Raw genomic sequence first — 144,179 nt, 5'->3', positions numbered from 1 at the left:
AAGAAAAGAAATGCATCAGCTTTATATGGAAACTTAATATTCATAAAACAAACTTGAAAGTGTGGCTAAAATAAAGATTATCAACAAATTATATTGATAAAGGATAACAATTTAAAAAGAAATTACATTAAATATTTACCATATATCATTGACTAAAATAAATTCAAGGCCCATTAAAGAATCATTTTTTAACAAATTCATAAAAAGTAGAATAATTAAAATGTCTGTTGTATCCACAGAAGAATGATAACTTTCTCAAGTTAAACGAACCAAATAAAATCACCAAAGAAATATTAACAAATTTATACATGTAAAATTTTAAATTTTATTAAAAAATTTAATTGAAAAGGGAACTAATAGGAACAATATTTGATATCATATATGCCAATTATTTCTTTCCATAGCATATAATACTCTAACATTAAAATTGGAAATAGGTAACAATTAGCACAAGAAAAAAATGGAAACATGTTCATTCTCACTAAACATCGAAGATATGCACATTGAAGTGAACTTGAATACCATTTTGTACTTAGAAATTAGGAAATATTTTTGATAACAGCACATACGTTTAATGAAGAAGCTATCCCAGTAGCACTTTTCTGCCCAGTCTGTAACATTGCAAACTGGTAGAGCTGATCTGAATGGCAACATTACAAAATGAACACCAAGGAGCATAAAGCATTTTTCTTTCCATTTTTACCACTCCCAAGAGGTAACTGAATGAGCATAAACTTTGAGTTCAAATATACATGGGCCTATTTCTGATATCACATCTCAACCTCACTAAAAGGTGATTATTGGCCACTAAGGTTTCTGTGAAGATTAAATATGATAATAGTGTCTATAAATACCTAGCACTTTACAGACACGAAAGAGATTTTATGACCTATGTTTTCTCTCCCCTTCCTGCTGTCCCCACAAAACACACACATGAACATATACACACATAAACACACATGCATATATACAAACACACGCAGACACACATACATGAAAATTCAATCTAAGGAAATCATGTAGTCAAATCCTGGCACCATTGGGAACAGAGAGGAAATGGCAGCTCATTCCAGGAACCTGGCCTAACCCATTTAAAGGGTTTGGGATTCTGCAGCTACAAACTTGTCAATATGAACAAGCTAGGATCCAAAGGGACCCAGAAGAAGACGGAATCCAGGGAAGAGTCAAGGGCCAGCCCACATTAGCCCTCACCCATGGCTAAGGGCAAACAGCCTCCCCCCATACACGTGGACTCCATGGTAGGTGTAGAAGCTTCTCTGAAAACCATTATACAACAGAGTCGGGGTGTTGCCTAGAAGGACTATATAATCCATCCAATTGCTCTAAGCTTCAAACTGGTTGGCACATGTAGGTAATTTTTTTCCCCACTGACCAGAAGCTAAGCTCTCCAGAGGAAGAACAGATCGGTTTAGAAAAAAAGCATTATTTGCCTCTGCACATCTCAGCTGTAGAAAGAGTTAAAATCTGCAGACGCTGCATACAAACACTAAAATAGAAAAAAACTAACAGACAAGCTAACTTCAGGTATTCTCATGACTAGCGCTATGAATGCTTCCTGCTAATAGGTATTCATGTTCTTATTCTTGAAATGGCAGCAAAGGCTTATTCCTTTCTAAAGGTTCTGACCGGTCATCTTTTACAGTGCATGAAGTCAGACGGCTGAAAATCGCACGGATCCGAACGTTCTGGAGGGTCTTTTCTCTCTGCTTACACAGGCTGTTAGAGAACATCGACGGAGTCCAGCTTTGAACCCACTGCTGATGTTTTTCCCGCTTCTATTGTTGCCTTCAGTTTGTTCCTCCCTTTCCTAATTGCTCACTTATTTCTTCACCCTATTTATAGCTCTATTTTTTCCCTCGTACTGTTGGAATGATTTCCAGCTGCAACATTCACTCTTTCAAATATTTCTGGGGGACAAAAAAAAAATCCCATCTTCTACAAAAATAACCAACCTCAAAGTGATTCATTTTATTGTCCAGGCCTTTTTATGATTAAAAGACCTTTTCATATTATTCATGAGTCTAAACTGATTCATCCATATAATTTAGATTTTAAGCTTTTAGGTGAAAGACTACAATTTCCTAATGACATTTTCAGTGTTAGGTAGAGAGTGCACTGAAATTGATGTTCTTTCTTAAAAAAAGAAATGTTAGCACTTACCCCACCTTTTAACTTAGGCTGCAGAACTAAAGAAATAGGTTTATATTCTTTAAGGTGGGAAGAATTCTTAGTAACTGCCTGAAGTAACAAACGGTAATAGGGAGTGGATTTTGGCACTAATGGATTTCTGCTCAATGAAACGGCACATTTATGTAAATCAATATGGGGAAACCATTATGTGTGGGTGTACTACTTTTTAAAACTTTGTTTTGTCTATTCTAAAAGTAGTATCTGCTCATTATGGAAAATAACAGAAAAAAAGGGGAGAAAAAATCAACCATATTCCCATTATACAAAACAATATCAATGTTAACATTTGGTAAATTGATTTTCTTTTTTTGCTTATCTAAATGGAATCTGAGGTTTTGCTTAACGTTTTTTACTTTTTGGTTTTACATAATTGTGTTCACTGTGGATATGAAACTTCATGAATATATAAATTATACATACAAGTATAGGTATACATATGTAAATATATGTATATATATGTGTGTGTGTGTGTGTGTATATATATATATATATAAAGTACTTTGCTTTCTTTATATGGCATGAACATTTCTCCTATTATAAATTTTTTAAAAAGCATCTTAAAATAATTACATAATAGTCCATCGAGTGGTAATACCTGACCCTATTTAACTGTTTTACTTTGTGGCACATCAAAATGGTTTCCAATTTTAACTATTACATAAAGCAGAAAAGAACATCTCTAAACCAAAAACTTTTTCATTATTTGGGCTTAGTTCCTTAGGATTGATTCCCAGGAATGGAATTATTAATTCAAAGAGAAGAAATATTGGAAGGTAGGTTACCAAATTTTTTTCCCCAAAGATTTGCAGCAATTTGTACTCCCTCCTACAGTATATGGGCATACCTGTTCTATTGTACCCTTACTTACTAGCAGTAAGTATTCTCATTAAAAACAAATTGTGGGGGCACTTGGGTGGCTCAGTCATTAAGGGTCTGCCTTTGGCTCAGGGCGTGATCCCGGCGTTCTGGGATTGAGTCCCACGTTAGGCTCTTCCTCTGGGAGCCTGCTTCTTCCTCTCCCACTCCCCCTGCCTGTGTTCCCTCTCTCGCTGGCTGTCTCTCTGTCAAATAAATAAATAAAATATTAAAAAACAAAAACAAAAACAAATTGTGTTTCTTAAATTGCTGGGAAGAAATGACATTTTATTGTCATTTTAATTTGTAAGTCTTTGATTACTATACTGTTGAAATTGTTTCCATATGCTCATTTATTAGCGGGTGCTCAGCTTTTATGATTTTCTGATAATGAGTTTTGCACGTTTATCTATTGTGGTTTTAAAGTTTCTATTATTGACTTTTGTGGAGTTTTTTGTAATAAATGAAATGAACCTGATTCATAGGAAAGTCAAAAAATCCACAGGGGCGCCTGGGTGGCGCAGCGGTTGGGCGTCTGCCTTCGGCTCAGGGTGTGGTCCCGGAGTGATGGGATCGAGCCCCACATCAGGCTCTTCTGCTGTGAGCCTGCTTCTTCCTCTCCCACTCCCCCTGTTTGTGTTCCCTCTCTCACTGGCTGTCTCTATCTCTGTCGAATAAATAAATAAAATCTTTAAAAAAAAAAATCCACAAAATATTTGCCTCTTAATTCTGTTATTTTTAATAGACAGTTTTTATTTTTGTAGTGTTAAAATCTCTCTTTGCCTTACAGTTTTATGTTATTATTTTGAAGTTTTAGTAAGTTTTCCTTCATCTAGAGATTTGGTACTTTCCTTCTAAACTTTTAAAATTGCGTGAACTTAACACTAATTTATTTTATCTGGGTAGAATTTATTTTTAGTGTATGCTATGAGATAAAAATCTAAAGATATCGTTTGTCGTGAACACATAATAGATTGCCCCAACACTATTGACTGACTACTACATCCTTCGACCAGTTGTTTGCAGTGCTTGCTTTAGCACAAGTCAAAACGTGCACATCAGGGAAGTCATCCAAGCCATCCGGTTCTTGTGGTCAGCCTATGTCAGGTTTACATGGCTTAAAGTATTCTGGCTTCATAACGCCTTCTTTCTCTCTCTCTCTCTCTCTCTTTCTTTCTCTCTCTCTTTCTCTTCCTTTCTTTCTTTCTTTCTTTCTTTCTTTCTTTCTTTCTTTCTTTCTTCTTTCTTTCTTTCCTTTAGAGAGGTAAGGGGGAGGGGCAGAGGGAGAGGGAGAGAGAATCTCAAGCAGGTTCCATGCCCAGGGCAGAGTCATCATGGGGCTCGATCACACAACCCTGAGATCATGACCTGAGCTGAAACCAAGAGTCAGACACTTAACTGACTGAGCCACCCAGGCACCCTTTCATAACACTTCTTAATGTACAGTTCCTCACCATGCATTAATATTCTTTTTTTTTTTTTTTTTTTACTTTTTTAAAGATTTTTATTTATTTATTTATTTGACAGAGATAGAGACAGCCAGCGAGAGAGGGAACACAAGCAGGGGGAGTGGGAGAGGAAGAAGCAGGCTCACTGCAGAGGAGCCTGATGTGGGGCTCGATCCCACAACGCCGGGATCACGCCCTGAGCCGAAGGCAGACGCCTAACCGCTGTGCCACCCAGGCGCCCCACTTTTTTTTTACTTTTTTAAAAGCTGGTATTGCTGGGGTGCCTGGGTGGCTCAGTCTTTTAAGCTTCTCCCTTTGGCTCAGGTCATGGTCCTGGGATCCTGGGATCAAGCCCCCACCCCATGGGCTTTTTGCTCAGTGGGGAGCCTGCTTCTCCCTTCACCTTCACCCCTCCCCCAGGCACCGCTTATGTTTGTTTTCTCTCTCCTGCTCTGCTTTCTCTCTCTTAAATAAATAAAATCTTTAAAAAAAAAAAAAACTGATACTGCTTTTTACAATGTTCCTCCCAAAATGATCCTATTGGAACTTTGAATAATTATATTAAAAAAGGAAATTAATTTGGGATAAGTTAACCATTTTATGATATTTAACCCTACCAACCAATAAAATAGTATGTTTTTCATTTGTTAAAATCTTATTTTAGGTCATTTTGTAGTCTTGCAGGGTTTTTTTTTAATGTGGGTCCTGCTCATTTATTATTCAGATTATTTCTAATAATTTTAGATCTGTGTTTTTTCAGGTTCATGGACTCTATTTCATTATTCTCTGTAATCTAAGTAGTTATAAAGTTACCAAGAAGAACTGATAAAATATTTTTATTTTTACTTTATATTCCAACTTATTATTTACTCTTTTATAGAATTTAATTGTTTTTTATTTGAGTTATTTAGGGTTGCTAATAATACATTATAATATAACCCACATAAAATTATAAATAAACATATCATATAAATACATTAATATAATCCTAATATATTTAAAGTTTCTAATGCTATCACTTGCTTCATCCCTTCATATATGTATAACCCTTTATATATGTTTAATATTTCATGTTATTAACCAGATATCCCAGATTTCTAGATTTAAAGTCCTGAGGTTACAAATTCATTTAATTAATTAATGTTCTCAAGAGTCACATTATTAAAATAAAATCAATGATAAGATGTGAGGTATCCTGGTGTACAGCAAAAGATTCTTTTGTAATTCATAAGTTCTATATATAAAGAGAGTCTAAAAGGAGCTTCATTTGTGATACCGCATATAAAATGCCATTTATGGGAACCATAAATGAATTCTTAAAGTCAAAAGTTCAGTTTCAAAGCATTTCTTGGGCATTTCAATTGCTTCTAACTGGTTGGCATCCTTACTATGTATTGGATTATGAAAACCTGCAGTGGTGGGAGCCTGTGAAAAATATTCCTGCTTTAAATTATTGTGAATTATAATACATACCATGTACAGAGCAATAGCATATCATGTCAAAATTGGTTTTAATCTTCTTGATATCTAATTTATACGAAGATCTAATTTATAAGAAGAAGAAAATACTCTGACAGCCCAGGGTATGGGTCAAAATAATTTTTGTAAAAGGACACATTTTTAGATAAACCAGAAAACAAGTATATTTGGTAAATGTTTGAAGTGCTACAGAGGCTGTCACTAGAAAATAATTGTCAAGACAAAAAAAGTCACAGAAGGGAATTAAGCTATCCAGAGAGAAGAGCATGGGGAGTTCAGACTTAATCAAGAAAACATTGGTAGTGTCCAGGGAAGCTGGGGTAGCACAGTATTAAAATGCAATCCTCCTGTCTTACATTTTCACCTGAGACCCCCAAATGGAAAACATTCCCTGCCATGTATCCTCATCCTTTTAAAGTGACATCTGCAAAGGAGTGGCTGAAACCCATTCTAACAGCTTTTGCCAGTCACCCCTTGCTACAGTAGATAAGAAAAAGCAATAGGGAGATCAAAAGGACATCTCTGAGCAGAAAGCTTTTTCTTTGTTTGAGCTTAGTTCTTTAGGGTAGATTCCCAAGAACGGAATTATTCATTCAAAAGAAGAACTGTTGGAAAGGTGACTCTCATGAGGAGACTGAAGAGATCAGAGACAGAGGAATGCTCTACTCCACCCATTCTGGGCTGTGGCGCTTACTTTCCCCACACAGAGAGGAGTGACCAGGACCTCTGTAAGCCAGGTGGAGAGAAGAAAGAGGGCTTAAGAAAACCACTCAGAGGACATGTATCCCTTCAACTCACAGAAAACCTGAAGATGAGGGATTGGCCGTAGTGCCAGCTGGGAGGCAGAACAATCAGGCATGAGTAGTAGCCTGTATGTCTAGAGTTAAACAGGACAAAAGTGAATAAGGAAGCAAAATAGGAGCAACCAGAATCTAGGTTCTGAAGGAGAACATGGAACAGCCAGCCAGAAGAGGTATCTTCTTGCCAGAAGACTGGAATTGGCCGTCCTCTGGGGGAATCTCCAAGGAAGCCATAAAAGTGTCCCACAAGACAAAGAATCAGCTGAGACATCTGCTACCCCAACTCCACCAACTGTACCAGCAAAGTAAGACCTGTCCTTGCATTTACCAACACCCTCCACCACCACAGTCCTTAACCTGTGGAAACCAGAAGCAGCCAGGTGGGCACAGGGCAGGAGTGAAAGAGCAAGTATGGAACCAGGAATGACACTGACCACATGCTCTTCTCTACAACAGGCTTGCAGACCACACAAGTCCAACCTGGAACAGGAAAGAAGTTTTAACTTAAATGTGCAATTGTATTAGACTGGAGATATATAGGAGTCTTGTTCTGGTTGGTTTTTTTTGTTGTTGTTGGTTTTTTTTTTTTTTTTTACAGATTTCTATATTATATCTCAAAAGTTGGAACACATGTTTTCATGGACCATCAATTTTGGATAGTGATAATAATAACAGCTAAGACATACAGAGCACCTACTATATGTCCTCAGTGTTGTAAGTACTTTATACATAATAACCCTTTAATCTTCAAAACAACACTATGTAATAGGTGTACTCTTCATTTCCAGGCTTTACAAATGAGAAAACAAATGCATGGAAAGGTCAAGTGTCATGCTCAAAGTCACTCTCCTAAGTGGCAATGCCAAGATTCAAAACCAGGAAATCTAGTTCCAGAGTCCATAAATTCTTTGTGAGGTCGGATTTAAAAGCACCATCAAAAAGACAAATTCACTAAAGCCACAGAGGGTAACTACAGTTATCATGGCGAGCGTTCCGTAATGTGTAAAATTGATGAATCATTATGTACACCTGGAACCAATATAATATTTATGTTAACTATACTTCAATTAAAAACAAAAACATCAAATTAAATTTTAAAAAGACGAATTTACAGTACTGAATCAATTCAGCAGTCAAGGGTTATTTATCAACATCCATTACAATCCAACCAGATTATTGACTGTTGACCCACATCAATAATGTCATAATGGATTCGAACAAATATTTCTGATTTTCCTAACATGTTAGCTCTGAAAGGGCCCTCCCCACCCACCCCCCTCAAGGTCACCTGGACCTGGATAGAAAATGGGCAGCAGGGTCCTGGACATCAGGTCAACTGGCAGTCTCATTATGTGAATGGTACATTAAGTGGATATTTTAATACTAAGAAAGTCACCAGAGAAGTTATGAGATATGCTTGGGATTTCTTCTTGGGATGAGGGGGGAACAAATGACAAAAGTTTTTTTAAAGAAGCAGTGGTAAGAATAAAATTGTTTCTCCTTGTGCCATGACAACCACCATATTCAGGAAATTATTTAAAAAGAGAACCAGTCCATGGAGTGCTGAAGCCAGCTAATGAGAGAGCCAGCTACGTGCATCTCTTCCCAGCTCTGAGTTCAGTGGCATCACAACAATAGTTTGAAATCAGCCATAGTGGGTGTATTTATACCATGGAAATTGGCAAACTCTACTAGTCAGGTTTCTCTCCTGCTTCTTGGAGCTGGTGGTTAAACATTCACAAGCACTGCACTGGAATGAACCTCTCAGTGGGCATTCAGGGGACTATAGAGAAGTTTTGACCTGAACCAAGGAGTGGAACCAGGCACCAGCAAGAAAGAACTTGGCATCCCCAGGAATCAAAGCTATGAGAAAATAATAATCTGAAAATAAACCCAAGGATGGTTAATATTCTCAAGACCACCTCACCTTTGGACATGCCATTTGGACTAAAGGTCAGTTGGGGGGGTGGAGGGGAAGCCTAAAGGCTAATGGAGGATTGTCACGAAGAAATGCAAGAAGGCAGGAGCAGCACAATCCAGGGAGGAACACTGTCAGACCTCCTGGAACTTAGGCCAACCCCTGAGCATTCTGGATTAGAACCCGGTGCCCACAGACTCCTGGAAGGAGTCTGGAAAAGAGTCCTCCAAAAGGTATGTGTTCCTGTTCACATTTCAGCAAATTCTAGAGACAATCACCTTCATATATTTTGAGATTTTTTTTCTCTGAGATTTGTTACTTTTGCCCATCTTTTTATGTTTTCCCACGACCCTTAGCAATATAAACAAATTACAATAAACAGCCTTAGGCTTGCCTCAAACTTGGCAAGGCAGGAAAAATAGGCAGCGAGGAAGATCCTGGGGAGGAGGCTGGACAGAGGACCATAAACCACCACAGCTGGAAAAGAAAGACGCAGACATCTGAGGAATGGGCCCGCTAGGCTTCTAGCGGGTTACAGCAGGAAAGCTGCACACTCATTATTTCTCTGAGGGTCGTCTCAGCATCATTCGCAGGAATGGCGTTTCTTAGAAAATACATGTTCCTGCATTTCATTAACTTCCGGATTCCTGCAGCCTCCTTTCTCTGCTCTTACGGTGATTTTTGAGGCTCTGAACTTTATCTTGTTGTTGGTCATGATTTGATGTGAAATGATAAGCCCCACTACAATGGTTTAAACCTCTTGGAAAAAGCTGCAGTCTGTCTATGATGACATCCCTTGAAGACAGCGACCATAATAGTCCAGAATGACCAAACAGTCCTGTGCATAAATAAATCTTGGCATAACTGGTCTTTCAGGAATCATTTCACTGCCAATCATTCCGTCAGAATCATTCTGGTTTTGGCATTTCCCCAGCAAAGACAAGCCATGCGACTTAGATCTTATTTCCCATGTTGTATCTTAAACCATGATGTGCTAGACGGTCATCATAGAATAGCCGTGTTGAAAGATGCTCTAATTTAACCTGCCCGCTTTATAAGACAGTAATCTAAAATTCAGCCAAGAGCATGCAGTTCAGTAGAATTCCAATGACCAGTGCATCAACTTAACATTTAGCATTTGGTTAATTCAGAAGGTAGTAAAATTGAGAGGCACTGCATTTTGTCGTAAATGCATCCAATTTTTCTATTCCTGAATTAGTTTAATGCCTCATAAGGACCAACACAGTGAGACTATTGAGGCACAGACAGCAGATGGTTGCATGTTTACCTGATTAAAGGTATAACAGAAAGGTCCTCAGCTGTTTAAATCACCTATCATATACCCTGCAGCCTAGAAGCCCGCAATGTAATGGGAATGAAACTCAGATGGACAAAACAAAAGACAAAACACTATTTATTCTAGGTTACATATTTTTAAATTTACATCTCAGCATCTCTGAAACTGAGACACTTCCTTCAATCAAAGGTCCTTACCATCACTGTCATCATAGGGCAATCGTGGTAGAGTTGCCACTTCCTGACCAAGTGGCTTGGAAGAAAGTCTCAGAGACAATGTTGAAACAGGATTTTAATAAATATTGTGTGATCAGTGCTCTTGCAGCACAGAGGAAAACACTGGAAACAAAGCATAAACCTCAACAACTCTGAATCAAAAAGAGATTCAGAAGAGCAAGAGTCTAAGAGGGAAAAAGTATTACAAATATGTTAAATTTTATTTTGCTTCTATTTTTTACTTTTATTTATACACAAGAGTATAAATGTGTACTCTTGACAGAATTCTATGCCTAAAGAAACCTAGAAAAAACATTTTCACAAATATAAAACAAAAATCCTAGGGGATGTGATAGCTCTCTGTCACATTTTAATAGCAAATTTCTTTCTTAGAACACAAAATAATTCAGCATCTTACAGTCAATGACATCTTAGAGTTCGGGAAATGTGATATCCCATTCCTCAATTTTCTATAAACCATTTCAATTCTGAGCCCCCGTTCTGATAACCTGACGGTAAATCGAACCTTAGTCATTCTACCACCTCTGGACCATGCCTTGGTGTGTGTTAACCCTTGGCAAGAATGTAAATCCAGTGCCTGGGGGCCTGCCTCCCTAAACAAGCACAAAGTCATTTCTTTCTCAGATCTTATCCTCCAAGAGTGTTACCAGAAGCCGGGCACAGAGCTCCTCTACCCCACCAATCATAGATCCCTCCTTCTGCCAGTGCAGGGGCACCTCCCCAAGTTCATTTTTCTCATGGGGAGAATAATTCCTCCATCATAGGAAGGGAGTCTAGTTGTTAACACTCCCAGCCATTTTCCTTCCTCTCGCCTACCATGTCCGCAGGGTTGCCTACAGATGTGTCACATCCTCCAAGGTCAGCTGTAGCAATAATAAAGATACTATCTGGCTTCACTACTCCATTTTCTTCAATCTTAGCTGGTTCCGAACTTGGGTAGGGATGAGAAGTGTACTTTCCCAGGCACACATGCTCTCTGAGTGCTCAGATGCTTTTCCCCCTCTTGTTCTTTTCACAAGCAGGAGGGGGGGAAAAGAAAGAAAAAAAAAAAAAACTTGTTTTTTCCTGGAATTGGAGGAAAGTTATTTGTATTCCAGCCTTCCACCATCCTTCCACTGCAGGAAAGAAGAGGAGGAAAAACCGGTTATGTTTGTATTTCAAACCAGGTGGAACTTGGTATTATATTCTGTGAGTGAACTCCACAGTCAGCAGCAATATTGTCATCAGAGCATCTCCCAGAAATCAGACAATTGAAAACAGAGTTCTGAGAGTATTATTCATAGGAGAGGTGAATCTTAAGAGGAGGGGGCTAGAAGGGAAAGGATCAATGGAAGACCAAAAACCTGGGAAGAAAGACTTGAGAAAGACCTCTGGGTACCCAGCGGGCACTGAAGACACTGAAATGGCACTAGAAGGCTAAAATGTAAAGGACCAAGAAGATAATGAAGAGACAAAGCAGTGCTATTTTTCCATCCCTCTACCCCTGCTGAGTATTTTCCTGCATGTGCGCTACAGTTCAGGGTTTTCATGTCAACTCCACCCTTCCCAGGTGGTTTTCCTCTGAAAGGCGCACTTTATGAAAGTTGTTTGTTTTCTGCTGTCCTCTGATAATAGCATGTACCTGCTAACCCCTCAGGGCCCAGTGGCTTCTTTCTGAACATACCATTATCCACCATGGCCGCCATGAGCGCCACATTGACATCTGATCTCTGAGATGCAAAGTAAACTGTGCTCTGAGTTCCTAAGAGTTTACCTGACATTGCTAAGTGATGGATTCCCTGACAATCATGGATTTTTTAAATTAGGGTAGATCCTTAATTAATAGCCCAGAGTACCTCCCTCGGCTATCAGGGAGAGGACCACAGTCATTTTTATGATGGAGTAGGTAAACTGTGGTCCGCCAGTCCAACTTCTCATCAAATGCTCAGGGACCAAAGGGCAGGCAACTTTCCTTTCCAGGTTCACACTCCCCACTTGCCATCCAAGGCTGCATTACTGACTCACTGAAAGATAAAAGCTTTTGTTTCCAGGATCTCCCCTGCCAGGCTGGTGATAAATTCTGCCATCCAGTGCAAATTGCCATTCAGGCCAATACTGCATTTCCACTCTGCTAGAGGCAGCTGATTTTCTTTTTAAAGGTAAGCCAGCTCCTATTTCTTGAAAACAACTTTTTTTTTTCCCTTCACATTCAGCTTTCACACATTTGCAGAAACCATTATTAAGGGTTTTTTTTTCCCTTCTCCAAGTCTATTAGGAGACAATTCCTGAATACAGAGCATCCCCAAAATTGAGAAGAGGGGATGATTTTTATTCTTGGCCCTCAAAATCACCATTTAACCCTTCCTGGCACTCTCTCTCTCTCAAGTCAGCCCATATCCTCTGAAATGGCTTTTTCGATATGTCAACTTGGCTAAGCTAAAGTTCCCACTTATTCAATCCCACGCTAATCTAGGTGCTGCTGTGAAAAGATTTTGTAGATTCAATTTAAGTCCCTACTCAGTTGACTTTAATTAAGGGAGATTATCCTGGATAATCTGGTGGGTCTGGCTTAATCAGTCAGAGGGCCTGAAATAGCTGGCTTCTCTGAGAGAAAAAGAAATTCCACCTGTGGACCACAGTTTTGGCCTGTGCTATGGTGATCTATCTTGCCCATGACATTTTCTACTAGTCCCAACTCTCTGGTTGAATGTTGACAAATACACTCTCACACTCTGCCATACCGGTACCCAACCTGGGAATGTCTATCTGGTGGTCCCCTGCTCTGGACCTTCCTTTCCCTCCACTATACTCAAATTTTATTTGTATGCCATGGCGATGGTGTCCCTTAAACAACAACAACAAAAATGGGACCCATGGTCTAACAATAGAATTTTTTATTGTTCTGTGCAACCAACAGGAATAAACATCACTTGAAATTGATATATCTGGTATATCTGGGATAACCAGGGCATATGATCACACCTATACCCAAACCAGCTCTCTTCCAATTGGAAATGATTATTATCGCATTTATGCTAAGGTGTCAGATATTTGGACATTGGTTGTTTATGCCATACAAGCATAAACATTTAAGTGTAATGCATCTCATGATTTATTTTTATTTTTACAGAACTCTTCCAAAGTTACTACATCATAAATCAGTTTTCCCAAAAGTGTGGTTCTCTGATCAGCAGCAATAAGCATCATTTGGGAACTTGTTAGAAATACAAATACAAATCTTCATGTCCCACCCTAGACCTGCTGAATCAGAGCCTCCAGCAGGGAGGAGGGTCCAGGCAATCTGTGTTTTCCTAACCCCACCAGGGAGGTCTGATGTGATCTAAAGTTGGAGAACCACTCCAAAAAGAAAGGAGCACTGGACTGGGATATTTCTGAAAGGCAGATTTGTGGGGAGTTAATTAACTAAGATATAAAAGAAATCAACTAGAAATCACTTGAAAAACAACCAACAAAAAAGAATTTTATTAGGAAAGTAGTGGCAAAGACCAGTAACTCTAAGAGTTGAACAGCCAAACACTGGGAGGCAGGGAACTAGGCCTCCAACAGCTTTCACACCAGTGTCTGTGAAACTTCCTACTAGAGCAAGCCACGAGCAACTCACTTCCCATCTTCCTGCAGTTCTTACGTCTTAGTTCAAGCTACGAAATTCAGGTATTCCAGAATAGAGAGGCACATGCTGCGTCAGGGGTTCACCCAGTAGCCAGATTGGATCACAGAGCAGGAATACCACCATGGAAACCTTTCATCCATGGCTCAAAACCTTCATTGGGTAGAAAGGAGAAGGCTTCTGGGCTGACCAGCCTCCACAGACAGACCTACTAGGAGCCATCCTTAGGTTGCCTTAACTCTCATACACTGCGTGGCCCACAGGCATACGTATCCCCCCTCAGCATGACACCAGGTTACGCTACTGCTAGTCAGCCTCCATAGCCCATTTCAAATGTCATCTCTAGGAAGCCCTCCAGAACCCCTGGAGTCGGAATTAGCTGCCACTTCTCAGGCTCTCATAGCACCGACCTTGAGCTCACATCAGCTTCTCTCCCTTCCACTCTGCCTCTGCCTCCAATCTCTTGCTATACTTATTCCACCCCAGCGTCTGCTCCAGAGTTTCTAACAGAGGTAAATGCATTTAGACTATAGGGTTGAAGGTCAGGAAAAGGAGATTATTTCAGCATGTTCACACTGAAAGCCTTGAACACATCAGTAAACTCAATAAACAAAAGAGTTATATAAGCTTCCACTCTCTGGACAGAATTGAAATGGATCAAGTATTTGAAAAACAGTGTAAAGTTTAGCTCTGAATGCATTTACCCTTTTATCCCAAAATTAAGAGCAGTGCTGGGCTATATCACAAAGTACTCTCATATTCTCTCTATGCCCACCCTGTCACACCTCTTTTCATTCAGGCTGCTGGACAGAAGACCCCGAGACCCCGTGCCATGTATGTGTCATTGCAACTCACCCAGAGGGTCACATTTTAGCTTTTAATTTTAGAAATGTCCTTTTCCCTATTACCGTCACCCATGTCCCTCACCCCCATTCCTTGTCCCCAGAGTAGAGGAAAACCTCTCTGTCTAGAGGGGAGGGAGAAAAGATGCAAACATGACTCAACAGAAGGAGTTTTTGTCAGAGGAGATGATCTGGAAGGGATGCAGACAACCTTATTCCACATGAAGAAACAGAGGAAGAGAGAGGGGAGAGGAGACAGGGAAAGAGGAATGGAGGCAGGAGAGGAGAATAAGAGGACATAAAGACAGACCTTAACCCCCTCCAGACCCTTGTTTGGTGTCCCCCACAGCTGCCTGGGAGGGCCCTCCCACAGGGGACAAACAAGCCCAGCAAAAGCAGATGAGCTTTCCAGCAACTCTCTCAGTAACAGGACAGTTGCTCTAATGTCCAAATGCCCTAGAGCAACATGGACAACTGGAGAAAACTGGAGAAAAGGGGCCAAATTGGGAAAATTTTGTGAGAGTGTGTTGACCTCAGAATCATGACCTCATACTGGAGATTTTTCTCAGATAACAACAGGAATATGATTTCCTTCCTGGAACTGATGTTATTTCTAGCCCCACTCAGATCCTCTGGAATTTCAAGTTGTCCAGCATTCATTTTTGACCCCATTGACCTGACAATGTTCTCTTTAAAGTGGTGGATCAAATATCAAAATACCGTGAGTGTTCTTTGGATCTTTCCTTTCTGCTCCACATCTCCTCTCTTGTCTTGTTTCCATCTATTTCTTCTCTCCCACCTCAACTGTCCTTGTCTTCCCTTTAGTCATAAGTCCTTATTTCAGCCACATCTGGGATATTCACACTGTCTGGGCTCACCTCTCACTGGGGTAAGAAACAGTCTCACCTATGCTTCTCTCTTCTTTGTATCAATATTCTAGAACTTGCTGTCAGGCAATTCCGTTGCTCATTTTTTCTGTGCCATTAGGAAGAATGGAAGGACGGGACCATTAGAATCAGAATTAGGGATCCTACCTTCCAGCCCCACACTTCTTTTCCCTAAGTAACTGAGAAAATCACTTAATTTTTACCCATTACTCTCCTCATTTGTAAAATGAATGACTTAGGCTAAATTTCCTTTCGGTTTCCTCCAGTTACAAAATGCTATGATTCTCAGTAGCAAAAGACACATATCTAAACTCGGGTTATTCAGGGGAAAGGGATTCATTTTGTTCCAGGCACCAGGAAAAGATTCTTCTATGTTATGAGAAGAAATAAAATAAAATGCTCATACCAGGTATTCATTCAGAACCACAACAACTATAGGGGCGCCTGGGTGGCACAGCGGTTAAAGCGTCTGCCTTCGGCTCAGGGCGTGATCCCGGCGTTACGGGATCGAGCCCCACGTCAGGCTCCTCCACTATGAGCCTGCTTCTTCCTCTCCCACTCCCCCTGCTTGTGTTCCCTCTCTCGCTGGCTGTCTCTATCTCTGTCGAATAAAATAAATAAAATCTTTAAAAAAAAAAAAAAAAAAGAACCACAACAACTACAAACACATTTTTCCTTATTTTCTTGTCTCACTTTCTCACTCTCCTCTAATGTTTTAATTTGTCCTCTGATAGGATTTTTTTTTTAACACTTTCTTTCCCCTTCCTGGCTGGCAAAATGGAAAGCTGGTCCAGCTAATGTTCAAAACTTGTCTCCTCCACCATACTGCTAGAGCCTCATGTCCTACTTTTCTGAGACATCGTCTAACACTGCTGGCTCTCCTCACTGCCTCTTCTCTCCTCCCCTCCTATCTGTGTGGCTGGGCCACTGTTCATTCACTGTCTCTCCACTAGTTCCCATGGGAACTTCGTATGAGCAAAACAGTCTCTTATTTGTCTTTGTGTCTATGGTCCCAGCAGGTGCGAGACACGGGCATGTATCTAATAACTAGTGATCGAATTAATTCATCGCAAAAATTGAGCTGTCGAGCTACAAAGAGACATCAAGGAAATTTATATGCATTTTGCTAAATAAAAGAAGCCATTCTAAAAAGGCTACATACCGCATGATTTCAACCATATGATAATCTGGAAAAGGCAAAACTATGAAGATAATAAAAAGTTCAGTTGATGCCAGGGGTTGGGTGGAAAGTGGTAAGGGGAAATAGGTGGAACACAGGGGATTTTTTGGACAATGAAACTAATTCTGTATGATGTGATATGGTAGATACATGGCATTACACATCTGATAAAACCCATAGAATGTACAACATATAGTGAACTCTAATGTAAACTTTGGGTTTTCAATTAATAATAATGTACTGATATTGGTTCACTGATTGTGACAAATGTGCCACATCATTACAAAATATTAATAATAAGGGAAACTGAGATGGGGAAAGAGGAAGTATATGGGAATTCTGTACTAACTGCTCACTTTTTTAAATCCTACAACTGCTCTTAAAATAAAGACTATCAATTTTTTTTTTTAAAGAATGAGCCAACTTCCAGTTCCTAGTCCAGCATGTAAGGAGCTTGGAAGTTGTCACTCTGTCCCAACAAATAAAGAGCTAAACCAACTGAAAACCCAGCAACTCTTCTTGGATCCATGGGAGAAGTAAGGTCACAGGGAAAACTGTTGCTCCCCAAATTGGAGAGAACAATAGACAAATATAGAAAACCACAACTTATTGGAGCAGAAACCCACAACAGATGCCTTTGCAGGAACCACTGTCAGGGTAAGAGAAGAGAAGCTGTAACTGGCAAATTGCTGGAGGTTCAGTGTGGACAAGTCAAAGAGTTAAAAATTTCAAAAGGACCCAGTCATGGGAGCCCAGGGAAGACAGACACTTTTATCAGTTTTACCAGGAGGTTCTCACAGAGAATATAGGAGAAAAATAGTGAACATAGGAGAAGAGTGTATATAGGAGAAAAATCTCCTGTTTCCATTGGGAAAGGAGAAAAGGAGTCATTTTGAATGCCAGAGCATTCTGTTCTTCCTAACAGGACCTGCCCTCTAAATAAATAAATAAATAAATAAATAAATAAATAAATAAATAAATAAAAATAAATGTAAAAAAAAAAAAAACACACTTATTTTCCCAGAGCCTAAACTACTGTAAACTACTGGGATTTTTTGAGAGCCTAATCAACCTTGGGAAAGAGAAATACCCACTGCAGCCTGCTCTAGCCTTCCATGTGGGAGAAACACCTGACTACAGTCATTCTGTCCCACCTCAAGGGGAGACTAGAAGCACCAGTGATGTTCACAGTCTAGAAGCAAAAGCACATAAGAAGATTGAGACTGAATCACCACACAATAGACTACTTTCTTCCCCACCACATTTTAGTAACGTGGCCTATTTACCCTAGTTCACTTCACCCAGATCATAATGTCTGGCTATGGAAAAAAGTTCCGAGGCCAAACACACAACTTGAAGAGCAAGCATCAGAAACAGACTGATATGGCAGAGATATTGGAATTATCAGACCAGAAATTTAAAACAACTATAATTAATATGCTAAGGGTTCTAAGGGGTACAATAGACAGCATAAAGAACAAATGGGAATCTAAGCAGAAAGATGAAAACTCTAAGAAAGAATCAAAAATAAATATTAAGAGATCGAAAACATGGTAACAGAAATGAAGAATGCTTTTGATGAACTTAGTAGACTGGACATGGGTGAGGGAAGAATCTCTGAGCTTGAAGACACGTCAGTAGAAACTTCCAAAACAAAAAGATGATTTGAAAAAAGATGGGGAAAAAAATGAAACAGAATATTTAAGAACCATGGGACAATGACAAAAAGTATAACATATACTTAATGGGAAAACTAGAAGGAGAAGAAAGGGAGGAGCAGAAGAAATATTTGAAACATTAATGATTGAATGTCCCCCAAATTAATATCTGCTATGGTTGAATGTTGGCAGTCCCCAAAATTCATATGTTTTAACCCAATCCCCTGTGTGAATGTGTTGGGACATGGGTTTTGGGAAGTTCCTTGGGTTGTGAGAGCTGAGTCCTTATGAATGACATTAGAGTGCCCTTACATGGGGTCCCAAGAAATATCCTTTGTTCATTTCCACCATGTGAAGTTACAGCTAAAAGACAGCTGCTAGGAAGTAGGCTCTCCCAGCACTAAATCCACTGGAGCTATGATTACACTCCTTAGTACTTACTCAAACGAGTTGAAAACTCATATCCATACAAAAACCTGCTCATGGATGTGTATAGCAGCTTTATTCGCAGTTGCCAAAACCTGGAAGCAACCAAGATGTACTTCATTTGGTGAATGGATAAAGAAACTGTGGTACGTCCAGGCAATGAAATGTTATTTAATGCTAAGAACAAATGATCTGTCAAACCATGAGAACATAGGAGGAAAATTAAATGCATATGACTAAGTGAAAGAGGCCAATCTGAAAAGGTTATGTATGATTTACTTTAACTATATGACTTTCTGAAAAAGGCAAAACTGTGAAGAGAGTAAAAGGATCATTGGTTAACAGAAGTTAAGGGGGAAGGAGGGATGAAGAGGTGAAGCACAGAGGATTTTTAGGACAGTGAAAGTACTCGGTATGGTATTATAAAGGTGGATACGTGCCATTATACTTTTGTCAAAACCCATAGAATGTATGAAACCAAGAGTGAACCCTAATGTAAACTATGGACTTTGGACTATAAAGGTGTATCAGTGTGGGTTCATCAGTTGTGAAAAACGTATCATTCTTGTTTGGGATTTTGACAGTGGAGAAAGTTGTGCACATGTAGGGGCTGGTAGTATAATGGGACATCTCCGTACCTTCTGCTCAACTTTGTGGTGGGTCTAAATCTTCTCTAAAAAGTAAAGCTTATCAAAAAAAAAAAAAAAAAGGACGACCCCACATGAGACTTTCTAAGTCATTTGGATTTGTCTACATAACATCAAATGTGAAGAAGAAAAGGACAGCTCTTCAGCTCACGCAATTCACGCTGGTGTTAGAACTAGACCCTTGGCCTCCTACTTTCGAGCCTAGGGAGTTTTTCTACAGCTCACTTGCTTTTCATTCAGGTCTTATTTGCCTTCTAATTGGTGTCTTTATCCTATAGTTTTTCCCTTTTTTTCATAGCTTTGCCTGCAAATTGGGCATTGTTTATGTCATTTTCTTGTCTGTGTCACTAATTAGCGATTGATTTCTAAAAATTCAGCTCATCATCAATAAATGCTGTTACTAAGTAGTCAATTAGAAAGAATGTCTCCTGGCGATTTATGATGTTATTAAGTCTCAAATCTAGCCTTGGTGAACTCATACATTAAGACTTCATATCCTGGGCCACGTGGGTGGCTCAGTCCCTTAAGCATCTGCCTTCTGCTCAGGTCATGGTCCCAGGGTCCTGGGATCAAGTCCCACGTCAGGCTCCCTGCTCAGCAGGAGCCTGCTTCTCCCTCCCCCACTCCCCCTGCTTGTGTGCTCTCTCTCTCTGTCAAATAAATAAATAAAATCTTAAAAAAAAAAAAAAAAGACTTCATATCCCAAGAGGATTATCTGTGGTGACAGCAACCAAAGGTGAACCTGCTCAACCCAGCTGGGGAGTTCAGCATCAAGCTGGTGAATCTATCTTCCCAGGACCGCATGCTGTCACAGCCAGCAGACTTATGCTCTAATTACGTGGCCTTCTTTGCAACCTCTACAGTTTGCGATGGGCATCACATTTTCTTCCTGTCTAATGACCGTTTTTAAATTGTCATACCATTAACTTTCAGGTTTGCAGGACTTGTTTCTTCCTAGGAAGGGAGTTTGGCAAAGATATCTATCAACGTGCTCTTGTCTGATGCATTAAGGAGAGCTCTTCTTCAATCTTGTCTTCCCACAAATGGAGTCGTACTTAGTTCCCTCGGAGAAACTCTTTTTATGTAACTGCATTAATCAGCCACGTAAACCCACCTCCTCATGCACCTCAGCCCTCGTGTTCCTCCTCTCTGAAGCCCTCCCCAGGTGGCAATGAAGGAAGGGTGGACAATGAGCTGTGGCCTGGGGAAGGGCAAAGGTGACCCCTCAGCCACGCTCTGATGGATGATGACAAGGATTCATTGTGCAATGTAGTAAGGAACATTTATGTTTATACGATGGCTGGGATCTAAAATGACTCCAGGTGTTATACACCAGGCAAAACTCAACAAAATCAGCTCACAGGCTGGGTCTGAGCAGTGGCATCAGGACATTCGTTTTAAATCAGGACACACTCTGATCCCTCCCTCCCTCTTTCTGCAAGCCTGTGAGACAGTGGCTAAGAGGAAGGCAAAATAGGAATGACTTATTTTAGGTAAAAAAGTAGGTTATTTTCCATGGCCAGTTACTAGCTCAGTAAGTGAGTACAGTGAACGTAGAATTGTTGAGCAAAGATCCTTTAACAGGTAATAACAATTACTGGTCATAGTGGTATAGAAAAACAATCACCTATGATGTTCTCAAATAAATGCTGGGGAAAGATAACCCTAGTCATTCAAAATCATATTTTAAAAGAATATGTATAAGTCCACAATGAAATACCACTATACTCTGATCAACGCAGCCAAAATAAAAAATAGTGACAATACCATATGCTGATGAGGATGTGGAAAAACTATATCTCTCATACCTTGCCAGTGGAAATGAAAAATGGTTCAGTCACTCATACACTATATGATTTGGCAGTTTCTTAAACTTGTCAGTTTCTTAAAAATAACATGGTAGTTTCTTCAAAAACAAAGCTAAACTAAACATGTACTTACCACATGAACCAACAACCACAATCCTGAGAATTTATCCCAGAGGAATAAACACAGGATCACAGAAAAATCTGTACACGATTGTTCATAGCAGCTTTATCTATAGTAACAAACAACTGGAAACTACTCAGATATTCTTCAATGGGTGAATGGATAAGCAAATTGTGGTACCCTCTACCCCCCCAGAATGCTACTCAGCATGAAAGAGGATTAAGCTAGTGATATATACAACAATTTGGGTGGATTTCCAAGGCATTCTTCTGAGTGGGGAAAAGAAGCCAATTTCAAAGGTCACATGCTGGATGATTGCAAAATGAGCCTTTGGCTCAGGGCATGATCCTGGCATTCTGGGATCAAGCCCCACATCAGACTCCTCTGCTGGGAGCCTGCTTCTTTGTCTCCCATTCCCCCTGCTTGTGTTCCCTCTCTCACTGGCTGTCTCTCTCTCTGTCAAATAAATAAATAAAATCTTAAAAATAAATAAATAAACAAAAATAAAAAATAAAGAAATGTAATAGCATAAGAGAATGCTCGTTATAAACAGGATACCTAATATATATGCAGAAAAACCATGCATAGTTACACCCTACCCCCAAAAAGTGGCTGAAAAGAAACACACCTCTATTGTAGTAGTGATTGTTCCTGGGTAGGAGAATTTACATTTTATATTTCTTCTTTTTACTTTACAGTTTCTACACTGAACCCATATTAATTTTGTAATCAGCCCCTCAATTCTATTTCTTTGTGCTCCTCTAGAAGGACAGTCATTTAAAAATGGTAAGTTATATATCTTCTGATAAAATTAATGAGCTAGAACTTGTTTCTGGAAGGAAATTGCAGAAAGAAGTCTTCCTCCAAAAGGATCAACTATTTCTCCTAAATAAAAATCAAGCAGAATTCCATAAAGACTCTACTTATATAAATTATATATCTAAGCTAATACAGACACAAAATTAATAAGATAAGTGAATATTATGTCCATAACATTTAAACCAGTTACACTAATTTGAAAACTATTAAAGCAATGCTGTTGATTTAATTGTGGTGTATCTTGCCTCAGCAAGGTAATGATCAGAAAACATGTGCTACTCATTATGCTTAATATAAATCACCAGTTACAGCCACTAGGAAAAGACTGGTCATGTGGTAACTGGTAAATTAACCTGAGATAAACATAAACGTTAAGGTCTCTATTGAAGTGTCTTATATTTGGTGATTACTATGATGCTGTGCTCCATTTCGTGCTTGCCCTGTGAGCTTCTCTGGGGCTCATATAGAGCCAATAAATTATTCAGACTCTCTTTATTTAACACTTACTGTTTTCTCTTTGGATAATCTACATTTATAAACGTATTTTCATAAGTGTTTCTAGAGTAGACTCCACACATCCCCAGGATGAGTTTAATGACAGCAGATAACTGGGGTTTATGATTTTTCCCAGCTATTTATGAAAACAAAGAATGGCCTATTTATTATTCAGACATAGAACCTCTATTCATCAAAAAGGCATTGATTTCACATTTTCAACTGAAAGAATCCTGAATTATTTCAAGTCATGAAACAAATGCCATCCAAATTGGAATTTCGAGATAAGCTCACAATCAAAAGGAATGTAGCATGGAGTTGAAATTCAAATAAATGTTTAGTTTCATCTCATTTTTTTAACTTGAGTACTGGGAATGTGAAAGAGAGAAATACACACGTAAGTACCAAAAAATAAAAAAAAATTCCCTTAAACCAACTGACATTCAGAAGAAAAGCCTGCCTGCTGTTGTTTCAAAAATAGAAACAGACATAAATGTGCGTATCTTTGCTGAAAGGATAAAGCAAACACATAGATACAGGCAGTGTGGTGCAGAGATAAAGGACCAAGGAGCACAGACTGAAGTCCTGCTCCTAGGACGCTCACAGCTGAACAATGATCAAGCCCAGGGCCAGACCAGAGAACTTGTCGATTTCTGGGTACAGCCTCTGTGTAGAGCTGACCCCTCCTCTAGTCGGCCCTGCCTTTCCCCAGTGCAGAGATGCCCAAATTCCCAGTGCCACCCTCTTGCCTTCAGAGTTCAACTGAATGTTGTGGACTTTTCAAAACTCCTGACTCACATCTGCACCCTCACCTGATGCCCCCTGCATCTCCCCAGCGAAGTCAGTGGTAGACCCTGAGGCTGGTGGCCATCTTAAAGGTCTTCTCTTTCTACTCCTTTCCTAAATCCCTTCTACTATCCTGGCTAAGTGACGTAAGTGGCCACCCAGCCTCTGCTAGGGTTCACACATAGGAAATAGTCCGTCCTCACCCATTCAGCCTCTACTCACCTCAAATACCAATCCTGGGGACCTTCTGGGACCACACAGAAGAAGCTAAATTTCTGTGTATCATGGACATCCCCATGTTTACTAACATCTCTCAGGTCTTTATTCAGGTACAAGACACTCTGCTAAGGACTTTATCTTTTTAAAGATTTTTATTTATTTTTTTATTTGAGAGAGAGCACACATGCATGCTCACGTAAGTGCAGGGAGGGGCAGAAGGAAGAGTGGGAGAAGCAGGCTCCCGGATAAGCACAGAGCCTGACGCAGGGCTTGATTCCAGGACCCCAGGAGCGTGACCTGAGCTAAAGGCAGACGCTTAACTGACTGAGCCACCCACGCGCCCCTCTGTTAGGAACTTTAAATGTATTGCCTCATTTGATCTATCAAACACTTCAATCAGCAGGTACTAATATTTTGCTCCATTTTACAGAAGAAGAAATCAAAGGTCAGAGCCATGGAATAACCAGCCTACAACCGCAAAGCTAGTGAGTGAACGGTCAGATTTTGAACTCTTCACTCTTAATCATACATCGCCCTCCACCTATTAGGCAACAACTTTGTCCACTCCCTGAGATGGCTCTCGTGGAGCTGAAACATTCTTGTTTTCAAAGCAAAGAAATCATCACATTCTGTCCAATGCAGTGACCATTAGGCCATTGCTCCAGAGATCCTAACTGCAAAGCAAAAGGCTTATCAGAATAGCTGGTCAGATTCAGAAAATGGTAAAAATAGGATAAGGAGTGGAACTGAAAGGGCTTTCATGTTTGCAGTGTCAGAATGGAAGTGAAGATAACTATGTCAAACTACCTGCAATCCCACTTCCGGAATGCCCCATGGCATCCTCGCCATTCCTCCTTCTGAACATTTCAAGAGTTATGGAAAAATCTCAAAAAAAAAATCTTCTGTGAAATCTAGGACAATAATCTTTTTTGGATCATAAGCTGCTCTCAGTTTGTAAACTCTGAGCATAGGGACAGCATCTTTCTTAGCTTTGTGTCTCATATGCGTACTTTTTTTATGAAATAAAGGGAAAAAAATCAGTAAGTGACAATCTATACAGAACTGAGAAAAACTCAGAAGTCGACACTGCTTTAACTTCACAGCCAAAAGTTACCCCAGCCAAGGCACCACTTGTCCTAGTCTGAGGTCCTCAAGAAGAAAACCTTGAGACAAAAACTTGGAGCATATCATTTATTTATTCAGGAGTTGATCCCCAAAGCCGAAGTAAGGCAGTAGGAAAAGTAAAAAGGAACGAGAGAAAGTCCATCAATGGTGCTTTCATGAACTGGATAACACTGTGGGCTTCCGTGGCTCCGTCTCACTAGGGATGCTCTGGGCAGCTGTGCAGAATGCTCCTCAGATTGTCGCACTGGGTAAGGAAAGGCTGAGATAGTGCCCACCTTAGAATATCACCTCTGAAGATACCGAATCCCCTGAAATCCTGGGTCGCACCTGACTAAGATGAAGCGGTCTTGTACAGCTCTGGAGAAAGCAACTCTGAGAGCCCCTGGCACAGACACTTGGGGAAGAACCTTGGCAGTGGTGCCTGGGGCAGCGGTCCTGAAATCAGGTGGGCTGAGGGCATGTGGCCTGGCACAGCACAGCATCTGCTCTACCTTCGTCATCCAGCCCTTCTAAAAGAAGCTTTGAATAGAATGTCTCCTGTGGTCTCAGATCTTCAAGTGAAGCTCTGAAGTTTAGGACAACTTCAGAGTTAAAGAGATAACCAAGAAACTGACAGACACGTCCCCATTTGTAGAAGGGAAGGTGCCTGTTCAAAATGGAAATGGGGACTTATATCAGTTTGCTAGGGCTGCCATAACAGGTACCACAGACAGGACAGCTCAAACAACAGAAATGTATTTTCTCACGGTTCTGGAGTTCTCACAATCAAGGGGTCAGCGGGGTTGGTTTCTTTTGTGGCCTCTCTACTGGGCTTGTAGATGGTTGCCTTCTCCATGTGTCTTCACATGGTCTTCCCTCTATGTGCGTCTCTCCTAATCGCCTCTTCTTATAAGGACACTAGTCATTTACCTCATGTTGTCTTCATTACCTCATTAAAGATTTATCTTAAAGTACAATCACATTTTAAGGGCACATTTCAGCCCATAACAATTTCTCTCTCCCCAGCTGCAGGCTTGCTAGCTACAGAAATGCTTAGGTCCCTGGAGAAGAATATGGTGGGATAATTCTCTGAAGAGCCTGACATGGATGCACTAGTATTTAGGGGCATCTGTGAACATAGAGTCTGACGCCTGCCTCCCATTAGAGATTGTAGAAGTGGGGATGCCAACGGGGAAAAAGAAAGGAAGAGCAGAGGAAGGCTGAATTTGGAATGGCAAGGAGTTATGTCTTCCCCATGGGTTCAGTGAACACTGGAAGGGAGCAAGGCTTGAGCCTTACTAATGGGAAGGAAGAGGCTATGCAGTCAGTATAAGGCAGGGCAGAAGGTGATAGAGGGAGGGTTTGGAAGAGGCCAGCTGTAGACTGAATCTCCCACCACAGCATCCAGAGTTCACCTAGAGCACACAACAAACCACACAGCACTCACAAGGGAGCCAGAACTTGGAGGCTTACCACACAAATCACTAATAGCCAGGAGGAACCTACAAATAACATGAACTCTGTACACATATCTTTCCCTTTTCGCTTTCATCCTTCTTTCCTATGTCCCAACCCAGGAGGAGCCAATAGCAGGAGGTAGAAGAAAAAGCAAAAACCAGGAAGGAATAACAAAAGAAAAGACCATAGCTCTTTCCCAGATGATGGATCAGACTTGAGGTGGGAGAAGGAAAGGAGCTCAGAATTGAATATGAGATTGAAGTTTTCCTTTTGACTGGATGGGAATCTTTAATACCTGAGGTAAAATAGGGCCTTTGGTGAGGAAAAAGGACAGGAAACCTATGAGATCTTCCCCAGAGTTCATCCACAAATAACCAAAGGGAATTGGACAGAGAATATTAAAATACAATAGATGAACAAAAATTAAATTGTGCCTTATTTCTATCCCCATTGAGTTCAGCTCTATCAGTCAACCAATGGTATTTCATGTTCTCGGGCATAGATTATTGAAAAAATATTCTGAACTGGCCTCTTTCCCAGAAATCCTTCAAGTTATTTTGTACCCAACTTCATGTTTTTAGACACCACTTCTATCCCATTATTCCCCTGCCCAAAATTTTTTCATTGACTCTTTGGTCTAAAGGATAAAGCCCGGGGTTTTCAATTTGGTCCTAAAGGCCCTCCCCACCAATCCTTATCTCCAGATGTCTGATGATTCCTCCTTCCCAGGGAAAACTACATTCCAGTTGTAAAGGTTGGAAGGGCTACCTCATCAGTTTCCTGGGGATCCTCCCCTCGTGCCCTGGGGACATTCTGAAATGAAGATTATTCTCAATAACATAGATCAGGGAACCCAAAATATCCACCCCCTCTCTCAGCTATCCACAGCTGGAGTTGGCTGCCATGTGTCAGGGGTCTAGGGCTCTTCCTTGTCCCAGCTTCCTTACAGAGTCCACGTGACCAGTAAATGGTGCCCCATCATCTTCATATCTGCCATTTCCCGTTTTGCAAGATTGTACATCAGGGCCCAATCATGAATTGCATTTTATATATTTGGACCCAATGGAGGAACCTAAAGTCTATCTCTTTACATTTTCCTTAGTCTTCTTTGGTACAAAGTGAGACCGAGAAAAAAAAAGACAAAGAGGAAGAGGAAGAGGAAGAAGAAGAAGAAGAAGAAGAAGAAGAAGAAGAAGAAGAAGAAGAAGAAGAAGAAGAAGAAGGAGAAGAAGAAGAAGAAAAGAAGATGACGACTTTTTTAAGTGACCCTGAATTTCAAGGAAAATCTAAATAATGAAACTTGATCATATCACCCTTGAAGAGATGGAGCCACATAAAATAGAGGCCCCCAAGAGCTCAGTGTGCTCGGAAGACCATGGGGCAGCTCTTGAGCCTCAAGTAGCCAAGTCTGAATAGGGTCTCTTTGGACTTTTACATTTTCTTGCAACAAATAACACATTTAAAAGGCAATAGATCTCCTTCTTCATCTATCAAGAAAATACATTTGCAGAATCTAGAATACTTTCTAGAATTCAGATCAACATTTTTCTTTCTGGTCCTTTTATTTATTCCTTTAAAATCATTTTAGCGTTACCATGCAAGCTTGTGCCTGAATTAAAGCCTTTAATAAAAGCAGTGACAGTTTTATTTCTCAGATGCCTCACGACCACATTAACCTCTCCTCAGTGGAGTTATTAATTGCACATTCTGCCCACACTCCTTTGGTGTGGCTTCCGAGGACAGAGAGGCAGAAAGCTTCTCTCCAAGGGAAGGACATGTTTATAGCCAGCCTCGTGGGAGCGTTCGCATAATTACTGGGTTGATTAAGGAGGTGTTTTCTAAAATAGACAAGTGTACTAAGTTTTAATATGTTTCGTGACAATGCATAAGACGAGTGCATGTTGTACCTGATATAGGACCCTGCAGGTCGCCAAAATAAATAACTCTGTGGAGAGGCACTGGGATGGATTCAGTCATGGATATAAACAGAAACTTCAAGAGGAAATGAGCTTTGATTCTCAACGAGAGAATTGTTTGTGATCTGAACGAGGACAGCTGCATAGGAAAGGTAACAGAGAGCCCGGGGACATGAAGTCTTAGATGGTTCACTCTAATCCCATGTTGTAAAGACAGCTTAATGCAGGGGAGGAGGGGGAGGTGAGGGGGGCTTTGATGAATTCTGAGATTGGAGTTAAACCTTTTCTAATTTGACTCACCGATATTTAATCGTGTAACTGTGCATCCTTAATCAAAACTCACAGGGAATCTCTAATCTTGTGTCTATAAAACAGAAGATGATTAGGGACCTTTGACCGGCCTGTGCTTTCCAGCTGCTTCCTACTTTTTTATTTGCTAGGATTTCTACTACTCCCCCTATTCCCTTGTAGCCCCAGTTACAGCAAAATGGTCTTCTGAAATTTTAGAAGAAAAAAATATGAAGAACGTAATAGTTAACATTCATGTTCAATCTGCTGTCTGATTGTCCACTAATTGTTTCGTTCTTTCAATGGTTGAAGAGCATCTATGATGTGGCAGGCGTCGTTTTACATACTAATATAGGGCGTGAACAAGACTGACACGTCTGTCTCTACAGCCTGCATCTAGCAAGGACTTTTTCACCCTTTCTTTGCTAGGTAAGCAACTGTAGGTGATCCAGGAAAATAAATATGCTTTTAAGGAGTAAATGATACTATAGGAGAATTCTTCTCTTTCCGATGACTGCAAGGTGCAAATTCTTTACTGAAGAATTTCAGTCATATGTCTGGTAAAATATTTGTATGCTGTTAGAAGATTGATCACCAGGTGATAAAATTTGTCATTACAGCATCACGATTTTAATAACCAGGCCACGGCTTCAGATGGTGCCTGCTGCATTTGGTATGCACAATCAACAGAACTCCAGGGCTAAGTCACCCCACCCAGGCCCCATCCTGAACACAGCTTTTGTAGAGAAACGTCCTGGGGACAGCAAAATGGTACTCATACTGCACGTGTCCCTTGACCCAAATCCTACCACATCCAAGCAATACCTGCCTCCTATTACCGCTTCAGAAAGCTATGCATTTTAACAATGTTATTAAAATCTTTCAATTCTTCAGCATCCAAATTCCATTTCAGTCATGAAACCAAATTTAAATAACCAACAATTGACAAAAACAAACAGAACATCTCCACCACAATGAAAGACACTCACATCCTGGGGAGGCATTTCCCTCTCACTGTGACCAAAATAATCATTATAAAATAAATACAGATTTTCAGGAGAGAGAAAACATGCTTTCAGATTTTGGAAGAATTTTCTAGGTTGAATCTTTCTAAGTTTGTGTAAACCAAGGAGTGGTCAGCTGCTCTGCATTCATTTCTTCCCTGGTCCTTCTTAATAATAGTAATACTAATAATCAACCTTAATAATGAGGCGGATATGCAAGATGCCGGTAAGAGGGCAGCGTAATTGAAATAGCACAAAAAGTCATGTCCTGCACTCAGATTTACCCTAGCCACTATCCTACAGGACTTGGGCAAAACTCACTGCAGCAAAGTATTACCTTTCAACACCCCCACAACCAGAATGGTCTCTGTTGACACTGGTGCGTGGAAGAGCATGAGCAATAGCAGGACTGTTTATCAACTCGAATGAAAAAAACCTCCTCTTTTCAGCTGTTCTTTTTGGTGGAGACCAAAGAGATTCCCAGAGACGTGTTATAAGCCACTCCAGAGGCACCAGATACCAAGCTCTTGATTCTTATTTATTGCTTGTCTAGAAGACCCTTTCGGTTGTGTAGAGGGGAAATATTAGCTCCGTGTCAGTCACATTTTATTTGTGAGAGAATTTGCTAAGAGCGTGTTAATAAAAAGCACACTAGAAAACATTAAATCAAAGGTAGCTTGTCAAACACAAAAGACTAAAAACCACAGCAACCCCGCAAGAAAGAAGTACTCACTCTGGAAAGGAACTTGCCTTGCCCACATCGTACCCTAGCCAAACCAGAAGGAAGTGAATCCTAGGTCGGAAACATGGAGACCCGGGATCTCAGACGGAGGAGGAAGAAAGATCCTTACGGCACCTCTCTTTCCAGCATCATTCCAGAATACAAGGGGAGTGAAAGAAAGCCAGAGGAAGCAAGGATTGTGGCCACTTCTGGCCTTTTCAGACTTGTAGCCCCAAAAACATTTGACATTCAGACAACTTTCTTGCTTCTCACAGTTCTCCGTAGCTGCCTGCCAATCTCATTTCATCTTAAAAAATGTATTTGGGGGCATCTGGGTGGCTCAGTCGGTGAAGCGTCTGCCTTTGGCTCAGGTCATGATCTTGGTGTCCTGAGATCAAGCCCCACGTCAGTCTCCCTGCCCAGTGGGGAGCCTGCTTCTTCCTCTGCCCCTCCCCCTGGTCGTGCTCGCCCCCTCTTTCTCTCTCTCTCAAATAAATAAATAAAACCTTTTAAAAAATGTATTTTTGCAGGGGTGCCTGGGTGGCTCAGTCATTAAGCGTCTGCCTTAGTCTCAGGGCGTGATTCCAGGGTTCTGGGATCGAGCCCCGCATCGGGCTCCCTGCTCCACTGGGAGCCTGCTGCTTCCTCTCCCACTCCCCCTGCCTGTGTTCCCTCTCTCTCTGGCTGTCTCTCTCTCTGTCAAATAAATAAATAAAATCTTTTTTAAAAAATGTATTTTTGCAATATTTAAGACATAGAAAAAGAAATAAAGAATAATCCAGGTACCTATGCACCAACCACCTAGTTTAAGAAATAAAACAGCATGAATCCATTATATTGATGCTTTCTGTTTAGCCATTCCCAATTATAACCTTCCCTTCACTCGCAAAGGTGATCATTGTCCTGAATGTAGGGTTTGCCTTTTCTAATAATTTCTTTATACTTTTATTCTGCCTATATGTAGCCCTTCACAATTTTTGTATTGTGCTGTATGTTTTTAACCTTTATGTATTTTTTCATTTTTTGGCCTTATATATTCTTCTTTTATTTTTAAATCTGTATATAGTCCTGTTTATATGTTTTTAACTCTTATACATTCTCTGCGACTTGCTTTTCTCTGGAAACATTGTATTTAGGAGGTCTTTTCGTGAATGTAATTTGGCTCCTGCTTATTAATGTTTAGTGCTGCACAGTATTCCATTATATGAGTACCCGCACGTTTAATCCACTTTTCTGTTGACAGGCACTGAAGTTGCTCCTAAGTGTTTGTTAGTCAAACAATTTTGCTGTGAATGTGTCTCTGTCTCTTTGACTATCTGGGCGAGTCTCCCCAGGGTATATTCCTGTGGATTGCTGAGTGATAGGGCACATGAATCTTTAACTTTACTAACTAGTGTAAAGTTGGTCTCCAAAGCAGCTGTGCCAACCTACATTCACGCCCAACACATATAAGAATTGCTGTTGTTTTATATAGTTGTCACTATTTACTGTTGTCAGATTTTTGAATTTTTGCCAAGCTAATAGGTGCACAATTGTCATCTTTTTGCATAAGTATTAGTCTTTTATATTTCTTTGTCTGTGACAGTCCATGTTCTGGGTTTTTTTAGCCCATGCTTTGATTGTGTTCTCTTTTCTTACTGATGTGCCAAATTTCTTATATACCCTGCATTTTAATCCTCTGTTAATTATACATGCCGCAAATATCTATCTCTTTTTCACTCTTATTATGATGTCTTTTAATGAACAAAAGTTTCAATGTAGAATATGCCTTCAATATTTTTTATAAATTGCACTTCTCCCATTTTATCTATTTCCTGCCCTGAAGTCTTAAAGAAATTCTCCTTTGTTTTCTTTTAAATATTTTGAGTTTTGATTTTCACAGTCGAGTTTTTAATGTTCCTTGAACTGATTTCTGTACGATATGTAAGGCAGCATAGCATTCGTAATTAAAAGCATAAAGTCCAGAGCCAGACTGCCTGGGGTCACGTCCCAACTTCACCACTATTTTAGCCCATCACTTTTCCTCCGTGTGCCTCAGTTTGTTAATCTGTAAAACAGGTGTAACAATAATAGTACCAGGGCGCCTGGGTGGCTCAGTAATTAGACATCTGCCTTCGGCTCGGGTCATGATCCCAGGGTCCTGGGATCGAGCCCCGCCTCAGGCTCCCTGCTTGGTGGGAAGCCTGCTTCTCCCTCTCCCACTCCCCCTGCTTGTGTTCCCTCTCTCACTGTCTCTCTCTGTCAAATAAATAAATAAAATCTTAAAAAAAAAAAAAAACAAAACCAATGATCGTACCTACTGAGAGGTAAGTGTGAAGTCGCAACTGGGAAATGTAAAAACCTCTTAGAGCAGCACCACCAAATGCAATGGAGTGAGGATTTTGTCATTATTATTATCATGGTATGAAGTAGAAACTAATTTTATTTTTGCATATGACAGCCAAATTTCTCACTCCTATATATTAACTGGTTTATGTCTTTCCCACGGGTCTAATAATGTCATTTCTCTCATACATCAGCTCTCTTGTAGATATGGACATTTTTCTAGGTTCCCTATTCTTCTGTTGGTCTATTTGTCTACACTCGAGGGAGATTTCAAACCTACATTTAAAATTTCCTAAGTTCTAGAAGTCCCTAAATCACCTTATCACTCTTGGCTCTTCTTCTTTTATGTAGCTTCCCACCTCAACAATATCATTTTAGTTGTCTGATAAACAACTGAAGAAGGGCCCTATTGCATTCTCACCGCTGCCGTAACAAAGGATCACAAGCTAGGTGACTTAGAAAAACAGAAACTTACTATCTCTTGGTTCTGGAGGCTTGAAATCCATAATCAAGGTGTTGGCAGGACCATGCTCCTTCTGAAAGCTATAGAGGAAATCTTCTTTACTCTCTGGTAGGTTGCTGGCATTCTCTGGCATTCCTTGGCTTGTATATGCCTCGTTCCAAACCTCCAACCTCATGTGATATTCTCCCTGTGTCTTTGTCTTCGCATGGAGTTTGCTTTTTGTAAGGACGTCAATCATATTGATTAGGGACATGCACTACTCCAGTATGACCTCATCTTAACGAATTACCTCTGCAACAACTCTGTTTTCCAACCAGGTCACATTCTGAGGTATTAATGTTGGCACTTTATTATAGTGATACAATTCAACACATAACCAAAGAATCACCAAAAACACTAACCCTGGGCTTCACTCAAAGCCTCTAACCCTCACCTGGACATCTCAATCCACCTGCTGAGGATTTTGCCAGGCTGCCTTCAATTACAGTGATTCAATCCTCCTCCTAACTCAGACTGTAAAATAAATAATTGCAAACATCAAATAACCAACCACCTCAAGAGTTTGGAAAGAATGAAGGTTTCAGAATCCTACCCCCAGAGATTCTGATCCAGTGGTTCAAGTTGACTGACTTAATACAAGTAATCAAGAGTCCACACTTCGGGAAACAGTGATCTAGATGGTGGTGTTCAACGACATGTCCCTAAGGAAGAGGCAATTAGTGGAATAGCCAGTCTCATCACTCAACAGTCAGGCAGCGGCCCATCAACCCAAAGGTCTTAGAAGAAGCTGTTGGCAGAGATCTGGAGTTTTCTTGATAAGCACTCTGAAAAATTAAATTAATACTACTTCACAGTTTAAATTCCATTTTTAGAGGATCATAGAATTGAACTGGTTCCAATTTTAAATTAGCAATTCAATTGTGTCTTCAATTTTCACGGGCTGCAGATTCCCCCAAGGCCCAAAGTAGGACACTACAGGAATCTATTCCACATTAATGAAGCTTGGATTAGGGGTTACTTCTTCATTCTGAAAAATAAAATAAAAAGACAACAGCTGGTATTTGTTGAAATCCTACTATTTGCCAACATTCTTCTGCACAGTAGTGATACAGCCCTGAACAAAACAGACAAAATCCCTGTTATCTCAGAGCTTTTATTCTAGTGGATGGAAGATGATTGAGGAGCAAGATGAATTAGTAAAATATGTGTAAACTCCATGGTGATACAGATGTTTGACTGTTTCACTTCATACAGCACCCCAAGTGCCTAGAACGGTCATTGGCACATAGTTGAGGGTCAACAAATATATATTAATGACTAAATAGGGATGAGTGCAATGGCAGAATTAGGGTAGGGAAATGGAATGAGTGGGAGGTACAATTTAAAATGGAAGAATCAAGGAAAGCCTCATAGAGAAAGGGTCTTCAGAATAAAGATCTGAAGGAAGTGTGGTTGAGTCATGTATGTATCTGAGAAAGAAGGGGACCGAGAACAGCTGTGCCAAGGGAACAAACTTGGTGTGTCCAAGGGATGGCACAGAGAGAAGGAAAAGAGGGAAAGAGTGGTAGGAGGGTAGAAAAGTAAGGGGGTTGGGGATGGTCAGATCAGGGAGGGCCACTATAATGACCTCTGAGAAGGGAAGCCATGGAGGGTTTTAAACAGTGAAGTGACAGAAACTGCTTATCTTTAACAGGCTTATTTCAACAGCTGTGTTTTGAAAACACTGAAAGGGAACAAGGGCTCAGGCAGAAAGCTATTGTAAAAATCTAATTGGAGATGAAAGTACCTTGGACCAAAATGGTAATATTAGTAGGATGAGAAGGAATGGAATTTTAGGTATGTTTTGACAGTTTGGGGAACAGGATTTGCTGATGGATGGGATCTCAGATGTGAAAAAAAGAGAGCATCTGAAGAGGTAGCTAGGCAAGGATGTGAGTCACTGGAACTGTAATACACTGCCGGTGGGAATATAAAATGGCAGCACTACCTTGGAAAACTGTGACCATTTCTTTAGATGTTACCCAGCACACCTACCAAACCAACTGGACATTCCACTCTTAAGTGATTTACTCAAGAAAACTGAAATTACATGTCTACACAAAGACCTCTACTAAATGTTCAAAGCAGCTTTATTCATAATAACCGAAAACTGGGCACAATCCAAATGTCCATCGTTTATGGTGAAAGCATAAACAAATTGTGGTGTATCCATATAACGGAATATTAGTCACAACAAAAAGAAGTGAACTACCATCACACACAACATGAATGAATCTCAAAATATTTATTCGACATGAAAGACACAGACACAAAAGTGTATATATTGTTTAATTCCATTTATATACAATTCTAGAAAATGTAAACTAGTCTGATAGTGGAGCTCTGTAAGAAATGGGGAGTAAGATGTAAGTAGAGGAGAAAGTGGGGTCAAGGGAAAGATTTAAAGGTGATGGGACAATTATTAGAGCAATGTTCCTGAGTAAGTGGGAGGCGTTAGGATATAGCGCACAAGCAGAGGGACTGGCTTGTGTCAGGAGCCCAGAGAGCTCGTGTAAACAGAGACAAGGGAGAGAATGTGGGCCTGATGATGAAATGGATGGCAGGGGAGCAAGAGCTAGGTCTTTCTGGTTGCTTCTATTTTCTCAGAGAAAAAAGCAATCTCATCATCAGGAGGGAACATGAGTGACAAACTGTTGGAGACTCGAGAACAGAGAGGAAACTACATGGTAGCCAACTAGTGCAGGGGCTGGCCAACTCCAGCCCGCTGGCCCACCTGTTCTTGAATGGTCAGCGAGCCAAGAATGGTTTTTACGTTGTTCAAAGTAAGATGTAAAAATGACTGTAGTTTTTCAGTGAGAACAAGGACCTTTTAGGAAAAAGTTGGCCGACCTTGATGTAGAAAAATGAGAGCAAATGGACTCAGGCCCCACAGCATGACGTGCCAGGCAACGGGAGAGCAATGGGCAGGAGCCTGACAGAATGTCAATCCACTTAATCCTCACACAAGTACTGCAAGTTAAATATTAATAACCCAACTTTAGAGATGAGCTAATTGGGTTTCAGGGAGGCTCAATAACGCTCTCAAGGTCACACAAATAGTAAGTAGTGGGATAAAGAGTTAGCAAATATACATGTACCTCAAATTCCTCTGCCCTTTCCCCTCTGCCACACTGCATTGCAAAAGTCTGTGGCTTCTTTGTCTTTATCTTGAATCCTTGCATCTGCAGCTGCAAGGTGATGCATACAGAAGCCACATACGCAGCAAACGAGCCACTTTCGAGCCAGACAGACACGGGTATAGACCTCAGTGGGCTCTTGCTGGCTTTACGGCCATGACCAGGTATGTAACATGTCCAAATCTCTATTTTTCTCATCTATAAAATCAGGTTAATAATAATTGAACCATTTGAAATTGCTGATATGCAACTGTTTTTGACCTATAAAAAGATAATGTCATATGGTTCAAATTAATACCTACCATCCAAGGGTATTGTTGGATTAAAGTGAATATACGTGCAGCACAAGTACTTTGCAGACATTTGGATGGTACTTATTCTGTGGACAATAATAGTAGGAGTAACCTTATGCCTAAGGAAGTCTTTATTTAGAGAGAAGGGGTTCTGGAATGATCTCAGCTCCGCACACGTAGCCCAGGGTCACAGGGGAAAATGAGAGGAGGAAGTCTGCAGGAATGCTGGATGTAGCCACTCAGTGTCAAGTCACAAGAACCCTAAATGCAAAGTCATCTTGATAACATTTGGCCTGAAGGAGCCCTGAGGGCCCCTTGATGGCCATCTTCCAATACCCGGAAGGCTCTCATGGGGAGGACGACTTCATCTCATTCTGTTTAGCTGCAAAAGTTAGAAGCAGGACTCGTGGGTAGAAATTACATGAAGACAGATTTATATAGCATTACGCTAAAACTTTCTGATAATTAGAATTATTAACCATAGAATGAGCTGCAGCAGGAAGCAGGGAGTTCAAGGGGAAACTGGGAAAGCATTAGGTAACGTATTGTAAGAACAATCACCTAGTGGGTAAGTTCACCACACAGTGAAAAAAATGACCTCTGAGATCCTTCCCAACTTGAAAACATTATCAGTTGGTAGCCCCTGGTTCTGGCCCAGCAGCGCTCCCCAGTTGGACCAGCTAGTTACATATCTAGTGTAATGCCCAGCACGAAGCAGGCATTCAGGGCATGTCTGTTGCTCTCCTTCATGGCTCCTCTGTCCCAAGATGCATGAAGTCCTATGAAGTTGTCCTATCACCAGCAGCTGTGCTATACCTCCCCTTTATCTCAACCATTCTGATTTATCATCTACTAAGTAAGAAATAAAGGAGGAAAGAGCTGGTTTTAAACGTAACAAGTAAAAATTCAAATTTGAACCCAAGTGTGTTCTCATGAAACTATTATCAGATCAAAGTCAGCATTTTTATGTTTAAATTGGTTTTTCCAAGAATAGATCACTGGGATTTATATGGCTAATAGGGGAAGAAATTGTTTTCAGAGAAGGAAGGATTAAAAATAAGCAGCTGGCATTTGAGAGAGATTCAGATCCCTTCCCTCACAGGTGGATGGAATAGAAATGCTACCTATTTTAGTTAGACTGGCCAGAAAAGGCATCAACTTGACAGACAGTATTTAAGCCGATTTCCAACAGATAAGTCACACGTGACAACAGTGGAGAGAAAAAAGCAGAGGGACCAGCATTTATGAGACTCTTGAGAGGAAAGACTTGGGTCTGTCTGAAAAGGAGTGACTTTGGTATAGTGTGAAAGCAACACACCTGAGGCTGGAGAGATCAGCAGAGACTGATCGCCTAGATCCGTAGAGCCATCCAGCCCTTGTAAGGAGTTTGGATTTATTGCAAGTAGAAGGAAAGGCCACTGAAGGCTTTTTAAGGAAGGTTTTATTTGTGCATTCTAAAAGATGATCACTCTTGTTTATAATATGGAAAATAGATTATAGAGGACTAAATGTGGAATCAGAGAGACCATTAAAGAGGTGTTAACACAGTCCATGAAGGATGGGCCACATTCAGAGAGTTAGCTGTGGAGATGGAAAAAATTTGGCAGAGTCCAGATATTTGGGGGGATAGAATCACATGGAGCTATTGATGCTTTGGATACAGGGTTTATGGGAAAGGAAAATCAAGACTGACTCAGTTTCTGGTTTGAGCAACTGAAGGAGAATGGTGCCATTTACTGGGATAGGACAGATGGGGGAGGGATTCACTTGTAGAGAGGAAATGAGAAGTTTTATCTTGGACACGTATACTTCAAAATGTCTGTAAAGTATCTAGGTTGAACTGTCAGGTAAGCAGAGTTGGACACGGTGCTCAGAAAAATTATCTGGGTTGGAGGTATAAACTTTGGAATCTTAAGTCAGAATGATTTTTAAAAGCCTGGAAGAAAGAGTAAAAGGAGAAGAGAAGGGGATCAAGGACTTAAACTAGAGGAATGCCAACACCTAGGGAACAACAGAAGCCAGCTAGACAAGGAAACTGAATGGAAAAGCCAATGAGTTTGGAAAGCTAGGAAATAATAGTGCAATGATAGTAAAGAGAAGAAAATGTTTCAAGAAGTGAACAACCAACTCTCCCAAATGCTCAAAGGGAGGATAAGAAGAGGACAGAAAAGTGCACATTACATATGGCTGCCAGGAGATTGCCAGTGATCCTAAGACAAGAAATTTCAGCAGAGTGGTGGGGCTGGGTGGAAGCCATATTGGCATGGATGAAAGAAGAGTTAAAGACATGAAAACAATATAGTTAGCAACTCTTGAGAAGTTTGGTTATCCAGTATAATGGAGAAATGATGAAACCTTCAGATAGATATGGAACCAAGGAAGTGATTGTTTGTTGGTGGTGTTTTTTTATGATAGAGTTGGAGGGAAGCCTGGGAGGCTTAGTCAGTTAAGGGTCTGACTCTTGGTTTTGGCTTAGGTCATGATCTCATGGGTTGTGAGTTGGAGCCCGGCACCAGGTTCCACACTCAGTGGGGAGTCTGTTTGAGGACTGTCTCCCTCTGCCCTTACCTCCAACTCTCTTTCTGTCAAATGAATAAATCTTTAAAAAAAAAATAAGATAAGTGTTGGAAAATTAGAATATGGTTACAGAAATGATCCAGTAAAAAAAGATGGAAAAAGTTGATACAAGGACAGAGGATAACCAAAGTGAAGTGTTTCAAAAAGTCAAAGAGTAGGATCCAGAGGACAAGGGGAGGAACTCGAATTGGCTAGGGTGAATTAAGTGCCTTCCATTCATCATGACAGAGGGTAAGTGAAGAGAGCTACAGATGAGGATAGTCTTTGTTAAGTTTGCATTCAGAATTTTAGAGTTATCATCTGAAGGTTTTATTTCACTTAAGTAGAAGGCAAGGTCAATGGCTGAGGGAGGGAAAAGAGCGAGGAGTTGTGGATGGTTTGAGGAGAACATATGAAATTATTCTGGGAAACGGGAGTTTCTGAGTCATAGTGGTGCAAGTTGATACTTTAGGTCATCAAGTTAAGGAGATTTCAGTTCAATTAGATATCCTCTGGTCAGCTGCTCAGACACAGATGCAGCGAAGATGGAGGGCTAAGGTTTTGCTAGACACCTGTGAGGACGGTGAAGGGTCAAGGTGCAGAGAGCACCTGAGGGAGTGATTATAATGATGGACTATGGATATTGAATGATGTGCATAAAGGCAGAAGAATAGGAAGAAATTCAGCAAAGTGTTTAAAGGGGATATTTCTAAGTGGGGAGAATGCAGGTGATTTTCATGTCCGTGAGTCTTTATTCTCTAATTTTTTTACAATAAGCATATGTTAGTTCTAAGCACAGTTATAAAAAATAACCAAAATGATATGGAAGCAGTTATGTACTGAGTTTAAGAGCAATCCTCTTAAAATTAAAAAAGAAACAAGTTGAGCACCCAATATAATCCATTGTAATAGGTTGAAGTATATAAAATAATAACTTTATAAAATCTTTAATGTATTTACTTATGAAAGATATACATATATAACATATTTAAATTCCTAATGATATTTTGAAAAGTGAAAACTTCATAGGTCATATTTGGAGCTGTTAAGCTCATCATTCTGAATTAGATAAAGGTACAAAATCAAGCATTTACCTTGCTTCTCCTTTATAAACTGTGTTTCATGTTAACCAAATAGAAGCCCAAGTATTCAGAAAGAACGACTGACTTAGAAAAATGTCATTTCACAACCCCAGTCAAATAATGAACTTACGCAATAATCATCAATGGCTGCTAAGACCATTGAGTGAAAGTTGACAACACCCATAATCCACTCATCGATCTTAACGTCACCAAAAGTGGGGCAAATAGACATTGCATTCGCCCTTGATGTGATGCGATAGCAAGTGTCCAACACTGCCTATGAAATGCTCTTGCCAACCCCCCCCAAAAAGAAATCATTAAACCTAAATTTAATCATGTTTTTAGACTTCGCTACCAGGTAAAAATACGGGTCCTATAGAAACAAGCTCAACAGTACCACAAAGATGCAACCTAACAAGTCCCGGATGTAGGAAATTCAGGAAAAAACAACTTCTCTCTTCAGTAAATAAATGGCTGGGGGAAAAAAGGGGGGGGGGAGGAAACAATAATAGGCACATAAGAGATATATCCATCAAAGTCTGTAAAGGACCCTGTTTGGGACCTGACTGAACAAACAGAACTACTAAAAAATGTTTGAGACAATCAAAGAAATTTGAACATGGCCTAGAATAATATTTCAAGTAATAATTTTGTTAGGTGTGATAATACTATTGTGGTTATATTGTTTTAAAATCCTTATCTGTTAGAAATTAATACTGAAGTATTTGCAAATAAAATTAATGTGGCCCAGGAGCGCAGACCAATGAAACACGATCGGCAAAATATCGATAATTACGGGGACTGGAAGACAGTACCGTCAACGTTCATTGTACAATTCTCTCTCATCCTGAGTATGTTTGAAATTTCGTAATAAAATATTTAAAACAAAGTTGAAATAGAAAAGATAATGTGCCATTAAAAGAGAAGAGAGTGTGAACACCTGAGGCTTATAAAGCCCTTTGAGAACCTGAAATCACCTGCAATTTTATATTACGGAAGAATGACCCAAATATCAATGAGTATCGTTATTCTGTTGAACTGACATTTGCCTGTTTGCAGTGTCTTTATAAGAATGTGTAATAACTGGAGCCGTCCAACAACCTGTGAAGAGCTTCTTGTCTTTACCGTTTGGGAGAGAAAGAAACAGGTTACAGATTCACTAAAGCACCCTCCCACCCCAATCTTCAAGCAGGTGAATGACCATGAAGATAGGATTAAAATTCACAGCCAATTACCTCGTAGCCAGCAATTTAACGGACTCACAGATTCTTGGAGACAGAACAGAACAAGGAAACATAAGTCGTAGCTGTGTGCAGTCAAATGCGCAAATATTTATCTAACTTAGTCCGCCACTGCACGGCGTTCGAATATGGAGTCTGAGAGCATGAAATGCAGATACCGATATTGTATGTGAGTCTGAGACGTGACAACTTAGCAGCCCCTCCGGGGTGCAGACGCCATCTAGGAGTTTCATTTCAGTGAAATCCAAACGGAGACGCATCCAGCTATCAGGAACACATCAGGTTTTCTTTTTCTCCCCTCCGCTCTCACTTACACCTTTGGCACCTGCGCTCATCCCAGAACCCCTGCAAGCTATCTCACCGTCAACTCTCCCCGCAAGGTTTACTGTGTCCAGGTCCTGCCCTGGTCAAACCCACCACTACTACCACCACCGCCGCCGCAGCCGCCGTCACCACTGCCAATGCGCATGCGTGTGGCACCCACAGACGTTCCTGTTTTGTGCACAGAGCATGGTGACCGTAGATCTCAGCACGCGGTCCTGAGACCTGCGGCACCAGCCTGACCTGGGAACTTGTTAGATATATACATTCTTGGGCCCCGCTCCAGACCTATGGAATCAGAAACTCTGGAGTGGGCCCAGCATCCCAAGTTTTTAATATGTTCTTCGGGTGATTCATATGCGTGTAAAGTATGGAAAAAGTAGAGGAGAGTCATGCGCACCAGGGAAGGGTGAACTGGAGGAAACACTGCCGCTCCTCTTCTTAAGTCTTAAAACCCTAGGTCTGGGTGAGTATAAAGCATTCTTATTCTACACAGGAGGAAAGGGGACTAATTAAGAAATCGAAAGATACATAGTCATTGTGAATTAATTATAGAAAATATGGGAGGGGTGAAGTAGGCCAGATAATGCAAATCAAGTATTAACAAAATAAGTGTTAAAACAACTACCATTGTTCCCGCACATCTTCCAAATGGAGGTTAATTTAAAATTGGTTTGCATTGAATCGATTTGCCCACAAGTGTTAATTGAACAGCTTTGATGTCCATTTCTTCAAAATATGCCAACCCATATAGAAACCCAGAGGGTATTTGGGGGATTCTCTGAAGTATTAACAATTTTAAAAACCATATTATGAGCCATGTGTATAAGTCATAGTGTAGTAAACCCTACAGTGGTTCCTAGAAAATTAGAAAACACAACAGAGCTTCCAGAGGAGTCACTCCTCTGTCTCTGTCTAGAATACGGAAGAAAAATCTGCATTTTTAGAGGAATAAATGTGAGGGCAGCAAAATCCAAAGACTATGAATTTCTCCTCTGCATTTCAATTCAAATGTGAAGTAAATTGCAGCTAAATTTGGATTCAAGACCAGGTATGTCTATATTGAGCTTTATATTTGCTAGGTCCTGTAGAGAAGCAGACCCATGGGATCCACTTCTTTGGACAATCTCCAGGAAAAGAATGTCTACGATGAGGATTCTGAAGTGCGAATATGTTGGAAATGTTTCTAATTTCCCAGAATGCATATGATTTCTCCTAATTAAAATGCCCAGGGATTTTCTTTTACTTTGATTTTTATTAGGTTATAAAACTGGTGGGATAATTATTCATGTTAAAAAGAATTATTTTCACGTTTTAAGCTATCATCTATTTCAAACTCTTTTCATTTTATCTTAATTATGGTGAGACTGTATTTATCAATGTAGAATAAAATCACCCAGATGATAATATTTCAAATACTCCCTGCATTCTTTTTAATTAATAAACCCAGAAGCCATCTTTTTGCAGAAATAACTGCCTTAAGCTTCAAAAAAAGTTTTCAGCTTAAAAGTAACAAGGTTCAACATTTAAAGTGGGCTGTTTTATTACAAATTTCTGTAGTGGCAGGAAAAATCAGAAAATGGAATCAGGAGGAAATTCAAAATGTCCTAAAGGGAAGATTTCCTCCCCATCCACCCCCTTAAACTTTTATAGAATACCAAAAAAAAAAAAAATCTTATTTTTTTCCTCTCTGTTATATTTTGTCATTTTAATGAAGGCCTTATTATTATTTTGATTATCTAAGTAGTTAGAACTGAATTTACTCCTGTGGATATAAGTGAAGACCAAACGGGTGAGAACAAGCAAAGGCTATTTTTTTGGAGTTAGGGTAAGAAGTGGGTCAGCCATGGTCACTTGCATTTTGGCAAAGACTCAAAAGCAGGCAGGGGAGTGGGAATGCTTTAGAGCAGGGAAAGGGAAGGCTTCCGGTGTGCCCTGATTGGAGGCTGTGGACACGCGGAAGCTGGAAGACAGGAACTGGTAGCAAAGTATCTTCTGTGATTGATGACAGGTGCATATTTGGCTTTCTCTGGTTTGTCCTCGAAGGCAGGGACAAAAATTCAGGAAACGGTCAGTTGTTAATCCAGTCCTGGCCATTTGTGGCCAATTTTTACAGAAGCTATTATTCAGATTCCTAGATTATTAGAGATAGTAGTCTGACTTGTAGCAGGTTGGCTTCTGTGCAATTTATTGTGGATAAAGGGGGTTGGTTTCCTAGGAAGGTTGCTGCAGGTTGTGGGGCAGAGTTCTATTTTTATATATGGTTTGGCCATTGTCTTTTTGTATATTTAGTCTTTCATTTCCAAGTCAGTAATAATTTAACGTGCAGTTGAAATATTGGTGTAATTCAGATCCAGAGTGGCATGCCTGCCCCTGTGGAAATTTAGATCCAGCAAGTAGAGGAGGCTTTGTATAATTCCACTTGTATGAGGACAGGTCTAAGTAGAGACAAACCGGAAGGACACGTTAAGAGACAAATTAGAGCTAATAGCCCTGGACAGAGAATGGGCCCCAAAGAAAGGTTTAAGAGTCTGGCACAAGTAAATGCTTTTCAGGAAGCCAGGGTTACATAAATTAGCAAAGCCATCAAGCTCTAAGACACGAGACAAGAAGGGAAACCGGGAACGGGAGCGTGTGTTCCTCGCCTAAAGGCTCAGAAACAGATTTCAAAATCACTCTGCACATTGAACAAAGCTAATGTACTGGCAACGAGGCCCAGGATCCTGCCTCTGGGACCCTTGCCCAAGCTGGTATTCGACCAGTATGCGCTGGTTTGGCCATATTGATTGGTCAGTGCCCAATTCCATCATGGTGGCCAAGCCAACTGGTCATTAAATATGCACATTGAATATTATCCCACTCGGAAGTGAGAAAGTGGGGGTTTTCCCTCAACTGGTGGTTGCCAAGAACAAACAATTTGGGATGTAGTTTTGTAGGTACACTGCTTTCTTCCAGTCTAGGTGCTAGGTAACTTGTATCAAGCTCTATCTGAGTTGGGAAGGCGTAGGAATCTGAAAGAAGGAATCAAAATAAAGTACTCCTGGTTGAGAAGCAGATATTCTTCCCTTGATTGGTGAGAGTCACAAGGAAGCTGTGAATCTTGAAATCACACATTTATGTCACCTGGTCAGACTGGAGGGCAAATCACTGGGTCCTGTAGCCATGGCAGGAATTATGTCAACATGGCTGTTTAAGCCACACCAGGAGCTGCAGGAATGAAAGCTCAGAACAGAGCAGAGGACAGAGAGGATAAAAAAGAATATTAATTCTGATAGCTTGAGCAAGAGAACTGCCAACCCCACTGACAATGTGAGAGTTACCCCCATGGCTCAACCAAGAGGTCATGGGGATGGCGGTTCCGGGGACATTTTTTGGGGGTGCTCAGAGCAGAGACAGTCCTTACCACTTTGTATGTTAATTTGCCACCCCCCCCCAGGTAACATCTACTTCAAGCTAAAAGAAGGCGGGGGGAGCATATAATGTACCTTTTTTACCACTTGAATTTTTCACAATAGCTAAGCTTACTTCTATGATGGTAAATTAAGATGCTATTTGGGGAAAAAAAATCAAAAAAATTCACATTGCCATACCACAAATATGATGATCTATTTACTAAAACTACCAAATAATATAGAGGCAGTTTTAAAATGTCTTTTTTTTTGTTTACTGGTCAAATTTAGAAATCCTATATATTCTGTAGTTTCTGAAAATAAAAGTTTACTGAGAGAAAATGTGACATGAATTTTTTCTAGTTACTTCTCTTTAATGGAAATGCATTATAAACCAAGATATCTTTGCTCATTCTGGAAAATAGGGATTCCTCCTCTCTTTTTCTGTTTAATTTCCCATTTTAATTCTGAAAAATATCTCCTGGGAGACAGTGTTGCAGCTACAATATAGACCAGGTCCACCCTTAAGTCCATAGGTCTTTGTCCAATTGGACAGGCTTTTCTTGAGATATCATTCTTGGCAGTGTCCTCAGGCATGTTTACAGACATTTCAAAACTTTAGTCTCAGGGCCTTCTAGCTTAACTCTTCAAAGTATGGGCAGAGTAGATGATATGGATCTCTTGTTCCACATACAGTGGGGTCTTGATGGTATTATTTCTCTTGTCTCAAATTGGTGACCAAGACCTGGGGCTGAAGGCAAAGACACATCAAGAACTCACATTCTAAAGAGAGCTGCCAACAACTGGAGGCTATGAACCCCTCCAGAAGGTTTTAATAAGCTGGACCTAACCAACTCTACTGCTCCCAACCATCCTTAGGCCCTTCTCATTCCCCTATAAGCAGAAGATTGAGAAGAGCAGAGGAAGGACGGATTGCTAGTTGTAAGTCATTCATGGAGAGTAGAGAGTTCTGGCATTTTCCATGAAGACAGAGGAGCACTCACAGACGCTGGGGGTGTCAGAACAAGTCTTGATCCACAGGGTACATCGGCGTATGGAACAGACATCGCTGATCTGCCCACTCTCTGAACCTCTCTGAGCCAGAGAGAGTGTCCTTTTCCATCTCTGTTCCCCAAAGGGAGCAGGTAAGGAGTGAAAAAGCAGACCAAACCTTCTTCCTACTCTGAGTCACCATGGAGAAGCATGGCCAGTGCTGGGAGGAGGGGAGGAAATGGATGGCATCGGATTGGATCTGAAATAGGTATTTTAAATTTGACTGGCCTTTTTTAAATAGTCAGAAGTAAATAAGAATTTATAGAACTCTGTGAGTACCAGATAGAATTTCCCCCCAGAAAATGAATAAATATTTGCAGGCTTAAAATTGGAAAAAGAGCCCTTCTGTGGCGAGAGATGTGGCCCTGAGGTTAGGGAAACACCAAGATAAACCAGAGGCATCTAGGAAGTGACCCCTGCACAGGATTTAAATTCCAGAATGCCCTTTCCTTGGACTGCAGGAAAAGTAAAATTAAGCAACAAGGTTTAAATTATTTCTCTCCTAGTTTCCCCAACACATTGATAAAATTTGGCACCAGTTTTTAACAAGTTTGAAATGTGAGGGGCTGGGCCATAAAAGCAAAAGGAGGGAGAGCAGATTGCTCCCAGCCTCCATCTTCACCTGCAGGGCTTTGCAAAGGGAGCAGCACTGTATCAGAGGGAGGGCGTGAGCCCCAGGCCCCTGCTAGAAGGGCAGCGACCAGATGCCCAAAGGCTGGGGAGGGAAAGGCAGCTTGCAGGATCAGTAGTCAAGAGGACCCTGTCAGAGCAGACATGGGAGAACTTCCCACCTCAGTGAACACAGCAGAGCAGTGACTTTCAAACCCCTGTACCAAGACCCACAGTAAAAAATACATTTTACATCATGACCCTATGCATGCACGACCGATTAAAGTTTTATAAAACAATATTTACTCCCCATGTGCAGTGGCCGCTGATATTTTATATTCTGTTCTGTTTTGTTTTTTTTAATGCTGGTCACAGCCCATGTAAATTGATTTCTAGACCCTAGCAGTTTATGACAAGCAGTATAAACAACTCTCAGCAGAGGGAGATGACCCTTCAGAGGGAGGGAAAGTTAAGGGCGTGCGAGCATGGACAATATCATTTCTTCTCTCTGAAATACACCTCCCATTTCCACAGCCCCTTCTTTACCACCAGACTGGAACCATGTGTTCTTGATAACCCAGTTTCCAGAAGAGTCCTCTCCTCTGGAAATCATACGTCTCTCCTGCTTATCTCCCTACCTTTGACGTCTTTCTAGCTCTCCCCATTGTACATGGATTGGACTTCTCAAGACTCTCTCCACTAACTAAATACTTTCCAAGCCCTTTACTACCCATCAGGTACAAATCATCCCCAGAACCTTCTTGACACGCACGTCTACGCAATAATGATAACAAGCCACATTTGTATAATGCAAGGATGTGTTGATCCTTGCTCTAAGCCTTATCTACCTGTATCTATCTGTAATCCTTATAACCAACCCATAAATAAGGAAACAGAAGCCCAGAAAGGTTAAGTAAGGTCACAGAACTGCTGCTGTTACATGATAGACCTATCCTTTGAATACAGGTGTTTTTGGAAAACTTGCAGGTCATAGAGAAGCATTAACACAAAGGCTAAGTGTGACCTTCCAACGGGGAGAAGAGGGTCACACGATATGGAGCACTTATGGGTCTTCGGCAGGGCCTCTTCAAGACTCTCTTGTGGACCAAAGGGTTCAAATCAAGAGACGTCTTGCTGTCTCACAAAGACACACATTTATTCATTGAGCTTCCCCATTGAGCAACTGGGCTTCCTGTAGACACTGAGGGAATGAGAGACTTTTGAGGGTCTCTTGTTTCTAGATATAGGAGCAGAGGAGAGACTGGAAAACATCTGGCACTCCTGGCTGCCTCATCCTCTAGACAAAAGAGATCACTTAAGAAGCGCCTAAATATCTGTCTGAAGCTTTCAGTCATGATCCTTACTTCGTAAGTGAAATCTTACAATAATTGTATTCCCACAAAACAGAGAAGGAAAGTACACGTCGTGATAGCATTTGGGCTTGTTAACCATGCTCTCCTCCCATTTTCACTTGTTTCAAGAACTTTAGGTGTTGGGTCATTGGAGTACTGCCTAGGAAAAACCTTTCTCAAGGGCAGGCTCTCAGAGATCGTGTCCTCATAGCCCCTGGACCGGTGCTCCAGGTTTGCTAATTTATGATGAAAGGAGTAGTCTCTAGGGGCACTCAAATTGTGTGTTAACAAACAATGCTAGATCCTTCATTTAGGATGGATGGTATTCTTTTCCATTCCTCCAGGGGGCACCATTTACATAGACTTCAGTATGAATGGTGTTCACAGACATTATCAAAGCGGTAGTCCTGAAAAATAGTCGTACTTGCAAAGCGTCCTTCAGGTATCAGATAGCTTGGAAAACAAAACAAATTAATCAAATAAATTAAGTTAATCAAAGTAGTGTTCATAAGGTTGCTTGGTGCCCAAGTAATCAGAAGGAAAGGTAGAAACCGACCCTTCCGTCGCTTCCTCCTTTCAGATGAAACTGTCAGATACATTTCCTTCCCCATTATTTAATGCTCCTATTCTGACCGTCCGCCTGTGATAGACATATTCCCTTTAGAAAGTGTTAGTTTTATCATCAGGACTCATTGTCAACCTTCTGTCTATGGTGACTTGGCAGATCTCTGATTTTATTCCCATTAACGTTGATTTTCACATCAAACTCGGCTCTCTGAGTTCACCTGAATGCAGTGACGGTTCTCCAGTGTGGTCCTCAGGTCCCAGCATCAGCATCGCTTGGGAACTTGTTAGAAGAGCAAATTCTTAGGCCCCAACCCAGACCTGAATCAGACCCTGTAGGTGTGGTGCCAGCCATCTCCGTGCTTAACAAGACTTACAGGAGATTGTAATGCATGCAAAACTTTGAGAGCCAGAACCTAATGGACAGTTTCCAACCCAACTGACACTAGAAACAACCATGGAGCTTTTTAGGTGCCCTGGATTCTCCCAGAGCCACCGGGAGAGTGGGAAGAACTTTGGAGCCAAAAGGATCTGGGTTCAAATTTAGTTTTGTCACTCACCAGTTGTGTGTCTGGTTGTGACTCCATTTTCTTATCTCTAACATGAGGGTAGTAGGACCTCCCTGATCAGAAGGTTTTGAGAGTGAGATGCAGCAAATGCCTCACACACAGAGTGACCCTAAATCTTTTTCCTTGGCTGCCATCACAACTGGATTTGCCTCACCTGTGAGGGTGCAGTTCTCAGCTTATTCCAGAATCATAAAACAAGTAAGAGTTGCTGGAAGCTGCTTTCCAAAGTCTCACAAATAGCCTAACATTTTCACAGCAGTTATTGGGGTTTTGCCGTGAATCAGTGGGAACAACACAGCCCTGAGATCTCACAGAGCTATTTCAAACTCTAGATTGATGAGTAGTGGAGTTCCTGGGAAGCAATATTTACCAACTGAGAACATTATAATTGTCAAAGTAGCTCTCGTGAGCCAGCTTGCATTCCTGCTGACAACAGGGAGGCAAAGAATTAAAATGGTTGCCTAGAAAATTTAGTGGAAGTTCCCCAAGTTACCTGCCACACACAGGTTTGTTCTTCCTTAATTATCTGGGTAATTGCTTTGGTTCCTCTCTTTGCCCCCACCAAGAGATACCCGGACAGAAGAGTGAGTGTTTATGGGGGCCGCCTGTTGAGTATGCTTCGGGCTCCTCATCCTGGTGCCGTAGCTCCTCGGCTGTCAGTGGGATGTTCCTATCAACTCTCCCTGCGCTGGAACTAATGAGGCCTTTCTAATTAATCTAGGTCCCTGCTCTTCTGGAATTGCATGGATTGCTTTTAATGTATTTGAAATTACCAGCTTAAAATCAAATCATTTCATTTAAAAACATAATACTCAGATTGACTTCCTAATATACAAATCTGGAGAATAGTTAAGACAGAAACCCTCAGGTTTTGTCCAGGGTACAATTGTTTTCTCAAATGTAGTTCACAATTATAGTGACAATCCTGTACCAAAGCAGAGTTCATCAGACACTCTCCCTGAATTAGTTTGAGTACAGTGTTCACTAAATAGCTATCATTAGATAGGGAAAAAATTAGGGGCAGAAATTGGGACAGGTGAGAAAGCTAACCAATATGCCACTTAGGTAGGAGAAGAGACATTTTGAAGGAATAAGAATATATTCCTTGGCTTGAACATAGAAGTCCAAGTACAAGTCGAAGTGTCAACCAAAAGGCTCATAGGTCTCCAGTCTGCAGATACCACATAATACAGATACCACTCCCTACTGGATGGCAATAAGAGACACAGTCTTCCATATTCTACTTCCTTTGTGTTTATGAAAAATTCCAATATATGTCAGGAAAGGACAAGCTTTGTTGCAGTAACAAATAATCCCAAAGTCTCACTGGCTGATAGCTATAAATGTTGACTTTTTGCCCACTGTATTAGTAAGGGTTCTCCAGGGAAACAGAATAACTCGTAGATGATGGATAGATAGATAGATAGATGCATGGATAGATAGATGAAAGAGAGAGAGATAGAAAGAGAGAGAGAGAGAGAGAGAGAGAGATAATGAATTGGCTCAAGTGACTATGGAGTCTGAGAATCCCATGATGTTTAAGCTGGAGACCCAGGAAAACTGGTGGTATAGTTCAGTCTGAGTCTGAAGACCTAAGTACCAGGACCGCTGATGGTATAAATCCCTGTCCAAGAAGATAAGATAAGATGAGATGTCCCAACTGACACAAAAAAGAGAGCTTCATTCCTCCTCCTTTTGTTCCATCCAGCCCCTCAAAAAGTTGGATGATACCCATCCATGGTGAGGAGGGATATCTACTTTACAGAGTCCCCCAGTGCAAATGCTAATCTTATGTGGAAATACTCTCACAGACACACCCAGAAATACTGTTTAGTCAAATATCTGGGCACCTTGTGATCCACTCAAGTTGACACATAAAGTTAACCATCAGACCCACACATGTCAAATGAAAGTTGGCTGTGGCTTTCTTCACCTCACCTTCATTCCAGGACCCAGAGTGATGGAGCGGCACCAGGTGGAATGTTGTCAGGCCCAGGGCTGAGGGAAGGGAGACATGGAAAAATATGCACTGATTCTTAATGCTTCTGCCCAAAAATGGTCTTTCCTGAGTTTAGCAGAGTAGGAAAGTAAAATCCTTCCACAGCAAAAAGATGGAGGAAAAATAAATATTTGACAAACAGAAACATAGTCTACCGTACATACCAATGGAATTCTTATATAGTCCACAAGTGAACTCTCATTCTAGACCATGCTCCAGAGAATTTTCCTCAGATCAGCACTGCCTTTCTTATCACTTTTCCATGCAAGCCAGGTTCTTCCTATATCCAAGGAGAGTTGCAAGCCCCTCCCTTAATTCCTAAAAGTATAGCAAATACCTGAATGAGCATTTAAGACAATTTCCTGAAGTCCTGAGAATAACAAGGAAACTGTAATGGAGAAAAAGAAAACAATAGTACTGGATAGGAAATATATCACTGCTTCTTGAGTTGAGTCCATTAGCTATATCAGTCCTCTAGCCTTTCTTCTCGGCCTCTCCAGCCCACCTATCACCGTGAGCCCATAGTCGCCAAAGCATACTCCCCAACTCTCCCTTTCCTTACTGAAAGAAGGACATAATCCACCACTCCTTGCCCACAAGTAACACCATCATAATCCCACAGAGATTCAATTCTGCTCACAAGGATTTCAGCCTCTAATAATTTTAGTCAGAGTTGTTTAGTATGTGTGGTTTAAGCTTTTTGATTCTAGGATAGGATTTTGATTTTGTATAAACAAAGGTCCATTGAAGAGAAATTTTACTGAAGGATTATAAGTATCTACTATCTGAGCAAGAGAAAATTACAGGTAGATTCAAAATATGATTTGCTTCTATTGCACACCAAAAGAAAATGTGTGTGTGTGTGTGTGTGTGTGTGTGTGGTGTTGTGGGTGTGTGTGTATGTATAAAGTGGGTATTTCATGGGCGATCCAATATACATAGTGTAAATATTCATATAAATACCATTTTACTAAATTGACAGTGATTATAAATAATTTTACCACAATATTAGGTAATATTTTAATTTGAAACTTGTGTAATCCACTTTAATCTGATAAACCAGTAATCTCCTGTGAAATACAGATATTAATACTTACTTCCAACATAAAAAAATTCATCCCCCCCCAAATAAACCTTAAAAACCTTGCATTGGAATAAAGAAAGCCTCTTTTTTATATAAAGACCCTCTGATACAGGAAAACAGTATATGTGGATCATAACCCCTTGTCTTCAAGTAACAGAAACCAAGCTTATCCTAAGTTACGCAAGAAAGGGAAGTTTGGGGAGCTATTGAGTAGCCCACATCACAATAAAAAAAGCTCAGACATCACCAGAGACCTTGGAAAGAACAAGAATATTATCAGAACTCTCCACATTCCTTACCCGTCTGCTTCAATCTAGAATTTGGCTCTGTCTCCATCTACTATAGACAGATGTTTGCATGTGGAGCCCATTCCCAACCGCTCCATGCCCAAAAAGAAAAGAAGTTGTGACATATTGTGATATAAATAGATAGGTAGGTAGATGATAGATAGATAGATAGATAGATAGATAGATAGATAGATAGATATTCATTTCTCCATGTAGCCACATGCTAGCCGTGGTCCCCTCATGGGTGGCATATACTTCTGCCCTGGCTTTGGCTTTTCCATGGGACTTGCTTTTGTCAATAGCATATGGGCAGAAGACAATGTGCCACTTCTAAGCCTTGGTCTGTGAGACTTTGAATGTTCTCACTTGCTCTCTTATGGATCATTCCCCAGCTAGTCTGTTGGAAATAAAGATACCCTAACTGCCACAGCCAAAATCAGTCAGCTCATTTCTGCCCTGAAGACATGTAAGGAAGCCCAGCTGAGATCAGCAGAGCCTGCCCAGCAGACCTGCAAATGTATGTGTTAATAAATGCTCACTGTTTTGAGCCACTTTGATTTTATGGTTCTTTGTTATGCAGCAGTAGCTAACTGATACAGATGGCTTCTCTCTCCTGGCTCTAATTTGAAAAGTCCCAAAGAAGGATGCTCTGACCCTGCTTGTTTCAAAGGCCCACGTAGGTCCCCAGTCAGATACCTTAAGAATGGGACACCATGCTGGTTGTCAGACAAAAATGATAACTTTATTTTCAGAGTCAAATTTCAAGTATTCCAGTCATCCATCTTTTTAAACCAACATAAGAAGTGAGTTTAGTTGGGACGCCTGGGTGGCTCAGTCGGTTAAGCATCTGACTCTTGATTTCAGCTCAGGTCGTGATCTCAGGGTTGTGGGATCCACCCCTGCATGGGGCTCCACGTTCAGCAGGGAGTCCCTTAGAAATTCTCTTTGTCTCTCTCTCTGCCCCGCCCCACTGCTCATGCTCTTGCTCTCCTTCTAAATAAAAACATAGAATCCTTTTTTTAAAAAGTGAGTTTAGTTAATACAGAAAATAGTAATACCATGTGTCATTTAAATCTCCATTATCTCCAGAAACTAAAGAGAAAGGAAAAAAAGAAAAAACAACAATATTCAGCAAAACTCTGAGAAACAGCAATATTTCTTTAGATAAAGAATATTAAAAAGTGTATTTGCTAATAGATAAAAATCTACTACATACTTAATCTGTTACTTAAAATCTAAGTAAGAAAAAAATAGAATTTTAAAAAATATATCATTTTACCCCAACTGAAAAAAAAAAAAAACCTCTTTTTCCAGGGAAGTAAAGAATATTGTTTCTCAATTCACAGGTTCAAAGGGCTGCTTTTAACATCTCCTTGTTGCCATCTGGCTGCCAGCATCAGCTCCCAGCAAGGGATCAGTGCAAACTCCTGTTTGGTGCCAAAGGCAGAGGGCTGGGAAGAACTGAACTAACATGAGTAGATGGAGAAAGAAACTCGCCATAAAAGTGAGGCAGAGGAAAGGGGAACAGGAGACTCAGGTCAGGGATTAAAACTCATAGCTAGAGAAAGTACAGAGAGGCAAGAGTCTCCCATGCACAGGCTAGGGACCAGCACAGCGGGTAATCTTTGGTGAGCAAGGCAGAATGCAGCAGAGCAGAGAGCCCTAGGACACCAAAGGAGCTTCCACGGGAACGTATTCAAAATCAGAGCAGGAAAAACGAGAGCAGCCTCTACGGGAATGAAGCCTGCAGGAGGGAAGGAGATGCCTGCTCCGGTCTAGGGAAAGGACACCATAGCATTTGAAACCCAAGCACCTAAGAGAGTCAGGCAGAAAGAAGCGAGGTCCACAGCCTGGCCTCCCCGGGGAAGGCCTTTTGAGGATCGATAGCTTTCATTTATAAAGCAGCCAAAAACTATTTCCAAATTTCATTATTTCCAAGGACAGTTCTTTTGATATACTGCCCCAGTGGCCTTTCCTTGGGCCCAGGATGAATTGAAAACAGTCTGCAGATAATTGAGCGCTTAGTGGAAACAGCTGGAATGGGGCTAGAGCACCGTGAAGACTGGAGTTCAGGGGCCCTTTAGGATTCTGTTGCTGAAGACACTAAAGATTGTATTACATCTTTATAGCTACGGGCATATGTTGGTCCAACTTTTGATATTTGAGGAGGAAATTGGGATAAGTGCGAGAGGTCTTCTTCCTTGCCTTACAACTTTTTAAGCATTTATGACATCAATAAAGTTTTCCCTTGCTATGAATTAGTAGGAACAATCGGTTGTATTAGGGTTCTCCAGAGAAACAGAACCAAAAGGAAGTGTGTGTGTGTGTGTGTGTGTGTGTGTGTGTGTGTGTGTGTGTATACATATTAGGGCCCATTTCTAGAGATGGGGGTGGGCTCTGTGTCACCCATAACACATGGTTTGTGAATGAGGGGGGGCGCTTCTGCACTGGATAGAGAAGGATACCTTCCGTGCTGGAAAGCTGAGCTATGAAGCCCGCTACTGCCAGGTGGCAAAAGAAATGTCAGGGCCTTATCCACTTTCCTCATTCCCTTCTGTCAAGTTGGCAGCCCCAGATAATTACAAGGAGAAGAAATCAAAGTAATTTGGGGAACACTTCATCCTATAACAGCACTCCAACCGGCTTTAAGGGTTAACTTGCTTCAAATATACACACTCCTTGCTTACTGACCTAAGTCTCTTGATCCGTAGCAGAACTCACTTACTTTCTTTGAGATTTGTGGACCACTGGCCTTGAGGAGTGAAGAACCAGACCCTCCCAGCAGATAAGGCCTGACTACCTTTGAAAACAGCAAGTCTGTTCAAGTTGATGCCGGCCCACAAAGAACCACCTGGCCACCTGCCTCTCCTGCCCGTATCCCCCCCACCCAGCGTCTCCCCATGGCCTCCTCCTTGAAACCTTCCAGCTTTGCCCGGACAGGTAACATGTCTTTGAGACATTAGTGCATCATCTTCACAGGTCGCTGGCTCCCTGAAGAAAGCAGCCTTTCTTTTTCGACATCGCTTGTCTCTGGAGTGTTGATTTTCAAGCGGCAAGCCGTCGAACCTGAGCTTGGAACGGGCTCTGTCCGGAAACAGTCCCATCTTTGAGTGCTTACTACGTGCAAGTAAGATACACAAAATACTCATTCTCATCTCTGCCGTGAGTTGTGGCTTCAAAGCACTTTCTGGCTCAGCACTTGCCCGCACGACAGCAGCTCCAGAGGACAGTGCAGGGGACGCTGTTACCCCCATTAGGGGCCCGAAGCCAGTCGGCCTTCTCGCTCTTCTGCAGTGGAAATGCCCCACTGGCTCGCAGGCCCCGGAGGAAGGTTCCAGGAGAGTCTGCTGAGAGACAGCATAGAAGGAAGTACAGGGGGGCGCCTGGGTGGCACAGCGGTTAAGCGTCTGCCTTCGGCTCAGGGCGTGATCCCGGCGTTATGGGATCGAGCCCCACATCAGGCTCCTCCGCTATGAGCCTGCTTCTTCCTCTCCCACTCCCCCTGCTTGTGTTCCCTCTCTCACTGGCTGTCTCCCTCTGTCAAATAAATAAATAAAATCTTAAAAAAAAAAAAAAAAAAGAAGGAAGTACAGGAAGAGGAGGAGAAAAGATTCAAGACAAGAAAGGAAAGCTACAGAGTTATGGAATAAAATCACCACTACCAAGGAAAGGAACTGGGTTTGTTTCCTCGCGCTGACGGGAACCAAGTAACACAAAGCGGGTCGCTTAAAACACCGAAACTAATTGCTTCACAATTCGGGGAGTTAGAAGTCCAAAATCAAGGGGACAGCAGGGCGGGTTCCTTCTGAGAGCTGTGAGGGAGAGTCTGCTCCTGGCCGCTCCTCCAGCCACGGGACCTTTGTTCACAGTCTTGGGCCTTCCCTGGCCTGTGAACCCATCACCCCTATCTTTGTCCTCCCTGTGTGTGTCTATCCCCACATTTTCACCTTTGACAAAGATATCAGTCATACTGGACTGGGGGTCACCCTAATGACCTGATTTAACGTGGTTAAGACCCTATCTCCAGGTAAGGTCACATTCTGAGCTCCTAGAGACTGGGCCTTCAACATACCAGTTTTGGAGGGATACACTTCAAACCATCACAGAGACTAAGACTTTCGAAATGAGCTGGACATTACAGTGAGCACGGGCCACACACGGAAACTGAGCACTTGAAATGTGGCTAGTCTGCACTGAGGTGAGCTGTGGGCCTAATATATATACCAGATTTTGAATACTTGGTGTAGAAGAAAGGCACGTACAATACCTCAGTCATATTTATATTGATTGCCTGCTAAGTATTTTCGGATGTATTGGGTTAAACAAAATATAATACAGAATTAAGAGTAACATCACCTCTTTCTTTTCACTTTTTTTCCGTGTGGTTTCTAGGAAACTTAAAATGCACAATGCAATATCACAGGCAACTCACACTTGCACTTTGCTTTATATTTCTATTGTACAACACGGATCTAGAACCAGAAGTTCCCCAGGTCCCTGACACCTGAGGTCTCGTTGTGAGAAGAGTTTCTGAACTTCTCACATAGTTCTCAGACAACGATGGCAAGATTAAGCATGTCACATGCCACAGACAGTAGATGGTAAACATCAACTTTGTACCCGTGCCCTCTACTCTAAACGTTAAATAAGTTCTCGAACCTAAGTGGTAGACATATTTGATTGATAAGGATCACACTTCATTTTTACTACTAAGAACTCCATTTGGAACAGGCCACCCAATATCATCTCGTATGAGTGGCTTCTATTTAAGGCAATCACTTTTTCATTTACCTTGTGTAAGAAAAATGAGGCTACGTAGCAAAGGTGACTTTTATTAATGGTCACATCAGAATGGTACCGATCCTTATTAAAGATGGTTTCCATGTGAGATTCTGCATATGCTTCCTGCAGATAAATCATGGGTCCCATAGTGAACTTACACCCGTATAGATGCATTTTGCTTTATGAAATGCACCAGGTTATAAATACCCTGACCTTGTTTATAAGGGAAGCCGGTTAGTTCACTTAATGAAGACATTAATTTGCCATTCAGCTTGGACTGATGACTCATTAGCCGCTCTCTCCTGACCAACAGCTCTGACTTACAAACTCAGCCTGTTTATCTGATCGTAGGCAGTGGTGTGCTGCCATCTATGGCTGGGAAAAAAGAGAGAGAATGTGCAGTGAGTTCTGACAAAGCCAGAACAATCGAAAAGAGTTACGGGGTGGGGGGGGGGGGGGCAGGTGCCATAGGAGCCATAAGATCACCAACACTGGTAAGTCAAAAGCCATAAGATTATAATCACTTTCCAAGCAAGCCACTGCTCACATTGCCCGGAGCTCATCTCAGGAATTTTTTTTTCCCTCTTCTTCCTTTCTCTCATCCAGGACACCACCACCAGTAACAGTCAACTAACATTTTGGAGATCCTCCTAGGTCCCAGACATTGTCCTGAGTACTTGAGGTGCAGTATGGATCACTCAAATATCCTGCCCTTGGAAGCTTACGTTCTGGAAGAGCAAGACAGACCATGAACCCTAGACAAAAGAAACAAGCCAAATCTCTAGTATGTCAGATGGTGACAGGTATTATGGAAAGAGAAATTTAAGAGCAGAATGGGGGGTTGGAGGTAGGATGAGAGGATAAAGGTAGGATACAGGCTTCATTAGGGGATTCTCACTGAAAAGGTGACATTGGACACATGTCATCTGGAAGGGCGTTAGGGGTATCTGCCAGAAGAGCATTCCAGGAGAAAGGACCACTTGAGCCAAAGCCCGTGGAGTAAGAGCACCTAGCATGCTGAGAAAGAAGAGTCTTATGGAACTGAGGAGTCAAGAGAGGGAGAGGGCTAAGGGGAGAGATGAGAGAAGGGGACAAAGGTCAACATGCAGGCCTTAGAGGCCACCAACAGGATTTTGGCTTTCTGCTGAGTGAAACGTAACTTCTTGCTTTTAGATTTCTGGCTGACATACCCTTAAATTTTCCTTTCAGGTTTTTGTTCTTTAAAATCGTGTTTGATAGTTTTATTGTGGTAGTGGTTACTGTCTGTATATTCATGTGTACTGACAAAAGCCAATTTGAATAAATAAGAACAAGTGTTCACCTTTGACTGACTTGTTTTCAATCTTTTTTTAATTTACAGGGAGATTTTAATATGCATGTTTATACTAATACTGGACTGATGTAAGTGCCTTGCTTTTATACTTAGCATTTGCCAAGAGCATTTCTCACATTGTTCTGTGTTTATCCTAAACAGTTTATTAGCTGAACAAAACTCCTAAAAGGAGGATAAAAATAGATCTGCCTTTTGAGGTTATTGTGAGGATTAAGTGAAAAAAATGCATGAAAAGCTCTGAACATAATGTCTGACACCAGATACGTCCTTAATAAATCTTAGCTTTGAGTCTATGTATAGGGATTTCCTTTTTTCCATATCTGAAGATTTATTCACAATTATTTACTAGACTAGATAACACTACAATGAACATCTTGATACATAAAGGAATTTTTAGAATTAGTCCTCAGAATGGATTCCTAGGAGCACCATTACTGAGTCAAAGGTTATTTTAAGTAACAAATTGCTTTCCCAAAGCAGGAAACGTATTTTATTTTTATTTAATTTTTTTTAATTTGAGTGTAGTTTACACATAATGTTACATTTGTTTCAGGTGTCCAACAGAGTGGTTCAGCTTCTCTATACATTGTGCTGTGCTCGCAAGTGTAGCTGCCATCTGTCACCACACAGCACAATATCATTGACCGTATTCCTAAAGCTGTGCCTTTATTCCCATGACTTGCTCCTTCCATCCCTGGAAGCCCTCCCTCCCTCCCCCTTCACCCATTTTACCCATCCCCCACCCCTCTTCCCTCTGGCAACCATCAGATTGTTCTCTGGATTTATAGGTCTGACCTGCTTGTTGTTTGCTTATTCAATTATTTTGTTTTTTAGATTTGACATGTGAGCGAAATCATATGGTATTTGTCTTTCTCAGTGTGGCCTTATTTCACTTTACATAATACCCTCTGGGTCCATCCATGTTGTTACCAATGGCAAGATTTCATCTTTTTTAAGGATGTGTACTATTCCACTGTGAATTTTATATATATGTGTGTGTGTGTGTAAATACATATGTTAATATATACATACAAACATATATGTATTCTCATGAAATCTATTTTAAACCCTACCTCTGTATGAGAGTGCCAATGTTACCACCCCTCATTGTTTCTATTTTTTCTAATTTCTTATTTTTTCTAATTTTCTGATAGAAAATTTCTATTCATTGTTTATCTACTTAGCATTTTTTACATTTCCAATGAGATAACTATAATTATCACCATCTATATCACTTAAATAGTGTGTGTGCCAGGGATAGTCTAAGAGCTTTACATTTATAAAATCATTTGGTACTTGAAACAACCATGTGAGGTAGATGCTATTAATAATATTGTTATTACTTGTACCATCGTCATCCCTATTTTACAGATGAGGAAATTGAGAAATAGATAGCTTAACTAACTTGCCCAAAGATACACAAGTAACAAGAGGAGGCGGCAGAATTTTAACCCATGCCGTCTGACTCCAAAGTCCTTGAATGTACGCCTGCTGAGTATCCTTGTTTTCTTTTGTACCTTGCTTGGTCATGTCTATTGCCTGTTCATCTTTCAGAGTTTGGTGTTCTTTTTACTGAGTCTTGCCAGATGTTTATATAGGAAGGATATTAGCCCACTGGCTTTTGCTTGGGAGACTGCTTTAAGCTTGCTACGGAACTAGTTTTCACTTTAACCCTTAATTGCCATCACCTCACAGCTCTTCCTGCCCCCATCCATGAAGAAAAGGGCAGAAAAAGTGACATGACCGCAGTGGCAAGAGTCCTCCCTCTCCCCTGGGTCCAGGACAGAGCATTAGCTCATCTCCCAGGACCAGTCACTCCAGCAGGAAGACGTAAGAAAAGAACTGAAGTGAGGGGCAAAGTTCAAAGGTCTCACGGAGGCAGTGGGAGTGAGACGATGGGACGGAAAAGAGTTCTAGCAACACCAACAGATGTCGTAAGAGAAAACAGACCTGGTCTTTGTGAAGTGGGCTCACACCCCACCCAGGTCCTGATCTTCCTCGCCTGACGCTCCACAATTAGGTAAGACATGGTGGGCCTTGGGGCGCCTGGGGGGCTCAGTGGGTTAAGCGTCTGCCTTCAGCTCAGGTCATGATCCCAGGGTCCTGGGATGGAGCCCCTCATGGGACCCCCCTGCTCAGCGGAGAGTCTGCTTCTCCATTTTCCTCTGCAGCGCCCCCCCCCCCCCGCTTGTGCCGTCGCTCGCTCTCTCGCCCTCTCTCTCTCTTTCTTTCTTTCTCTCAAATAAATAAATAAAATATTTCAAAAAAAAAATGACATGGTGGTCTTTAAAACAGTTTGCAGAAGAAAATAATATATGTGATCATACTGTTTAAAGAGCAAATTACACACACACACACACACACACACATGCAGCCACCACTGCACATATACGTGCACACACGTACACACATGTACCCTTGGATCCATATGTATTTTACATAATCCAGGAAGAAAGAGAGTCAGTAATCACATGGCATCTGGCCAATGCACAGGGAGTGCCCTGACTATCAATCAAGATGTTTCCTCACATGCTGCCATGACATCTTTCATCCAGGCAACAAACATTTTTGATTATTTTTTATTTCTCCTTTTTAAATATACACAAGTTTTGACTTTTATTTACTAAAAATGTATCTTCCGTATAATTTTACTCCCATTACTTCTAAGTTTACAAAGTACTGGCATGGTCAAAGGTTAGATTAAGATTCACTTGTATTTTATCTTTCCATGATTTAAGTATCATATATCTGGAATTTGGTTTTGATTATGATGTGAAGTAAGGAATTTTTCCTCAATTGCCACTTTTTCTAGCATCATTTTCCCCCACCAAACCACACACACAAATGTAAACTTCTTCTTTCCTGAAGATTTATGTGTATATTTTATACTATGCAAACAGTGAAATATATATTTCACGTGTATAATACATGTTTATATATAACTTTATAAATATATAATAAATACTTTATAGTTTAGATTGTATTATATGTAAATATTACATACATATATAATTAATACACAATACATACAATATAATAATATATAAATATACATCTTTAAAAGTGGATATTCAGGGATAGCTATTCTGTTCTACTGAGATTCTAACCTCAGCCCATTTCTACATTTTTAATTCATGAAACTTTACAATATTTTCAATACATGGTGTGAATAATCTTCCCAACCTCACCCTACCCTCATTTATCTTTTTTATTCCTTTGTGTTGAAGTATTTATCCTTTCAGTTGAAGGGAAGAGCAATTTTTTTTGAAATTCTCCAACCCTGCCAAACACACAAAAATCTTATTAGTATTTTAATTGGAAATTCGTGGATTTGGCCAGAGCCAACATCTTCACGTTTTCCTTTTGCTTGGACTGAACTGTGCCCCCTCGAAATTCATATATTGAAACCCTAACCCTCAATGGGACTGTATTTGGACATAGGACCTTTAGGGAGGTAATTAAAGTTAAACGAGGTCCTAAGAGTGGGGCTCGAACCCTTGGTGTCATATAAGAAGAAAAGACATGCTAAGGGAAATAAGTCAAGCAGAGAAAGACAATTATCATATGGTTTCACTCATTTGTGGAACATAAGGAATAGCAGGGAGATCGGTAGGAGAAGGAAGGGAAGAATGAAGGGGGGTAAACAGAAGGGGGAATGAACCACGAGAGACTGTGGACTCTGGGAAACAAACGGAGGGCTTCAGAGGGGAGGAGGGAGGGGGGATGGCTAGCCCGGTGATGGGTATTAAGGAGGGCATGTATTGCATGGAGCACTGGTTGTTATACGCAAACAATGAATCATGGAACACTACATCAAAAACTAAGGATGCACTGTATGGTGACTAACATAACATAATAAAAAAACTAAAAAAAAAGACAAGAGAAGAAAAAACATGGGAAACCTCTCTCTCTGAGCATACAGAGGGAAGCCATGTGAAGGCACAGCTAGAAAGTGGCCCTCTACAAGCCAAGGAGAGAGGCTTCCCCAGAAACCAACCCTACTGGAAACTTGGTCCAGCCCCTAGAACTTCAAGAAAATAACTTTCTGTTGTTTAAGCCACACAGACTGTGGTGTTTTGCTGTGGAAGCCCAAGCTGACGAATACACCCTTCTCCCCACTCAGAAATATAATAGAGTTCTCCCTTTATTTAAATTTTCCATGACATCTCTCAAAAATAGCTTTTCAATTTATTTTAAGAAAGTTTCTGCAATTTCTCACCAGAATTATTTCTAGAAAAGTCTATTTTGTTTTTATCATTATATAAGGTAAACCTTTTATCTGGATATTTTCTAGCTAATTTATTGCTGATAAATAGAAAAGCTGCTCATTTCATATATCTTACATCTATCTACTTTATTTAACTCTTATACAAGATAAATTCACATAAAAGCTATAGAGGAATTGGAAAATAAATGAATCATTTAACAGAAATCTTGTTAAAAACACATTGCCTTTATAAAGTTTTATGTAGTCAGAAATGGGCTTCAAATTTTCTCTGTCTTTAAGCCAAAAAAGCAGCAAAGGAAGAAACACAATTGGTTCTAACTTACTATAACTAGTTATTATTCACTTTTCCTACTTCTAAAGTCTTCCCTACTACTGAAAAGCCATTTTTTTTTCACAAAGTCTCATAAGAAAGGACACAGCTTCCTCATAAAAGAAACTACTGTGTTTTTTAACAGGCTATGCTTTAAACAGGTTAACCTCTCAAAAGAACAGACTGCAGTATTTTCAAAATTTCTACTTATCTTGGAGTTCCAGGCAAAAAGCTAGATTCAGAATCTTATTTCAAAAGGAAGTCATGGTGTATGCACACACCACCCAGTTTTTCTTCAATAACAGGTTTTTCAGTGACTTGGGCTCACAAATATTCCGACTCAGCTCCTATATAGGGAAGCTTCTAGAAATTTCAGCTAATTACTATACCAGACCAAGTAGTTCATTTTTCAGTTATTTCTGCAGAGATGATGCAATTGGTAGACATTCCATCAATTCCCCAAAACCACACCCACACTCCCTCAATCCCCAAAAATGGCAAGTCCAATCCTGTGTACATCATGGTCTTTGCCTGGAACCATTCAACAGTCTTCCTCCCTCCAATGTCATGATCTCATGATGAGGAGGTGTTTCCATGGAGATGTGGAAACCCATCAGTGCAGCAGTCTTCCTACAGAAACTTCTCTAGGTTTTCATCAGTTGCAGTGCCTAAAAGTAGACATTAATCCCTCTTCTGAAAGTATGCAGGAGTTAACAGATAAGAATACACAATGATACAAAAGTCAGTGGAGAAACATGTATAACTTTTTCTCCTTATTTTAACTCAGTAACTCACCTTATATAATCATTCAATTTCAAATATATTCATTTCATTCCATTCATCTGCATCCCACATTCCCCTTCCTAAAACCAAATTAAATTTTATTTTATGTATAATTCCCTATTAAAGACCTAACATGTTTTTGTTTGTTCTCTTTACTTGTAATGGTCAATACAATATAATTTTTAAAGGAATTAATACTAGAACGACCATATTTTAAAACCCCATTGAGAATATAGTCATTGATATTATAATAGTCACAAAATGGAACATATGGTAGCTACACTGGGGTGAACAGCATAATGTATAAACTTGCCAAATTGCTAAGTTGTACACCTAAAACTAATGTATCATTGCGTATCAGCTATACTCAAAACAAACAAAAACATTGAAATGGATGAATGGATAAACAAAATGTAGTAGATAGCTACAATGGAACATTATTCAGCCTTGAAAAGGAAAGAAGTTCTAAGACATGCTTACAAGGTGGACGTATCATAAAACCATTATGCTAAGTGAAATAAACTACACCAAACAGATAAATATTATATGATACCACTTCTATGAGGTACCTAGAGTGGTCAAATCATAGAGACACAAAGTAAAATAGTGGTCATGGTGGCTGGGAGGAGGGGAGAATTGTGAGTTATTTTTTAGTGGGTGAAGAGTTTCAAATGGTGATCTTGCATAACATTATTAATGTACTTGATGCCACGGAATTATACACCTGAAAATGGTTAAAATTGTAAATTTTATGTTATATATATTTTAATAAAAAATAGAGAAAAACAAACCCATTATAACACACGGGGAGTCCCCTACCGTAAGCCTTTGGCACCCTACCATTTAGTTCTAGCCACATTTCTCCAACTAGACCATAAGATCTGGAACAATCTTGTGAATAAATCTTTAGATGTCAAACCACCAGTTTACCTCTCAAATAATAGTGCTCATTCTTCATACACGTGTTGACATTAAGTTTTGATCATCTTTTAAATCTTTGACTGTAAAACCTTAGTTTTATTTCAGCTTCTTGTTATTGCATTTGAAGATATTTTCACCCATTTGTTGGTTACAGCAAAACAACTGTTCCTTACACACACTGTTTTTGCTTTTCTGACTCCCAATTATCAAGCTCCCCAGCCCCCCTAGAGTTGGTCATGGTTAAGCTCAGCCTGAACACCTCACCACCAGTGGAAATGTTCAGGCCTTCCTATTACCACTTTTCTTCCTAACACCCGTCTTCCATGTTATTCTTGTCTTCTGATTTTCCCTCCCTTCTGGTGGTCCTTTGTGGGTTCTTCCTTCCTACTCATTAGTATTCCTTTGGGGTCTGCCCTAGACCATCTTCTCTGCTCACTGTACACACTCCAGACACACGGGTTCAAACATGGACCATATGTTAATGGCATAAGTGTGAAGCTTTGACACAATTCTTCCTCCTGAGCTCACCTCCTAAATGTCAACTAGCAAGTAGACCTCACACACAAGCACACTATGTCCTTTACGTGCTGTGCATGCACCCCTGAACGCAGCATCTGTTCCGCAAACCTGCTTTGATCTTGTGTTCACCACCTCACCAGATACCAACATCTTCTACTCCATTATTCAAGAAAGAAATCTGGGACTCGTTGCCCATGATTCTTCTTCTTTTACCAGTCTGTCTCCCCACCTCAAATCGGTCACCTCTTTCCTAAATGTTTTACGAATCTGGCCACTCTTTTGTGTTCCTGCTGGCACTGCCACCAAGTGCCACCACAGTCTATCCCTGACCTCCCCAAATCTCCTCTTTCATGCCACAAGCCATTCTCCTCACTAGAGCCAAAGCCAACTTCCTAAAACACAACTGATCAGATCACATCTTTCAAAGCTTTCCACTGTCTTTAAGATGCATTCCAAACATCACAATATACTTAAGAAAATCTGGACCCTTGGGGCACCTGAGTTGCTCAGTGGCTCATCTGCCTTCTGCTCAGTCATGATCTCCTGGTCCTGGGATCGAACCCCGCATCAGGCTCCCTGCTCAGCGGGAAGTCTGCTTTTCTCTCTCTCTCTCTCTCTCTCTCTCTCTCTCCCTCTGCCCCTCCCCACTGCTCGTTCTCTCTCTCAAATAAATAAATAAAATCTTTTTTTAAAAAAGAAAGAAAGAAAAAAGAAAATCTGGACGCTTCTGTCACTTCTCCCAGCTCATCTCACGCCACTCCCCCACCCTGGAGGCGTCATCACCCTGCCCCCACACGCCTAGCTTTCAGTCATACTGAACACCCTGCAGTTGCACAAATAAATCAGCCCCCTCTTGTCCCTCAGCTTTTGCACATGCAATTGCCGCTTCACGCGAGAAGGCACAGAAGGCTCTTCCCCAAGCCTCTTTCCCCGCTTCCTGCTCAGCATTTCAATCTCCACAGGTTGGCTACTTGCAATTTCTCTTCAGCTTCTGTACTGAAAGTCAGTCTCAGCTTCTTTTCAAAGCTGCCTCACTGTCCTGGCAGAAGCCCTCTTGTATAGCCTCCCTTTGAAATAAGCCCAGGCAAATCGTCTTCCTTTGGGTTCCATACCTATTGGCGGGACTCCAGTGCTGACCCACGCCAGCCTCAATTCCTTGCAAAAGCGGCTCTCTATCCTGCTGCCAAAGGTGGTCCATCCACCTCTCATCTTGTTTTCTATTTTCATGAGTTTGGCACCAGTCCTTTGTGTCCCCCAAACTCTAGGTGGCTCATGTCCAAGGCTTCTCTAGCAAGCTTCTCATAGGGCCTCTCCCTATGCTTCAGGTTAGAGTCTCAGGCCCGTGACCACTTTTTTTTCTAAAGTGATTATCTTTTCTAAAAAGCTCCTCTCAACAGACACTTTTCCAATGAAGACATAGAAATGGCTACCAGACACATGAAAAAATGTTCAAAATCATTAGCCATCAGGGAAATTCAAATCAAAACCACCCTGAGATACCACCTTACACCAGTTAGAATGGCAAAAATGGACAAGGCAGGAAACAACAAATGTTGGAGAGGATGTGGAGAAAGGGGATCCCTCTTACACTGTTGGTGGGAATGCAAGTTGGTACAGCCACTTTGGAAAACAGTATGGAGGTCCCTTAAAAAGTTAAAAATTGAGCTACCCTATGATCCAGCCATTGCACTACTGGGTATTTACCCCAAAGATGCAGACATAGTGAAGAGAAGGGCCATATACACCCCAATGTTCATAGCAGCATTGTTCGCAATAGCTAAATCGTGGAAGGAGCCGAGATGTCCTTCAATAGACGACTGGATTAAGAAGATGTGGTCCATATATACAATGGAATATTACTCAGCCATCAGAAAGAACGATTACCCAACATCTGCAGCAACATGGACGGGACTGGAGGAGATTATGCTAAGTGAAATAAGGCAAGCAGGAAAGATAATTATCATACAGTTTCACTCATTTATGGAACGTAAGAAATAGGAAGATCGGTAGGAGGAGGAAGGGAAGAAAGAAGAGGGGGTAAACAGAAGGGGGAATGAACCATGAGAGACTGTGGACTCTGGGTAACAAACTGAGGGCTTCAGAGGGGAGGGAAGTGGGGGGTTGGGATAGGCCGGTGGTGGGTATTAAGGAGGGCACATATTGCATGGTGCAATGGGTGTTATATGCAAGTAATGAATCATGGAACATTGCATCAAGAACTGGGGATGTACTGTATGGTGACTAATATAACAAAATAAATATTATTTAATAAAATAAAATAAAAATCCTATTGCAAGAACACCTGAAGCTAAAGTGCTCTAAAGAACAACCGGAGCTGGCTGCATACAAGCCTTAAGTACTTGTATCAATACATTGAACAACTTAATTGGGGGTGGGGGAGGGATTAGGAGGGAAGTTTAAGCAGTGATTAACAGATTGATACAAAAAACACATAGCTGTACCTCAATGTGGCTATTCCTTTAAATCTTGCTTTGCATGTTATTTTTTTTAGATAAAGATATCCACTAGAAAAATAAAATAAAATAAAATAAAATAAAATAAAATAAAATAAAATAAAATAAAATAAAATAAATAAAAAGCTCCTCTCAGTCTTGTCAACCACCTTTGCAGGCTGGAGGTGAGTGGTCACCTAAGGATTCCAAACCAAGTTCTTGGCCAGCTCCTTTTCAAGTGCAGCATAGAGGACGAAGGAAAACTTTGGCACGTCGAAGGAACAGGGAGGACCTCTGGCTGAAAGAGAATGACAAAAGGGGGGAGTGATATGAAATGTAATGGGTGGGGTAGAAAGGACAGAAAGCCATTGAAAAGGGTTTCTATTTTATTTTTTTTAAAAAGGAAAACCACTGAAGTGTTTTAAGCAGAAGAGAGACATGACCTGCTCCCTGCTCCCGTGTCATAAAAGCCACCCTCTTTCCTTTGTGTAGAATGGAATGCAAAGGGACAAGAGGAAAATGAGGAGAAGAATTAGAAGACATCTTCGCGGCATGGTGGAGAGATGAGATATTGGTATCCGGCAAGGAGACCACTGAATGGGATTAAAGCTGTGCTTTGCGATCAAAGCAACAGGCATTGCTGGTGGATTGGATGTAAAAAATAAAGTTAAAGGAAAAATGAGGGATGATTCCAAGGATTTTGCCTGGAGCAATGGTATAATTTACTGAGATGGAAAGGCCAGAAGAAGAGCAGGGTTCGGGTCAGGAAAGAGTATTCAAAGTCTCTTTTGGCTATATTAAGTTTGTGGTGATGATTAGACATGCAAATGGAGAGAAGGCAGTTGGCGTCTAGAGTCCAGATATTCTAGGGTCCTGGTTATCAATTACTGTGTAACAAACCATCCTCAAAATTCAGTGGCATAACTATCATTTTTCTTTATATTCACGGATTCCAGGAATCAGCGACAAGAACGGTTTATCTCTGTTTCACGATATCAGAGACCTCAGCTGGAGAGACTCAAACAGCTGGGCATGGCTTGCATGACTGGGGGCTGGAATCTTTACTCACATATCTGACACTGAGCCTGACATGACTTGAGGGCTGGGCTCAGCTGGTATTCTCAATGGGAGTGCCCACACATGGCCTTTCCCTGTGACTTGGGCTTTCTCACTGCCTGATGGCCTCGGAGTAGTTAGGCTTGTTCATGTTGACGGAGGGGTCCAAAAGCAGGTGTTCTGGAAATTTTCTTTCTTTCTTTCTTTCTTTCTTTCTTTCTTTCTTTCTTTCTTTCTTTCTTTCTTTCAAGTGGGAACCACATGACCTTTTGTGACCTAGGCCCAAAATTCATATAAATCACTTCCATGGCGTCGTACCTATTGGTCAAAGCAGTCACAGCAAGATTCAAAGAGAGGAGACAGAGATCCCACCTTTCCATGGGAGGAGTGCTAAAAGAATCTGCAGCCATACCTAGGATGCACCCAGATGCCCTACCCATGGTAAGCACCTAGAAGAGCACAGAAAGGCACTTCCCTGCAAAGCGAATTTTAGAAACCAGTTTCATGAAAGACAAGGAGAGAAAAGTCAGAGCCCAAGACCTTACATAGGAAATAGAGAAGAAAATGGGCATGTTTCCCTAACAAATGCCACAGAGCCACCGTAGTAGTTTCTGGAGGCTGGAAGAAAACTGCACCTGGTGGTTAGAGCTGTCGCCACCGTGCAAAGTGAACCCAGCTCTGAAGACACGATCCAGTAACCTTCTGATTTTTCTTCCACCGCTTCGGATACTCGGTCCGTGTCTCTTCCCTACCCCCTGCTGGTGGCTGGCGCAAACCTCAGAACGTTACCATTGCTTTGGACTCGTAAGAACAGTTTCATTTTCAGATATTCCAAAACCTGGGACAGAATCTGTTTGAAATATACATTATTTTTGAAAATCGGGTCGTTTCACACAAAAACCTAGCAGTGTGGCTTCTTTCGGAAAGTCGCAGGGCTGGGAACCCTGGACCTGCACGGCAGCAAATGTCAGAAGCCCAGGAGCTACCGCCACGGGTGGAAAAGGTGAAAGGGGAGCAGCGTGGGTCCTGCAGTCCCGCTCCCCCCGGACCAGCCCCGGGGGATGGCACACAGCCTGCTCCTTCACTGCCAGCCTCTGCCTTCCCCCTCCTCAGCTTACAGTCTTGCTCTGCTGTGCACCCTCTTGTCAAGGCAGATAACCCACCAGGGGACCGAGCTGTGGGCTCCTCGGAGATCCTCCACAGCGACAGGGGTGAGGCTCCTCCAAACTGACATCTGACAGCGACGGCTCCACCCAGACGCTTGCCCTGCACCATATGTGGACTTTGTCCCTTATCGTAAAGGCAGGTCCTTATCTAGCTGGAGCCTCCCAACCCCCTGCCACACATGTGGCCCCACCGTGGGCTCCTGTGCTGTGGCCACAGGTAGCAGGACGGGCTCTTCCCCTGCGGCTGTCTCTCCTCAGCCTGTTCCCACAGGCAGCTCAGCCCTCCTTCCCTCCAGGAGACTTCGCACTGAGGAGCAGTGTTTCTCCCTTCACACAGACCCCCTCTCGAACTCCGAAGAACACACCTCAGATCACCCAAGAGCTCTTTCTGAACTTGCTCTGAGAGCAGCAGAGCGGGAGCAGACGGGTTTCTGCAGCCCAGACGCATCCAGCCGGGAGTGAGCAGGCTGCCTCCCCTTCCAGCAGACAACCCTGTCTCTGCGTGAGGCGCCCTGGGTGTCCCTTCTCTTGGCTTTAGGAATAGAAGCTCCCCCTCTGCTCCCCACAGCACTCTCTCATGCATTCACTTGAAAGAATCTAATCTCTCAATGAATCATGAACTTTCTCTTATCTAAGCTGGAAGCCAGAGCTGGTCTGGTTAAAGGGCAAATTTGGCAACCTTTAGTAAGTCCTGCACTGTCCACGCTGGCACTCTAGTATGTGGGCCCATCTGTCTCCTATCGTCCTCAGTCTAGAGGCTTGAGCTGAATGAAATTCTAAGACAACAAAGTCCCAGAGCACTCCTGTTACATTTTCTTTGATTTATCAATGTTGGACATTCTATTGAGCACTATCCATAGAACTTTCTACAATGATGGAAATGTTCTCCATCTGCACGGTGCAAAATGGCAGCCACTAGCCACATGTGGCTATCGAGAACTTGAAATGTGGCTAGTGAGACAGAGAAACTGAATTTTTAATATTATTTTAAGTAATGTAAGTTAAAAAACAGTCTCCTGTGGCTAGAAGGCATTGTACTGAATGGTACCATTTTATGTAGTAGGAAGACTGAAACTTACTACACGCTGGGTATATATTCACTGGTCTTCCGATAGGAACTTTTCCATACATTGTTTCATTTGATCCTACAACCATACAAGATCGGTATTTTCTCCATTTCTGCTTACAACTTGAGCCAGGAGTAATTCATAACCTGCTTCACCTCCTTTAGTCCTTTATTCAAATGTCATTTTCCTCAGATGGTTTTCCATTGTCATCCTAGTCAACACTGCCACCCCCTGTCCTTCCATGCTTATTTTTCTTGTGTCTCTTTTCACCACCTAATATACCAGATGCTTTGTAATTTTGTTTATTGTCCATTTACCCTAACTAGAACTTAAACCCAGTGAGGGCAGAGATTTTGGTCCCTCTCTTTCTCTAATGGATCCCTGGAACCCAGAACAGTGTTTTGTGGGTCCTCCTGGTGCTTAGTTCTGTTGAATGAATGGATGAGACAGGCCAGATCCTTCTCCATGTATGCCCTCTGTTCTGTTGAGGCTTTGCATGGGTTTGTAAGTGAAGATGGTCTAAAGCCACCTTCAGAGGCTGAGACTGGGGTCAACTGAACAGATGCTCCACATGTTTAAGAGAGAAGAATGTGGGTCCCTTGGGCCATCAAGGCGTAGAAGGGAAGAGAGGAGCCAGTGGGACGGCATGAGGCTAAGACACAACATGAGTTTGGGCAGCCTACGAAAACTCCCCAGTGGAGGGGAAGATGTTAAGGCAAGGCTAATAGTGTTTTCTTTGCAGCCATTTGCATTGCTGTTATAGAAATACAATATTCCCCAAATTTTAATTAAAGCTAACTCTATTCATACAAGTCTAGAGCTGTAGCCTATTAATTAATTATTCACTTTGGTGGAACTAAAGGAAGTCATTGAGTTTAATGGCTCCATCAACAAGGTATCAAACCCAGCACACAACAACTGATAAGCTGAACTAATTTGATGGAAATAGGCACCTCAAGACAGTGTGACCATGAGACGGACTCTAAGCCAGTCTGACCACTGATCCCCACACTCACACTCCAGAAATCCAGCTCCCTCCCCAACTTAAGGATAGCATTTAATAAATGTGTGTTGGAGAGTTGAATTGGATTTTCACAGAGTGTGAAAGGAAGTTTGGGTCAATCTTACTTTGATCTCAAGGGCCAGAAGACCCAATATGGAAGACGTACAGATAAGAAACTATGTCTAGGAGAAATCAATTTCCTATGGTTCTATGGTGATTAAGCGTCCAAGCCAGGCTTCAAAACTAGGTCCATCTTAACTCCATGTCCGTGCTCTTTCTATTCGCCCCCACAGCACTTTGTGAAAGGACCTGGATTTGTGCCTAGTCATTGCGTACATTTGTGCAATTCCTTTAGTCCTTAAGTGCATACTTCATCTTTACCCTATTTAAAGTATGTTTGCAGCTGTCTGCTCTCCCAGACCCTAGTGAACAGAAGGTCAATCTATGAAGTGCTTATATGAGCCAAATTCTCCTACCTTATCTTAGCAACTTGTTCTCCTTAATTTACGTGTGCTCCACTCCTGATTCTTATAAATTCCAAACCCCATCCTTGATTCCACATCAAGCTTCCCTCCCAGATGCTAACTCATTTATCTGTCCAGCTGAAACAGAGCTGTTTGAACAGATACCCAAAGTTCTAGGAACAGTATGGAAGACTTTTTGGGAAGATTTTATTTTCCACAACAGACCCCTCAAATGTCAGATGCAGAGTGCTGTAGGTGAGGTCTTCTAAAAACCAGATAAGAAGCTCAAACAAGGGGGTGCCTGGGTGGCTCAGTCGTTAAGCATCTGCCTTCAGCTCAGGTCATGATCTCAGAGTCCTGGGATCGAGCCCCACATCGGGCTCCCTGCTCCGCTGGGAGCCTGCTTCTTCCTCTCCCACTCCCCCTGCTTGTGTTCCCTCTCTCGCTGGCTGTCTCTCTGTCAAATAAATAAAATCTTAAAAAAAAAAAAAAAGAAGAAGAAGAAGAAGAAGAAGAAGAAGCTCTAACAAGGCCCAAACAGGGCATTTAAAAATATTTTCTTCAGAAAAAAAATTATTTTAAAGGTACTGGTAGTGGTCCTGTTCACTTAAGTTTATCATTTAAGTCGAAGCGATCAAACATAAGTATAGTTATTTTACAAAGGACTATTCTTGGTGATTAACAGTCCAGAGCAAAAAGACAGTAAGTTTCCAAAGTGGACCAAAGAGGTATTACTTTAGAAAGACTACATTACAGTGGATATTTCCATATTGACTGGTGCTCTGGGTATTAACGGGATCTCCTTGCAAGAGATTAATATCACATCAGAAGCCTGCATATCAAGAACCATCTAGAAAATCATTTAGGTGCCGTCTCCTGAAAGAAGGAAATTGACTCTTAGGAAACAGCTGGTTTTCAGGACAGTGATTAAGTGTGAACCCAGAGGGGAGGAAGAAGACCACGTCTGCTGAAAAGACAGATATGTTGAAAGGAGAAAGGAATGTGCTGCACTCAATTTTTAAAATCTTTTCCATTATCTTTTCATTTATACTTTAAGAGCAGGGTAGAAAAGAGAGATGAGGGTTGGGGTTAAGCATAAAGTCACACTTTGTAAACCTGAACCTAGGTCCCCACAGGGGCTGGATGGGAGGGTGGGACGATGGATGGCAGGTCTGTGAGGTTCACTGGGGCCGGCTTCTCTGGGTATCTTGCCGCTTCTCTGCTTGTAAATTTTTCAAAGTCTCCAGCCTCACTGCTTCCACAAGATTCCTCTCCCCCACCCCTATCCTTCCCTTAACCTCAGATTGCTGGGAGAAGATCGACCCCTTAATCTGTCTACGCATCCCCTCCCTGGAGAGGTGGTGACCTAGCTGGTTGATAAATTTGGGAAGAACTGGTTGTCCTCTGCTGGGCATGGTCGTTCTTCTCAAAAGCGCAGTGGTTGCCCTCTGCCCCTCCACACCCCGATGCTGATGAGCAAGGAAGTCTATGCGGGTGGTGCGGTGCTGTTCGGAGGAAAGTTTCCACCTGGGAACCAGGAGGGGGGAGGGTTACTTCCTGCTAACAGGAAACAAATTGACCTGGCACACTGGCCTCATTCTGGACTTCCCACTAGGCTCGCACTCTAAGCTGTTCCTTCAACTATTTTTGATCAGTACACTGAAGGTTTTATTTTGGTTTTCCATCCACCAGCCCTTCATTTTATTTCTCTAATCGTTCACAATTCAGGAACAGAATAAGAAACGCCCCTCTGGAAGCCTGTGGGCAGCAGCATTAGAGACATGGAGAAATCAACATCAGAATAGAATATGTGACCTGGAATCATGTGGACCCGTGCCCTAGCATGGAGCCCCGGAATTTTAACTTTGGTGGCAGGTGGAGGCTTCTATTGGCCAGTGGGTGTTCACAGGAGACCAGGTGGCCTGGGTGAGAGGTTTTAGACCAGCCTGTGAGCATTCTGGATCTGGAGGGTCATGGAGCTTCTGGTCCTTTACTCACCAAATGTGACTTTCTGTGGAGTCCCAACTGCCCTCCTTGCACCTTTGAAAAGGCTGAGTGAGCCTTTAAGCAAAAGGCATGAAGACCTCAGTAGAGGTGTGGGTCACCCCTCACTGAAAGTGTCATTTCTTCAGGGACTCAGAAGTTGTCCTGGCCTGATGCCAAGAGTCTAAAGTGACTTGGAGTTAATAATGAGACACACAAGATTACCACAGCATTTGCACCCCGTTTTGAAAGTCAGCCAATCTCCAGCCATTAGAGCAGTTATCCCAGAGAAAGTTGTATTCCCAGCACACAGTACGTAGCGTGCCCAAACCACACTCAGTGGTTTCTGAGATACGGGAAGAGATGGAGAGATCCCTTGTACCACCCCCCCCTGCCCCCCCGCCCCCCCGCCGGTCTGCCGATGCCATTATCTCAACTCTACTACCTGTGAACTTAAATTCAACTGGCAGGAATAACCCCGGGAAGGCCCCCTTTGGTGGACTGCAAGAAGCCTTAGCAAGTGCGTGCAACGTGGCATCAAGTAAATGAAGTTGCAAGCAGCAGGCCTGTGGAGGCCCTAACACCCACAGCAGGCCCTCAGCCCAGCGGGCAACCTCCAGGCACCACTGCCGCAGTTTCCTGGGGGAAAGTACCCTTCACGAGGCTTTTAGGCAAACCTGGGAAGAATATGTGCTGCTTTCCAGCTGTTTTGAGGCAGCTGGATTCCAATGCACCAGAGAGGGCTGGCAAGGTTCTAGCTCTTAGCCAGTAGTGGCAGTCACCAGCACTACACCCACTGCCCCAAATGCCACTCTGTGTTCGGGCCCAAGGAGGGAATGGTGGAGGGATCAGTGTCGGGTGCAAGTGGCTTGTCCACAGTTGGCGCTGCACAGCTGGAGTCCACATAAAGGAGAAACCATCCCTTAGAGGCAGCTTTCTCAGGCCTCAACATTGCAAGTCTGCCTAAATCCAGAGTTTGCTTTTAGCAAATTCACTGGGCAAAGCAGCTACAGAGCTGTGCACTACAGCCCGGCCTCCATCAGCAACGTGGACTTCACCTACCATCTTTTTATTTCTCAAATGGTCCAGACCATGCTCTGGACTGCCAATAGCTCTGAGCAGCTGCTCAAAGCTTGATATCAAGGACTGATTAGAAGTTGAATGGAACCTAGTAGAGGTGACTCAGCAGATAAATCTTTAAAAATTAAGAGGATGGGGCACCTGGGTGCTTTGGTTGGTTAAGCATCTGACTCTTGGTCTCAGCTCAGGTCTCGAGCTCCGAGTCATGAGTTCAAGAACTGCACTGGGATCCATGCTGGGCATGAGGCTTGCTTACTTACTAAATAAACAAACAAACAAACAAACAAACAAACAAAATTAAGAACTAATATAGTACCTCCTTAAAAGCCCTAACACCCCCTTAAAAAAGCCCTACATCTCTATCAGAACACAGAGATTAAGTATATCAGTAGTCAGGCTAAAATCTGTGCTCCTTAACTATCTGAGTGCTGGAAATATTTTTTTTCAGACATAATAAACAACGAAACATTCTCTCATACAAATTCCATAAGTCATACTGATTTTGATCAAAAGCCTAAAATCAGTAAATTCACATGAAAGGTGAGAAAATTGAAATGGAATGTACAACTCTATTCAATTAGAGGCAATTTTAGATCATTTTATTTATCTGTCAATTTATCACCAATATCTAACATTTATGGTTTTGCTACATTTGGATAAGCACATGAGAAAGAATGTAAATTAAATACTATGAAAGTTGCCTTTTAACGAATCATGATCTTAACAGGACATGGATATATAAATTTAGTGGTTTTATTGCATTATTCGAAAATTATATTATGAAAGATACAAAAAAATCAATAGATGTTATAATTTCTGTTTATTTCACCATCAGTATGCCAACTTTTACCATTATGGCTTTAAATTTTCTAACTGCCCAATAGATTTCAAAGAATAGTTTATCACATGCCTAATAAAACACTTAAAATATTTACAGATTCAAAATAGATGTTTCAAAACTGAAAAAAGTTCACCTGAGAATTCATTATAGCATTGCCATTTGTTCGATTTTTTCCCCAAGTTGTTAATGTGGCTAAATGTCCACATGCAACCTGTATCGTCATTTAACTCCTTATTTAAAATTGGTTAAGCATTAAGCTATAGTAAATTATGTTATTAAATTTACAGATGGAGAACCAAGATTTAATTTATAAACATATTTGTTCTGGAAGTAACAATTTCACAACAGATTATTGGCTATAGTTGTAGCATTCAAACAATGAAAGCAATTTTAAGGTAATGTTACTTTACTGAGTTAGACATAAGTGTCTTTCAAAAATCATCAAGCACTGAGAAGGCCAATTAATAGAATAAGGAACAATGATTACGTAAATATGCCCTATACAAACTGAAAACAACCTTTCCAAAATTCTGCATGAAGGAAAAGATATACACTGTATATACATAATCCTGTCATTTGTCCTCTTCGGCAGCCTTAAAAAAAAAAAAATCAAAACAAACTTTCTTAGAAAAAACTTCTTTAGAAGTTAATGTTAAAATAGGCATAAATGTGTAATGCTATGCAATATATAGAAAATTTCCCCACCTTATGGCCGAAAAACAAAGATAAAATCTTTTCTCTCTCTGTCCCTCTGTATTACGATTTGAAAATCATGTAGGTATGAGGTAGTGTAGTTACTTGTATTACATGCTGGCTATTAAAGGTAATGCTGTATTTTACAAAATATTACACTTGGCCAATAATCAGAATATCATTAAAATAAACCCTTAATGCTAAACTGTTTATATGTAGAGAGAAATTTAAACCAAGTATCTTAAAAATCATATTTAAATTCTGGAGACAACTAGGTTGTATCATAAAATATTAACCTTTCAAAGCAGTTATTTACAGGAGCAATTAAAGCAAAAGGTTATGTGACATTTGCACACACACACGGACATGACAACAACAGCTGAGTGTACAGTGAGGTAGGAGATCAAGGATTCCATTGGTTTGTCTAAGATTTTACATGTTGTAAACCAGAAAAGTTTTTATATTATTTTATATTTTGAAGTTAAAATTTAAAATTACAAGTATCAAAGAAATAGCTACACGGGGATAGTATAGAGATAGGGTATATACACACCACTCTTTCGTAGTATGGGATGCATTATCATAGGATTACTCTCCCTGACAAGTTCTTAAGGATACTTATAAAAGCCTCTAGAAAATAAGCAAGCCCAACTAGTTTTCTCTTACAACTAAGTCAATAACAGAGATAACATACAACCACTTAAAATATACTAGCAATATCTCCCCCAACCACCCGCCTCCCCACTGAAAAGGGTAACATTTGACAAAATTACTCTGAAATATTGTCTGGTCCCCATATGCTGTCAGGGCAAAGGTCTACTCGCTTCAGACTCACTCCCGCAGGATGGACGCTTGTCTCCTAGCTACCCAGGTCCTTCACTAGACTCGATGCAAGCGATAAAAGTCTCTCAGATACCTGATCTTGGTGAAACTCAGTACTTTCCAATCCAACACAATAAATTATTCCTGTGTACCCTTTAGGCTCTGCAAATGTTTCTGCCAATGTGAATATAGGCAATTTTTAGAAAAAACTGTTGAGAAGGTTCATAATCTATAGGTTTGACTCTCCAACAAGCCTGTAACTTCAGAATGGCTACGAACCACTGCAAAATGTTATGGGGTAGGCGCTGAGATTATAAAAGCTTTATTTTAAAACAGGACTGAAAACAAAGACCGATTACCAAATGCCCACGTCAAAATGATCGGTGTGCGCTTGTACACCAGATTCGGGGAAGAGAGAAAGATTACATCTGGTTTCCAAATTCGAACCCACAATGGAACAAGATTGAGTCTCATCCTATTTCACAAACCTGGACGGCTGTTTGTAGGTACATTTTTATCTGCAATAACGCTTTTTACTAGTAAACCACAGGACTTCAAAAATAGGATGAAAAATGAACTGCCACTCCTGATAACTGTAAGCAGTCTTCTCTCCCCGTGGTGCAAAGATGTCTGGTCTCTTGCAGGGGTGACCTGTGGGGGGAAGGCCAACAGACTGGGATTTTGGTAATCCCTACAACAAAGCTGCCAACGCGTCCCCTCACGCCACTGTATCCCAAGTCCTGTTCCTTCCAAAAAGGACAAGAATGTCAGGAAACAGATCACGATGGACCCAGATGTGGCAGAGACTGCAGAGAAAAAAGGAAGGAGGGAAAACGACACTTATCTACTGTTTGCACAGCCAGAATGTCTTAAGTTGACACCGCGGAGGAGCAGGGGACCGCGCCTGAGGCCAACCGCGCGGCTGTCTGCCCCCTACTCCCCCCGGAGCTTAGGAGTCGCAGCGCAGGCCAACCAATCCTGCTGTTGGTGGGAGAAGAGCAAAGCTCCAGGATTCAGGCAAGACCACGTCCTTCTCACACTGCGATTCGACACAAGTTTTTCCCCATTAGTTGACTTCAAGGCAGAACTGAGCTCTATCAGCATTACGGGGAGGCATTTTCTCCTAAACCAGCGGAGCGCAGGAAGGTCAGATTGCGGAACTTCGGCGGGCTCCTTGCTCAGTAGGAACTCTGCAGACGCTTCAGGCTGTTAGGCTGCTGTTTGATACACTGTTTTCATTCTCAAATCTATTTTGCATACTGGGAAGACTTATGACTCAGTGATTCTTCTTTAAAACATGAGCTTTTAAAGCCTCACTGCATTTTCACGGGTGGTTTTTCGGGATCCAGGAGGCATGTAATTTCTGCATCTCGTGGAAATCAAGGAAAGATCAGGACTGACTGCAGAGGAATTCCCTTAACAGCAAACTACCAGGGGCAAAAAACAATATCGTTAAGAGACAGAAGCTATTCTACGCTTTATAGAATTCGGAAATGCAGTAAAACTGAGCGGTGTGAAGGACGCGAATGCAGGTTTACTCATCAGTAGTACATTTGTCGGTCATCTGCTGGCAGAAATCCGAGATGCCCGCCCCCGGGCGGCATGGCTCCCCGGGCCCCGCGAGCTCGGGCGCAGCGCTGGCAGCGGGCCGGGCCTCCTGGCCGGGCGCACAGCCCCCCGACCCGCCGCTCTGCGCGCTGCAGAGGCGCGGGCTTGGCTCGCAGGCGGGCGGCCCCGCTGCGGGCCCCTCAGGTAAACTCAAAAGGGACGGTAAAGCACGTTCACCGTCAGGAGTACTTTTCTCTTTTTCAGAAACCAGAAACGAGAGCGGGCAGTCTGACGCCGAGTACTTGGCGAGTATCTGGATCTGCTCCTGACTCAGAGCCGCTTCTTTACAGACTTGCTGGCACAGCCCCGTGAGGTTCTGCTTCGTCTCCCCCAGAGTTGACAAAATGTGATCCCGCTCCTTCAGCAAGCTCTCCTTTTCATTTTGCTGCCAGGTGGGAAGAGAATACAAACACTCGTGGTTATTAGCGGCTCGACCAACTTTCTAAGGTAACCAAACAATCCTATCTACCGTTGTCTTCTCATTAAGTGAGATCACATGGAATTTTTACTTTCAACTCAGTTCAAAAATCTATTAAGTACCTCAGAGGCTCCTGGCCCCTCATCCAAAACTCTGAGGCCGAGATGGAGCTCGGGATTCAGAACTGTTCCGATTTCAGGAAGACAATGCGGACGCACACATAATCCCTCTAGCAGGGTCTGGGGGCAGTGCCCCACTGTCAAACATCCTCACTTTTCTAAATAAAACACATCAAAATATCAAATTATGCACAAAATGGAAGAAAGAAGGACATAGCCCGACGTCACTCCACATGAGTTTTCTGATCAAAATAGTTTATGCAGATTGTAAACAAGCGTTGAGCTGACACGTGAGATGGAACACAACCACAGAAAGCACAAGTGCGCCCACCGTAACTACGGCAACTCAAACTGTTGCGGGGCTCTAAGAATGACTCACAGTTGTTGAGCATTTACTTCATGCCAGCTATTGTGCTACACGCTTTCAGATATGCAGTCTCAACGATGCCATTCATGCAATGACTCTGCTGATATAAGTACTAACGAACCCATTTCAAAGATGGGACTCGGAGTTTAACATGCCCAGAGTCAGAAAGCTAGTGAGTGAGTTACTAAAGTGTGAAGAATTTGGGGAGGAATTTTGTTTCTTAATTATTACGTTTGGTGCTGTTATTATTACTATTCAATTTTTTTTTATCCCTACAGGAAAGTCGACCACAGAATGTTTTCAAAAGTTTTCCTGGCTCCTGCCTTCCTGTCCACCATCACGGGCTGCTGCTACGTCTCTTTCCATCAGTGTCCCACCTCATCCTTCCTATTCTACCACGGCATTGCTTCTTACCTAGTATGAGCTAGGAAACCAAATAATCAAGCTATTTATAGATTAAGAGTAAATAAATGTTGATAGAAGGTCGAAGGTTTCTCCTGTGCAATTCATGACAACTCTCTTGGCTTTCTGCTTGCTGGCAGGCTCTGGGGGCAGAGGTTGCAAGCTAACATTTAGATGGTTTATTTCAGAGTGATAATCCACAACGACCATCCTTTAAATAGATTCTATTCTGGAACAAAAATAGCTAAAAGGGTAAAAAGAAATTTACTTTATACAAAAGTGCTGCTACTGTTTTATGTAAAAGTTTTTCTAAAAAAAATTACACGTGAATCCAATTTAGTGATAGTTTTTAAATATTTCAAGGCCATCTAATATTTTGGGAAAATGTGCAGTGAATATAAACTACTATATTTTTTTTAATTTATTTTATTTATTTATTAGAGAGAGAGCACAAGCAGAGGCAGAGGGAGAGAGACAAGGCAACTCCCCGCTGAGCAGAGAGCCTGACACGGGGCTGGATCCCAAGACCCTGAGATCACAACCTGAGCCGAAGTCAGATGCTTAACCAAATGAGTCATCTGGTGCCCCAAAGTACTAAATTTTATATTGTCAAGTAGTCTCCAATTTGTTCAGATTTTTATACAATTGTTCTGTTTTGAAAAGATGGGTATAGGTCAAGAATATATATAATTTTTATATATGATTTTTATATATAAATGAATAAATAAAACCAAAATCAATGTTCAACAGTGTATTTTTGGTTACAGAAAGTTTGTCAGTTGTAGGCTTCTGACAAAATGAGTCCACAGGTACCTAGAAGGCAAGAACAGGGCCTACCTCTACCTGCCCAAGAAGGAACACATTTAATGTGATCAGTGCCCACTTCTTTTCATGGCCTCCCAGAAGCCAATCTAAATGAGGATGGAAACAAAGCTTCCAGAAGAAAATACGTATTTTTCCTAAGTCACAATACTCAGCCATGGACTCCTCTATCAAAGTTGGACGAGTCTCTGTTCCACACAGAAACAGATGAAATGGTTTTTGTTTTTTGTGTTTTTTAAGCTTTTATTTATTTGACAGAGAGGGAGTACAAGCAGGGGGAGTGTCAGGCAGAGAGAGAGGGAGCAGCAGACTCCCCACGGAGCAGGGAGCCTGATGTGGGGCTTGATCCCAGGATCCCCAGGATCATGACCTGAGCCGAACGAAGGCAGACGCTTAATTGACTGAGCCACCCAGACGCCCCCAACAGATGAAAAGTTAACTGCTGAATGGTCTTTTAAATTAAACATGGCTAAGCAAAATAATGAATGTTCCGAGCTTTCTCCCGGAAATCAGAACTGCTACTTAACCTACAGATACTACGAAGATGACAAATATTTTATAACTTCTGTGTCTTTAGAGAAACACCAATATGACCTTAAATATTCTCCCTACTCCTATCCCACTAAATAAAGGGTGATATGACTACCCTCTTTGTGTCCTAGGCAGGATGGCTTGCTTCTTTACAACTAAAACCAACAGGCACAACTCTGGAACTCAACCATGATTAGTTCTATAAATTAAGTTCTCCCAGCTTTTCCTCTGCACTCGAACTCCTACACAGGTAAGTTTCCAGGCAGTTACCTGATTTTTCCATTTCACTCTGATTTTAAAACACAAATTTACTTCGGTAATACTCATTAAATAAAAGTAATTCAACTTAATCGCTTCATGGTATCTTATTAAAGATACCTCCCAAACATACCACCAGCATCTACAATATATTTTCTACCATATATTTTAATCTTTTTACCTACTTCTATAGATTTTAATTTTTTTACCTATTTCTACAATATATTTTAATTTTCCTATAATATAATCGTATAAAGCACAAGTTTGAGGTTCTGTGGCTTTAACCACAGATCTATAAGAACAAGAAAACTGGCATTCTGGTGCCATTCTGCATTTTATGACAACAAATTTACATCCAAATCCACATTTTCAACAGTTAGTATGCAATATTCACTCAAACATAGGAACTCTAAAATATATATTTTAAATATAACCCATCCAATAAAGATAAGGAATGAAAGAATTTGGCACCAAAAGGGCTAGCTGACAGTGACAATTTTTTAAGCTAAATAGTACTCGCTACTAGGAAATGGTGATTAATGATTCCTTATGAGGTAAAACCTCTAAATAGACAGGAGAAATATACAAGTGGCCCTTAAAAGTATAAATACAAATGCTCAGTTTCACTCATAAGAGAAACAAAAATAAAAGCCACCATGAGATACCAATTCTCACTATCAGACTGGAAAGAAATCCCAAAGCTGACAACAAACTCCTTGCTGAGGCTGTGGGCAGACAGATACACAGATGCAGCTGGTGGGAAGGAAACTGCTACAACCTCTACTGAGCAGAATTTACTCAAATCTAACAATATTACATGTGTATTTACCCTTGATCCAACAATCCCACTTCTAGGAATCCATCCGAAAGACACATCTCCTTAAACATACACAAAAAAATGTACAAGGTTATTCACTGCAGTGTCCCAAGCATCCACCAATAAGAAACTGGTATGGCTACTGTGGTACAGTCACAGTTGAACAGATGGAGCTGTAAAAGGAATGACAACATTGGGGCGCCTGGGGGGGCTTGGTCAGTTGGGTGTCCGACTCTTGACCTCAGCTCAGCTCATAATCTCAGGGTCATGGAATTGAGCCCCACGGTGGGCTCTGAGCTCAGTACAGAGTCTGCTTGAGATTCTCGCTCTCCCTCTCCTTCTTGCCCCCTACCCATCACACTCTAAATAAATAAATAAATAAATTCTTTTAAAAAAAAAATGACAACCTTTTTGAACTAAGGAAAATATTTCCTGGAATCACTTCTCCCTCCCTCCCAGAAATCACTTCTTAAGTGAAAAGAGTGAAATACAGAAATGTATATATAGAATGTTTATGTAGCAGGAAGGGTACTAAGAATAAACATAAAATACTAACCCATTTTTAGAAAAGAAACACAAGGAAAAAATTCAGAGACTAATAAAAAGTTACCCATAGGAAATAGCTCTGAATAGGGTATAGGGAGAGGATGGGATCAAGACTTCTGAGTATAGCTTTTCTTAAACATAGTTTTAACTTCTGAATCATATCAATGTTTTATATATTCAAAAATTACACAAAAACAGTGAAGAGTAAATCACAGTAATAAATACAGAGACAAATTAATTTCATTGTATATCAGATTGCTAGCATAGACAAAAATTACTTCAAATAACTTTTAAACTTTAAACTTCAATACTATGGAATATATTGAAGGACAAAAAAGGGCAAACAAATCTTAACTTTTACTCCATCTGCTAACTGTTAATAGTAATATTGATGCTGTAATTTTGTGACTATTATATATAATATATAATTATATATTTTAACATATAATCATTATTATAACTATAATACAGTTATGATATATTTACTATTTGCTTTATACTAATACATATAATTATATTTACTATTACTTTAACAACATATTTACTGTTTGTTTTATACTTATATATATGTAGTCAGTATATTATAAATATATGTTTGCAGAAAGCAAACAGAAAATATATTAATATAACTGGGAGCCAAAATTTTCCCTGTAATGGAAAGAGATAAAACACAAACATAGAAGCAAAGACAAAAGCTCTATACTGAGAAATTTTTATTGAAAATATCTACATGAACTTGTGATTTCTATTATACTTTTAACTTTATCAAAGCATGACGTACATACTGAATGTACTCATGATTTTACACACGAACACACACATGTCCCAGCTCAACAACACTCCAGCAACAAGTATGCTTTAAGTTTAATACCTGCTAAAAGAAATCAGGGAATCTTGGAGAAAGAAATGATTCCAAATCTTGGGACACAGGAGGTCCAAGATGAGCTTGTGACATGTTACTCCAGGTGGCACAGAATCACTAATGGGGTCATGTCAAAAGGACACAGCAGCTGGCTTGAGGGGCTCTTTCTGGCCAAGTTTGAAAAAATATCAACATCAAACACCGTGCCTGGGTGGCTCAGTGGGTTAAGCGTCTACCTTCGGCTCAGGTCATGATCTCAGGGTCCTGGGATCGAGCCCCACTTCGGGCTCTCTGCTGAGCAGGAAGTCTGCTTCTCCCTCTCACTCTCCCTCTGTGCTGTCTCTCAAATAAATAAAAATCCTTTTAAAAAATTAATAAAAATAAAATAAAAGAGGAATGTCAATTAAGCATGAGTATAAGTGGAATAAACGACAGAATTAGAAAAGTCACTATTTTTCAACATCCGTGGTAAAGGCCACCAACATACACTAGAAAACAAAAAATGTAAGAGTAGTGGAGAACAGGATGTTCCTAAAGGGCCTAAGTAACACTCCACAGATCACTGAACAATTAACAGAGGCAAAAAAGATAATCTGGAAAATGATCTATCAATTCCCATCTACTCAGGTGGGACACCCTGACAGCACGTGCCCCACCATGCCAATCAATACAACAGAAAGGACACAACACCAATTCACCTTTCACTTCAACTCAACAACTTAAACTTTCGCAGCTTATGTGAAATGGAAGAATGAGTTAAAACCAAGGGGAAACAATCAGACAATTATTAGAAGTGGGACATTTTAGGGAAATCTGGCCTGGACTCCTCAAAAAGTTATTGTGATTTTAAAAAGGCGGTGGGGGGCTCTAGATTGAGAGACTAAAAAGGCATAACAATTGGACCCTAGTTTGGGGAGAAAAAAAGTGTATCTATGACATATATTTGGGGAAAATGAGGGTAAATGTGACTAGGGAATATATGTAATATTGAGGATTTATTAATTTTCACAGGTGTGATAAAAATATTGGTAAAGATATGTCAGAATGTCTATTTTTTAGGAGATACATGTGTTAGCATTTAGGGGTGAAATGTCATAATGTCGTAGCTTTTAAATGATTCAGAAAATAAAAGAAGAGCAATAGAGAACAAGAGAGAAAAGACAGTGAGACCAAGATCAACCAACTGTGGTTAGAAAGAGACCAAAATGGACTGACAGGGAGAGAGACAAAGACAGACAGACAGACCAACCAACCAGAGCAGGACACATCTGCCCAGAAAGACCAACAGAGAAGCAAATGTGACAAAATGTGAGTAATTGTTGAATTGACATAAGGTTGTTTATTATATTATCCATTTCACTTTCCCTTGTTTTTATTTTTTCTAAAGATTTTATTTATTTATTTGACAGAGAGAGAGACAGCCAGTGAGAGAGGGAACACAGCAGGGGGAGTGGGAGAGGAAGAAGCAGGCTTCCAGCAGAGCAGGGAGCCTGATGTGGGGCTCGATCCCAGGACCCTGGGATCATGCCCTGAGCTGAAGGCAGACACTTAACAACTGAGCCACCCAGGCGCCCCCACTTCACTTTTCTAAAAGCCTGAAATTTTCAGAATACAAGGGAGGAAGACAAATCTCAAGAAAACATGAGAACACATACACCTGGCTCCCTGTGAGAATATAAGCATTTTATTGGCAAGGACTATCTCTCATTTATCTTTGATTTCCCGGTACCCAGCACAACATCTAAAATGCTTGGCAGATGCTCAAAGATGAGAGAACTACTTTTATTTCAAAATGCAACTATAAGATTGAGCCCTGAACATGTACTGAGCAATACAAAAAGCTTCCCATCCCTGATGGCATGTGATCTTTGCACTAGTCCTGAGGGAGATGCTATCCTTATACCCATATCACCAATGAGGGAATGCGGGTACTAGAGGTAAAATAATTTCCCCAGGCCACAAAGCTACCAAGTAGCCAGGCAGAATTTCCAGCTGTTTGACTCCACAGCCTCCATCTGAACTCTGTGTTCCAGTGCAATAGTCTCTCAAATTTTAATGTGCATAAAGATTCTCCCTGGAATCATTGATAAAATGCATGCTTCTGGGCCCCTCCCACAGCTCTGGGGTGGGACTAAAGAACGTGCATTTTATTCCTTCTATTGATTATTTTTTTAGGAAAGTGCATTTTTGAAAGGACATCCCCAGATAACTCTGATGCCAATGGTCCACAGACCACATTTCAAGGTGTGCTGCTCAAAGGTATCACAGAATGGCAATGGGCAAATTCCAGAAGGGCCCAGTGGGTGTGTTTGGAGATGGCAGTGTGCATGTGGGTAGAGCAGCCAGTAGCATGTGGTTTATTATTAACCTGTACTAGAACAGGTTTATTTTTAATAAAATAATGCAATCTTCCCCACAAGATGCAAACGCTAAGGACAGATGAGGTCTCTGTACTCCTATACAATCACAACAGACAGCAGCAATGAAACAAAATGATGTCTGAATTCAAGGGCTTTTGTGAAGATTCTGATTTCTGATCACTTATAAGTTGATTTCAATCAATATTTGATTCTATTTAAGAGAAATACACTTCGGTAATTTTTTTCTTTAAAAGCTAAGTTCCTTTCATTTCAGGGTTACCTTTCCTTGAGTCCAAATGATATAGAAATATAGTATTTCCTAACTTTTGAATTAATGTTCCGAAAAAAAAGAAACATGGACCTTGTAAAGAATCCTATAAAGATAAGAGCTTTATAAGCCAAACAGAAAACAGAAGTTGAATGATTCTTGAACTTTGTTTATTGGTTAAAAAAAAAAAAAAAAGCCATGTTATTGGTTTATAGATTATACATATTTAAAATCATTATAGTAAATGCAATGCCAAATCAATGCCTAACCTCTAATATGCTATCAAATTTTAAACATATGTTAGAAGTATTTACCGTCAATTTATCCACCAAATAAAAACATGTCTTTCTTTTTCTTCAAAGGTTCTGGTTAGATTCTGGCAGGACTTCTTGTTGAGAAATACAACTCATTAATTTATTGAATTCGAACTAACATCACCCTTTAGCTTTCCCAGCACATTCAGACTACCGAAGTGTTTTTTATACATGATCATTGTTCTATGGACCCACCTTGAGGACATTTTAGAATTACTATTCTTACTGTAATCAAAACACTTTTTTTCATATGTTGATCCATCCAGTCTATTATGCTATTACTCTTAGAACAAACTACAAAAAGTTTATAGCCAATAGCCAAAGACTAAAGCTTACTAAAATATAGGACCCTTCATCTGAATATTTACTGTAAATATTACCAAGGCAATATTTACTGTGCATTTATTTATGTTAACCTAATCAATTATTGGCTATATTAGCTCAGCTGTTTAGTTATGAAACAAGTAATTTCCCTTAAATAGGTTTGCTAAAATACCACCCAGACTGTAAATATTGGGAAATACTGCTTGTCTACTGGCCATGTTTCCAAAGAGTGTCATCTCAACTGGAAAAAAAAAAAAAAAAGAACGAAAACAAATCTGTCACAGTCCTCCATATTCTCAACTCCCCATACTACTAAATACAAACTTGTGATAGAAGTGTGGCTGTAACTACTGTTGGTCCTTCTCTCTTTACAAAAGACAACAAGACCCATAACACCACCCAATAACCAGGGTCTAAATTCCAAGTAAACTTCTTAACATAATAAAATACCTTAAGGCTCAAATTCTTTTACTTCTAGGAAAAGGGCCAGCTTTCTTATTCCTATAAGCTAATAAATAGCTTTCTCTGCTTACTTTCACCTGAGAGAGACATCTGTGGCAAGAATGAACTTTACAAGTGCCCCTGACTCTTTGCAACTGCAGTGAGCCCGCATAAATCACTAGAACTGCGAGCAGTATGAAGGACCGAGCAGAGTTCAAGGAGCTAAAACACAAGGCAAGTCACTCAGCTTAAAAAAAAAAAAAAAAAAAGCTAGCATGTCTTCCCTGGTGATACTGGGGAGAGGAATGAAACTGGGCTGAGCTCAGACTGGTGCACAGCTGGGTGAGCAGATCACTGGCAGGCTATCTGCTCGGCTTGCCCAGAGCTGGGCTCTCGGCAGCCACGTTGTTGCTATTTGTCCTGCTCTCTTGTCCCAGAAGAGGACAAGAGCCGAAATAAGCCAATTAAATGCTCACCTCCTTGGGAATTTAGAACTGAAAGTGTAGTCTCCATCCGAACTAGACCCTGGAGGAGAGCGAAACTATTCAGGAGCCAGGCTGCAGCCACTCTCCCCATGTGCACTGAGTGGCACACAGAGCCACCCTGTGGAGTGCCACGTGAGCAGGTGCAGAGAGACGGGCTGACAGAGAAGATTCTCTGGGTTCCTGGCAGTTTTCCACTTCCTTGTTCTATGCTACTTACAGGCCTGCTCCATTCTTTGGCTTCTATGTGAGACACACCTATATCCTTACAACATATGCATTCATTAAGTCATTCATTCATGCTTCAGATGGTTTGTTTCTTACAGCCAGTGTCCAAATTAATGTAACAGGTAAACAGGGTACTGACCAAAAACTATGAGTAAGTTTTTATTTTTCCACCCTTCTGAAGGTATATAAAGCTGGTTTTTTATTTTTGCTTTTGTTTTTCTGTGATGCGGGCAAAGAGGGATTCAATTGAGGAAATCACAACGTTATCATGACAACCAGGTACAGGATCTCCTGGACAGGTTGTTTCTTTTTACTAAAATGTTGCTGTACTAGAATGTTTGTGCTTGAAGACTTGCTACAATCACAATTTTAAACTTTCACCAATAATTAACAAAGACTCAAAACCAAATATTCAAAGAATGTTTTCACTACTTCTAGGTGCTGGTGCCCTGCTGTCTCTAACCACAGTTGTCTTGTTTCATACAATGCTTCCTTCCCGCAACCACTAGGGAACAGAGAAACTTGGGTGCAAATTAATCCATTTTTCAATTAATTTTTGAAGCTGGAATAAATAACAAGATTCAATAAAGTAAGCATTCTTCTCACTTAGAGTCTCATTAGATCTTAAATTTTCTATTCATACCAGCATATGAGTTTTTTTCCCTTAGATGAAAGATCCAAGTTGTTTTATTTGTTCTGGTATCAACCAAAACAAGTTATTCAAGTTTACAGCTCATTTAAATGAACAACTGGAACATTAGCTTTTATAGATCCCAAACACCGCACAGAAAAATTAAAGTGTTTCATCATTTTTTAATCTTTACTCAACCACTAAGAATTAGGTAGACAGTAGGGCGCCTAGGTGGCTCAGTCGGTGAAGCATCTGCCTTCGGCTAGGGTCATGATCTCGGGGTCCTGGGATCAAGCCCCACATCATCGGGCTCCCTGCTCAGCGGGGAGCCTGCTTCTCCCTCTCCCTCTGTGGGCCCCCCACCTCGTGCTATCTCACACTCACACACACACTCTCTCTCTCAAATAAATAAAATCTTAAAAAAAAAAAAAAGAATTAGGTAGTCAGTAAAACTATCCTCAATTTGTATATCATTAAAAAACAGCACCCAGAAATAGTTCTCAATGTACATATTATAGCGTATCACACTAAACGAGTAGAATACTCACGTAAGTAAAATGGTCTAGGAAAACTCATTTTCTTATTTCTTAAGCTTTCTAAAAATGTCATATAGCTTATTTTCTTAAAATGCTAATGGGTAAATTTTGAAATTAATGTATAGTTGAGCATTATAGCTGACTTAGGAACTGAAATTGCGATTTCCTCTATACAAAAGAAAGAATGAATGAACAGGGTGGAATTTAAGTAACGACGAACTTGTCTACTCACCAGCTTCTCAATTTCTGATTCAAGATTCTGTATGCAGTCAAGTTTCCTCTTGCGACAGCGCTGTGCAGCAATCCTGTTTTTACTTCTTCTTCGAATATCATGGATACAGTCCAGTTGTTCCGGAGTCAGCTTGTGCATTTTCAACAAGGATTGAAAATCATTTCGAGAGAGTGAAATTATTCGTTGTGCATTAAATGGCAGTTTTACCTAGAATGTAAAATAAACATTAGTAATTGTTGCCGTACTATGGAGTTATACTTAAATCTAGGAAGAGGAAGATATACATCTATATTTTCCAGAGAACGTCATTTAGACTTAAAAAAAAAGACCTCTATTTCCAATTTCTATGTAATCCCTTATAAAAAAGACTGATAATATTTCTAGACTATTTTAGAGGGTTCAGAAGACAAGAAAATTGAGAAGCATTTTTTTTTAGCAAATTAAAAATATTAACACAAATATTCATGTATTTAAAATAAAAAAAAGAGAATTTAAGTTCCTTTACTGGGGTATGTTAATAACCCACAGATATCTTTAAACCTCTTTCTAAAGTGTTTTTAATGTGTTTAACAAAACCAAAAAAAAATCTATTTTATACTTTTATTTACATTATACAGTAATGTAACACTAGTATAATTACACTAGTAATTTCTAAAGCATTTCAGAAAATTAAGTTTTCTGTCAAGAGAATATAGTTTCACATAACTCAACTTAACAATCTGCACATTTCATACTCCATTATAGATATGGTTAGAAAATCCTTATGAATATTTTAAAGTCATTTTCAACATACTTAAATTTGGAAAAAGGAGAAGATAATTTTTTTAAATAAACTGAGAATTTAATTATATTAATTATCAAAAATGCTTATAAAACACTGATCAAATTTCTCTGGCAACCTACTTAATTTGTCTTTCAAACTTAGAGAAGCTAGTTTTATAAAATGCTTTACAATTTCTTAAATATTTTATTTTTTAACATTCTTTCCATAGTTCCAACCACTGGATTTATAAATGCCATAAACAAATCTACAGCGATATCTCATGCATACATATTACTTCTTAATTAATCATCAATTATCTCCTTCCAAAGCCAAAGGTGGGGGGTGGGGAAGAACCTCTGTCCCTCTTTTAAATCCATGTCATCCAACAGCTAGAAAACTAAAGAAAATGATAAAGAACCAACAAGACTTTATTATCACTGGAATTATGGTAATGTTTTACAAAAAAGCAGCTATCAAATACAAACATTTGTACACAAAGTACACAGATCATGCTTGGTAAGGTTAATACCATACCAGCTACATGTAACTCATGCCAAATTATTAAGACATTATATTAACGGCTGAAATGTCTAAGGGAAAATAGGGAAAAAAAAAATAATGGCTCTGAAAAACTAAGGCAAAGAAAACTCAGCATAGAAGCCACATTCCTACACCTAGTCACTAAGTCACTCCTAAGTGACTAGTCCAGAGATCCTGTGGCAATGAGTAAGACTGGAATATATGTTGCATTTTTCCAGGAGTTACAATGTAACAATCAGAATCTTTTTTTTTTTTCCCTCTTGGGACATGGTATTTGACTAAAACACTTAAAACAGCCAATGTGTGAATCCACTCCAGGGCAAATATAAAAATACCTGCTTGAAATATATGAACACAGAAGTCCTTCAAACTTCGTCACACTCCTTTGGTACTGATCACATGGTCTATGGGTTTCCTCCCCCCTCCCGGAGCCTGCTCATGTGTCCCTAGTGGTGTAACAGGAGCTGACACAGATGGAATCCTGATTGACGGTGGTAAAACAAGGACTTAAAGACACACACATTTTCCCCTCACCTCACATTCTTGTTCTCTGGCTGAACAGGGTTCGCTGTCACCTTCAGTATCGGTCTCAGAGTCATCTCCCAAGCTAATCACACAAGCATATGGGCAAGGTTCCTGTTGGGGTTCTGAAACATACTCATCGTTTCCAATTTCCAAATTGCTTGAACAGCCTTCAGTACTCAGAGTACTAATAAAAGGGCAGTTGACAGAACTCAGCGTTGTAAAAGTCCTCTGACCCGGCTCTGGGCTCTCACTAATCCTGATACCTAACCAGGGACACTCAGACCGTTTCTGTGAATAAATCTGTTCTGAACCATCTTTGGCCACAGCAGGTGATAACTGCATTTGGCAAGAAGAGTCTGTGCTGCAAATGTCACTCCAGAAGCCTTTTGCTAGGTGTTCTGCCACTTCTCGTTCCACACTACTCCGATCGCTGGAGGCAAGGCTACTATCTTCCCTGGGGCCAGAGTCAGATTTCAAATGTAAATCCTGACTTTCACCAAATGTTTTCTCCTCTCGAACCTCTGTACCTGACAAAGGCTTTTCTGTTAACACTGCTGTGTTTTGCATTCCAGCAAAATTCAAGTCACCATATTGGTCGTATGTGTGTAAAAGAGACAGAGAATAGAGCCCGTGAGGGTCTGCGGAAGAATTGTGGGGGAAAGGAGTCACTTCTGATTTTTCTGACGGGCACTGAGAAGCAGGATCTTTCTTCTTGGTTTCTTCATGTTCTGTTGCTAATTTACTTTCTTCACATTTTAAAATCACCTGCAGATCTGCACAGTCCTGGACTCTTCCCAGACACTCATTTTCAGATGTCTCATTCGGCTGAACAGAAGAAGCATGAACGTCTTTGACACTGGATTCCACAGTACGGACCCTGTCAGTTCCAAATGCTTTTTGGAATTTTCTGTATTTGGGGCATAAAGATGGCAAAGCCAGAGCAGCATCCTTCTCTAAGCACATGGATTCACAGGTTTGACTGGCACTGTCTTGCAGAGGAGATGATACTTTTGCATTTGCTTGATACCTATGCAGTTTCCACTGAGGAGTCTGGACATTTTTATTTTCCAAAAACTCCTCCACTTCATCAATTTCTAAATCCCTCTGGTCCAAAAGTGAAAATTTAAGGTCTGATTTTTGACAGTGTGATGGGATACATTTTTTTCTTAGGCATTCTTGCTGGTCAGCAGTGGAGTCCAAAAACTTAAATTTGAGAAACTGAAAGCAGGATTCCTCAATGTCACGTACACCTAAAAATTCCACACACTTGCACACTTCATCCACATTGTCCTTACTTAAAATCAGTTTGGCAGTGTAGGCAAACTGAATTAAAGGTTCAAATCCTTTAACTGTCACCTGTTAATATATAAAATAAAAACAAATGCATCACTTGAAAGTGGTCTAGCAGATAAATAAAAGTAGAAGAGGAATAGAGAGATGAATAACTTACTTGTGATCATTATAAAAAAAGGTCTTTTAATTTGGTAAGTAAAAATATTCTTCTAGAAAATGCAAAGCTAATTAGGAGTCTGGAAAAGCATGCCTAACACACCCCATTCATTAGAACCATACCCTCCACTTGATAGATTCCACGGTTAAAGACACATGAATTACAGTTTTACTCACATGAGATAAAAACATTAACCACTGCCACTATGATATGTGTTGCTACTTTTTAAAAACAAAGGCTAACCCATAGTTGGCCTTTATCATTTTCTTGGTATTACCTTATTCACTGACCTCTGCCACAGAAGTGACAATCTGTTGATTCCCCAAACTGATGGGTGACCGGCATAAGCTAAACCGTAAGCTTCGTATCCATCACAGAGTAGCCCGCACAGGCCTGTCATAAACAAAGAAGTTCTACATACTTTCTCCAAACTCCTCTTAACAACTGCTATTTTGTGTCCCAAGGCTCACACTCTTCCAGTTGCAGTTACTCACTAAATAAAAGCAAGCTATTCTAATAAGAGAAGTGTAACCTGGACCTCCTGGGCCTGTGAGAGCTCTCTCGGAGGCAGGACATAACAAGGACGGAAACATTTAGGTGTTTGAGCTCCACAACAGGCTGGTGAGAAAGTCATGTGTAAAACCAAGCTCTAGAATTATGACATGAAATCATCTTTTGTTTACCAATACATAGAAACAATCCCAAGAAAGAAGAAAGGGGGAACAGAACTCTTACAGAGCACCTGCTTTCCATGAGGCAGTGTCTTAGAAAAATGGATGATTTCTAGAACCCTAAACCCACTCAGTTTCCCATCACAGGGAAAGGCCCAAAGGGAGAGAATGTGACATAGTGTGGCCATGACTCTGAGCATGACCTCTCCCAATGTCTACAATCCACTGGTTGTGCCCTGCTTTGGTCATTTTATCAGAAAGTCACATAGGGCCACCGGGGTGGCTCAGTCAATTGAGCGACCAACTCTTGATTTCGGCTCAGGTCACGATCTCGGGATAATGAGCTCAATCCCCGCCTCGGGCTCCACTCTGGGCACGGAGCCTGCTTAAGACTCTCTTTCTCCCTCTCCCTTTGCTCCTCCCCTATGCACATGCTCTCTCTCAAAAAAGTAATATAACAGTGGGTCAAGTTCTTCAACTGCTCGATAAACGTTGTTAACTAACATTCAAAACTAACGATTCTACGTGTAAAAATGTCATAATTTCCAGGTAAAAAGTTAAAGAAATGAGTTGTTGCAGAACCCGGGAATTGCTCCTCGGCCTCATGACAGGAAGGACGCTGTCTTATTTTTAACTTCATAAACCATAAAGAGATTTAATTAGGTTCAATTAAATTAAAATCAGGGTGACTTCCAGAAACATGGACCTCTGTCCCACCTCTTCTGGTAGAGTAATGTTAAGCTCTGCATCAGCCTGGCCTACGAGTCTCGAGTGCAGGTAGCTGCTGCATGCCGCCAGCACAGACCGGTGGGCACGGAAGCGCTGGCCCTCCACGAGGACGGTGACGTCACACAGCACGTCCTTCTTCCGCTGGTCGTTGAGGCTGAGCAAGACATTGGTGCTGTGCACTGAAGATTCATAAGCAAAAACCGCGTTCTCACTCAGAGACATTCTGCGTAACAAATGGTGCCGGGAAGTTCAGTGAAAGCATGCTTCTAGTCGTCATCAAACCTGCAAAAACACATGCACGACTTCACTTGAATAAAGTCTTGTTAAAAGTATTTTTTAAAATGACAGTGTCAAATACAAAATACTCATCACAAAAACAAAAAAGAAAACAAAAGCCTCTAGAGAACCTATACACATTTATTAATTTATTTCATTTAAAATAGGCTCTTTCACAGCCATTTTTAGTTACTTTTTCTAACTTCAGAAAAAAGGATCTCAGGATGAGGGAGGGAAGAACTTTTTGAACCAAGGATTTCATAGCTCTCTGAAAGCGAAACATTTCACCCTGAGGAAACACCTCTAATGAGCAAACAGACTAGGTCTGGGAAATTTCTGGGTGGCATCCCAATCCTGTTGCTTCATGATGTTAATGGGCGTGTGCGTAGTTCCTCAGAGGTCACCCTTGGGATGGGACTGGCAGTAGAAGAGGCATATGGCATTCCAGCATTCTCCATGCCCCCCTCCCCAACACTGACAGCTGGTAGGAGGCCTTGGTGCTTTATAACAAGGGACACATTCTACATAAGGTAAGGTTCCTCCAACATAAGGAAGAAAATGACTTGAGAAAAAGACTCAAATTTGTCAAGCCAGGTTTTAATGAGTCTTTTTATAGAACAAGTGTTACTTTACACTACAAAATGGAGGCAACAAGTACAACTATTTCATCATTAAAAACATGCTTTACCATACACAGAAACCCTTAGTTTTCTCAAAATGTTCAAACGTAAGTTATCAAAAATGTGTTTTAAAATATACCCTATTTTAAATATTGTTTTAAATATTATGACATACAATAACCACCATTTTTGATCATATACAAACCACTAGCAAAAAAGGATAGCCACGATACATGTACGTCTACGTATTTCAATCATGTACTATTCGTATATATTACTTATAAAACACAGAGACTGAAAGTAAGAAATTAAAAGAGAAGTTCCAGTATTCTCTTCCAGAGCCCAATGGCCAGCGGTGAGCACCCCCAAGGTGTGTGTGCATACCCCTCTATGGCACGATGATAAGGCTGAGAAACTCCTCACAGGTATCATCCCTGTCATTCACTTTTGTTCTTCTGAACTAACTCACTGCCTGAAACAAGAAGGTCCTCAAAAGTTCAGTGACTGAATAAACGTTATTGTTTCCTGATTCATTATACTCCAAACAAAAATGAAAGGAGACCAGAGGACTACTAAAGTTCAGGCACACCAGGCCCAGATCATGGGTGACTTCTGTCTCAAAGACAGGTTGTTTTACTCACAAACACATGAAATGCATCTATGAATTCTATCCTACTTATGTGTTTATCTTTGAAGTGTTCGATACAGCTAAAATGTTAAGTTCCTTAGAAGCAGTCAATGAAAATAAAATGTCTCAATATGGGGCTAAACTCTACCGTAGGTTAAGGCTCACAACCTATCATCAGCATACCACATAAAATCATAGCAACTTCAAAATTCGGTACTAGAACTAACTTAACTTTTGGGTTGTGCCCATTCGAAAGAGTAGTAAATTCCCTTTAACAATTAGTCTTAATATTTCAGTTACCAACACAAGGAATTAATGTTAGGAATAGTAAGGAAGAAACTATCAAAGAGATCATGTACCCTGTGTGTGGTACCACACAGACCACTGCCCTCCACTTTCTCCAGGACTATGTACCCCTTCCCCAGCCAAGCCAGACTCAACAGCTGGCCTTTGTCCTGCACCCAAGTTCCCAGCCTCTTCATTTTTTTCTGGCATCTGCCTTGCAAACCCTTACAACTAGACTCATCTTACTTTTACATCTCGTCATTCTGCCGAACACCGCACAGCCAGGCAAACTATAAAAACACATAGGCTGGTGTCACTATAAACTCACAGTCTCAGCACTGTTCACCAATTCTTCTGTGTGCCCTGATATCCCGTTCTCCACAACAGCCTTCCAAGTAGTCACTTTTCTCCTCAATTAGTGTCTCCCCCAGTAGACAACCATAACTGGAATCCAATCTCAGAAAATATTACCCCCTCCCACCCTCTCCTATTGAAAACAGTCCCCAATGTCTGCTCCTGACCTCATACCATCCTTCCTTCTCTGGAATCCAGTACCGTGTCTTAACACTGTCTTCTCACACATGTCCAAACTCTCTCTCTCTGCGAGCTTCTTCCCATTAGACTTTGCTCATAAACATGCTTAAGTCTCTCGAGAAACTATCCTAAAAACACAAAAAACTAACAGCAAATATTCATAAAGCCATCATTCTGTACCAGGCACTGGCCTGAGGTGCTGACACAGCTTATCTCACCCACTCTTCACTATAGCCCTATGACATGGATGCTCTTATATCATCCCATCCTTATAGATAAGGAAACTGAGGCTCAGTAAGAAGTATCTTGGCTGTGGCCAAAAAACCCGTAAGATGAGGAATGAGGATTTGTACCAAGCCCTGACTACTCCGTATCTATCTCCAGCTAGTATCCGCTGAACACACGGTGTAGAAAGTCACTGCAGTACTATGGGGAGCAGGTATTACTAAAAGGTTGTGCATGAAAACAGGGAAATGGGCCTCCCAGAGAGCCAGGAGCAAATGAACTGGACCTGAACATCAGAAAGGGGACTCTGGACTCTTCAACACTGCAACCTAAAGGTGCCCTGGTTCTCAAGGGAACTACAGCAAAAACAGTTTCCGTACCTCCACTTTAGAGCTGCTGTCAGTCCACATACGTGTCCTTACTACTCACCTCGAATTCCAGAAAGAATTTACTCTTGGCTCAGCCCTCCTGTTTAGGCAGTTTGGGGTGACAGATCACTTCATAAGTTCACGGCCAACTTACAGATTTGCTATGAGACACAGATTTGGGTGATAAGCCAACCTCAAGCCCCAGCTGCAGCTGAGAGAAGCCAGAGACCCAAACAGTACAACAAACAGCCACTCAAGAGGACCCAAGAAGTGTCTCACTCAAAGTAGACTGAGCATATACACATGCTATGACTGATTTTGCTCCCCCCAGCACCCTGGGACTCATCCCGACACCTTCAGCCCCTGTATGCAATCTCTCACAGAGACCTGCTACTTCTGCCTCTAACCACTGAGACCCGCTTCTCTCCATCTGCACTGCCACAATTCTAGTCCAAGACATCACTGGCTCCTGTCTAGACAATGCTGCTCAGCCTTTTGTAATGGCTTCTAAGTTCACACATGTACAAATATATTAAATAAAAAGTGAAACTAAGTTTCACATATCAATATTTTATCCTCACTAGCACAAAGTATTCTAATTTCTATTCTGTTCTATTAAAAAAAAAAATCCAGTTGTGATCTACTCAATTTCAAGAACCACTAATGGACCATCATCTCATGCGTGGAAAACACAACCCAGTGGCTAACACACAGGGTCTAGAATCACACACTATTTAGGTTCAAATTCCAGCTCTGCCATTACCTAGCTATATGACCTTTGGGCAAGCTGCTTAACCTTGCCAGGTCTTGGTTTCCAGCACCTCACTGGATTGTCATGAGGTTTACATGGACAATGAGGGTAAATGGTTTCGCATAGTGCCTGGCCTATAGCAAACAAGTAAGAAATATGAGCTGCTCCTAATAATGATAATAATAACAAAAGCTTCGTCCCCCTCAAGCCCCTCTAGATGCCCTCCAATTTATTCTCCCACATCGAAGTGATTTCTCCCTTGCCGAAACCCAACGTTGTCTTACAGATTTCTTATGATCAATTCTAAATCCTTAGCCTATCCTCCAGACCTGCATTAATCCAGCCTTGTCTCAAACTTTTGTCTCCCTCTCCTGCTATTCTCTAGCCTCACCATCCTTTCTTCCTGCCCCAGGGAACCAAGCTCCTCTCGACCTCAGGGCCTTTGAACACACTGTGCCTCCTACTTGCACTTCTCCTACTCCTCAGCTGACTAACTCCTCCCTCATCTTTTATATCTCAGCTTAAATGTCAAAATCTCGTCTGACTTGTTTTCTGCCATAACTCAAGCACATAACATAACCGTACCTGACTCAATGCAGGAACTTGCTTCTGAATGAATGACTTCACATATTTACTACAAATCCAAAACATAGATCAACTACATTTTCTTCCAAACACAGGGCAAGCAGCTATTCTGGTATATATAGGAACAATGCCACTATGCCAAGCACTCAGAGAAAACTCCTTGGATAGCTCTCCCAGAGTCAGGAGCAGCAAAAGGGAGCCCACCTCTGGGAGCCAGAAACATATCTGCAAGACAACTGGCCAAAGAAGGAGAAGACTTGACAACTATAAACAAAGCCAGTACAACTGACTTGCATGAACAAAGACACCATGACCCTGGCCTCATCAACATGGGGTACAACAGAAAGTTAATCTGATAATCAATTTTCCTAATTCTGAAAACCATCCAAGTGGTCAGTAATCCATTTTCACCCAATAACGTAATGACTAAAGACTAATACACATCTTTCTAACATCTGTCAGTGACCTTCTAACATTTCTCAAACCTAAAAGGTAAGATACACCACCACCCAAGGAACCTTCCAGATTTAAAATTCTGTTAGTTTACTAACACCAAATTTAGATTCCTACGTTACACCTGAATTTTTCTATATTCTTGGAAATATATGCTATTGTTATAATTCAAAATAAAGGTTTGCTGACCTTCGTAACTTGCTGATTCATTCAGTAATGCTGATAAAGGATGAACAAGCATTTTAAAGCTTCCTGTACTTCGATTTGGAAATAACTTCTGCTCTCTACTCAATGTATACAATTTAAGTTTTAATAGTTACCATCTGATGTTTTTGCTTTCAAACTGATAAAGAAAATAAACAAGATGCTATGGCTTCATCACATTTTCATAACTTAAAGGATAATTTACTTTTAAAAAAAAACTTATAAAAGCCTAAGGAAAATATCTGATCATGGGCCAAGTACAATGCTTCCTAACAAAAATTCTGAAAGTAACTGTCTGAGGATAAAGTTCCACACATACAAGAGCTGCAATTTTGTTTCCCTCAAGTCTCACAGAACTTTGACTTGTTTTCTTTAAATTATCAATGTAGAAGGGCATACGAAATAATCTAACACCAAGGAATCACTTAAAAGAAAAAAAACTATCATCCAAACATCCTTTATCTTCACTGAACCATGACGAGTGTCCTTTCTACATGTGTATACCTGAGCTACCCAACAGATTTAGTGTCATGAAACACAAATAAAAGACAGTCCCTACATTCAAGCACACAACCTACAGATGTTCAAAATGAAAATCATGTCTTGGGGCAAAGGAGAGGACAATGATCATTATAATCAATTGACACATGAATGTGAATATTCCTAAAGGTATTTATTTACAGTAAGTCTTCAAACAAAAACTACTTCCTGGTCAATTCTCATTTAACCAGTAATATTTGATTAATGAGAACAATGATTTCCAAAATAGTTCTGTTAGCCAAGGGGGTGGGTGGGGGTGTGTGTGTGCGCGTGTCTATGTGTGTGGTTGGGCATATGTTGGACATCTGATATGACAAAATGGGCAACTGAGCTGGCCTTGATATAAAAGCAATACTCTCCATCTGCAGCCTGGGAGAATTCCTTAGTACTGCCTTCCCCTTCTCTCTAGTGGCCATTTGGAATTTCTACCTTTTCCTCCTTATTGCTTCTGCCCACCACCAACTCCATCACCCTGTCAATTACCTTTGCCTCACTCAGTTTCAGGTCAGGGTCTTCAATGGCTCTGAAGACAGGAAAATTCCTCTTAGCACACCACCCTTCTAGGCTCCCTCCTAAGCTTCGAGCTCCCCTAAGCTGGTTTTTGTTACAATTTACCCAAGATACCCAGAGTTTGAGCGTTCTTCTGAAGTTAGGCGCACCTTATCTTCTGTTCAAGTAGATGGCAAAGACCCAACAATATTGCGTGTGTACACGCTTAGTTCTTTGTCTTTCCTTTCGGGGCCTTTATATATACTTATATAAACGCATAAGTAAATACAAAAATAAGTTTGTTTTTAATATAAGGTAGACATGCCCACAGGAAAGTGTCTTTTTAAAAAGGAGGGCTTTTCTTGTTACCGTTCCCAATTCTGAAAGAACCTTAACATCAGAAAGTCTGTAGGAATTTAAATCAGAGACAATAATTTAAGTCTACGTTCTTCCCTATATTCGCAGACCTAAATCACCTGCTAGGAAAATCCAGGAAGAATAACTCAGGGACCAAGACTTGCTACTTTCTTTAAGTTTTTGCAGATTTTAAATATCATACTTGTTTAAACATCACATCTGATAATCATATTTTCTAAATCCATTTCCTCTTATGAAAAAATCCTAAGTATGACTAGATGAGGTACATAAATGTATAGATCAAAAAAGCTGAGTGAAAATAGAAAACAAAACAAAAATTTGAATTAAGTAGAAGACCTTACAGAAGCACCAAAAACAAGGACACAGTTTTTAGAGGACTTCTACAACGACATATGGGGGAAATGACCTGGAAATCTATGTTTAAACTTTGGGACTAAAGATGCCACGGCTTTTTTAAAATGAGATGTGGGGAATGGAGAAGGTGAGCAAATCACTACAATTTTTGCAGCTCACGGTTTATTCCCTGCTTCCACACAGGGACAGTTGGGCTTTTTTCCACTTACTCTTCCTCATATTAAAAATTATTCATGTAATCATGGATCTTTTATTATATTTACTTGGTCTAATTCCATATCTGAAATGATAAAGCTAAAGTTAAACATACAGGGGAGAAGTCTGAATGGTTAGAGAAGTCTGAAGACCTTATTTACAAATTCACCAACTAAGAGGTCAGAAACAAAAGGTTTTTTACTTCTCATGTCAACAAATCCAACTTTGATAATTCTGGGTACTACGTTTAAGACAGCGTAGAAGGAAATAAAGGAAGAAAAAAAAGAAGGAACGTAGGAAACCCGAGCTCGAGAACCAAAACAAGAATAACGGATTCCACTATTACACCTTCTTACTGTTAGGAAACAAAGAAGTCTCTTATTTGCTTAACATATTTGGCAGCTAGATCTTTAATAGGATTGTTATATCTCAACTGATTCAGATCATGTTATGAAAATATGAACCAGCAACTAGAACCGGCCCACACCAATAAAGCTAATTTACTGAATACATATTTTTTACCATGCACTTGTCATCACTACTTTCTGTATCAACATTGATGTATGATCTACATAGACCTGCACTATGTAAAGTGTACAATTCAATGAGTTTTGACACTTGCACATGTGCATGAAACTACCACCAAGATCAAGATATAGAAATTAAAAAAAAAAAAAGATACAGAAATTTCATCACTTAAAATTCCACATGCCCCTTTCAGGTCTCTCCTTCCCTATTCCCTTAGCTCCACAGGTAAACAATGATTTGCTTGATGTCACTATAGATTAGCACGCATTTTCTATGATTTTTATATAAATGGAATCACACGTTATGTCCCCTGGCTTCAGGCTTCTTTCATTCAGTTTAATGACAATCGTACTGCATGCATCAGACGTTTCTCTAATGCTGAATAATATTTCATCATATAGCTATATCCCTATTGGTGTATCCATTTAACTATTGAGGGACTATTCTAACAAAGATGGACACGACTGCATTGCTTCCAGTCTGGGATTACTGTAATAAAGCTTCTGTGAACACCCAGATGGACATACACTTCATTTCTCTTGGGTAAATAAATACATAGGGGTAGAAGAGCTGAGTGATACAGTAGGTTTATGTTTAACTTTTCAGAAATTGCTGAACAGTTTTCCAAAGCAACTATCATTTTGGACTGCTACCAGCAATGTATAACAAGTCCAGTTGTTCCACATTCTCAGCAATTCTTGGTATTATCAGTCTTTTTCATCTTAGCTACCCTAATAAATGTACAGTATGTCTCACTGTGGTTTTAATTTCCATCTCCTGATGGTCACTGATGTTGAGCATCTTTTTATGTGCTTATTGGCCATTTGTATCCCTTCTTTTGTGAAATATCTGTTCAATTTTCCTGCTCATGTTTACTGGGCTGTTTTCTTATTGAGTTGTAAAAGCCAGTAGAATTTTTATTAGGATTGCAGTGACTCTATATACCAATCTGGGAAGAACCAAAATCTAAATTGAGTCTTCTCATGCACAAACATGGCAAATTTCCCCATTTACTTAGATCTTCTTTCGGCATTATTCTGGTGTTTTTAGAGGTTTTGCACATCTTTCGTTAAATTTATCTCTAACTAGTTTATGTGTTTTTTTGTAGTTACTATAAATGAATTTGTTTGTTGAACTTCATTTTCTGGTTTTCTGCTGCTACAATGTACAATGTAAACATAAAATCAATTTTTTAAATATTAACCTTGAATTCTGCAATCTTAATTCACTTATTAGGTCTTCTAGCTGTTTCGCAGATTCCTTACTTAGGATTCTCTATGTACATAATCATGTCATCTGCAAACAGAGACAGTTTTACTTCTTTCTCATCTTTACGCTTATTTCTTTCTCTTCCCTTATCGCAATGACTGAATAGTGACAGTGGTGAGAGCCGGCATTCTTGCATTATTCCCTTATAAGGTAAGTTTTTGATATTTCACCATTAAATATTATGTTAATTATAGGTTTTCTAAGATGAGCAGCTGAAGGACAGAGAAGGAGGTGTAGTAGTTACTACCCCAGCTAACTTAGGGTTCATTTAAGAAACTCAAAGGGAAAAAAAAAAGCAAAGACTGAAAATTCCCTGAAAGAGTGAAAGTCCCAAACTCACTCAGCCTCCTCCAAGGGCACCCTTCATTCCTACACCACTTTCTAAGTATTCACCCAAGACATCCTAGAATCCTATAATCAGGGACTGTAGATAAGGAGGACATAGAGCGGTTATCAGAGAGCACACCCAAGACTGAAAGACTCTTGTCAGAACCACACAAACAGAGCGCCCATCTGCTCTAGAGATCACTAGGGTGGATAGCACAGGAGAGCATTTTATAGCTTGATGACAAACCCTGCCAGCTGATCAAGGTACTTTACATCTCTCTGACATTTCCTTTATTTTTTGGTAGAGACAAGAATATTACTTTCTGTTGGGAGGATCAAATGAAATAACACACATGATGTTTTTAGAACAGCGCCCGGCACATAATGAGTGCTCAATAATTGTTAGCTATTATTTGAATCTGATGCTAGAAAGGTTTCTTAAGTGGCATAAGGCAACACTGAAACTCTAAAGAAGTGTAACAGCACACTACTTAGCTTTCCAGGGCCCAACACTGACACAGGTGTAGTAATATGGATACTGTTCATTGGTTTTCAACTTGCAGAACAGACAAATAAGGAAGACTTAATTACAGTTATAAAATGTGATATAGACATTAATCTTGACAAAATGAAAGTAAAATGAACAGGCTGGGGGATGGAATCAGAGAGAACTGAAAGGAAAACTAGTATTTCTATATGACTTATAATGTTGAGTCAAAAGATACTTCAAAAAAAAAAAGGTACTTCCTTAGATTAGTGAGACCAAATTAAAAAATAAAACAAATTTTGGGGTTGTAGAGGTGACCAAGAACAGAAATGAAATAACAGATTATAAATACAGGTGGGATGATGGTGGAAGCTGCAAAATCAATATCCATAGTAAAAGGAAGTCAACAGATAATGTCTTAGGTTCATAAGTAAAATGAGGTCTAAACATCTTAGAGATACACAGGTAACTATCTAAAAAAATTAAATAGCAGAAATGGGTAAAGATGAATATTATCTATGAAGCAGAATTAGTTAGGGGTGGGGTGGGGTACAACAGATGGGGTTGCTTCATGATAAATCTGTATTTTTTTTAAGATTTTATTTATTTATTTGACAGAGAGAGTGAGAGAGCACAAGCAGGGGGAACAGCAGAGGGAGAGGGAGAAGCAGAGGGAGAGGGAGAAGCAGGCTCCCCGCCGAGCGGGGAGCCCGATGTGGGGCTTGACCTGAGCCGAGGGCAGACGCTTAACCATCTGAGCCACCCAGGTACCCCTCTTTCTGTATTTTTTAAACCAAAAATATGTATCACTTTGACTAAGAACATAAACTTAAAAGATATTTAAATAGTAAACAAAAATATTAAAACTCAGTTAAGTCTAAATAGTTGATAACTTGGTTGTGAGCCTTAAATTTTTTGAAGATTTTCCAAATAGAAAAGAAATTTGATAAAAAGGAAAATCAGGGGCGCCTGGGTAGCGCAGTCGTTAAGCGTCTGCCTTTGGCTCAGGGCGTGATCCCAGCGTTATGGGATCGAGCCCCACGTCAGGCTCCTCCACTGGAAGCCTGCTTCTTCCTCTCCCACTGCCCCTGCTTATGTTCCCTCTCTCGCTGGCTGTCTCTGTCAAATAAATAAATAAAATCTTTAAAAAAAAAAAAAAAAAGGAAAATCAACCTTTAACTAACATTTTACATTATTTTGACAAAACTAGGGGATGGGAGGGTAAAGAAATATAGTAAGATTTCTTATTTGGGAACAATGTTATACATATGGTTTAATATTTTATACTGACAGCGATACCAACTGAAATAGATTCTTTAAAAAATTGAGGGTATCTTCTAAAGAAATGAACTGTTGAACTGCCAAACCACTACAGCCTTAAAAATCTGATGAAATTTATTTTATTTCCACCAAGAAAACTACTCACATAATAAAATTTTGCATTTGCTTTTGGTAGAATTGATAAATGAAACCATGGGCCAATGCTTTGAGAAGACCAGTAAAACTGACAGATTTTTGCAAAGTCTCATCAAGAAAAAAAAAAATGAATACACAGCATTTCCATTATCACACAAAACATACCATAATGGCTCTTCTCCCAATACCCTTCCATTTCAATAAAATTCTCCGCTCCCCTTCATAGTAGAACTCCCCAAAGGAGCCACTTACATCCACACTATTTTCACTTCCCTCTATTCCCAATTTCACTTGAGCCCACTAAAACCAGGCTTTTCCCCCTCCATTCCATGGAAACCACTGCTAAATGGCAAATTTTCAGTCTTCTTACATGATATGTCAGCAACATTCAACAGGCTGATCATTCTCTCCCTGAAATCCTTTTTTCACTTGGCTTCCAGGATACCACAATCCTGATTTCCCACCTTGCTGGCAGCCACTTGTCAATTTTGATGGATTATCCTGCTCTTCCAAATCTCTAAACGCTGGAGAGCCCAGGCTTCGTCCTCAGATCTCTCCTCTTCTTTGCACATATTTCCTAGGTGAACTCATTCAGACGCAAAGCAAGGATAGGATCACTCATGGACTTACTGTATGCTCTCATAATTATATTTGGTCTAAGCTCAACAACTCTCTTGAACTTCATACTCATGTACCCAACTGCATACTCAAATTACTACTTGTATATCTAACAGGCATCTCACATTTAACACGTCCAGAGGAAACCTTGGTTCCCCCACCTCTAGGTAGGATGTATGTCAAAATATTAACAATGGTTACATCCCAGGTAATTTTGTTTCTGCATTCAAATTCTTAACTATAAATACATGTTACTTTATAATCAGAAAAACAAATGGATAAAGAAGATGTGGTTCACACATACAATGGAATATTACTCAGCCATCAGAAAAGATGAATATCGGGGCGCCTGGGTGGCTCAGTCGTTAAGCGTCTGCCTTTGGCTCAGGGCATGATCCCAGAGTCCTGGGATCGAGCCCCACGTAAGGCTCATCCACTGGGAGCCTGCTTCTTCCTCTCCTGCTCCCCCTGCCTGTGTTCCCTCTCTCACTGGCTGTCTCTCTCTCTGTCAAATAAATAAATAAAATCTTTAAAAAAAAAGAAAAAAGAAAGAAAAGAAAAGATGAATATCTACCATTTACATCGACATGGATGGAACTGGAGGGTATTATGCTAAGTGAAATAAGTCAATCAGAGAAAAGACAGTTATCATATGGTTTCACTCATATGTGGAACATAAGGAATAGTGCACAGGACAATAGGGAAGGAAGGGAAAACTGAAGAGGGAGAAATAAGAGAGGGAGAAAAACCATGAGAGACTTTTAACTCTAGGAAACAAACTGAGGGTTGCGGAAAGGGAGGTGGGTGGGGGGATCGGGTAACCCCGTGACGGGCAGTAAGGAGGGCACGTGATGTGATGAGCACGGGGTGTTATACATAATACCACTGGAACATTATATCAAAAACTAATGGTGTACTATACATTGGCTAATTGAATTTAAACTAAAAAAATAGACAACAACTATAAACAATGTGCTTTCATTAAAAATGCAGTTGACATTTATTTCAATTGTCTTGAAGGCTCCCAAAGAGTCAATTCCAAAGAATGCCAAATACTTTTTCCTCCTTTATAATGGATATTTCCTCCAGTCATCACTGGTTTGTCACTACGTGTGAAATTCATGGGCAACTCTACAACATAGTAGCCTCCACTGATATCTTCACAGTAATCACAAAAGAATAAAGGAAACTGTATAGGACTCTAAAATAAAGGATGATTTAATGTGGAAAAAGAGAACTCTGTTACAGGAAAATAAGGGGGAAGGACCCATCAAGTCAAGTCTAACTGTTTAAACATGGGCAAATGTGCATCCATGAGACTTCGGTAGGTAGCTCCTGACCTATTTTGTCTCACGAAGGCCTTTAAAAGGGATAAAGAGCTAAACAAACATACAGAATTATGAAATGCAAAAGAAAAGCCAGCTTAGGTTATTTTAACACTACCAGCAGAACAATATTGGAAAGAACAGCAGTACTAGAAAACAATGAGAGCTCTGCCAGTATTACCAGGTATGTGATCTTCTGTGAGCTACATGACTTCATGCTTCAGGTTTCCCGTAAGAAAAACAACAACACTTACCCTAAGGATCGAATGGTTTGGTGCATTTAACAGCACAGTGTTTGGCACAAGATCATTCATATTTTATCATTATTACTGCCATCATTATTCAAGTGACCAATAGAAAACTGTCTTTTAAAAGGTTCTACAAACGCAAGAATTAAGTTACAAAATGTAGAGATTCCTAAATCTTGAAGAATAAAAATGTAGTAAACCTAAGATCTCAACAAGGTAAAAAGAAAACATTGAAACTGGAAAGTTTGCTCAAGATAATTGCTAGCTGCACAGAACTAAAGCATTTCTAATTAAAAGAATATATTTATCCAGTATGACCCACTTCTCCACCTTTGTTACGGATGCAGAAACTGAAACCCTGAGGGGGTCAGTAACTTAAAGGTTGGAGAGGTCTTCTGCCCCCAAATCCAAATAGTACATTTCAATTCACTTGTATGACCTAAGTGGCACATGTGTGCAGGTTTTCTTGGGAGGGGTGAAAGTGAAAAGGGATGGAAGAATAAGGAATAGAGGGAAATGCCTCAAGTATTGTGTGTGTGATGAGACCAGTGTTAGAGTAAGAAGGCATTCAAGGAATAACAAATTTCACTTTATTACTCAATATTGGTTAATTAATTTTTGTTTAACACTTCTTGGATTACATAAACAATCTCATATATCATTCAAAGGAATCTAACATTAAACTATGCTGAACTAAAGTCAAAGTCTGTAGTTATATCCAACTATATATGGAAAATTCAAGGACAGAATGCTACCAGATATTTCACTAAAAGTTACTTTCAACAGAATAGTAAGTGTTCATGTCCTACATTCAAATGAAATACTATGAATTCTTCATATGTCATTTGGTTTTCAAACTGGAAAAAGTATAACCATGATCCAAATTATTTACTTCTGATTGCCTAGAGGAAGTGAAAGTCCTAAAACTAGATCAAGGTCAGAATGATTCTGTAGGTCTAAGAGTTAAACACATACAGTATGCAAAGTAACAGAGGCGGCGGGGGGGTGGGGGGGGCACAAACAACCCAAAAAGTGCCTTCAAATTCCCAACCCCTCCTTAAACATCATCTTGCTCCAACTCATAATAAGTTTGAGTTAAAAAAAAAAAAAAAGAGGATTTAAAAAGTTAACTAACAATTTTAACTAAATAAGGCAATCGTTATAGGGGAGCAATTAGAATACTGCATGAATCACAGATCTGAAATTTTTTAAATTAAGTAGGGGTATGAAATTGAAATGCATTATTTAAAAATAACCTGACCCACTAATCCCTAACAGCCACCACAGTGCTATAGTATCTCAATATACATAGCTGAAACTAAAATGTTTAAATCTCTCTCTTGTTATTTTATTAAGCTAACTTGGAAGTCAAAATTACCATTTCTAAATATGGATATCCAAGCTGTAGACTTTCCACCTAAGAACTCATAGCCACTTTCCCAAATATAATAATTATAAGACTTTGTCAAATAAGTAAATATGAGGCCTATTTAACAAAAAAGCAAGCTGAAATATTTCTCAGTGCAAATATTATTTAAGGAACACTAAGTAGATAAATACTAGTGCTTTTTACCTGGGACAATGATTTTGGCAATACAGTCTTTCTAAATTCTATCCAAAAACTTAATACCATTACAAAACCCTACCCTAACCATCTATATCACAGCTTCTCAGTTATTATTAAATAGGAAAAACTATTAGCAATTAATTTCTACTTGGTGAATTTACAACACTGTTTAGGTACTTATTTATTTGCCTTTCACATAGCATACGTAGCACCAAATTCTGGGACTGAAAAGGAGGAAAAAGAATGACAAGAATAAAAATCCTTTAGCATTATCAAAGTGCTCGAAAGCATTTGGGAGTGCTAGAAGAACGCTATATAAACTTAAAGTGGCCTTATGCTTGAAATCCAAAAAGAACAACAAGTAAACTGACCAGAGGACCACTTTCCGTCCTACTCAGGGAATGTGTGTGTAGAGACAGCAAGATGCTCCTGTGTGTATCTGTAATTTAAGAGTTTGGGTTCCGGGGCGCCTGGGTGGCACAGCGGTTGGGCGTCTGCCTTCGGCTCAGGGCGTGATCCCGGTGTTGTGGGATCGAGCCCCACATCAGGCTCCTCTGCTGTGAGCCTGCTTCTTCCTCTCCCACTCCCCCTGCTTGTGTTTCCTCTCTCGCTGGCTGTCTCTATCTCTGTCAAATAAATAAATAAAATCTTAAAAAAAAAAAAAAAAAGAGTTTGGGTTCCAAAGAATCCTGCCCATCCAAGTGGGCATTCTATTGAATCAAACATTCTATTCAACCAAGCTAGTCTCACCACTCAGGAGAGCCAGAGATATCACAGATGCCCTGCAGTTTAAGAGAGAGAGGAATTCTGTTGGTATAGACACAATCAGAAGCTACAAAATATAATTACATATTCACCTTTCCCTGAAAATATTAAGAAATGACAGAGAACTTTGGAACTGTTTAGAGTACTGAAAGAAATATATTCCTTCCATAGGTCTGGGGGGTTTTTGGTGTTTTTTTTTTTTTTCATAAAATGGGCATTTTATTTTCAATTTTTAAATATTTTTAAATAAAACGTTTATTTAATCTGACTGTAAAGGTTAAGACTTGATCATGGTAGGAAATATAATAAGATAAGGGGGGGGAAGTCACTGAAAATTCCAAATCCAAAGACAACCACGTTTTCTTTTTCTACTCAGAAGTTCGTGTCTATGTGTAGTGATGGTTTAAGTAGTAGACAAGGATGATACTGCCAATCACCCAACATATTCATCACCCCATTTTCTTTTTTTTTTTTAAGATTTTATTTATTTATTTGACAGAGACAGACAGCCAGTGAGAGAGAACACAAGCAGGGGGAGTGGGAGAGGAAGAAGCAGGCTCCCAGCAGAGGAGCCTGATGTGGGGCTCGATCCCGGAACGCCGGGATCACGCCCTGAGCCGAAGGCAGATGCTTAATGACTGCGCCACCCAGGCGCCCCCATCACCCCATTTTCTAACCAAACCCTGATTGTGTTCACAAATCTACTCTCTACCTGAGGCCATGAGTTTCTGGGGAAGCAGATCCCAGTTCCAACTAAGATGAATGAATGACGACCGACGACCAAGTTAAGCTAATCACAAGGTCTCATTTCCCTTGATATTGACTCATTTAGGTTTGGGCTTATATAAAATGTTGGCCCATGAACAGAGAGGAGAGGGTCAGGATGGCATCTATTATGAGGCTTTTGGGAAATGTTTTACTTAAGAGACATCCCAGAAAAAAAAAAAAAAAAAGAAAGAAAGAAAGAAAGAAAGAAAGAAAGAAAGAAAGAAAGAAAGAAAGAAAGGAAGAGTCCTCTCCCAAGGAACTTAGTCACTGACTTATGACACCTGAACTTGTAGCAGTCATCTTGCAAACATAAAAGGAACTAGCCAAGAACAAAAGACAGACACATCCTGCATCTTCAACCTTTTCCCACTGACATTTTTTTAAAATACATACATACACAAATACATACCCCTCCTGACCCAACTTCCCCCTACTAAAATTCCTCTTCTCTACTCTTCTTCAATGCCAAGCTTCTCAAAAGAGATGTCAAAACAAGCTGTTTCCTCTACTCAACTATGCATTCATCATTGACATTCCTAAGCCTTTCCTGATTTCTTACAACTTAAGTTTCTCACACTCTATGGTTCCCAGGCACATTTTACATGTCGCTATTACAGCAAGTAACACATGCTATAGTAATGCCTTGTCTATTAGACAGTAACTTGTAAAAAAGTTCTATACTGCCAATATCTACAGAAGTTCCTGGCATACAAAGGCATAAATATTTGTTTCATAAATCAAATGTAATCCCAATACCTAACACAAAGGCATACCACAAATGCTGAAATGAATTTACCAACCCTACTATCTATACACACAAAAGCTGATTATGTTTTGTGATTAAGTTTGGGGAGAGGAGCGGCATGCACAGGAGGGTAAGAGACCAAAGTGCCTTGAAACTTAAAAACACAATTATTCTTCACTCTCCAGAGATAAGACAGCTACTCAAAGTTAACTCAGTGTAGGGACAGGGCAAGGGCCTGAGAAGCAAAGGCAGAGAACCTCGTCTCTGAGTTCCTCTGCCACTGGTGTGCCCTGCCACCAACCTGCTCCAGACAGCAAAAGGTGTCCCAGCCCTCCTGGGGTCTGGAAGAGACAACAAACCAGGCCAATGACAACAGACATGCTAGGAGAGGCAAACCACATTTTTTAAAAAACCCGAAGAAAGTATATCTAGAATTCGAACAGGACTTGTGACAGTCCTTTAACACAAAGAGACCATTAAATAGGCCAAGTTATAGTAGCTACAGACTCCTCCCTATCTATCATTTCCTTTGATTTCTCTGGATAAAGGCTGGGAATGAAAGCATGTAACCCTATGCGGCTGGGTAAAATGCTTTCCTACTTCAAAAGCCTTTTACTAATGTGGAAAAAATGATTTAAAAAGTCAATGGATATTTTTCTTTTCCTTCTAATTAAGTGATAAATCCTATCTGTAGGAGAACCCTGAGCCATGCTGGGAATACTCCTCAGAAAAATAGAGTAAATAAGGAAACATTAGGTTCATTGAAAATGAAAAGTATCTTGGGCCAAGATTTGATAACCACTTTACATTTTTGAAAAATAATATTTAAGTGCAAAATACACACTAATGACATTACTGATCTTACCGAAAACCACTTACTCCAAAATGACAACGTAATAATTATAACCTCATAAATTTATTCAAAGACTAATAAATCTTTTATAGACGTATTTTATAACAAACTCTCTGATGGATAATTTCCTTCACTGATTTAGCTGACTTCCAAAAGATGCTGGCATTCTTTAAAGGAGGAATAAGGCATTAGGGATATGAGTAAACAGGAAGCTGAGTGGGTGCATATCCCCATTTCTTCAACAGGACCCTAACAGGTCACCTCTTAGGCCAAAACACTTCCGCCTTAGAATCCCAGAGACAGACCAGTAAAAAGATCAATGGACAAAAAAGGCAGGAGAGAGGGGCAAAACATTTCCCTCACCACACTATTTAGTCTATTACCATGCAGGTAGGATATTGTCAACATCCAGGCTACAAAGAAATTGAAAAATGACTCCACTATATAAAGCACTGTTTAGTGTAATTCCACTTTAATGGGGGATGGGGAAATGGAGTATAACTGTCCACTATGACTCTGATACAATCTAAGAAATAACAAAAAAAAGTGGAAATAACTTTATCAGATAGAAGCTGGGAATAATAACTTTATTACAAAAATATTCTTTTGAATGAGTCTCTTAAGGCATTAAGAAAATTATTTAAATTTATTTTTAAAAGAACATGATTTACACACAGGTTCAACTGCATTAAGGTAACATTTTCTAAATCGTGCCAGTACTGAGAAAGGAACCAGCAGCCCGCCAACTTCACAGCATTCCCACTGTGCTCCTACAACAGTCATTAACAACCAAGATCCTGGCAACTCCAATTTCTTCCTTATGTTTGCTTTGGGGCAATTTTTATTACCCTATTAATAATCTCTAAACTATCCCTGATCCTAAATACAACAAAAGATCTGTTGTAGAGGAGTGAGGATATGAAGGGCAAGTATTAGATACATAAGAGGTCTAACATCTGGACAATCCAAATTACATTTTGCACAATTCAATTCTAAGTCAATTACAGGTGAAAAGAAGACACAAGACAAATTTTCTTTCTATCTCAGGAGATAAACTAAAAGAAAGACTTAAATCCAGCTTTTCCTCAATACTCATATCAATAATGAAAACAGAAAGCAGAATTTTAAATGATCAAAAGTTTCAACTTACACTTTTAACATAACTTAAGAGGTACAGCACATAATATGTTCACTCCTTCATTTTTTCAAAAATTCCCAAGTTTGAAAACCACAGAACTAAAATGAAGCCATACCATACCATACCACCAGTCCAGCAACCAAAAGTTTGCAGAACTAACACAGCCAAGGCCATTCGATGTTCCATGGGAGATAAAACAGAAGATATGTATCTTCATCATCAAGAAACTCATACTCTGGGGATCTTGGCTGGCTCAGTTGGAAGAACATGTGACTCTTGATTTCATGTTCTGAGTTCGAGCCCCACATTGGGTGTCGAGATTATATACATACATATATATATATATATATACACATAAATAAATTAAAAGAAACTCACACTCTAGCCTACAGGATGGTCAGAACGTTTGACACAACCATTCTGAATGACCTACAGGTGCAAGAAGCCACACGATAAACATATCCACTGTTTATTATGGCTAATTTTTCTATCTTGGCGTAGGCATGTCATTTAAAGAAAATACAATACTTAGAAGTAATTGGCAGGTATATTTACACTCCAAATGTTCCCCAAAAACTGCTTGGGAGTGAGAGCTAAGAAATGAGTCTGCCCTGATAATAATAAGCAAGGCAGAAGTGAACAGGTTACTAAACCTGCCAGACCAGAGTCCTCAAATATTACATACAGAACTGACTAGATGCAGAATGGAAAGTGTTTTTATTTCTTCAAAAGCCAATTCCAATTAACCAGTGATGACCATCTCTGGGCTTTTGATGAGATGGTTAGACCCTTTTAGTAAAAAGCCATATCCTGTGTTCATTGCCCTCAGAAGTTGGGTGTTTGAGTTGCTGCTACTGACTTAACATCAGAATGTTCACTGGAGCTGTTTTTCCAGTAGCAGCAACGTGTTGTGCATCCGCATGCTCTCTTCAGTCTTCCTTGTGATCAATGGTTGTAATTCAGTTCAAAGAGGCTGCAAAATATGGCTGTGTAACTGAGCACTTCCTTGATTGTGAACAGACAGTAACACCGAAAATGTATTAATGTTTAAGACAGAGCCAACACTTAACACGTATTAATGCACTTAATGTCCAAACAGTCTCTAGGACATACATTCTATCATCATCATCCCTATTTTGCAGATGAGAAAAGGAGGCACAACTAGGTGAAGCAACTTGCCCAAGGCTTTTAAAGCCGGTAAGTAATAGAGCCAGAACCTGACCAGAGGCAGTCTGGCTCCAGATCTCCCACTTGAACCACTTTGCTGACTGCCTCTCTATTAGCTGTACAGTGACCAAACCTACAACTTCAGTTGTTAATGCTATCCACAGAGTAAGCCAGAAGTCCAGGTTTCATGGTGGTGTAAGTCTATTATTTTATCTGCAGTTCTGAAATGTTTACTCTCTTCAAGAGGCCTGGATTCTGGCAAAGAATGCTCATTTTACCCAGACCTTGGGCTTTGGTAGATTATTGGGCATATTTTTTTAAATCTGAAGTTTCATAAGTCATCTATTCCACCACATAAAATACACCCTCCATTTAACAGAACCCTAAGGAAATGTGAGTTTTCAGGTTAAAGCAATGTTCCCATTAACAGAACACTAGTCAGAAAATTGAAAGAAGTTGATTCCTAAAACGTAAGTCTTGGAGAGATCTATACTGTGAAGAGAATTTCTGACAACTATTTTAAAGAACTTTGCAAATCATTATTCTAAACATCATTTCTCACAATCTTAGCAAACTTAGAAGCTGAGTTTCTAAATACACACATTCTCCTAAGGGGGGAAATTTCACTTCCCAAGTGATTTGCTGAATATGTAGTCTTATTAATCCTTACTAAAGCAGATGTAAACTTGGCCCCCCAAAAAGTGACTTCAAGGAGTAACAGAACAAAATAACTTTTAAAAGAATTTGTTATATACAAGTCATACTCCAATGTATAAATTATCTTCAGGTGCTTCCACTGCACCCTTTTCCATATTACTACATTTCAGATCATATATATATTAAGCAAACCAAACACCTGGCTTGTCTCCAAATTCAAAATACATGGTATCATATGTAAAGAGCAACTATGCATTTTTTTATTTCCATTCCTGATATCAACAATGTAATAAATTTACATTCAAGCTTTGAATCTTTAAAGTGCAGCATAAAAAGAATAGAACTATATATGCAATAAAAATTAAATTAATATTAAGAACATTTTGAAAGAATGCTAGCTCTTAAGAGGAAATCAGAAGTTTAAAAAAATACTCCAGTTACTGAAAGAATGTTATTGGCTGTGGTTAACAAATTCTTTATGTTCCCCAAGAGAAAAAGAGAAGCAGGTACCCACATTATATAACATGTATGTACTACTGTTCATCTGTATCTTGAAGCTTTCTTATTTTACATAAAATTAAAATTTTAAAAATCAAAGTTTTAATATTTTTTTCCAAATGAATCATCTGGCACTCCACTTTAGAGATGCTAATACCTATAAAAAATTCATGATTTCTAATCTCCTATAGTCCTAAACTTAGAGCAACAAAATTAACCATTTTTCCATTTATAAAATGTTTTAAGTGAATTACCATCAATAAGAATTAGTCATTCTTTGACCACAGGTAGGGCCAGTCTCCGCCTCCCCACTTCCACATTTTCCATTCCTAAACTTTGTTAACAATGGGGGCTGGCTCCTGAGCTTGGGTCATTTTTAAAGCAAGATGTAATGATCTAAGAAGTAAATACACTCTAGCACCATAACGAAGAGAATGAAACGTGTATATATATACAGATGGTTTACCTTTCATTAGACAGCTCTTTCTAGACTTGACGCAATGCAACCTGCCAATTCCACTCATATTCTCCTTACCATTGTCTCTGCCACCAGAAACGACTACTGTATGCATGAAAAGCCAAGGGCCATGAAAACCAAGAGGAAGTCTCCTGTGTGCTCATAAAGAAGTTTTTATGAAGAACAAATTAAGTTCACTTTTTGAAATGTATAAACCACATAACAATGAAACCACAAGAGGGAAACAAAAAGCTAAGTACAGTAAAGGTAGTAAATATTTTTATAACAATCCTGTTATTAGGTTACTCCTAGTTGTAAATTTCTTCCTCAGGTTTAGCTCTCTCCAGCACAAATTTATTCTCAGGCAGTAGGTCATGAGGCCGCTCCGCGTTTAAACACAACCTCAGCACCACTTGGCCACTTCCTAAGGCTTCTCTTGCACTTCACCCACTCATTACCTGTATCAAAACAGACAACCGGGCTGGGTCCCCTTCAGCCCTCTGAAGCAACCCCTCTTGAGCGCTCCTTGGCCTTTTATGGTGGAGGCATGTGATGAGCGTATCTGCACCAGCTGTTCTTAATTACCTCTCAGGCTGGGGTGAATGACTCAGCAACCCAACTTTTTTAAGGAGTCATCCTACCTTGTTATCCAACCAACATATTGAACAATGGTAAACCACTAGACCCAGCCATGTTAAACAACAATAACACACTATGCAATGCAGTCACTAAACCAAAGCCATCCCACTCTAAGCTGACTCACCAAGAGTCCTTTTCTCCCTGGACTTCTTTAGCCAAAGACAGAAGTGGCAAGTGCCTTCAAGCCCAACCCAGCCAACCCAGCCCTTGCACCACTACCCAAGACCAGGAAGAAGCCAGCCTACCTCTTCCCATTTCTCTGCTTGACCATGTGAAGCGCTCAAGTGCTCTGTCACCAACACGTCCGGTGTCCCCCCCCCCTTATCTTTCTGGACTGCTCAGAATGCAAAGCCTCCGGATATAAGGAGCGTTAAAGTATATGAACAAAGCCGCAGTAGTGGCATCCACCATGGGTAACAGTCCCAACACTGATACAGTTCTCCAAATAGATAAGCATCCCTACAAAACAGTCTTTGTTCCTTCAAGCATCACATAGTAGCTTGTTTTTCCCACACACGCCTTTCACAATTACTACTACACTATACCTTCATCAGCCCAAGTTTAACGCAGAAGGCTCACTGCACAAAGGCATTCCGCACAATGCTACTCAGTGACAAAACCGCCGCGCAAGAAGGAGAAAGCAATGGCACTCGTGTTCCATTAGACAAGCACAAAGCTGGTGTCTCGGTAATCAGCACCCACCCTCACCACACTGTGGGAGTCTTAATTACAACGTGTGGGCAAAACTCCAACAAAGGAAGCTCCGGGATGTCCGGTCCTCCAAACCAATCTTGGCTCAACCCAGCCCCGCAAGGTGGCATTTCTGCTCCAGCCACGACCTCGGCCATTCTTAACGTGACTCCACGCGCCGCAGACACCCTGGCCCGGCAGACCGGAGACAAGCAGCTCGCGGGACGCTGCGGCTGCTGAGGGTGGTGGGAGGGGGCGGGAGGACAATACGGAGCCGCGGCCGGCCGCGCGGGCGGTGCTGATGTGTCACAGTCCGGGCGGGCCGCGGCTAGGAGGGCCGGGCTCGGACCCGGGCGACCGAGAGGCGGAGGCGGGGGCAGTGGGCGCCCCGCGGCCCCGGGCGCTTCCCCGCCCCCCGCCCCACCGCGCCCACCGCGCCCGCCCGGAGGGGAAAGTGCAGCGCGAGCCGGTAAACAACAGCGCTGGCCGCGCGCTAGCAGCACGGGGCTCAGGCAAGTCGCCCCTTCCGGCGGCCGAGGCCACTTCCAGGAAGAGGGGCCGCCACCGCCCCCCGCCCAGATAAGCCGCCGCCCGCCTCCCCCTCCCCGGATCCCCGCCTCCCCGGACCTGCCCGCGGGCGGCCCCTCATAGGCAGGCAGCCCCGACCGCGCGCCGCTGCGCGGACCCTCCCGGGAAGGACGCGAGGAACGCCGAGCCACTCACCAGAGCCGAGGCGCCGCGCGGCCCGACTGACGGCAGCTAGCGAGCCCCGCGGGCGGCGCGGGCAGCGGTCAGGTGACTCACTCCCTCCCGGCGGCCGGCCGCCCCCTTCTCTCCCTGGCCCTCCCCTCTCCTCCCCTCCCCTCCCTTCCCGTCCCCTCCCTCCTCTCCTCTCCCCTCCCCTCCCCTCCCTTCCCCTCCCCTCCCCTCCCTTCCCCTCCCCTCCCCTCCCCTCCCCTCCCCTCCCTTCCCCTCCCCTCCCCTCCCTTCCCCTCCCCTCCCTTCCCCTCCCCTCCCCTCGGCCGCCGGCGAGGCCGCCACCACCCCCCGGCGCTGAAACCCCGCCCGCCGGAGGCCCCGCCCCATGGGCCCGCCCCGCGAGGCCCCGCCCCGCCCACACCGCATCTCTAGGCCCCGCCCACACCGGAGACCCCGCCCACACTCAAGGCCTCTGTTGGCTGGCTGGGGCCGGCCGGGATCCCGGTGGCTGTAGCGGCTGCAGGGGCTGCACCCGCCCGAGGTCCACGGGAGAGGTCGTGGGCAGGGACCGCGCGGGCGCGGAGCAGAGCTCCGGGAGGCGGCGGCGGCGGGGTCCGCGCATGGCTCCGCTTTGCGAGCACAGCCGGCCGCCTGAACGGAAAGGCCACCGAGGACCACCTCCTCCTCCTTCCCAAGTGTGGACAGAAAGGAAAAGGCTGACGGCCTCCTGGCCCCAAGTGTTGCCAGGACGCTCGGAATTGAGCGAAACTGCCCAGAGCCCAGAGTCCCGCGGACAACAGGAGGTCCCTCCCCAGACCCCTCCTTTGCCATCCCTTAAGGGCGGCTGGGCGCCCGGGTTCGCAAGGTGGTATTTGAGCTTGCTGGTAGGATGTATCGAGTGCATCCAGGATTTTGTGGAAAGCATCTGGCAGCCCTACTTCTTCTGTCTGACAAAGAATATAAGGGCGTCCGGCTAACAGGTGTTCCCCTTTAGGCTGTGGCTGCCAGGAAACTTGGAGCCAGGTTCAGAGACCAGTGGCGTCAGCCGGCTCAGCTCGAGCCCTGGTGGGGCTTTCCTCCTCTGATGCTTATTCTGGTGTTTATCCAATTGTCAGTTTTAAAATTATGTTCCCAAGCCATTTAGCACCTCTGGAGTGCAAAGCACTGTCTCTGCGAAAAGATACACACGCAGCAAAGCCCAAGCTTATCAATCTAGAGAGAACTGAGACTGTGCCAGCCAACCTGATTGTAGTTCGGATAGTCTGTGCGAAGGGATTTTGCTGTTGGCTGTGAGTTCAAGTGGAGAGAGAAAGGAGATGGAGAGAAATTGGTGGCTGAACAGCCGCAGCACCGTGGTGTGTGGACTCATTCTTGAACACAGGAAGACAGCCCTGGAGCTTCCAGTGCAAAAAAGGTTACCAAGATAATAAAGTCAGGTATTATCACTAACATGACTGTGTTTGTACTTACAGGTTAGGGACAGTTGAGTTACATCCAGAATACATGAGAAAGTGACAAGTGCAAGGAGTGAAGTGATTCACTATGACTTCAAATCAGAGCAGGAGGCGACATTGCATTGGGTCTTAACTGGGAAGAATGGGGCTCTGCAGTATGCAACATGCTCTTAGTCCATAGGTAGGAGGCAGATGGAATTCCACACTGCCAGAGTTATAGTAGGGTACAAATATACGCTGAGAAATGAGGAAAGAACACAGACCATGAAAGGATTTGGGTTCTTCCACATGAGAGTTTTTAAGGCCTCACTCTCCTTTCACCCTAAGCCAGTGAAATTATATTCTTCTTTCCTCTCATGCTTTTACAATTTCTTCTAGATGAAGAACAGATCCTCCCCTGTGGGAGGAACTCTTCCTTCTTTAGTCTAGGTGATGGGGATGATATTTTCTAGCACGACCTCTGATATGCTTCATTATTTGAAATGTCTTACAAATGTGTTGAGGAGACCAAGACAGCTAGGAATGACTCTCCAGTTTTAGTGTGAGAATCGCTGGGGTGGGGCGCCTGGGTGGCACAGCGGTTAAAGCGTCGGCCTTCGGCTCAGGGCGTGATCCCGGCGTTATGGGATCGAGCCCCACATCAGGCTCCTCCGCTGTGAGTCTGCTTCTTCCTCTCCCACTCCCCCTGCTTGTGTTCCCTCTCTCGCTGGCTGTCTCTATCTCTGTCAAATAAATAAATAAAATCTTTAAAAAAAAAAAAAAAAGAATCGCTGGGGTGCTTGTTAAAATACAAAGTCCTGGGTCCTGCCCCAAAGATTCTGGTTTCATAGGTCTCAGTAGTACCCAAGGATCTGCATTTTTAATCGTGACACAGGTGGTGTCAACCTGTGTCAAACCACACTTGAGAAGTACTGAGTTAGAGCTTATGGTGTGTAGTAGGGACAGGGTAAAAATTAGAGAACGAATTACAACCAAGTCAGAATGGGCCTCATACACTGTGCCTAGAGTCTGGCCTTTATTCCATGGGCTGAAGGGAGTATGTAGAGGTCTCTAAGTCATATGATTGTTTTTAGAAGCTAATTCCAGAGAACTTCATTCACTCCATTTCTGTTGCTTTAGCTCCTATGGTCTGTAAAAATTCATGTGCTATCCAATCAACAAAATTTGGGAGGTCAAAAAATAGGCTTTTAACTCTGGGTGGTTACCAAGATAAAGAAACATCAGTCTCACCAACTTGAAAAACTGCCAGTTGACACTCTTCCCTCCAAAGGGATTGTGACTGAAACCATACCTCCCTTGCCCCTGGTTGGGAGATTTTCATGGAAAATGAACATATTTTATTAGAAAATAATGAAGACTTCCTGGAGCAGCATGGACAAACACGCCCTAATATTGACCTGACATCTGAGGTAAAGGGGAAGGGAATGTAACCTCCGGCTTGAGATGTGCACAAAGTCTAAGATCAAAACAACAAAAAAAGTCAGATAAAGGAGAAAAAAGAAGACAGTATTGGAGAAGAGCTCAATGGGACAAAGGCCAAACTGGTGAAAGTGATTCAATGGAGAATCCCAGCACGGAAAAATTCTTGGGCCTCCAAAAACCAATCGGAGGCCGGAGTGGACTAACAATGGCTGTGAAATTTGTGTCACCCTCCTCGTCAAGAAGGGGAGTTTCTTTGTCATCCCCTAAATTTGCAAGAAGAATCACAACCCCAATGATCAGGGCTTAGAGGGAAGATCAGATCAATAAAGCAAACTATATAGAAGAGACTTTCATTTTAAGCCTGTGTCAAGCTCCCTGATCTGACACTTAAAATTTCCCACAATTACAGACTGATGGTGCCCCAAATTTCCCTCACTTCATGGCATATATTTATATAATGAAGCAGAGAAAATGTTATTCTCTCAGAAGCTCATGCTGGACATTGAACTTATCATATAATTAATAAATGAATGAATAAATAAATAAATAAAATTACTGAAGTTACTAAATGTTCAATGCAAGTGCCTTCCTGTGGAGCCAGTGACATTTGTCCTTATTGTTGAGTCAGAAACGGCACATACAGAGCCTTCAGCCAAGGTCACACATCTGCAAAGAACAGAGAAAAATCCAGCCTGATACCTTTCTTGTATGTATCTGTTGATGTTCCCATCAAGGATTATATATCCTGCACCTCCTGATCTTTTATCTTTAAAATTCGTGCAAGTATTAAATTCCATTCCATAATATATTTGTTTTACTAAAAATGTCCTCAAAATTCCGTATATATAATATATATAAATGTACATATACATATTTAGTAAAAGTGACACAGTCGGTAGAGGGGCTATACTTTAACTCACCTCTGGCCTATACCATTTTATTCACCACCAAAACTGGTCTCAACAGAGGCCAGTTTTGCCCCCCCACCACCGCCAGAAATATTGGTGTTGAAAAGGAGGGGAGGGGATGCTACTGATATCTAGTGGATAGAGGCCAGAGATGCTATTAAACATCCTACAGCACACAGGACAGTCCCCATGGATAAAAAAACTCTATTCCCCATTCACAACAAAGAATTCTCTGGCCCCAAGTGTCAGTAATGTCAGGGTTGAGAAGCCCTGAGCTGGATGTACTCATGCTCCAATACAAAAAATGTGTATATTTCCTTGATAAAGATGAGCTACTGAATTTTCTGTAGCTTCCTAACAGCCAGGTAAGAAAGGAAACCTGATCAGTCAAGACTGAGCTAACTGGGGGTTGGGCTGAAGTGACCACAGTGAAAGAAAGAAGTACTGAAAGCCTAAGGAAGAGAAAATGAGCACAGGCCTTGAGGACCCCGCCTACCCAACCCTCTACACCACCCCACCACCCCCATCACAACAACCTGTTTCCTGGACTGGGCTGCTGTAGGTAGGAAGCACTTTGGAAGCAGAGTAGAATGCTGGCTGACCTCTGAGATTTAAAAGCTATGAAAGGAGACCTATTGGATCAGAGGACAGATAGGGGTATTGCCACAAAGAGATAGAACTGTCAATTGGGGTCACTGGATTGTCATTATTGGCCACTCCAGACTGCCTCTCTGGCCTTCTCCACCTTGCTGTGTGTTGCAGGATGAAGGTCTCTAGGCACAGAATCCATGGGTTCCACTGCTGCCTTGCTTCTGGTTGTATTTGGATAATGGGAGGCATTCTCTGCCAGGCAGTAGGTTGGCTGTAGCCATATTCCTCTACCAAAGACCTCAGTTCTTGTCAGGCAGCCTTCACCTAAAGCTACAGCCAAAGCAGCATCATTCTAGAAGTCAGTGCTATACCTCCCCACCTTGGTGAGCCCCAGGGTGCACCACTGTCCCTTGGAGGGTTACCTGTCCTCACTCTTGTAAGTGGTCCCATATGTTTCTTGCCAGCTCCCTGACTGACTCACGAGGCCAAGACTTGGGGGTAGCCAGAAAGAATATATGAACACATATCAGGAGCATCAAAAAGGGGAGATACTCAAAATCTGAAGCCAAGAAAAGGGAGAAAGAAACAGAGGCATAAACAAGGCACACATCTCTTGTGCTGCCCAGGGAGGAGGGCACATTGGCCAAGGATACAGTATTTTGTTCCTGAGTACATCAGGAGGAGAGGAGCCGCAGGCTACTATGGTTTGGCTCCACTAGATCAGCCATCAAGGTCACCCTACTCACATCCCTCTCTGGTTTCTTTCTAATGATTTGGCTTCACATATATCTTCCTGAGACTGGTGGTTGGTGAACATCTGGTACACTTGCTGGCAATATTCTCATTGTGAACTAATAAATTATCTTCGCTGTTTTCTTCCTGCCTCTGCAGCTTCGGGTGAGTGTGCATCCGAAAGACAGACTGACACCCATGTATCAGCAGCTCAGCTTCCCACATCTGCAAGTTCAAGTCCAGAATGTGGGGAGTTTCACAAGGCAAAGCCCAGCGTGGCTTGGTCCAGGTGCGAGCTGCTTCACAGAAACACTCTGTATATTCATCATTAGTGATTTCGGGACTGACCTTTAGACCAGGGACATTTTATTCCCACTCACTTCCCTTTTCCTAAATCCCTTTTTGGCAGACGTTGCTGGTTGTCTACTCAATCCCCCTTCTTCCTTTCTAACATAATTCTAATTGTGCTCAAAAACACTTAAAAACACCACCCCAGACTCCCTTAGCCATGTGACCTAGCTCTCCTCAGCCAGATATAAGCAAACATGCATTTTATGGAACTTCCAGGAAAGCTCTTACTTTCCTGATAACAGAAGAGCAAATCAGCTGGTATGCACTTTTACCCTTTGCCCTCCCTGTCAAAAGACTGGAGGTGGAGCTCTTTTCTTTCAACCTTGAGGATGAAAACCACAGCCTAAGGATAGTAGAACAGGAAGCTAAAAGGAAGCTCAGGTCCTTGATGGCAACCTGAGCAGCTGACCAGCCCTCCTTGTGGGGTTCACTTGCTAATCATCCCAGAGAACGAAAACTCTATTTGGTTAAGCTTCAGGAGTTCAGTTTCTATTACATGAAGCCAGATGTAGTCTCAACTGATACCCCTTCTTCATCTCAAGGCTTTGTCCCCCCATATCATTCTGTTTAAACGCATGCACTGAGGGGCGCCTGGGTGGCGCAGTCGTTAAGCGTCTGCCTTCGGCTCAGGGCGTGATCCGAGTGTTCCAGGATCGAGCCCCACATCAGGCTCCTCCGCTGGAAAGCCTGCTTCTTCCTCTCCCACTCCCCCTGCTTGTGTTCTCTCTCGCTGGCTGTCTGTCTCTGTCAAATAAACAATAAAATCTTTAAAAAAAAAAAATAAATAAACGCATGCACTGAGAACCCCTGCAAGCATGCATCCTAGGTTATGTGGGAATAAATGGATTGTTGTGAACATGTGCAACCTGCACACAGGACCCTGGAAGCTGGCAAATGGGTGGCACTCAGTAGCAGCATAACAGGTTGAGAGCAGAAGGGCAAAAAAGTAGATCTTACTTATGAAATTATGAAGAATAGTATTACTGACTTCAGGATTGCCATCTCCTCTTAGATATTACGAGGTCACAAATAAGAAAACAGAGATGCAGAGAAGCTAGTAAAAATACTCTGATAAAATTCCAGGAAATGGCTCTTTGAAACATGGGACAGCTGCCAAATGGGGGGGGGGGGAAGGAAGTTAAGATCTTTCAAAACAATTTCATGGATTTAAGCTCTGCAAAAACACTGGGAGGGCATAAGAAATTGCATGGAATTATTCTGATCATTTAAATTCTTCCTCTGTTATTATGCATTTTATATCTGAATAACTAATCAAAAATCTGCATCATAATTAATAGATTGCATGAATTGAAAGAGGCAGATCCACTTAAAGCAGCCAAAATAAAGAAATATATGTTAAATCCACATCGATGCAGTGAAGTAATAGGAATGAAGAGATGTTGAATTCCATTTAATAAAAAGAAATATCTTCTTCGTACTAATGATTTGAAAATTTTACCTAAATAAAAGGCGGCTTTAGAATTAATATTAAGCTTAGAGTTCTAAAAGCATCAATTTAAATTGATTAGAACACTAGAAAATTGCCTCCTGGCTAAATAAGATTTCCAGAAGAAATACCATCGGGAATGTTTTTTTTTTATATCCCTCAGGATAAACAAGAAAAGGAAACCGAGGGCATATCTCTAATTAGCTACATGTGCCCCTTGGGTTTCTAAAAACAAGCTCTAACATAATTTGATTCTTTGTCCTTAGCAATGAGAAGTCAAGCATCAAGCCATTTGCAAGCACCGCATGACGTGCCATAGAAAGGAACAAAAATAATCATAGACATTTCCATCAGTCTGTCTATTTAATAGATAAGAGTCCATGTTTCTGTTATCAGATCCAGACAAATTGGGCTTTGCCTTTCTTGCTTCTCTACTTGGTGCCTGAAATCCCTTGGAGATTAAGTTTTGGGGATGAAAGTTTTGCATGTTCAAAAGTTCTCTGTTAAAATGAAAGTTCTTTCAAAGGGCAAAAACATGAAGCCACATTCAAGGACAATCACAACCACTCTAGAGAGAATAAGTTTATAAAAATACTCAGGGCAGATAGGGTTCAAATATGTTTTGATAGGAAAATGGAGGAGAGTACCTAGAATAGAAAGCTATACCTGAGAACCATGAAGTCTTAAGACTTTGAGCGTCTTCAGATGGGGCCGGGGAGGGCAACAGAAGGGCAGGGACTGCTAAGCAGTAGGACAGCAACAGAGACTAATTTGGAATTACTGCGAAGAGCTTGCACAGCTTTTGAAAAGTGTTATTTATTCATTAAGATTTTTATTAAAAATCCATCTCTAAGTGTGATATTGAAAATAAGATCCTCACTGGAATGCCTGGGTGGTTCTGTCCATTAAGGCTCTGACTGTGGCTCAGGTCATGATCTCCGGGTCCTGGGATCCAGCCCCCCTCCAGGGGAGCCCCACCTGAGTCTCCACCCTCAGAGGGAAGTTTACACACTCCCCTCCCCACTCCTACTCACACATGTGTGCTGTCTCTCTCTCAAATAAATTAAATCTTTACAAAAAAATAAGATCCTCAGAAATTGTAAATTCATCAGTATTAGTAGAAAAATAAAGGACAGCAAATATAAAAGTACAAGCAGCAGGAAAGATTCAAATAAATCTATTATAATCATGGTCAATATGCTAAATATATGTGTGTGTTTAATACTTGATAATTTACGAATCATTTTCATAGATTTTTGTTTCATTTGATACACTGTAGATGAAACAAATTATCCCATTTTTAAAATGAGGAAGCTGAATTTTGGAGCTGAAAGCTGGCAGAGGTTGCCACACAGCTCTTTGGATTCCTTAACCAAAAGCCCTTTTCTCTGAAACAGTTTCCCTGAGGATCCCATAAATAAGTACAGATAAATAAACTTAAATCCATGGATCTCAATATTGTCCTATTGCATTGAATTATATCACATTTTGAAAGCTTTGTATCACACAATGTGCAGTGGTACCCTTTATTTTTTTATTAAGTATGATTTGTGATACTTAATCACAAATTTCTACAAAAATTGTCTGTCAACTCTCTCTTGCAGTATGATTGGTAGGGGATTTTTTGAAATTACTTTTACCTGTAATGGTCAAACATGGGAAAATCTTGGCCTCTCTGGAGTCCTGCTGGGAGGGACTACGGGACAAGCCAGGGATAGCGTAGATTAGAAGGCGCTATCCGAATCACCAGGTCCAGAGACTAAGTGTTTATATTAGTCTTGAGTACTTACTAGTCCAATTCAAGTTGACAGGGAGTCATTGATAAGACCGTGGATGGAACACAAATTAGGATAAGCTGCTTTGGGAGGGAATTTTGTCCTCTTAGAGAGGCATTTCAGCATAGTGGGGACAAGCATGGCCTATAGAGCCAGACTGTTTGAACCCAAGTTCTACTACTTTGCCATCTTGACTTGTTTCTTCAACCATAAGTGGGGGTTATGGTAATATGCATTACTAGCACAGTTGTAAACATTACATGAGTAATATACAGACAGTATTTAGAACAACACATAGTATAAGTTATATAAGTATTAGCTTTATTATTAGGGAAGCCAAGAATATTTTAGACATGTAGCCAGATTAAAAGCAATAGAAAAGCAGAGATCAGGTCCTGCCCGGCCCCATCTTGCTGATTCTGAGAAGGGACTAGGGAGCATGAAGAAGACGAAGGCACCATGGGTTTTTTAGTTTTGCACTTAATGTAATGGGACTACTAATCATTTATCAGTGTGAGACTACCTAAGAGCTCTTTACCCTAATTTAAATTTAAATTTAAATCTTAGTTATTGACCAGCATGATGCTAGGTTTCAGAAGAGAGAACGTATGTGTGCTCTGAGATGAGCACCTTCTCAAGTGGAACGAAACCATGGGACAGCTTGACAGGGAGTAAGCGGGGGGTATAGTGGACAATGTGGGTGATCTGCTCTGGCCCTTCAGACGCCTTTGACCGTTTTTGTGCCCCTCTCTAGCTTTCATGTGCTTTTGCTCCCCATGGCCAGCACCTGCAGCCCTTCTCTAGACGTCTACTAATCCGGAAATGCCTGCTAATCGACCTGCCCCAGGTGCCAAGTTGATGGGCACAGAGGTATAAAGTCAACTCCCTTGCTATTCTCCAAGTTCTCCTGTGGCATCGGGCTGAGCCTACCTCCTGTAGGGCCTTGTTTGGCTCTCTCTCCTTCCCTATCCTTCTTCTTCCATTTCCTTCCTGGCTTCCCCAAGGAAGAAATAATAAATAATAAGTAAATCATGGGCACACGGACCCTTGTCTAAAGTCTGCTTCTGGGGAGCCTGACCTAAGACAGAACTGAAGATACTTTATGTCTTATTTTATAATTAACGATCAGTAATTAGGGCAGGCTCTGGGGACAGAAGATCTGAGTTCAAATCTTGCCTCGCCACTTAGCTGTGCCAACTTCTCTGTGAGTCTTTCTTACCTGTGAATGTTTTTAATTTAATTCTTCTTGACACAACCAAGAGCTATCTTAGATTCTGAGTCGCCTAGGTAGAGGAACAAACCAACATTTGATGAATGCTGGGCACAGGGCTAGATATCATCGATATCATCTCATGTAATCTTCACAACGACCAAAAGGGGCATGTATGCCCATCCCTATTTCACGATGAGGGATTTGTGAGTTGGAGAAGTTATTTGCCCAATATTACACGAAATGAGTCTTTAAATTCATGGGAGCTAATATAGAATGTACAATTATAAGGAATCCCCCAAAATGGTAAAATTCCATTATGCACAATGTCCTTCGTTGTATAAAGATGCCCTCCTTTCTGGTCTATGAAAGGTATCTGCGTGCACATCCTCCATAGTAAGACTGCAACAGATATTGAGACAATGCAGATATGTGAAACAGACCCTACTGAACAATATTGTTGACAGATGGCAACTCGAGGTTTCCAGGAGCAGGGAGAGAAAAGGGGGCGGATGAAGACAGGCCTATTAAACATCACTGGCAGGAAGGAAATCAGAGAAGGGGCAGGGGGCTCTCCATGTTAAAATATGGTGGGAAATCGAATGAAGGCAAAAAGGAACCACTGGAGAAATGGAAACGGAGACTTCTGAGAACAGTGGTAAACATCATTTCCCCCAGATCGGCGCCAGGAAGAACTCTCTGCAAGTTGTGATTAGCATAATTACCAGGGTAAACCAAATAAGAACTCAAGTGTGTTAGTCCAGGTCCTCCAGAAAGCAGACACCGAGACGAGATTAAACATTTGATTAGGAGGAGTGCTTCTATGAAAGGAAGTAGGGAGGGAGTCAGAAAAGATTGGCAGAACCATAAGACTCCATTATAAGTCTGACCTCAAGTGAAGGCAAGTGGGGGAGAAGGTTGCATGGAAGTGTCCTAGGAATGGGGTACATGCTAATGAAGGGTCAGCAAAACCATCAGGAAATCCTTGAGTCTACTCTGATACTGGTAGGAGCCCTGTGGCTCCATGAATGGGTCTGCCTTAGTATCCCCCACTGCATTCCAGCACTGACAGGGAGCAACCCATGTGAGGCGCGGACTTGAACAAAGATATCATGGAATTTCAACGTTTAGCAGCTGTGACCCTCAATCAATTACAATTACACCTTGCAGTAGAAGGTCTGGGAGATGCATTCTCATGGCTGCTTTATCAAGTTTCCAAAGTGTCTGAATACTATACAGTTACATCCTTTTTGTTCTCAGTGTTTCCCAGAAAAATCATGCAACTAGTCACCTATTTTTGGAGTACTTATGTGCAGCAATCCCTACGCTGAATGCCTCACATGTTTCTTGTCTTGTAGTCCTCGCAGTAGCCCTGTGAGGAAATGCTCTTACTCCCCTCCAGCGATGAAGAATCCAAGGCTTGGAGAAGTTAAAGAACTTCCTCATTAATACAAAGATATTTAGGGGTAATGCCAAGATTCAACTCAGGCACTCTGACTTCTGGTGCGACCGTCATACTGTAAACTATAACAATAGTACCAACTTTGGTATTAGATAAGGTCCACCTGAGAATTTAGTGAGCCAGGACATGTGAAGACCCTTAACACAGTGTCTGGCCAAGTAGGAAGAGCTCAAGGAATGTTGTTATTTGGTAGTTGAACCAGGACTCACATCCAGCTCTGATCGATGCTAACATCTGTACTCTTGGTCACTGACGCTGAACAGTCATCCATGTAAATTCAGTGTTTCGATCAGATAGCATTAGGAACAGCCAAAAAAAAAAAAAAAGCCTTTATAAAAAGAAAAAGGAGGGCTAAACTTCCTTTTAAGAAATAATATCAGTCACACAGATAGAATTCAATGATAGGAGATATTAGAAATGTAAGTCATGCTTCCTTCAGTTCCCTAGGGAAGAAAGTCACACAGGTGTGGCCTGTTTACTGCCTATTCATAAAGAGAAATAGGTAAGATTTATGAGACTGCCAATGGGAAAAGGTTGAGACAAGTTGCTCTCTACATTCTTTTAGAAGAAAGCAGAAAGGGAGGAAAAAAAATGTTTGCAGGAAAAGACATCTGGAGTTCTGCTTATGACCAAGATGGAGTAAAGGAACAAGATTGATCCTCCCGCCAGAAACAGCCAAAAAATCAAAAACGATGTGAAACAATGGCTTTTAGACATTGGATTCTGACAACATAGGTCAGTGTTCCCTGAGAGAGGGGACACACATAAGCTGAGTCCTAGGAGTGCTCTAGACTAATGCCTGGAATGGGGGAACCCAGGGGCAGCCTGGCAGTCAGCCTGAGTGGAGGAGTTGGAGATAGAGCAGACGCTGTTAGTCTAGAGAAACCAAGGCAGCTGGAATTCACAGAGCAGGATGCTGAAGAGAGGGAGCTACATAAAGAGAGAACTCCAGCAATCTGCAAAGGTCCTCAGTTTAATAATGATCAGTGCACGTCTGTGAGGAAAATGCTGGAGGATGGGGTAAGAACCACCCAAACGGAGCAGAAGGAGCAAACACCAGAGCTCATGAAGGCTGGGAATATTACAGGCTTCTACAAGCCAGAATGGAAAATTCTCATCACCCATGGGGTATTGGGTGGAATACGCAGAAGGTTATTACTTCAGTAGTGGGGCAAAATCGGCCCGAAACTAAAGGCTGCTCTGGTATCACTTAACAAAGCTTAAAAGCAAGCTTTGAAACAATCGTACTGTTTTCACAGCTGCATCTCAATAAAACTCAAGAATATTTATGAGAATAAAGAATATCCAGCACCCCAACAGGTGCAACTCACAGTGAATGACATCCAATCAAATATTACCAGGTACACAAAGAAACAGGAAAATATGACACCCCAAAATGAAAAGAAAAACCAATCAAAAGAAAAACATCCAGAACTTATAGGGATACAAATGATAGAATTAGTAGACAAGGACATTAAAACTGATACTGTAACTATATTCCATATGTCCAAGAAGGTAGAAGAAAAATTAGATGTTTTAAGTAGAGATGTGGCTTATTAATATGTCCCAAATCCAACTTCTAGGAAAAGAAAACATGATGTCTTAATGAAAATTCCATCAGTGGGATGGGATTAACATCAGATTGGACATTGTAGAAAAAACAAGTAGTTAATTTGAGGACACAGCAACAGAAGCAATCCAAAATGAAATGGAATAAACAACTGGGAAAAGAAATAAACAGAACATCAGTTAACTGTGGGACAACCTCAGCAGCCTAAGGTCCATGTAATTGGAGATCCCAAAGCAAAGGAAGGGAAAGAAAAAACAATTAAAGATATAATGGCTGGAAATTTTTCCAAATTTGATGAAAACCATAAACATGCAAGAAACTCAAAAAATCTCAAGCATAAAAAAGGCATTTTAACTAACTATACAACCCAAACAAATTTAGAATGGACTGATTGCACAACCATAAATGTCAAAATAAGGAGACAATACCTAAAATCATATTCAAAACTATTAAGAGTTTTTATTCAGGAAGTCATGTGAAGTAAGAAAACTCCACCTAACCAATTCAAAAACATATGAGATTATATATAAGGAAGGAGCAATTAGAAATGTGAAAGATAAATGGCTTTTTAAGATTTTATTTATTTTTTTGTCAGAGAGAGAGAGAGAAAGAGCACAAGCAGGGGGAGCAGCAGGGAGAGGGAGAAGCAGGCTCCCTGCTGAGAAAGGAGCCGGATATAGGACTCAATTCCAGGACCCTGGGATCATGACCTGAGCCGAAGGCAGACGCTTAAACAACTGAGCCACCCAGGCATCCTGGTAAAGTTTACATTTATTAAATTGTAGAATGAAGACAAGATTAAATCCATAAAAAAGGATGACTTAAATATGTCATATGATAATGGTGAAAATATCACCATCCCTAAGCTATTGCTAAGCTTTAGATCTGTACTTTAAATGACCTCCTGGCATGTTCACGTTCTCAAAGTTTCCTAACTCAGTACTTCCATCTTATTATCATACTACCCACATCACCCCATCTTACTCCTCACTTCAAACTCCTCCACTGTTGATAATTCTATCTCCATTAATCAACTGCCTTCTTCCAGACTATCTTGTTCCATCTGTTACCTCTGGCTTCCTCAAAACGAATCACCAAACCCTATGGATTTTACCTCTGAAATATCCTTAATATCAAGTAGTCCCCCCACACACTGCCATGTCTATTCTCACTGCCTCAGGCCTTCATTAGTCCTTTAATTTTAATCTAATATAAACCTTTTACTGAAACAAAGCATACAAACAGAAAAATGCACAAATCATAAGTGGACAACTTAACATTTTAACAAAGTGAACATATACCTGTTTAACCACCATCTAGATCAGTGTATAGAATTTTTCCATTCCCCAGATGACTCCCTGATACTGTCTCTCAATAATTACCCATTTCCCCCAAAAGATAACCACTGTTCTAAAACCTCACACAGAAAATTCGTTTTACCTGTTTTGTGAACTTTTATGTAAGTGGAATTATAGGGTCTATGATCTTGTATCTGGCTTCTTTAGCTCTGCATTATTTTTGCAAAATCCATCTGTTTTTAGGAGTAGCAATCATATGCAGATTCCACTGCCGTGTATGAAGAATGGACCACAGTGTATACATCCATTTTACTGTTGGTAGGCATGTGGGTTATTTCCAGTTTGGGGCTACTATGAATAAAGTTGTTATGAACATACCTGTAAATGTTTTCTGGTGAAATTACCCACACATTTGTAAGGTTATAAAACTAGGAGTGCGATTTCTAGGTCAAAGGTGTGCAGAGCTTCGGCCTTAGTAGATATTACCCAACAACTTTCCAAAATGAAAGTCGAGTTTACCTTCCTGCCACTGGTACAAGAGTTCCTATTGTTTCACGTCCACCAAAACCCTCGGCATCATCAATTTTTAGAGTTTTTCCATTCTGGTAGTGTGTAATATATCCATGTGGTTTTAATTTGCATTTCCATGATGTTAAACCCTATTTCATAAATGTATCAACTGTTTCAAAATTCTGATATGTGAGGTTTTGATTGAGTCTTCTGCCATTTTCTATTGGATTGTATTTCCTTAATGAGTTCTAGGAAGATTTTTTAAAATATATATTCAGGATACATGTCCTTGTCAGTTTTCTCTCATCCTGTGGCTTGCCTTTTCAATCTCTCGGTTGGGTTTGGTTTCATTTAATCAACCTTCTAGTGATATAATTCATATACAATTAACTGCACAGATTTTAAGGGTATAGTTCTGTGAGTTGTGACAAATGTATACACATGTGTCTTCTTATTACAATCATATGAGGAATTGGATATCTTAACAATCTTGAATCTTCCAATGCACAAACATGATCTAGTTCATTATTTACTTAGACGTATTTCATTCTTTCTCTGCAGTGTTTTTGTAGTTTACAATACACTGAAGGTAATAGCCAGTTCAATAGGACAAGAAAAATAAATAAAAGGAATAATAAATGGATAGAACCAAAACTTTATATTAACAATTGATATGTCTTTTATGCAGAAAGCTATAAGAAAAAATTTAAACTTACAAGAATTAGTAAATGAATTTAATGAGGTCACAGAATACAAGATTAAGATACAAAAATCAACTGTCTTGCACACATTTTGTTACATTTATTCTTGCTATATTTTGATAGCTGGTGGCTATTATAAATGGTATCATTTTTACATTTTATTTTATAATTGTTTGTTACTAGTATTGAGAAAATTAACTCCTTGTTTTGCTACCTGCTATTATTTCACCCTCAAGAGCATCATGCCCAAAACCATCCATTTACCTCTACTTTGCTGATCACTTACTTTTAAAAACCAGCTCTAAAATCATCTCCTGATTGGAACTTTCCTCAACCTTCCCAGGAAAAATGAATGCTTTGTGCTACATGCTTCTGAGAATATCCAACATGAAAAATAAATTTTTAAAAAATTAGGAGATTTTTGTTAAAATGATGTTAACAGTTGCAATCTTTAGAAATTATATAATGATTGTGAGGGGCGCCTGGGTGGCACAGCGGTTAAGCGTCTGCCTTCGGCTCAGGGCGTGATCCTGGCATTATGGGATCGAGCCCCACATCAGGCTCTTCTGCTATGAGCCTGCTTCTTCCTCTCCCACTCCCCCTGCTTGTGTTCCCTCTCTCGCTGGCTGTCTCTATCTCTATTGAATAAATAAATAAAATCTTAAAAAAAAAAAGAAATTATATAATGATTGTTAGACAATTATGACATTCAACATAGAGTTTTAACTCTTTCAAAAACAGAAGCATTCAGCTGAGAAAATATAAATGATTAAGAGCAATAAAATAGTACTTTAAATTTTAGAAGGGAGATTCATCTTTTATGATTCTTTTATTTTCATGATAAAGTTGTTCACTCATGAACCTAGCATTAATTACCAAACTCTAATTTTATTACCTACTATGCTAAAAAATCTTAAGCTTTCACTGTATATTTAAAAATATTAACATTATAAAGATAATTTTTCAAACTTAAACTACAAATTTACCTCTAATTAAGGTGAAATATATTTTAAATTTAATGGGCTGCCAGCTAAGTGACTAAATGTTTTAAGTGTTTAAAAAAGAAAAATGAGGGACGCCTGGGTAGCGCAGCCGTTAGGCGGCTGCCTTCGGCTCAGGGCGTGATCCCGGCGTTGCGGGATCGAGTCCCACATTGGGCTCCTCCCTGGGAGCCTGCTTCTTCCTCTCCCACTCCCCCTGCTTGTGTTCCCTCTCGCCGGCTGTCTCTCTCTGTCACATAAATAAATTAAAAAAAGAAAAAGGAAAATGAAATATAAAATAAAAAGAAATATTTTAATGAAGTATGAATGCTCTTCAAAGAACCATCAAGAGGAAGGAAGACATAAGTAATGTCATTTTATATTTCTCTCTCTCTTTTTCTTTTTGTTTTTGGTCCTACTTTCTGAATAAAATGTATTGCTGGTATGAATCATGGAACACTACATCAAAAACTAATGATGTACTGTATGGTAACTAACACAACATAATAAAAAAAATTTTTTTAATTTAAAAATAAATGTATTGCTGGTGATTGCCCTCCTTTCTCTAGGTCTAGCTCTTCTAATTCTTCTAATTTAAATGAAGGGATGAATATAAAGTTCTCAGCACAATCTTTACTCCGGGTAAGTGCTCAAAAAACGGCAGCTATTATTCATTATATAAATAATTTCTAGAAATTAAGACTTCCAGTAAGACATGGCCATGAATAATTCAGAGGTTTTAACTGAAACAATCAATTCAAAAAAATGAGAATAAGAAAAACCTTTAGAAGTGGGGTGCCTGGGTGGCACAGTCAGTTAAAAGCGTCTGACTCTTGCTTTCAGCTCAGGTTGTAGTCTCAGGGGCGTGGGATTGAGCCCCAAGTCTGACTCCAGTGGGGAGTCTGCTTAAGACTGTCAGTCCTCTCCCTATACCCCTCTCCCCTACTCTCTCTCTTTCTTTAAAATAAATAAATCTTGGGGCGCCTGGGTGGCACAGCAGTTAAGCGTCTGCCTTCGGCTTAGGGCGTGATCCCGGCGTTATGGGATCGAGCCCCACATCAAGCTCCTCCACTATGAGCCTGCTTCTTCCTCTCCCACTCCCCTGCTTGTGTTCCCTCTCTCGCTGGCTGTCTCTATCTCTGTCAAATAAATAAATAAAATCTTTAAAATAAAATAAAATAAAATAATAATATAAATAAATTTTTTTAAAAACCTTCAGAAGTAGTCACTAAAAATATAAATTCAATAACTTGTAGTCATCCTAAATTTAAGTCTTTAGTTATTTTTTTAGTAACAGTTTTAATATACCTAAAGGAAAGCTACTTGTGGTTTAGTTAGATGTTAAATCTAAACCCTGTCATTTACATTACCTGGCGTATGAAAATTGCAAAACTCTGTCATATTGAGATATTTGAACAGTGTTTATAGCATACAAACAGTGAAACATAACAAAGCAAAGGGTTATTTCGAAACAATTTATTTTTAACATGACCATTAAGGTGCTTAGTATGAAGAAAATAAAAAACCACTGGAAGCATGGCTTTAAAGAACAATAACCAATTAACTTTGTATTAAGTATCTATTGCTGTAAACAAATTCCTGTAAACAATAGCAGCTCAAAATAACAATAAGCACTTGGGGTGCCTGGATGGCTCAGATAGTTAAGCTTCTGCCCTCCGCTCAGGTCGTCATCTCCCAGTCCTTGGACTGAAGCTCACATCGAGTCCCACAACCAGCCCCACGTGGGACTCTGGGCTCGGTGGGGAATCTGCCTCTCCCCCCTGCTCGTGCTCTCTCTCTCTGTCTCTCTCTCTCAAATGAATAAATAAAATCTTTGAAAAAAAATTACAATAAGCACTTATCATCTTAAAGTTGCTTTGGTCAGAACATATCTTGTGTCAGTGTGTTCCTCTTAGTATATCCCTGAATATGTGAATTTTAAGAAGCACAATTTAAGAAACACAGTTACAAGCGGTGGGTATATCTTAGATTTACTTGAACAATCTTAATATCCATTTTTGGCACAAAATAATTTCACATTGTAAGTATTTTTAAACAACTGTTTCAAAAGGCTTTTTACCTACCACAAGTTTCTTTTGAAAAACAGGTGCTTTGTTATTGTTGAAATGTCATATTTACTTTGAAGGGACAAAGTAAGTGTGTTTATTTGTCAAAAATATGTGCTACATAGCATGGTTCTAATAGCCATTTATCTTTCCAAGAAAAGTGAGAAATTTGTCTTGTTTGTATTATGCATGCTATCTTTTAATACGTATTTTAACTATTTGGCTGAAATTAAGCCAGGAGCTTCTCTGCCTTACAAGATATTTTCATGATTTAATAGTTCCACCTCTGTGATTGCTCGCTAAGTAGACATAAACTCTGCCCATTCCTGCCATGTGATTTTGCAGAATTTCCTATCAAAAAGCAAAGTATTTTTCTCTAACCTTTGAAGCTGGGGTTGGCCATGTGACTTACTTTGGCCAATGGGATATTAGCAAAGATGATGCAAGCAAAGGCTTAAAAAGTGCTCGTGCTCTGGGCTTCCTCTCTCTTTCCTGCTCTTTGCTCTTCACTGATCACCAGATATAGAAACCCAGACTAATCTGCCAGAGGAGAGAGACCATGTGGAGCAGAGATGGGTCATCCCAGCTGAGCTGCCCCACTCCCCAGCCTGCCAGCTTGTAAGTGAAGGTATCCTAAACCATGCAACTCCGTATGAGTCAGCTCAGACCAGAAGAACCACTCAGCCCACCCACAGAATCATGAGAAAGAATAAAGATTGCTGTTTTAAACCACTAAGTTTTGAAGTGGTTTGTTATACAACAAAAGCTGCTAAATACACTCCATCTTCAATACAAAGTGTTACACATTCTATATTTGAAGGTCTTGTTTTTATAAATTAACACAAAAATGACTTCCCATAGCGTGTAACTGATAATATGTCCCCCAATTCTCAAAAATAGACCAACGGTGGAAGGAACCTCTGTTGACCTTTCTTCCCTCCAGAAAGCACACATTCTCAGACTTACTGACCCATTGAAGACCCTGGTATTAATCTGTATATTATACACCAATAAAGCTTAGTTTATATTTTTAAGATTTTTTTTCAGTTTTAGTAAAATTAAATAGAAATAGAAACTCTATTATTTTCTTCATTCACCTCTATTTTGGAGCTCAGTGGTGTAGTGAATAGTGAATGTTAGATCTATTTTTCTGCTTTCTTTTCTTCTTCTTGTCTCTTGATATTGAGAAAGGTAAGAAGGGTATGGTAATTTCTATTTTTCCTTTCACCAAATATCCGTCCCATTCATTTGATGCTATTGAATTAACATCTGATGCTGTTCGATATCCAGTTTTAACTCTCTTTTGGAGTTTTCACTGAAAGTAGAAAAATAATGTGCAAAATTGTGCTCACAATTTTGTGAGAATTATGTTGAAAGTCATTTTTTCAGGTTCATCTTTAGTGACCTAGAGTGACCAACCCTTCTAGTTTTCCAGGGACTGTGGGAGTTCCTGGCACTTGAGACTTTGTAACTAAGCCAGGGAAAGTTCCAAGCAAACTGGGATGAGTTGGTCGCCCTCACTGATGACTGTTCAGCTGGCTTTCAAAGGACTTGAGTACTTCGGAATTTCCTTTGCCCAGTGACTTCTCAGTGCGAGAGCTCGCCGGAAACCGAGAAGGGCAGTGCAAAGTAGGGGAATGTTGCGTAGTTTTCAGTTTTCTAAAGGATTTGAGTAAGAAACATGCCATAACGCTTTACTGAAATAATACCTCAGTACTCTGAGCAGTAATTTCTTAAAGCTGTAAGGTAATTGGGATGATTTGAATGTTACTTGTTATGGGGAAATTTTTTCAGAGAGAAAGTTTGTATAAGGGCAAATAAAATTGGATGGCTTATTAAAATGACCTGGACAATTATGAATCTTCCCTTCCAAATGCAAAGACAATTATTTAGTTAAATGTTTAAATAAAATGTATAATTGCCATACTAATTTAGAGCAAATTTACGTTGAAGTTATATTTTTATATACTATATATATTTTTGTAGCAAATTAAAGTTCCTTACATAATTACCTTTACGGTATATTTCTATTTGTTTTATTGGAGTTGAAGCATTAAATTGACTATTTCAAAAGGGAACATAGAAATTTTACTTACAGCTTTTCTTTTATGATGTTTTGGTTGGAGCTATGAATCATTTCATGATGAATCAGCAATATAAGCCCCAATTATATCATTAGTCCTATGAGAAAATACTGTTTTTAAATGGCGACATTTCTGAGAAAACGCTGCAATTAAAAGTGGGACTGTTTTTATATTATGAATTTCAAAATGCAGAGTCCATCTTTTCCATTTATATTCATATACTCAGTGTGTGTGTGCGTGTGAGAGAGAGAGAGAAAGAGAGAGAATGGGAGAGAGGGAAAGAGTGAATCCCGGCCACTAGCAACAGAAACGTGGTGTCTGCTGTTCAGTGCTTTTCAAACTTTTATGCGCACGTGAATCACCTAGGGAGCTTGTTAAAGCACGGTTCTGATTATGGGGTAGGTTTGGGGTCGTTCCTGAGATTCTGCCTTCCTAACCAACTCTCAAATGGCAGTGATGTTCCTAGGCTGCTGACAATGCTTTGAGCAGTGAGTTCTAGGAAGTCTACGGAAGCAGAATGTACCCCATAGCCACCTACAGTTTTATCCTGTCGTGCATAAGCTTGATTGATTGACTGATTTGAGAGAGAGAGAGAGAGAGAGAGCATGAGCAGGGGGAGAGGCAGAGGGAGAGAGAGAGAATCCACAAGCAGACTCCCCCTGAGCATGGACCATGTGGGGCTTGATCCCGGGACCCTGAGATCATGACCTGAGCTGCAACCAAGAGTCAGCCGTTTAACCAACTGAGCCATCCAGGCGCCCCGTCCTGCGGTACCTTCTTAATAACATGATTCCCTATCTGAACCATCCTATTTCTTTGTTTGGTGTATTGTCTATCTCAACCAGAGTCCATGAAGCCAGGGACACCTTTTGTCTTATTCACTCCTGTGTCCTCAGTGTCTACAACATGACGAGCTACTGCTTCTAAAGATCTATTGGTTAAATGATATCTTTGCCTGACGACACCGTGTATATGCGGTGTGGATTATGGGATACACACCATGTATATATCAAGCAGGGTATTGCATGACTCGTAAGTGCACTGCCCAGCTGTGTGACACTGCCAAGTGACATAACATCTCCTGCTTCTCTGTCATCATCCATAAAGTAAGAGTAATAATAGTCACATTTACAGCACTGTTGGGGGGAAAGTGCCTGGCCGTAATAAACATTAGGTAAATATGAGCTCATGAGCTATAATGTTTTACCATGAATAGGTATTCGTATTTACAAAACCTAGAAGCTTCCGAAAGGCAGCAGGCATGTCCTATGTTCTATTTGAAAGAGATCAAGACTGGATGGATTATTTTTAAACCGTGCTTCTCAGAGAGGCAAGGGGTCCGTGTAAATCTCCAAAGTCTCTCCCTGAGGGATGGGTAGATTGAAAGGCACACAGAACCCAGCACTCAGGTTCTGCCCCCCCCCCATAACCATCATCATTCAAGCAAAGCAGCTCCAACCTCTCTTATTATATACTGACATTTCAAACAGGCTTCCCAAATAAAGGGATGTGTTGCTTTTTTTAAAAAAAGTAACTTGAGGGATTCCTGGGTGGTTCATTCAGTTAAGCATCTGCCTTCGGCTCAGGACATGATTCCAGGGTCCTGGGATCGAGCCCCACATCAGGTTCCTTGCTCAGCAGGGAGCCTGTTTCTCCCTCTCCCTCTGTTCCTCCCCACTCGTGTGCACTTTCTCTCTCTCTCTCTCTCTCTCTCTCTCTCAGATAAATAAATAAAATCTTCAAAAAATATAAAATAAAGTAAAATAAAAAAACTAACTTGAGAAGCACAGCACAAGGAAACCTCCAAATCTTTATTCTGCTCTATAATCTTATCAGATCCTAAATATCAATTCTTAAGTAGCACAACTTACGACTCACAGCACTGTTGGGAGATCTTCAGGTCCATCTTTGCTCTATTAAGATTTTTATCTATAAGGCATTGATTAGATTATGTTACTGTATTATTATATAATGTACTATGTATTGATTATATATTAATATCTATGAAATGAATTACTTATTGAGGCTCAGTAAGACCAGTTTCAGGAAGGTGGAGACCATGACTGCTGACTTGAGGTGGACTGAGAATGAGGAAACAGCCTCTACTCTTCAGGCAAGTGGCTCTGAGGCAAGAAGTTGGCCTCTCAAGTGGGGTCAAGTTCAAAGAAAGATTCTTTAGTGGAAGCTGGTCAGATGCGGGCATTGACTTTTTTTAAAGCCCCGATTACATAATTCATTTCAGCAAGTATTCATGTCCTGTTCAATTGGGTGCTCCTTCTTTTTCTTTAGACCAAAATCTCAGCCATGGCCGCCTAATAGAATCACCTGGGGAGTTTTCAAACAATACCAGTTCTCTGACCAACTGACACTCAACGCCTTGGGAGGGAATCCAAGGCAAGGGGCACTGAACCACTATCCACACTGCCTCAAACAAGGGCACGATCTCCTATTTGTCCATTCATATAGCTGGTGTGACATGGAACACTGTCTCCCTGTCCAAAAAGCTGTTTCCCACAGACCGAAATAATTCAGTCCAAGAAAATATAATACAATATTATTTTCATTTCATTAATGTTTTTCTTAAAATAACAAAAAGGTACATTTTTAAGGTCACACGCAAACATCCAATATCATCCCATATTACCTAGGTACAATTATCTCAGTAACTAACCTCTAGCATTTTTGAATGCTGCTTATTCTAATACTGGTTTTCCCTCTGGCCTAAGCAACTTGAATTCATGCTGAAACTCCTAATTTGAATGTTAAGTTTCCCAGAGCTTTTCTGGCTTCTCAGCACCTTTGTGTCCAAAGACCCAGCAAGCACTTCTGACTACCTTTGATCTCCTTTAAAAGTGTGATTTATAGCCAGACCCTATGATTTATGATGAAAAATATTCCTTCCAAGTTTCAAGTTTCTCTGCCTCCCTTCCTCTCCCTCCTCTTTTCCCTCTCTATCCCTTTCTCCCTCTCTCCCCCTCCTCCCCTCTCTGATTTGTTTCTCGTTTCTGGACCCAGTAAAATGAGAAATATTAACCAACACCATCACTGTTGACTTGAGTGAAACATAATCTTCCTCCAAGTTATGAGCTTCCTGACAGCTTTCTTCAAAGTCTTCACCAGTGTTTTCTATTGGAAAAATTCTGTACCTTTCTCTAGCCAATTTCTGAACAATGTCTCAAACATAATTCTCAGAGCGAGACCTTTAATATAGATTCCTTTCTGTCACTAATTCAGAAAATTCAGCCTACGATAGATTCTAATTCCTTAAAACCTATTTACTCAGAATACAGTAAAATCTAAGCAAAGATATGAGATTATATATACCCCATAATTATAATATTAAATTCTAATATAGAATACCTATATCATATGTTACAGCCAAAATCATTTGCAGCATAATTGTAGAAATCCAGCATTTTATAAAGCAATTCTTGTGAATTTTCTTAAGGAGCTGAGTAGACAATTGCTAATAGACCATCCCAAATCCTATGCCTTTTACTTTGGCTACTAAGTGGCCAGATGAAACTTGAGGCAATAATAAATATAAATCATTATTCTTTTTATAATTTTCATTATGATTTTTAATTACAATTTTCATTTTAATTTTAACTTTATAATAATTATGAAAGCTAACATGAAATGAAACCGTGTCCTGTGCATACGTCATTCTAACTGTTCACGTCTATTAACATTTACTCATTACAATAATCTAAACAGATGTCTGCTATATATTATTATCTCCAATTCACTGATTAAGAAATTGAAGGGAAGTAACTTGCCACACACACCTGCCTAAGGGTGGAGCCAGGAACCAGGCCCCAGCCCTCGGACTCCAGCTTCCTTACCCACCGGGCCACACTGCCTCAAGGAAGTGCCTCCCTTCACTCACTCATTAAACAAATATTTATTGAGTGCTACCTCCAAAGTCAGGGTCTCTGCTCTGATGCACAGTCCTGTAATTAGAAAAGAGTATAGTAACACGATATGCACAACAAACAGGAGTGATACAGGAGCGAAAAATGCAGTCTCAAGCAGTGAGAAGGGATGTCTCAATTGGGTCCTAAATAACCAGTGGGAGGAAATCGGCAAAAAGAAGCTGTGGGGTGAAGATGAGCTTCCCAAGACAGAGAGAGTAACATGCAGAGGGCAGGAGGATCCGGAGAGAGAAAGATGTTGAGATAACTCTTAACTCAGCAGTGTGACCGGGACACGGACTGGGGGTAAAAGCAGATGAGAGGGGCCAGAGGGACAGGCAGGGGCCAGATCGTGCTTCCCAGATCTGATGGTGCCCTTGCAAGGTACGAAGCAGATATGATCAGATTTTCTCTTCAGAAGAAGATTGCTCTGGTTCAGTGTGTTAGAAGACTAGAAATTGAGAGCCCCGGAGACCAGACAGGAGGCTGTTCTGGTTGCTGGAGCAAGAGATTTTAATAGTCTGAACCCAGCTCATGGTGGCCGAAGTAGCCAAACGTTGCAGATCATTACTTTATAATACAAAACCACGATGTGCAAAACAATAAAGCACACATGC

The 144,179-nt window shown here is 40.7% G+C and overlaps 1 protein-coding gene across 2 annotated transcripts; it reads right to left on the bottom strand.

The window, feature by feature from the left end:
- Positions 1–76,313: 76,313 nt before the first annotated feature.
- BACH1 (BTB domain and CNC homolog 1) lies at positions 76,314–119,265 on the bottom strand. 2 transcript variants are annotated; one of them, XM_045785497.2, is made up of 5 exons: positions 119,112–119,265; positions 95,330–95,623; positions 92,501–93,847; positions 90,664–90,870; positions 76,314–80,090 (listed from the first exon to the last, which is right to left on the bottom strand). In XM_045785497.2, the coding sequence occupies exons 2-5, from the start codon at positions 95,561–95,563 to the stop codon at positions 79,632–79,634; spliced, it is 2,247 nt and encodes a 748-aa protein (XP_045641453.2). In that variant the 5' UTR covers positions 95,564–95,623; positions 119,112–119,265; the 3' UTR covers positions 76,314–79,631. The 2 variants fall into 2 exon arrangements, with proteins under 2 accessions (XP_045641453.2, XP_087717884.1); XM_087861758.1 differs by lacking the exon at positions 76,314–80,090 and adding an exon at positions 80,103–80,400.
- Between the last annotated feature and the right edge of the window lie 24,914 nt (positions 119,266–144,179).

Source organism: Ursus americanus, chromosome 4 (assembly GCF_024610735.1).
Source record: "Ursus americanus isolate L20-20 chromosome 4, mUrsAme1.1.p, whole genome shotgun sequence".
Classification (NCBI taxonomy): domain Eukaryota; kingdom Metazoa; phylum Chordata; class Mammalia; order Carnivora; family Ursidae; genus Ursus; species Ursus americanus.
Note: the sequence above shows the minus strand (reverse complement) of the source record. Positions and strands in the feature narration are given on the sequence as shown.

Excerpts from the sequence above, each read along its gene's own strand:
- BACH1 (XM_045785497.2), bottom strand. The coding sequence starts at position 95,563 with ATGTCTCTGAGTGAGAACGCGGTTTTTGCTTATGAATCTTCAGTGCAC. Across the intron at positions 93,848-95,329 it reads ACATTACTCTACCAGAAGAG|GTGACAGTTAAAGGATTTGA; the intron begins GTGGGACAGAGG and ends ATATATTAACAG. Across the intron at positions 90,871-92,500 it reads CCAGAGAACAAGAATGTGAG|GTAAAACTGCCATTTAATGC; the intron begins GTGAGGGGAAAA and ends TTTACATTCTAG.